The sequence below is a fragment of the Pseudophryne corroboree genome, chromosome 5 (assembly GCF_028390025.1).
Source record: "Pseudophryne corroboree isolate aPseCor3 chromosome 5, aPseCor3.hap2, whole genome shotgun sequence".
Taxonomy (NCBI): Eukaryota; Metazoa; Chordata; class Amphibia; order Anura; family Myobatrachidae; genus Pseudophryne; species Pseudophryne corroboree.
In genome coordinates this window covers 699,267,561-699,411,739 of record NC_086448.1, presented here as the reverse complement: position 1 = coordinate 699,411,739, position 144,179 = coordinate 699,267,561, and positions in this window count along the sequence as shown.

Sequence of the window (144,179 nt, the reverse complement as noted above, 5' to 3'; positions counted from 1 at the left end):
GCGCCACCACAATCATCCAGTGCCTCACCATTCACTGGCCTCACCGCACATCACTGCTGTACACATTGTTAGGGAGTTTCTGATCTCTTGCTTAGAACATGTACTGTGCATTGTGTTAGGAAGTTTCTACTCTCTTGCTCAGAACGTGTACTGTTCACCTTGTTAGGGAGTTTTTGCTCTCTTGATCAGAACATGTGCACCTTGTTAGGGAGTTTCTGCTCACTCACTTAGAACATGTACTGTGTACCTTGTTAGGTAGTTCTGCTCTCTTGCGCAGAATATGTACTTTACATCTTGTTAGGGAGTCTATGCTCTCTTGCTCAGAACATGTACTGTGCACCTTATTAGGGAGTTTCTGCTCTATTGCTAAGAACATGTACTGTGCTCCTTGTTAGGGAGTTTCTGCTCTCCCACTCAGAACATGTACTGTGCACCTTGTTAGGGAGTTTCTGCTCTATTGCTCAGAACATGTTCTGTGCACCTTGTTAGGGAGTTCCTGCTCTCTCACTCAGAACATGTACTGTGCACCTTGTTAGGGAGTTTCTGCTCTATTGCTCAGAACATGTTCTGTGCACCTTGTTAGGGAGTTCCTGCTCTCTCACTCAGAACATGTACTGTGCACCTTGTTAGGGAGTTTCTGCTCTATTGCTCAGAACATGTTCTGTGCACCTTGTTAGGGAGTTCCTGCTCTCTCACTCAGAACATCTACTGTGCACCTTGTTAGGGAGTTTCTGCTCTCTCGCTCAGAACATGTACAACCCCTACTCTACTCACCTATAGGTCCTACCTAAAGATGTTGTCAGGATCAGACATACCACTGTAACATTTTCAGAAGTATTGCCATTACACAGAGGGGGAGACAGAACTCATCGCATTAGGAACTTCAATGTTTGGCTAAGGACATGGTGCAATGAGGAGATATTTGGATTTATAGGCCATAGTCACACCAACTGGCAAGATAGGAGCTTATACAAAAGTGATGGCCTGTACCCATCTTCAAGGGGAACAAGAATACTAACCAAACAGTTTGGATGCGTCATCAAGAACTATTTAAACTAGCAGAGGGGACAGTGATCCAAATAGGAATAAAGCAATCTGCTCCCCCAACTTAGAGGTATTGTTTCTACAGGCAAAGGGAAATAGGAAGCATATCCACAGCAACAGAAGATAATTAAAAACCAAATAAACATAGGCAGAGAGACGAACATAGCTAGGAACAGGAAAAGCACAAAAAAATACCTCTAAAAGCTATTTATTTATTTATTAACAGTTTCTTATATAGCGCAGCAAATTCCATTGCGCTTTATAACTGGACACAAATAGACAAAACCGAGTAGAAACAAACAGTCATAGAGGTAGAAGGGCCCTGCTCGCAAGCTTACAATCTATGGGGAAATAGGCATTGATACATGAGGATAGGTGCTATAGTTGTCCACCAGAATGCAAAGGTTCTTGGTGGTCTGCATGATATCACATCACAGCAGTGATGAACCAGGGTCAGGAAGACGGGAGCGTGAAGAAAGAAAATATGTGGGGGATATGTGTGTACTGTACTGTGGGGATATCATTGGATAGGAAAGCTATGAAGGTAATGTGATCGGTTCTGGAATTTGATAAGCTTGTCTGAATAGGTGAGTTTTCAGGGAACACTTGAAGGTTTGAAGACTAGAGGAGAGTCTTATTGTACATGGTGGGGCATGCCACAGAGTGGGTGCAGCCTGCAGAAAGTCCTGTAATCGTGCATGGGAGCAAGTAATTAGTGTGGATGAGAGACGTAGATCTTGTGAAGAGCGAAGGGGCCGGGTTGGGAAATATTTTGAGATAAGCAAAGAGATGTATGTTGGTGTAGTATGGTTAATAGCCTTGTATGTAAGTAACTATTTTATATTGAATACGGTAGAATACTGGTAGCCAATGGAGGTACTGACAGTGGGTCTGCAGACGATGAACGTCTAGCGAGGAAGATTAGCCTCGCAGCTGCATTCAGAATGGATTGTAATGGTGAGAGTCTCTTCTTAGTAAGACCAGTAAGACGACTATTGCAATTATCAATGTGGGAGATAATGAGAGCATAGATTAGGGTTTTAGCAGTGTCTTGTGTATGGTATGATCGTATTTTGGATATGGATATTAGATGCATGTAACATGATTTTGAGACAGATTGAATGTGGGGAGCAAAGGACAGTTCTGAGTCAAGTATGATACCTAGGCAGCGAGCTTGTGGTATAGGGTTGATTGTAGAGTTCTCAACAGTGATAGAAATATCAGGTTGGTAACTACTATTGGTCGGTGGAAATATAATTAACTCTGTTTTGGAAATATTAAGTTTGAGGTGGCAAGATGACATCCAAGATGAAATGGGAGAGAGGCATTCAGTGACCCGACCCAATACAGATAGAGACAAATCAGGGGAGGATAGGTAGATTTGAGTATCATCTGTGTACAGATGATACTGAAATCCAAAAAAACTGATTAGTTTCCCAAGAGATGAGGTATAGATTGAGAAAAGCAGAGGACCTAAGACCAAGCCTTGTGGTACTTCAACTGAAAGAGGTAGCAAAGAGGAGGTGGATTCAGAGAAACAGACGCTAAAAGAGCGATTAGATAGGTAGGATAGGAACCAAGAGCGGGCCATGTCCTGAAGACCCAGGGACTGCAGTGTTTGTATGAGAAGAGAGTAGTCAACAGTGTCAAAAGCAGCAGAGAGATCAAGAAGAATGAGTAGTGAGTAATGGCCTTTAGACTTCGCAGTGACTAGATCATTCACTACTTTAGTCAGTGCTGTCTCTGTGGAGTGTTGGGAGCGAAAGCCTGATTGATGTGGGTCCAATAAGTTGTATGAGTTAAGAAAGTGTGTGAGGCGAGTGTAGGCAAGTTTCTCAAGTAGCTTGGAGAGACATGGGAGCTGAGAGATGGGGCGGTAGTTTGAGAGAGAGTTATGGTCAGAATTTAGTTTTTTCAGAATGGGAGTACTCACTGCATGCTTGAACAGTGAAGGAAAGATACCAGTAGAGAAAGAGAGATTACAGATGTTAGTTAAGGTTGGGATGAGCACAGGAGACAGCTTTACTTATTTGTGAGGGTATGGGATCAAGAGGAGAGGTACTAGAGTAGCAGGATGAGAAGAGTGTTGATACTTCATCTTCATTAGTGGGATCAAATGAAGAGAAAGTGCCAGAGGGTTCAGGTAAGTATATTACTGGTTGAGGAAGAGCATACCATTTCATCTTGGATCTTGTCAATCTTGTCCTTGAAGTAGGAAGCAAGATCGTGCACCTTGATAGTGGCTGGCGGGCTGGGTGAAGGAGGGTTGAGAAGTGATTTAATTGTATTAAAAAGTCATTTGGGGTTAAAGGCTGGAGCAGAGATGAGAGTTTGGAAATATGTTTTTTTGGCAGTGTCCAGAGCATTACGATAAGAATGGTAGACAGTCTTGTATGTGAGAAAGTCACTTGGAATACGAGATTTACGCCACTGGCGTTCAACTTTACCTGACAGTTTTTGTAGGTGTCTTGTTACTTTAGAGTGCCACGGTTGACATCTAGGTCTACGTGGAGCTATGTGTGCAAATGCTAGTAGCTTAGAAAAAAAATCCCAGAACCAATTGCAATAATGACAAGGGATGATCTAGATATTGTGGCTATTACAGAGTCATGGTGCAATGAAAATGTTGACTGGGATATAGCTATACTGGGATATACCTTATTTAGGAAGAACAGAATGGGATAAATCAGAGGAGGTGTAGCAATGTATGTAAAAAAAGCATAAATACTACCTTAATACATTGTATTGAAGAAAATACTGAGACCCTCTGGGTGACCATTGTCAAAGTCGAAAAATATTGCAGTACACACATCACGTACAAACTACACACAGATGGCCTCCGTGCGTGTACTTGTTCTGCTGTGCGTGCGCATATTCGCAATTTGTGTATGGTCGCTCCCGCGGTCCTGCGCATTAGCGCGTGGTATGAGTATTTACGGTAGAGTTTGTGAACGCATGGAAAAGCTATCAAAACACATTACATATTAAATCCAAATAGTGCACAATGTACACAGTCTCCCTGCACCACACCAGCAAGTTACAACAGTTTAAATGGTATCAGAACAAAGGGATTCACCTTTACAGGATTGGAGGGGACAGAACAAGGTTATAAGGTGGTGTTTGGTATCCAGCGGTAAGGTATTTTAAGGGTAATATTCCGGTGTTGGTTTGCAGAAGATCGCACGTTCCTGCGAATAGTTATGTGCAGGAGCAGAATATAGATATAAACTGTATTTACTGTACATTAGGTATGTGGCGGGAACCCAGAGGAGACCACCCACAAGTGCATCTGGAACAGATATCGCCCACCTATTCAAACCAACCTATGACCTCTCATGTACTGTAAATGACCATCCCTGTGTCCAGTGGACAAAGAGATTACAGTATCCATTGTGTTAAGTTTTGGAAGATTGTATAAAAGGAGCCAGCTGCAGGCCTGGTCACACAAGACTCTAAAGGTTATCTATCTAGATGACCGAGGACCAGACTGGGTAGCACGGCGAAAATCAAACACGTATGTACCATTGACTGTAGCCATTATTCTTTTGTATTGTATTGCTTTGTTATTGTAACCCCCTTTCAGTAATAATATGTTGTGGTGTCGGAACCCGGCATTTTAAATACAATCTGGTGTCGTGTTTTCCTTTCCCTGCTAAGGTTTAAAGTGTATTACTATCGCATGCATAGCTGTTAAGGGTTCACGGTGTATCTTTGGGTGTGTACGCGCTGAGTATACTTTGTACAGCCAGCGCGGCGTTTGTACGCAAAGTACGTACACGGTACGGGGCTCTGTACGCTAATGGTGTAATAAGTACGTAGGTTGAGGATTAAGTATAGCGGCCGCAGCAGCTCCATTAAAAGTGTATGAAATATCTTTTTAAAGTGTTGCTTTTAGTCCTGTATGTAAATCAGCATTTACAATTGGGGGCATCGTCCGATTTCCACATACTCACAGCCTAACAGGTCATAGCAGACTTAATCTATCAGCAAAGGGCGGAAAGAAGGTATCCTTCGTAACCTTTTCTTGGTCGATGGATACACTGAAAACCCTACTTGTGTGCTGATTAGATGGTGTTTGCTCTGTATGGTTTGCAGAGGTGCTGGTAGAACCCGTAAAACACAGGAAAAAGCTATTTAAAAATCTGTAAAAAAAAAATTGGCAAAAAAAAAGCATACACAAAAGACACCCATACTTTGCATACCCTCTCACATTGTTGCCATAAGACTCAGATTGCTAGATTCAGTAAGATCTGTGTGAAACCGGATATATTTGTTGCTTTATAGTTAAAACTAAAATAAAAGTGTTTAAGGAAGTAAAAATAAAGCAGACCATGCAAGTCTGGCCCGGTCGTTAAAGGTTTATACAGAAAGATACTGGATGTTGTGTTAAGTGAGCGATTATAGTGTTATGCACACCAGTGCCAGCAGGAATGTACTGGTGTCTGAACGGAGAGGGATGCAAAAAAAATGAACTCACAGACAGACTGGGGAATATGACATTACATACACAGAAGGTGATAGGGTAACAAAATAAACACAAAGTGAACAGAGAAGCCCAAAGGCTAAGAAACTGGGTGTCTCCCTAGTATTAGGAATGCTCAGATGGAAAGAAGCGAGATGTTGTGATTTAATACGTAGAGAACCCGAAATGCTGTTGCTAAGGGCAACAGCAAAACCCTAAAGGGTTACCAACGGGTGTGGCAGTAAACTCCATGGTCAGAGATGGAATAATAGACACAAGGAGAGTCTCCACAATCCTAGTCTTCACTTGCAGTGCACTGGTTCAGCTTACTGCCACTAAACTGACACCTGAACACCTTGCACAGTGAGAAAGGATTTTGGCAGGCAAGTCTGAGAATACAGCCGCAAACTTGCTAGGTTCACAGAGTAGCAAAAGAATCCCAGCAGGTTAAAACGACTGACTCCAGTCTTACTGCTAGGTCTGGATTGGCAGAGTGTAATACCAAATCCCAAGGCCTATTTGCAGTAAGCAACAAACAAATACAAAGTTTACACAGTACTAGCTAGCTTTCAGGAACTGACTAACCAACAAATATTCAGCAGCATCTGCTTACCCTGAGAAGAGGGTTTATATAGCAGGTGCTGTCCACGCCCCACTCAGACCTCACAGACTGTGAGCACAAAAACCAGCACCGGATCCCCTGCCGTGCACAGAGCCTGTAACCACTGCACAGCAAAAGACCTGAACCGGAGTATCAGCTACGCTCAGGTTACTCCGCTAGCACTTGTCTCCCGGTTGCCATGACGACGTGGCAGCACAGAGCAGGAGACCCTAACAGTACCCCCCCTCTGACGAGGGGTCAAAGAACCCCTACCACCGGGTTTATCGGGGAACTGCGAGAAGAAAGAGCGTAACAGTCTGGGGGCATGAAGATCACAACTGCGCACCCACGACCGCTCCTCCGGGCCATACCCCTTCCAGTGCACCAAAAATTACAGCCGACCCCGAACCATCTTGGAGTCAAGAATCCTTTCAACAACAAACTCCCTCTGGCCACGTATCAGAAGAGGGGAAGGTCTTCCACTGGAAGAAGGATTACTAATCGCCCGTTTTAAAAGGGAACAATGAAATGTTTTATTGATACCCAAAGAACGGGGTAGATCTAACTGAAATGCCACCGGATTGATAACCCTAGTGATCTTATAAGGACCGATGAACCGGGGGCCTAACTTATGAGATGGCTGTCTCAACTTCAAATTCTTGGTAGACAACCAGACGAAGTCTCCTAATTTGAAGCTGCAGGGTCTCTTCCGCTTATCAAAAACCCTTTTGGTCACTAATGACACAGACACAAGGGCTTTCTTCACTTTCCGCCAAATACCTCTAAGGACCGAAACCACAGAGGAACCACCAGGCGTGGAGTCCAGGGGGTCAAAAGAATTGGCCTTAGGATGATGCCCATACACACAAAGGAAGGGAGAGATCCCTGTAGCAGAGTGAGCCGCGTTGTTATAGGCAAACTCCGCCATGGACAGATGAGCAACCCAGTGAGTCTGACACTTGGAGACATAACACCTGAGGAGCTGCTCCAAGGACTGGTTCACCCTTTCAGTCTGCCCATTAGACTGCGGATGGTAGCCTGACGACAAGCTGACAGAAATCTGGAGATCGGAACAAAATGCCCTCCAGAATTTGACCACAAACTGAGATCCGCGGTCAGAGACCACATCAAGTGGCAACCCGTGGAGGCGCACAACATGCAGCATAAATAATTCAGACAGGCGTCTGGCCGATGGCAGCCCAACCAATGGAACGAAGTGCGCCATCTTCGAAAACCTGTCAACGACAACCCAGATGGCTGTCATCCCCATGGATTTGGGCAAGTCCACCACAAAATCCATTGAAATGTGGGTCCATGGCTTAGATGGAATAGAGAGTGGATGTAATGGGCCAACAGGAACCCCTCTAGGAGTCTTATTTTGGGCACAGATGTCACATGCCAGAACCCACTGATCCACATCCCTAGCCACCGAGGGCCACCACACCACCCTAGATAGCAACTCCCGAGTTCTGGCAATACCCGGGTGACCTGCCGACTTCTTGGCATGGAATTCCAGGAACACTCGCTGTCTTAACCTAGGAGGCACAAACAAAAGACCTACCGGAAGGTCTGGAGGAGCCTGCTCCTGTGCTCTAAGGACTAATGACAAGAGGTCCTGGGTAATGCCCACTTTAATACATGATGGGGACACAATGGGCAATGGCTCCTCGGTGGTCTCCTGGATTGGAGCAAAACTCAGCGAGAGCGCATCAGCCTTGATGTTTTTTGACCCAGGGCGATATGTTATCAAAAAATTAAAGCGAGCAAAAAACAAAGCCCATCGTGCCTGCCTGGCATTGAGGCGCTTCGCTGACTCTAAATATGCCAAATTCTTATGGTCGGTGAGAATTGAGACCACAAACTTAGCCCCCTCAAGCCAGTGTCTTCACTCCTCGAGTGCATCCTTAATAGCCAACAATTCCCGGTTACCCACGTCATAATTCATCTCGGCAGGCGAAAATTTACGGGAAAAGTAAGCACAGGGATGAAGGCGAGTATCCGACACCCCCATCTGAGAGAGCACTGCCCCAATACCCATCTCAGAGGCATCCACCTCCACCACAAAAGGACGCTCTGGATCTGGGTGTCGCAGCACCTTGGCCGAGACAAATGCCCTTTTGAGACGGGCAAAAGCCGCTTTGGCCTCACAAGACCACTGAGCAACATCCGCCCCTTTCTTAGTGAGTGCCACCAAGGGCGCCACTTTAGATGAAAATCCAGCGATAAATCGTCTATAAAAATTCGCAAAGCCCAGAAAACGCTGAAGCGCCTTCAAACTAGTGGGCTGCACCCAATCCAGGACTGACTGTACCTTGGAACCCTCCATTTGGAAACCTTCTGGAGAGATAATATATCCTAGAAATGCGATTTGCTGAACTTCAAATTCGCACTTCTCCAGCTTCGCCCCAAGCCGGTGGTCTCTGAGTTTCTGGAGGACTAAGCGTACATGCTTCCGATGTTCCTCCAGGGAATGGGAGAAGATTAGGATGTCATCTAAGTATACAACTAAGAATCTATCCAAATATTCCCTGAGCACATCGTTCATGAAGTCCTGGAAGACTGCCGGGGCATTACAGATCCCAAAAGGCATTACCAAATATTCATAGTGCCCTGAGTGGGTATTAAAGGCAGTCTTCCATTCATCCCCCTCTCTTATTCGGATTAGATTGTACGCACCGCGTAGGTCAATGTTAGAAAAAATGGTGGCCGTACGAAGCTGGTCAAACAAGACCGAAATGAGAGGCAGTGGGTATGAGTTTTTAATCGTGATACGGTTCAATTCCCTGAAGTCGATGCAGGGTCGCAACGAACCGTCCTTTTTACCCACGAAGAAGAACCTCGACCCAACTGGAGACTGTGAAGGTCTGATAAATCCCTTAGCCAAGTTCTCCTGAATGTACTCTGCCATAGCCTGAGTCTCAGGACGTGACAGGGAGTACAACCTGCTCTTGGGAAGCTTAGCATTCGGCAACAAATTAATGGCACAGTCATAGGGGCGATGGGGAGGTAGTACCTCTGCAACTCTTTTGGAGAACACGTCCGCAAAATCTGCATAACATCCTGGCAATCCTGGCAAACTTAGCTGCGAAAGCCTGACTGGAAGGCTCAAGCAACTCCTGAAACAATCAGTACCCCAACTAAGAATCTGCCCAGAGACCCAGTCAAATTGAGGATTGTGGGCCCTTAACCAGGGTAACCCCAACACCAATGGGGCAAAAGTACAGACAGTCACATAAAAGGACAATTTTTCAGAGTGTGTGGCTCCAATAAACAAAGAAATCTGGCTAGTGCAAGAGGTAATTTTACCCTGGGATAATGGTTCCCCGTTTAACCCACAAATCTCAATTTCCGATGCCAAGGGTACTAAGGGAACAGAGTGTTTCAGGGCGAATTGGCGGTCCATAAAAACCCCGTCGGCTCCACTGTCCACAAAGGCCTCAGTCTTGACAGTTTGACCGAGGATCTTCAAGGTCACCGGAATGATAAAAGTCTTCTTGGGAAATTCTGACTTCTGGCCTGACAGGATATTTCCCATCACCCTCAGGCCCTGAAGTTTTCCGGCTTTTCTGGGCATGATACTACCACATGACCTTTATTCCCACAGTACAAACATAACCCCTGCTGTCTCCTCCGCGTCTTCTCACGCGAGGAGAGGCGGGTAGCCCCAATCTGCATAGGCTCCTCGGAAAATTCCTCAGAGTCTGAGGTTCCCTTGGGAAAGAAGGAAACCTCGGTCTCCCTTTCAAGCATGCGCTCTCTCAGCCGTCTATCCACCCGAATGGATAACTGCATGAGCTGATCCAAGCTATCAGGCAAGGGATATTGTACCAGTTGGTCTTTTAACTGGTTAGAAAGACCTCTTCGGTACTGGTGTTTCAGGGCTGGGTCATTCCACTGGGTATCATGGGCCAACCTCCGAAACTCCGTACAATAAACCTCAACTGGCCTTCGCCCTTGCTTAAGGATCGAAATCTGAGCCTCGGCTGAGGCCGTCTTGTCAGGGTCATCATACAACATGCCCAGTGCCGTAAAAAAAGCATCAATGCTTTTAAGCGACGGACAGTCAGGCTGCAACCCATATGCCCAGACCTGTGGGTCTCCTTGTAGCAAGGAAATCACTATGCCCACCCGCTGAATCTCCGACCCAGAAGACTGAGGCCTAAGCTGGAAATATAGCTTGCAGCTCTCCTTGAAACAAAAGAACTGCGAGCGATCTCCAGAAAAACGATCTGGGAGATTTACTTTCGGCTCCTTAACCCCTGAAGGTACTGCTGCTGTGGGAGCTCCGCCAGCGGCCTGCGAGGTGTGCATTTTAATGGACAAATCATTAAATTGTCGAGTCAGGACCTGCACCTGATCGACCACCTGTTGCAAAGTATTTTGAGGGGTATGCTCCATATTCCCACAAAATTTCAACAGGAGTATTGGGCTGCTGAATATGTTATGCACACCAGTGCCAGCAGGAATGTACTGGTGTCTGAACGGAGAGGGATGCAAAACAAATGAACTCACAGACAGACTGGGGAATATGACATTACATACACAGAAGGTGATAGGGTAACAAAATAAACACAAAGTGAACAGAGAAGCCCAAAGGCTAAGAAACTGGGTGTCTCCCTAGTATTAGGAATGCTCAGATGGAAAGAAGCGAGATGTTGTGATTTAATACGTAGAGAACCCGAAATGCTGTTGCTAAGGGCAACAGCAAAACCCTAAAGGGTTACCAACAGGTGTGGCAGTAAACTCCTTGGTCAGAGATGGAATAATAGACACAAGGAGAGTCTCCACAATCCTAGTCTTCACTTGCAGTGCACTGGTTCAGCTTACTGCCACTAAACTGACACCTGAACACCTTGCACAGTGAGAAAGGATTTTGGCAGGCAAGTCTGAGAATACAGCCGCAAACTTGCTAGGTTCACAGAGTAGCAAAAGAACCCCAGCAGGTTAAACGACTGACTCCAGTCTTACTGCTAGGTTTGGATTGGCAGAGTGTAATACCAAATCCCAAGGCCTATTTGCAGTAAGCAACAAACAAATACAAAGTTTACACAGTACTAGCTAGCTTTCAGGAACTGACTAACCAACAAAGATTCAGCAGCATCTGCCTAACCTCAGAAGAGGGTTTATATAGCAGGTGCTGTCCACACCCCACTCTGACCTCACAGACTGTGAGCACAAAAACCAGCACCGGATCCCCTGCCGTGCACAGAGCCTGTAACCACTGCACAGCAAAAGACCCGAGCCGGAGTATCAGCTACGCTCAGGTTACTCCGCTAGCACTTGTCTCCCAGTTGCCATGACGACGTGGCAGCACAGAGCAGGAGACCCTAACATATAGTTAGCATTGCTCACATTTATAGAGACTGTGTGGTTTGTTGAATTGCGGACGTACGGTTTTGTACACGTGTCTCGGACAAAGTACAGGACTGCGCACGCAGCGTAAAAAACACGAACGGTCGCGTGTTTACGCAAATGTAAGAGTGCGGGAGCTAAGTACAAATTACACAATAGTGTCGTTTAGTTAAAAGGTGGGACAGTAGCCATGCTACAATAGCACAAAGCTACCCAGTTTCTAAAGCAGATTAGTATAAAACTTTTGTTTAAACTGTATTGCCTCTGAGGGTAAAGCTGCCAATCTGAACGAGTAAAAATTTTCTGTACAGAAAAAAACAAAGCGTATTTGAGTGAGTGAAAGCGGAGTGAGTGGAGCTGAACCCAGGAACCAAGTGGTCTAAGTGTCTGGAGTGGTAACACTGGGTTAGTAGAGGCCCGGTGGCGTAGGGTTCGCTACCTTGCGTGATCCAAACTAAGTGGTCTGAAGTGGTCTAAGTGATCCCATACAACTAAGTGATCTGGAGTGGTCTAGGCTAAGTGGTCTACAGCAATCGTAGGGCATATAGATAACTAGTATCTATAGGCTGTGCTATTGCATCGCATGTCCGTTTGTTCTGCACAGCACAACGTGATACCATTGTGTCATATGCGCTGTGGAAGAGCATATGCAGACGTGATTGTATAGACAAAGGGGTTTTTCTTTGATAACGTTGGGAAATCTCCCTGGTGGGCTTCACTGGAAAGGGTGAAGGATAGTTATCTAATTTCTCTGTTTTTCACCCTACAAACAATTCCAGTTGAAAGATACCGAAAAGGAATGTTTCGCTGCCTCTCTCAGGAAAATATTCCAACAGAACTTCCACCGAAAGAAATTACGGTGCTGTAAGGTCTGACAGGAGCCCTTAGTTGGGTACATCGCCTTCGCTATCGACAGTGTATGGTAGTACCGGCCAAAGTGGGCGAGAGCGAGTGGAAGGCGCTCGGAGATACTTCCACCGTCTACTTACATTGAGTATTTTGGTGTTTGTGGAAATTTTAAAATTAAAAAGACACACAAATAAGGGGGCGTGGCCTGACTGGAGAGGCAGCTGGATGCAGGAATTCTGGGCTCCTGCTCCTTTATACCACCATAGCGGCTGCCACTGGAGAATATCCCCCCTTGTTGCCCACACTGTCCTCCCGTACCTCCGGGCGCCCTGGTGTTTGATTGCGGAGCCGGGAGACTGTTAACTCGGTCTCTTTGGGTTGCGGCCTGCACCGGGGTCCGGAGCCGCGGACTCAATTTCTGCCTCCTGCCCGCTGGGGAGCTCCGTGGGACATGATCTTACCGGCGCCTCCCGCGATTACCTGGAGCACTTACTTACGCTCCGGAGCCTGTGGAACACCCGCTGGGACCCCTCTGCACCATCGCGAGCGGCCCGTGGAGCGGGAATCGGCACCCGGCGGTTGCAGCCAGGGGGAGACGCGGGACCGCACTTCCGGCGCTGCGCCCGTACGGCTTTGCCTCTGCCTGTCAATCTCCTTCACGTCTCCTCCACGGAGACAGCATCTTCACAGACGCGGCATATCCCCTGTAGCTCTTCCACCTCGATTGCCCTGATTGCTGGGGCTGAGGGGAGAGACGGGGTAGCATAGAGGAGGAAGGGGGACAAGAAAAAGGAAATAAGGGGCATTGTACAGATACAATTAGCACCCTACACAGGATCACCTGCAGTGGCTGTGTAGGTAGACAGATTGACCCTATAATTACACCCTGCTATATAGTCCCTCCTGCTGCAATTGGATTCATTTTGACTTGCTATATACTGGGCTAGGGCAGCCCCACTACCCTTACAATAAATTCTCAGGTACAGTGACTTTGCTCCAGTCCGCTACCACGAAGTGAATTACATCTCCTACCCCCCTCTCCGTCACCCTGTATATGGGAGGTGAATGTGTTCATCTCATTGCTTATTGATTTATCGCCAGTTGGAGTGCCCATGTGGCGATGCTGCCGGTCATGAGTAAACTATAATGTGACTCTTTTTTAATATTATTCTCATACCGGTATATATGTCTTAAACCTATTTTTATTATTAATAAATATTGCATTTATTTACGTTGGCTCTCTTCACATTTATACATACTTTCCTGACATTCAGCGCAGCCGTCTGTTTTTCTCTAACCTTATGTAATGTCTATGCCCCGGCTATTTATGATAAATCATTTTATTTGGAGATAACAAATCTTCTTCGACCTTATTCTCATACCTCTCATTGTTGGAGGTGACATGAATCTGGTGTCCTCTTTGGTTTTGAATAGGAAGGGTACCTCTTCTCAGAGGGCCCGACTTCCCAAGATCAATCTAGATTATGTATCTGAACAACTGGGCCTGGTAGATATATGGCGACTCCATAATCCTGTTGAATTGGACTACACTTATTACTCTACAACTCATAATTCTTTTTCCCGTATTGATTATTTTTTTGTATCCACTGATCTGTCCCCCAGGATCATTGAGGCAGCTATTAATCCCATAAGTATTTCGGATCATGCCCCTATTTCAATTGTATTACGGGTAAATTTACTCTGGGTACTAACTCACACTGGAGATTCCCCACCAAATTGGCGGCCTCTCCAGGCTTTAAATCCATGTTGATAGATTCCTGGGATTCTTATTGTCTTAATAACTCTGGTCATGTGTCTGACCCTGCCTTGTTTTGGCAGACTGCTAAAGCTGTTCTGCGAGAGGACATAATTACATATATGTCTAAATATAGACGGGATCAAGATGCCGCTTACAGGGCGGCTCAATCTACACTCACTTCCTCCTTTCAGTCTCTCAAGACCTCACCTACGTTAGTTAACAAACAGAAGTATAGGGATGTTAAGATTCAATTTGACCACACTCTAACACATATGGATAACAGATTCCTTATCGCGGGTAAATTCAAATTCTTTCAGTATGGGGATAAGCCTAGCCGAATGCTTTCCAACTTACTTAGATCTGATCAGGGTCCCCAACATGTAACAGCTCTGAAAGACTCTACCTCTACTGTACAATCTGATGGGAAAGTGGTGACCGATATTTTCTGCTCCTTTTTTAGCGATCTTTATGCACATAGTGATATTGACCAGAAAAACAAATACTCTTTTTGGGAGAATTTACAATTACCTCAGATATCCTCTGCTCAATCGGATTCCCTTATTGCCCCTGTCACTGTCACTGAAGTTACAGAGGCTATTAAGGCCCTTAAACCTTTGAAAACCCCGGGCCCTGATGGTTTTGATAATGCTGATATTATATTAGACCGCAAAGCTATACCTCTGAATACACTTTTACCGTTGAGCCGCTATGGCCGCTAGACTACGTGCACATGCTACGCACTTTGTACGCTATTTGCGTACAGAGCCCCGCACGTGGTACGTACTTGACGTACACGGGCCACGCTGAGTGTACAGAGAACACACAGCGAGCGCACACACAATTGATAACCTTTAAACCTTGTTAACGGTATAATGTGATGATATGCTTACACTTTAAACCCTTAATAGTAAAGTACTGTAATGATGTTATACCTTTAAACCTTAAGTAGCACCGGCGATACAAAGTACCCCGCAGTGCGTACACCTTAACAATGCTTATACACCTTAAACAGGTTAAACCACTTTAAAGCCCATGCAGGAAAGTGAAAACACAACACTGGTTTGTAGTTGAAACCACAGGGTTCTAAGGCCACCGTGGATTGATTCCAAAAGATAAAAACAATACAATTTATACACTACAGGCTAACAAGTAAATCTAAACAGAATAATGGCTACAGAGAATGTACGTACGTGAGAATATTCGCAAGCGCAACCCGAATCCGGTCCTCCGCTTATCAGGTAGATAGTGTTCAGAGTCTTTGATAGTGACCTGGCCTGCAGCTCACTCTTTATTCAGTAGGTCAAGGCATAATACAATAGACCCTGTGTGCTCTTCTTCCATTGGTTAGGGGGTGGGACATGTCCTGCACCGGGGACCATTGGTTAGTTCAAGAAGTGGGCGATGGCTAGGACTTGTGATGTGGTTTCTGTTGCTTACATCTGAGTTCCCGCCCCATGATCAGTTAAACCCATCACATTAAACATAAATCTGGTATTATTAATATCTTAATGAGGTAAGTTTTAACAATGTTCTTATTCCCACCAGATTAATGTTCACGTGACTCTGAACAGTATGATCCCACACATGATATTACTATCTATTTCAATCTTCAAGATATTCATATATCCACATATTCGTATATATATATATATATATATATATATATATACATACACATATATATATACATACACATATATATATATATATATATATATATACATACACACATACTCCTGCTATTACAATTTGTTAGGAATTATATATTTATTCATTTATATATATATACATTTATAATATATATAAATGAATACCTCTATCTCCATGGATTTTAGACTAGGAATGTTAGTATCCTAAATTCCTATCAGTCTGGTTTTGTTGTGGTTAGCTATTGTTTCTGATCTTCCAAACATACTCGGCTCCTGGGCATTGTTCACCCTTGTTTGTCCCTTACTTTCAGGTGAGACAATGACAACTCAGCACTCATTATTCTGAAGAGAAACCTGGCAATCTTAGTAAACAAAGGTGTATGCCCTCTTCATAGAATCTCAAAGCTTAGTGTAAATAAGGCCATTGTATCTCAGTCTGTGGGAAATTTATGTGTGACTGGGTTCCATTCTCGTTCCCTCCACATTCATACTATATTTTAAATACAATTTATATCTATATTCTACTTCTGCACATAACTATACGCAGGAACAAGCGATCTTTCTCAAACCAACACCAGAATGTTTCCCTTAAAATACCCTACAGCTGGATACCAAACACCACCTTGTAACCTTGTTCTGCCCCCTCCTATCCTGTAAAGGTGAATCCCTTTGTTCTGTTATCATTTTAAACAGCTATTTCTTTCTGATGTGGTGCAGGGGGCTATGTGTACAATGTGCACTATTTGGGTTAAATATGTAATGTTCTAATAACCCTCTACGCGCTCACAAACTCCGCCGTAAATAACCATATCACGCGCATGATCGCCGGAGAGATCCTACGCAAATTGTGGATATGTGCACTCACAGAGGACTGAGTGCACAAGCAGCGGGCATGTGCATGGGGTTAGTACATTAGGCATGTATTACAATATTTTTCGACTTTGACAGTTTGTCTGGGGAATTCTTTAAATTACTCTCCCCTAAAATAGCTGACTCCCTAACCGCCTTCTTTAATTCTATTCTTTCAAATCTTGCTGTCCCACATTACTTTAACTCTGCTCTGATTCGTGTTCTGCCCAAACCTGGTAGGGATCCTCTTCTCCCATCCTCTTACCGCCCTATTTCCTTGCTTAATGTGGACTACAAACTGTTCACCAAACTATTGGCTGATAGGCTGAAATCTATCTTGCCTGAAATAATTCATGAAGATCAAACTGGTTTTATCTCACGTAGGCATTCGGTAACTAATATCCGGAAGGTAACATAGTAACATAGTAACATAGTATCTGAGGTTGAAAAAAGACAATTGTCCATCGAGTTCAACCTATTTGTGGTGTCCTATGCATGATGATTTGACTAAAATTTCTGACTGATGCTGCTGTCAGCCATTGCATTTTATCCCTATTTATAGTAACTATAATGCATGACTATGCACCATACCCCTGGATATCCTTTTCCAATAGGAATTTATCTAACCCATTCTTAAAGGTGTTGACAGATTCCGCCATTACAACTCCCTCGGGCAGGGAATTCCAAACACGTATTGTCCTTACCGTGAAAAAGCCTTTACGCCGTATTGTGCGGAATCTCCTCTCCTCTAACCTGAGCGAGTGTCCACGAGTCCTCTGTGTTGATCTAACCAAAAACAGGTCCCGCGCAAGCTCTGAGTATTGTCCCCTTATATATTTGTAGATGTTGATCATATCCCCTCTTAGTCTCCGCTTTTCCAATGTAAACATGCCTAGTCTTTCAAGCCTTTCCTTGTATTCCATCGTCTCCATGCCCTTAATCAGTTTGGTCGCCCTCCTCTGTACCTTTTCAAGCTCCAGGATATCCTTTTTGTAGTACGGTGCCCAGAACTGTACACAGTATTCAAGGTGTGGCCTCACTAGTGATTTATATAACGGGAGTATAATACTCTTGTCCCTAGCATCAATACCCCGTTTTATGCATGCTAATATCTTATTAGCCTTCTTTGCTGCAGTCCTACTTTGGATACTACTTCTTAGCTTGCTATCTATGAGGACACCTAAGTCCTTTTCCAGTACAGAATCCTCTAATTTTACCCCATTTAGTAGGTAGGTGTAATTTTTGTTCTTGTTACCACAGTGCATTACCTTACACTTGTCTGTGTTGAAGCGCATTCTCCATTTGGCTGCCCATGCTTCTAATTTAACTAAGTCGTTCTGAAGAGACTCGGCATCCTCCTCTGTATTTATAGCCTTACACAATTTGGTATCATCTGCAAAAATTGACACCATGCTCTCTAGACCTTCTGTTAGGTCGTTAATGAAAATATTGAACAATAGCGGTCCTAATACTGAGCCTTGCGGCACACCACTTAGCACTTCAGTCCAAGTTGAAAAAGATCCATTAACCACAACGCGCTGCTTCCTATTATCTAACCAGTTTTTGACCCAAGTGCATATTGTGCTTCCTAGCCCTGATTCTTGTAGCTTGTATATAAGTCTCATGTGTGGTACAGTATCGAACGCTTTGGCAAAGTCTAAAAAGATTACATCCACGTCTTTACCCTGATCTAGGTTTGCGCTTACTGTTTCATAAAAGCCAAGTAAGTTGGTTTGACAGGATCTGTCCTTCATAAACCCATGTTGATTCCTTTTAATGACCTTATTGGTTTCAAGGAACTTCTGAATACTATCTCTTAGAATACCTTCCAATACTTTCCCCACTATAGATGTAAGACTAACTGGTCTATAATTACCTGGTTCAGCTTTACTTCCCTTTTTGAATATAGGCACTACTTCCGCTATACGCCAGTCTTTGGGAACCATACCTGATATAACTGAATCCTCAAAGATCAAAGATAGTGGTTTTGCCAGTTCAGAGCGAAGCTCCATTAGAACCCTTGGATGAATACCATCGGGCCCTGGTGATTTATTAATCTTTAAATGTTTTAATCGGTCACAGACTACTTCCTCGCTTAAATAAGTACCTATCAGTGTGATATTGTCATTATTGAGATTGTGTGTCAGTCCCTGAATTGGGTCCTCTCTAGTGAATACTGTTGAAAAAAACTCATTTAGTGTGTCCGCTATGTCATTATCATTTTTGCTTAAGACTCCCAACTTGTCTTTCAAAGGGCCTATACTCTCCTTTTTTAATCTCTTGCTATTAATGTATTTAAAGAATTTTTTGGGATTCGCTTTGCTTTCCTTTGCTACTAGTTTTTCAGTTTCTACTTTAGCCGCTCTTATTTCCTTTTTGCAATTTTTGTTACATTCCTTATATTGCTGAAATGACTCTGCATCCCCGTCAGATTTGTATTTTTTAAATGCTCGCCTTTTCTTGCCCATAAGTTCCTTAATCTTTTTGTTAAGCCACATCGGTTTATGATTTTTATTCCCTTTTTTGCTACTCATAGGAATATATTTGAGTGTATTTTTAGCTAGCAGGAATTTTAGTACCTCCCATTTCTCCGTAGTATTTTTTCCTAAAAACAAACCTTCCCATTCAATATCCCTGAAAAATACCCTCATCATTTCAAAGTTGGCTTTGCTAAAGTTTAAAGTCCTAGTTGAGCCAGTATAGGGCTGTTTGTAGAAACTGATATTGAATGTGACCATATTGTGGTCGCTGTTTCCTATGGGTTCCCCTACTATAATACCCGATACCAAATCCTGATTGTTTGTTAATACCAGGTCTAAGATTGCATTGTACCTAGTTGGTTCCTCAATTAGTTGGACTAGGTAGTTATCATTTAGTGTGTTTAAAAACATACTGCCCCTAGCAGTATCACATGAATCGTTTTTCCAGTTTATCTCTGGATAGTTAAAATCTCCCATCACTACTATGTCTCCTACTCCTGCTGCTTTTTCAATTTGCTTTAGTAACAATTCATCATCAGATGCGTTGATACCAGGCGGCCTATAGCATACACCCAATACTAACTTTTTTGTTCCTTTTTCCCCGCATGCAATTTCTACCCATAATGTCTCAACAGTGTCTACAGTCCCCTCCTGACGATCTTCCCATATATTAGGTTTTAAAAACGGCTTTACGTACAGACACACCCCTCCACCCTTTTTATTTAGTCTGTCTCTCCTAAACAGTGTATAGCCCTCTAGATTGACTGTCCAATCATGAGATTCATCCCACCAAGTTTCAGTAATGCCTATAATATCATACTGTTTGCTTGCTGCAAGTATTTCTAGTTCACCCTTTTTACCAGTAATGCTTCTAGCGTTTACATACATACAACGAAGATAAGTATTTTCCCTTGCGTTAGGGACATCTTTCACCTTATGTGGCAAGGATGACCTGTAATCGTCATTGGTTAGTGCTTTGGTAAAATCCCTTTTAGTACCCATGTTAGTAACCTTACCGCCTGCTCTTACCCTCCCCCCAACTTCTCCCCCATTTCGTTTACTACTGCCGTCCCCACTATTCTCACTGCATGACCCGTAGTTTCTAGCTAAACCCTCCCCCCAGGCTCCTAGTTTAAAATCTCCTCCAACCTTCTAACCATCCTTCCCCCCAGCACCGCTGCCCCCTCCTCAGTCAGGTGCAATCCGTCACGACAAAAGAGATGGCGCCTGACTGAGAAGTCCGCCCAGTGTTCCAGGAACACAAACCCCTCTTTCCTGCACCAATCCCTAAGCCACACATTTACCTCCCTAATCTCCCTCTGCCTCCCTGGACTAGCGCATGGCACTGGTAATAATTCTGAGAATATTACCTTAGATGTCCTTGCCTTCAGTTTCTTTCCTAAGTCCCTATAGTCTTTCTTAAGGACATCCCACCTTCCGCTAACTTTGTCATTGGTGCCAACGTGCACCAAGACCGCCGGGTCTTTGCCAGCCCCTCCCAACAATCTATCTACCCGGTCCGCGATGTGCCGTACCCGAGCACCCGGGAGACAACAGACTGTACGGCGATCACGGTCCCGGTAGCAGATTGCCCTATCTGCCTTCCTGATGATAGAATCCCCTACCACCACCATTTGACTAGGTACCTCTCTATCTTTTATCCCAACCGCGCCAGAGGGACCGCACCTCTGGATGCTAGAGGGAGCAGTCTCCTCCGGCACCGTCATTTCTTCACTATCATCCTCCGATTCCTCGTCCAATCGGGCAAATTTGTTCGGGTTTGATAGTTCGGAGATGTCGTGCCTCCCCCTCTTTTTCTTCCTTCTAACTGTGACCCAACTGGCTACCTGATCATCATCCTCTTCTACCAGTGACCCCTCCCGCAACTCCTCCACCGTTCTGTCTAAACTACGCTCGAGATTGTGAATCTCCCTCAGTCGCGTAACGGTTTGCTCTAGATCAGTTACCCGGGCTTCCAGGGCAACCGTTCGCACACACCTCGTGCAGATGTATTCACACTGGGCCGGTAGCTCCAGGTGTGCATACATCTTGCACGACATGCACTGAGTGAGGTCCTCAATCACAGCCCCTCCCATATTGTTTGCAAGGTCTAACTCCCTGTTACACTCAAAGAAAAAGCAGCAAAAATAAAAAATAGAAGACAAGCAATATCACTTATACAATAATTAAGCTGGCTTATACTTATCTATCTTTGTGCGGTTCTTGGTCCTTCACTTTTATGCAGCCGTAGTACTCTCTCCTGTGGCACCTATACTCCACTTAGCAGTTGCAGTTGTTCCAGCTCACTGCTCCTCCTTTTCACTCAGCTTCCAGCTCCTGCTAAGGAAAAAAAAAAAAAAAAAAAAGCCCCTCACACCCGCACAATCACAGCCCCTCTGCTACTCCAAGTAAGAGACCCTCTCACTCACTCACAAGGTCAGCCCCTTGCAGCCTCACCAGAAGTTTACTGGCACTGCAAATGTGTGTTCCTGATTGTGTATTATAAAACTCACCTTTTTCTGTATTCTAACTCACCTTTTTACTGTTTCCAACTCTCACTTAGAAATCCCAGCAGCACTTGGAAGAGACCAGCCCCACAGAGCAGGCTCAAAGAGTCTAGTCACTGCTTATATAGGCTCACCCAGCTGCTTCAATCAGCCCCTCCCCCTCCTGATTAGTCCTGATTACTCACACCTGAGTTAACCCCTCTGGCTATCACCTCACACTTTATTTGCTTTTTTTATTTTTTTCCCTCCAAAAGGAAAAAAAAAAAAAAAAAACAACAAAAAAAAACCCAGTACAGATATATTAAAACAAAAAGAAACAGTATAGATACAAACAATCAATCAGAATCAGATTACTTTCTCTCACAAAATTACTATCTTTATATGGATAGACAGAGATTAATAAGAGTTCACCTTTTTACTGTTTCCAACTCTCACTTAGAAATCCCAGCAGCACTTGGAAGAGACCAGCCCCACAGAGCCGATTCTCCAGTCCTTGGGAGGTGTGGGAGCAGGTGATCCCGCCTTCCTCTTATCGCTTCATGCAGAAAAAGCATTTGATTTGGTGATGTGGGATCATCTGTTCGAAACACTCCAACGTTTTGGATTTCCTGAACGATTTGTGGCCATAATACACACTATATATCGTAATGCATCTACTCAAATTTTTACTAATCGATTTCTCTCCTAACCCTTGGGGATTCATAGGGGGACTAGACAGGGTTGCCCTTTGTCCCCACTGCTTTTTGCGGCGGCTCTAGAGCCACTGGCTATAGCACTAAGACAGTTGCCGGCTTTTTCAGGGATTTCAGTGGGAGAAAGGGTAGTTAAGATTGGACTATTTGCAGATGACATGATCTTATTTGTCTCCAATCCCCATACGTCGATTCCGGCTATTTGTGATACTATACACTGTTTTAGCACCTTCGCTGGTTACCGCATAAATGTCCATAAGTCCGAATTACTCCCCCTGACTAATGTTGATGACCCCCTTCTCTATGCTGACTTCTCCTCCCAATTTACACTAACCCCTACCAAATTAAAATACTTAGGTATTTATATTCCTTCGAAACTCTCTCAGTTATATTTATTTAATTACACTCCCATTATTCAAAAAATGAAAACACGTTTAGAAGCTTGGAAGGACCTCAAACTTTCTTTGCTGGGTAGAATTACGGTGATAAAGGTTGTTATCTTCCCCAAACTAGCTTATTTACTTCAAATGCTCCCCGTCACGATTACTAAACAGGACTCTTTACTCTGCTCACAATTATTTTCAAAATTTATTTGGAGGAATGCGAGGCCCCGCATGCCCAGAGCCCGAACTTATGTAAATAAATGAAAGGGAGGCTAGAGTATGCCTAATGTAATGATGTTTGCTAGATCTGCATTATTTAAGTTTGCCTCAGACTGGCTATTACAATCAGGCTTATTTACGAACCTGGAACTGGAAGAGGCCTTCTTCTCCCCTTATTCCCCAGCAGCATTGCTTCACACCCCCCTATCTAAACTTCCTAGGGAATTTAGGACCAATGTTTTATTTTGGGATACCTATAAAGCTTGGATCTCCATCCATAAGATGTTTCACACTGACCCTTTTGAATCACCATATATACCCATGTGGGGCAACCCTCATTTCCCCTCATCTTTAGACAACCAACATTTTTATACATGGAAATGTAAGGGAATTTATACAATCAGGGATGTCTTTGATCCTGGCGGACAGATGCTCTCCTTCACACAACTGCAGGATAAATTTTCTTTGCCCCACTCTGGTTTCTTTATGTATCTTCAAGCCTACCATTATATTAACTCTCTCGCTGATCCCTTAGGTAAGGCAACCTCGGCTCGAGCAGTGTTAGACACCCTCACGTTTTGTAAGTATAATCCATTCAAGATTCATTATCTTTACAATGACCTGATTGAGGTATCAGCCCCCTCTTGGTCCCCTCTCTCTGTCTCGTGGAAGCGAGAACTCCCAGAGGCACCTACAATGGACGAGGTATCTGCGAACACTGACTCAGTATTGAGAGCTCTAAAATCCGCTAAATTGCAAGAAATACATTTACGAATTATGAACAGGATGTATGTATCCCCCTCCCAAAGACAACATTTTCATCCTGGAGAATTGGGAATTTGTCCTAAATGTGGAGTGAGTGGAGCCTCTCTTGCACATAATCTTTGGTTGTGTGGGAAAATCAGACGATTTTGGAATAAGATCCTTCAGTTTGTATCTCGTTTTCTTAAATTCAATCTCCCAAGGGCGGTGGGCCCGCTACTGTTCGCAGATTTCTCGTCCTGGGTGCAGCAATTTGACCTCGCTCCTGTGATACCTTTATTGACCGTAATGTTCACAATAGCGAAGCAGGTGATATTGAGGCATTGGATTTTTAAAACAGCCCCGTCGATCGGAGAATGGGAATCGGCTTTATTAGATGTACTTTTTTGTGAGAGGCGTATGGCTACTTTCCAGATGGAAACTGGGGTGGTACTTTTTCATAAAAATTGGGCCACCTATATAGATGGTTTACCCCTGGATAAACGTAACTGTATCTGGAAGGTTTTTCGGGATACCACGTGGTATGTAGCTAATCGTATAGCTGGAACTATTACCTGACTTTCTTTTAATTTTGGGTGTTCTGTTAGGTCGGTAGACCCTTATTTCTGTATCGATATAATAATTCCTACTACTGTAATCCTTTGCGTCCATCCCAAAACCACAATCTAATCTTTCCTCGGAAGTAGATATTTGATTCCCCCCCCCCCCCCTGGCAATTTATATATACTATTATAGAATGTATCTATTATATCTCTCTACTTTTTCTTCTTTTCTTTCTGTCTCTATTTCTCTCTTGTATCTTATATTTTCTTCTTTACCAGTTGTAATGATTGAATTATATTTTACAATTATTGTTTTCATTGTATGGGGCAGTGATGCACCTGGGTGATTTATGCTCCTTTGTATTGTTAGAGAGTTAGGACCGAGAAGGTCAGAATTGCGGCCGAAAGGGTCAGCAAGGTTTATCATGTGTGAAAAATATGGTTCACACACAGAAGTTTTATGCAATGAATGGGTATGTATGACTGACAAAGATAGGGTACCATTCCCTAAGGTGGGCCGCTTTGAACCGGAGGTATTGCAGAACTTAAGGATAAGGATATGTCTGATAAAATCCAGAAAACAAAGGATTAGACATACAGATTGTTTAAATTTATGGCAGCAAGAGGGGGAGATGCAAAGGGAATTAGCTCGCACAGCAGGTTCCAAACCTAGCGGGAAAACAATGGCGACCGCACCACCACCACCATATATTGTTGGGGAGAAAGTGGCTACAAGCAATGGTGCATTAGTACAGGATAAGAATGTGATTGATAAATGTACTAACGCTAACCCTTGCCAGCTGTATCCCATTTTAAATTTTCCTCAGGATTGTGAGCAGGAAGATGATCCCAGCACGATATCGGCACTCTCTCTAGCAGCCACCATACAAGATACTCAGGCGAGCACGGCCCAACCATCAAGAGTTGTAGCAAGGCCTCCTAGCGGAGGGATAAGTGAGGTTGTGTCCACAGGTAAGTACGGTACCATACGTTATGCAGAAACTATAGCTCCCCACATTATAGAATCAAACCAGAAGGATGTAATTGAATTAAATCCTGTCAGGGTGATTGCAGTCCCCAATGGGAAGACTGACGCTCAGGGAGTAACTCTCATCAGGAACATTGCCATGCATTGTCCCTGGTCCCGAGCAGAGTTAAGGTCAATTATGTCTGAATTTCCCGATCCCAGAAAAGATCTAGTTGAATGCCAGAGATTCATTAAAGTGCTAGGTGACACCCATGAGCCTACAAATAAAGATTGTCGAACAGTGCTACGAGTGTGTTTACCCTCAAATATTGACACCACGAAATTCATAGCAGACAGTAAGTTAGATGAAGGAGTACCTCTCACTGATGAATACAATCAGGAGAACGTAAAGCAAATCAATCTGCAACTAGGAGTGTATTTCCCTACTGTTGTCAAGTGGAATAAAATTTTCTCCATAAGACAAAAGGAAGGTGAAACGGCATCCGAATATTTCCATCGGGCACTGCAGGAAATGTCTAGATACACTGGGATCGAGGACATTAAAGATAATGCACATCACAGGGAGGTAGCTATTACTGTATTAATGGACGGGTTAAAAGAGGCATTAAGAACAAGGGTACAAACATCTCTACCTAACTGGAGAGAAATCTCGGTGGCTGCATTGAGAGAGTCCACTGTCGAGCACGATAGGAACATCAATAAGCACAGGGAGTTACAGGGGGATAAGCTAATGATGGTAAGTATACAGGCTCTTACAGCAAAACCCCATCAGCCGAAAACCCAGACCCCTGCTGTTGGGAAAAGACCTAGAATATGCTACATTTGTAAAAAGGAAGGACATTTTGCCCAGGACCGTAGGAATAAAGGTACACATAATGTATACCGACCTCCTAGACCAGAATACGAACCACACTACAATTCACATCAGGGACCACATAGGAGAAATTACGAGCCACATGCAGGGGAAACAAGGAGGTACCCACCAAGGAGAGAATGGCAGACCTCCGAAAATCCTCAGCTACCCCCCTCACATATTGTAGCTGCCAATGCGCTGCGGGAGGGTCCCAATATACAATAGGGGTTGGGCCACACCTGTAGTCTGTAGCCAGTGAAATTGATTGCTAGACTTGGAAGCGAACCTGAGGTCACGGTTGATGTAGCTGGTGTACCATTACCATTTCTTGTAGATACAGGGGCGGCCAGGTCAGTGTTGAATTCCACATCAGGTATAAAGACCACAGGAAAAATGATTTCGGCAATGGGAGTAACAGGAACGGTGCAACAATACCCTTTGGGTAGACCTGCAGAGATTACGATAGGGCCCTTGCAAACCAAACATTCTTTTCTGTTGGCTGCATCGGCTCCGACTAATCTACTCGGCAGAGACTTATTGTGTTAAATGCAGTGTGTCATATATTGTACTCCTGAGGGTGTCTTCTTGGATATACCTGAGAACCACGCTCAAGAAGTGCAAGATATATTAGACACCCCTCAAAGGCTAATGTCGCATTCTACTGTTATAGACAAGTGTCCATCAAAGGTAGAGGAAATGATCTCACAAATACCGGGTTCCCTTTGGACCAAAGATGGACAAGACACTGGATTGATGGCGAATGTAGCTCCAGTAGTAGTACAAGTAAAAGATGGTAGGATAGCTCCAAAAATCCCTCAGTACCCTCTGAAGCCAGAGGTAGAATTAGGAGTGTACCCCGTCATAGAGCGGCTACTACAGCAGGGCATCCTAGTCAGGACGTCCAGCACCGCCAATAGTCCCATCTTCCCTGTGAAAAAGAGTGGGGGGAGGGGTTACAGGCTAGTGCAGGATCTAAGGGGGATAAACAAGATAGTTGAGAGTCAATTCCCCGTAGTGCCCAATCCAGCTGTCATCCTCATGCAAATTCCCTCTACTGCAAAATTCTTCACTGTCATTGACCTCTGTTCTGCTTTCTTTTCTGTCCCTCTTCACCATTACAGCCAGTACCTTTTTGCTTTTACATACAGGGGAGTACAGTACACCTGGACTCGTCTCCCCCAAGGTTTCATTGACAGCCCAAGTATTTTCTCCCAGGCTTTGCATGACTGTTTACAATCCTTTCAACCTGAGAGTGTATCAGTACTAATACAGTATGTTGATGACTTATTGTTGTGTTCTGACTCACTCGAATCGTCCTTGAAAGACACGAAACAGCTTCTGTTTCATCTTTCCCAAACGGGACATAAGGTTTCAAAGGATAAGTTGCAGTTGTGCTGGACCAGGGTCAAATATTTGGGATATTGCTTGACTCAAGGACTTAGACACCTCACTGCTGATAGAATACAGGCGATTCGCAACATGACTCTGCCACAAATGCAGCAACAGATCCACACTTTCCTTGGAATGTGTGGGTACTGTCGAAACTGGATTCCAGGGTTCTCTATACTGGCTTTACCTTTGAAAGAAATGGTCTCTTCAAACAAACCAGAACGGATCTCGCACACAGATGAGTCCGAACTGGCATTTGAGAGACTCAAACAGTGACTATCACAGGCACCTGCATTAGGTATGCCAGATTATGAGAAGCCCTTTGAATTGTACGGTACAGAAAGTGCGGGATGCATGGCAGGGGTTTTAACTCAGAGACATGGTGATGCCAGCAGACCGGTAGCTTACTACAGTGCACAGTTGGACACTGTAGCGCGGCCTCTCCCCACTTGCTTGCGAAGTGTTGCAGCGATAGCTTTGCTGGTAAGTAAAAGCGAGGACATAGTGTTAGGACATGACCTGACCATTCATACACCTCATGCAGTATCAGCCTTACTAAACTCAGCCCAAATCCTACATGTCTCATCTGCTCAGTTTACAAAGTGGGAATTATCACTGATGGCGCCGGTAAACATCACCATTAAGAGATGCAGCTCACTAAATCCTGCAACTTACTTGCCAAGTGTGCTTGGACAGGCACAAAGGGTGGAGGATAAGAATGTTGGTGAAGGAGGATTTGGTGCAGACACTGATATGCATGATTGTATAATATACCTGAATCAGACTTTCACAGCGAGACCTGACATCAGTGACAACCCACTGGAAGGAGTAGACTTTACCTTCTACACTGATGGTAGTTGCCACAGACAGACAGAATCGGGAGACTTGTGCACTGGATATGCAGTTGCAGATGATGAAGGTATCATAGAAGCTGAACCCCTGGGCCCACCGCACTCAGCACAAGTTGCTGAGTTGGTCGCCCTAACCAGAGCGTGTGAATTGGCCAAGGGTAAGTCAGCTAATATATACACAGATTCTAGGTACGCCTTTGGAGTAGTGCATGATTTTGGGGCCCTATGGCGCCTCAGAAATTTCATGACGGCAGCTGGCACACCTGTAGCACATGCGTCCCACATCAAAAGGCTTTTGACAGCAATACAGGAACCAGACAGAGTGGCTGTTATCAAGTGCAAAGCACACACTTACAACCAAGATCCAATTTCACTTGGTAACAGCCGGGCAGATGAAGCTGCTAAATCAGCAGCAAGCACCCCCATATAAACGAACATCACATCACTGATGACATTTAACACGATCAACACACAACAATTAATCGAAATGCAAAATTTGTGTTCCCTACAGGAAAAGGCAGTCTGGAGGGCAAATGGGTGTGGCCAGGAGTCCTAAGGACTGTGGACAGGTGGACACGGTAAGCCGGTGGCCCCCAGAGCATATCTTCCAAGCCTAGCTGAGGCGGCACATGGTATGACTCATCTGGGCAAAGAGGGTATGTGCAAGTTGATAAGAGCCTACTGGTGTGCGCCAGGATTCTCTTCTCATGCAGGCAAGAGAGCAATGACATGTTTTACTTGCTTGAGGAAGAATATTGGAAAGATAATACCAACAGAGTCATCCCATATCCCTCCTACAGACGGACCTTTTCAGGTAATACAAATCGATTTCATACAGTTACCACCCTGTAGGAATTTGAAATATGTGTTAGTTTGTATTGATGTATTTTCCAACTGGGTAGAAGCGTTCCCTGCTGCCACAAATACTGCTACATTCACTGCAAAGAAAATTGTGCAGGAATTTGTATGTAGATATGGTATCCATAGAATAATTGAAAGTGACAGGGGTACCCATTTTACAGGTGAAGTCTTTCAGGTCATGTGCAAACTGATGGGAATTAGTAGCAAGCTGCATACTCCGTACCATCCACAGGCAAGTGCAAAGGTAGAGAGAGTGAACAGCACTATTAAGAACAAGCTGAGCAAATTAAAGGCTGAAACTGGATTGCTGTGGCCACTAGTGTTGTACAGCATCAGAACCACTCCCAGGTCTCCACTTAACTTGACACCCTTTGAAATTCTTTTTGGTCGACAACCTCATGTAATGATAGACCCCCAAGATGATTTGAAATGTAATAATAAAGTGACTGTAAAATATTTGGTTGGGATGAGCCAGCAGCTGAGAAATCAACAAAGAAATTTAAAGCTGGTGATTCCTGACTTACTGAACAGTAATTGTCATGACATTGAGCCTGGGGATTATGTGATGATTCGAAATTTCTTACTCTCAGGTTGCCTCATAGACAGGTGGGAAGGACCATGCCAAGTCTTGTTAACCAGCACAACAGCATTGAAGGTCGCCGAAAGAGAGACTTGGGTCCACTCATCCCACTGCAAGAAGGTCGCTGACCTGGAGAGAACTCGTGACAAAGAGCAGAGTATAGAGAATCTCGTATCACTGGAGTGTTTGTTCCGGGAAAGTTAAGAGGCAGGGCTGTTGAAGGGCATCTAAGCACAGAGAGCAACAAGATCTAGAACGGTTGTTGCACCATTTTCTTTTTTCACCTCTCCCTGCATTTTCCTTTCTTTTCTCCTTCTTATTTTCCTCCTTTCCCCTAACGAAATGGATCAATTACAAGAGACTGCATTTCAGGTTCTGTTAGTAATTCTGGTTTTGATCAGGACAGTTTGTTTTGGTGAGGGTCCCAGAGAGGTGGAGCAGGGATTTGGAATGGGTTCTGATGGCGAGTATGAATTTGTATGATCTCAGGAGCAGCACATCACTCTAGTAAAGGCTGGCATCAGTAAGCGCTCTGGTAGTCAGGGAGCTCGGAGCCACTGTGAAGGGTTATTGTCTGATGAATATTGTATTTGTAGGAATTGTGAGAGTATAGTAGAGGATGGGTGCATCCAGAGATGTCAGTCCAACCTTAATATCGACATGGACCGCCATCCGTTGAGTGATTACCACTCACTAGTGGGTAAGGTCTTAAACCAGACAGAATGCTGGGTATGCTCACAAGTACCTCAAGGTCAGAGTAAGTCAGGATTAGTACCATACCCTTTTGCAATAGATGAGGTACTCGAATTGCGGGGTGGGAGACCGGTGGACAAGAAATTCAATATCTCTAGGCCCCCTAGTTTGAAGCTCCACCAGTATCATGTAGACAGGTGTTATGCACACCAGTGCCTGCAGGAAAGTACTGGTGTCAGGACTGTTATGCACTCCAGTGCCTGCAGGAATGTACTGGTGTTTAAACTGTTATGCAAAACAAATGGACTTACAGACAGACTGGGGAATATGACATAACGTACACAGAAGGTGATAGGTTAACAAAATACACACAAAGTGAACAGAGAAGCCCAGAGGCTAAGGAACTGGGTATCTCCCTTGTATTAGAACTGCTCAGATGGGAAAAGCAAGATGTTGTGTTTTAATACGTAGAGAACCCGAAATGCTGTTGCTAAGGGCAACAGCAAAACCCTAAAGGGTTACCAACGGGTGTGGCAGTAAACTCCTTGGTCAGAGATGGAATGATAGACACAAGGAGAGTCTCCACAATCCTAATTCTCACTTGCAGTGCACATGTTCAGCTTACTGCCACTAAACTGACCCCTGACACCTAGCACAGTGAGACAGGATTAGACAGGCAAGTCTTAGAATATAGCCGCAAACTTGCTAAGTTCACAGAGTAGTAACAGAACCCCAGCAAGCTAAACGACTGACTCCAGTCTTACTGCTAGGTCTGGATTGGCAGAGTGTAATACCAAATCCCCAGGCCTATTTGCAGTAAGCAACAAACAAATACAAAGCTACACAGTACTGGCTAACTTTCAGAAACTGACTAACCAACAAAGATTCAGCAGCATCTGCTTACCCTGAGAAGAGGCCTTATAAAGCAGGTGCTGTCCACGCCCCACTCAGACCTCACAGACTGTGAGCACAAAAACCAGCACCGGATCCCCTGCCATGCACAGAGCCTATAACCACTGCACAGCAAAAGACCCGAACCGGAGTATCCGCTGCGCTCAGGTCACTCCGCTAGCACTTGTCTCCCGGTTGCCATGACGACGTGGCAGCACAGGGCAGGAGACCCTAACAGTACCCCCCCTCTGACGAGGGGTCAAAGAACCCCTACCACCGGGTTTATCGGGGAACTGCGAGAAGAAAGAGCGTATCAGTCTGGGGGCATGAAGATCACAACTGCGCACCCACGACCGCTCCTCCGGGCCATACCCCTTCCAGTGCACCAAAAATGACAGCCGACCCCGAACCACCTTGGAGTCAAGTATCCTTTCAACAACAAACTCCCTCTGGCCACGTATCAGAAGAGGGGAAGGTCTTCCACTGGAAGAAGGATTACTAATCGCCCGTTTTAAAAGGGAACAATGAAAGGTTTTATTGATACCCAAAGAACGGGGCAGATCTAACTGAAATGCCACCGGATTGATAACCCTGGTGATCTTATAAGGGCCGATGAACCGGGGGCCTAACTTATGAGATGGCTGTCTCAACTTCAAATTCTTGGTAGACAACCAGACGAAGTCTCCTAATTTGAAGCTGCAGGGTCTTTTCCGCTTATCAAAAACCCTTTTGGTCACTAATGACACAGACACAAGGGCTTTCTTCACTTTCCGCCAAATACCTCTAAGGACCGAAACCACAGAGGAACCACCAGGCGTGGAGTCCAAGGGGTCAAAAGAATTGGCCTTAGGATGATGCCCATACACACAAAGGAATGGAGAGATCCCTGTAGCAGAGTGAGCCGCGTTGTTATAGGCAAACTCCGCCATGGACAGATGAGCAACCCAGTCAGTCTGACACTTGGAGACATAACACCTGAGGAACTGCTCCAAGGACTGGTTCACCCTTTCAGTCTGCCCATTAGACTGCGGATGGTAGCCCGACGACAAGCTGACAGAAATCTGGAGATCGGAACAAAATGCCCTCCAGAATTTGGCCACAAACTGGGATCCGCGGTCAGAGACCACATCAAGTGGCAACCCGTGGAGACGCACAACATGCAGCATAAATAATTCAGACAGGCGTCTGGCCGATGGCAGCCCAACCAGTGGAACGAAGTGCGCCATCTTCGAAAACCTGTCAACGACAACCCAGATGGCTGTCATTCCCGAGGATTTGGGCAAGTCCACCACAAAATCCATTGAAATGTGGGTCCATGGCTTAGATGGGATAGAGAGTGGATGTAATGGGCCAACCGGAACCCCTCTAGGAGTCTTATTTCGGGCACAGATGTCACATGCCCGAACCCACTGATCCACATCCTTAGCCACCGAGGGCCACCACACCGCCCTAGATAGCAACTCCCGAGTTCTGGCAATACCCGGGTGACCTGCAGACTTCTTGGCATGGAATTCCAGGAACACTCGCTGTCTTAACCTAGGAGGCACAAACAAAAGACCTACCGGAAGGTCTGGAGGAGCCTGCTCCTGTGCTCTAAGGACTAATGATAAGAGGTCCTGGGTAATGCCCACTTTAATACATGATGGGGAAACAATGGGCAACGGCTCCTCGGTGGTCTCCTGGATTGGAGCAAAACTCCGCGAGAGCGCATCAGCCTTGATGTTTTTTGACCCAGGGCGATATGTTATCAAAAAATTAAAGCGAGCAAAAAACAAAGCCCATCGTGCCTGCCTGGCATTGAGACGCTTCGCTGACTGTAAATATGCCAGATTCTTATGGTCAGTGAGAATTGAGACCACAAACTTAGCCCCCTCAAGCCAGTGTCTCCACTCCTCGAGTGCATCCTTAATAGCCAACAATTCCCGGTTACCCACGTCATAATTCATCTCGGCAGGCGAACATTTATGGGAAAAGTAAGCACAGGGATGAAGGCGATTATCAGACACTCCCATCTGAGAAAGCACTGCCCCAATACCCATCTCAGAGGCATCCACCTCCACCACAAAAGGACGCTCTGGATCTGGGTGTCGCAGCACCTTGGCCGAAACAAATGCCCTTTTGAGACGGGCAAAAGCCGCTTTAGCCTCACAAGACCAGTGAGCAACATCCGCCCCTTTCTTAGTGAGTGCCACCAAGGGCGCCACTATAGACGAAAATCCAGCGATAAATCGTCTATAAAAATTCGCAAAGCCCAGGAAACGCTGAAGCGCCTTCAAACTAGTGCGCTGCACCCAATCCAGGACTGCCTGTACCTTGGAACCCTCCATTTGGAAACCTTCTGGGGAGATAATATATCCTAGAAATGCGATTTGCTGAACTTCAAATTCGCACTTCTCCAGCTTCGCCCCAAGCCGGTGGTCTCTGAGTTTCTGGAGGACTAAGCGTACATGCTTCCGATGTTCCTCCAGGGAATGGGAGAAGATTAGGATGTCATCTAAGTATACAACTAAGAATCTATCCAAATATTCCCTGAGCACATCATTCATGAAATCCTGGAAGACTGCCGGGGCATTACAGAGCCCAAAAGGCATCACCAAATATTCATAATGCCCTGAGTGGGTATTAAAGGCAGTCTTCCATTCATCCCCCTCTCTTATTCGGATTAGATTGTACGCACCGCGTAGGTCAATCTTAGAAAAAATGGTGGCAGTACGAAGCTGGTCAAACAAGACCGAAATGAGAGGCAGTGGGTATGAGTTTTTAATCGTGATACGGTTCAATTCCATGAAGTCGATGCAGGGTCGCAACGAACCATCCTTTTTACCCACGAAGAAGAACCCCGACCCAACTGGAGACTGTGAAGGTCTGATAAATCCCTTAGCCAAGTTCTCCTGAATGTACTCTGCCATAGCCTGAGTCTCAGGACGTGACAGGGAGTACAACCTGCTCTTGGGAAGCTTAGCATTTGGCAACAAATCAATGGCACAGTCATAGGGGCGATGGGGAGGTAGTACCTCTGCAACTTTTTTGGAGAACACGTCCGCAAAATCTGCATAACACCCTGGCAATCCTGGCAAACTTAGCTGCGAGAGCCTGACTGGAAGGCTCAAGCAACTCCTGAAACAATCAGTACCCCAACTAAGAATCTGCCCAGAGACCCAGTCAAATTGAGGATTGTGGGCCCTTAACCAGGGTAACCCCAACACCAATGGGGCAAAAGTACAGACAGTCACATAAAAGGACAATTTTTCAGAGTGTGTGGCTCCAATAAACAAAGAAATCTGGCTAGTGCAAGAGGTAATTTTACCTTGGGATAATGGTTCCCCGTTTAACCCACAAATCTCAATTTCCGATGCCAAGGGTACTAAGGGAACAGAGTGTTTCAGGGCGAATTGGCGGTCCATAAAAACCCCGTTGGCCCCACTGTCCACAAAGGCCTCAGTCTTGACAGTTTGACCGAGGATCTTCAAGGTCACCGGAATGATAAAAGTCTTCTTGGGAAATTCTGACTTCTGGCCTGACAGGATATTTCCCATCACCCTCAGGCCCTGAAGTTTTCCGGCTTTTCTGGGCATGATACTACCACATGACCTTTATTCCCACAGTACAAACACAACCCCTGCTGTCTCCTCCGCGTCTTCTCACGCGAGGAGAGGCGGGTAGCCCCAATCTGCATAGGCTCTTCTGAAAATTCCTCAGAGTCTGAGGTTCCCTTGGGAAGGAAGGAAATCTCAGTCTCCCTTTCAAGCCTACGCTCTCTCAGCCGTCTATCCACCCGGATGGATAACTGCATGAGCTGATCCAAGCTATCAGGCAAGGGATATTGTACCAGTTGGTCCTTTATCTGGTTAGAAAGACCTCTTCGGTACTGGTGTCTCAGGGCTGGGTCATTCCACTGGGTATCATGGGCCAACCTCCGAAACTCCGTACAGTAAACCTCAACTGGCCTTCGCCCTTGCTTAAGGATCGAAATCTGAGCCTCGGCTGAGGCCGTCTTGTCAGGGTCATCATACAACATGCCCAGTGCCGTAAAAAAAGCATCAACACTTTTAAGCGACGGACAGTCAGGCTGCAACCCATATGCCCAGACCTGTGGGTCTCCTTGTAGCAAGGAAATCACTATGCCCACCCGCTGAATCTCCGACCCAGAAGACTGAGGCCTAAGCCGGAAGTATAGCTTGCAGCTCTCCTTGAAACAAAAGAACTGCGAGCGATCTCCAGAAAAACGATCCGGGAGATTTACTTTCGGCTCCTTAACCCCTGCAGGTGCTGCTGCTGCGGGAGCTCCGCCAGCAGCCTGGGAGGTGTGCATTTTAATGGACAAATCATTAAATTGTCGAGTCAGGACCTGCACCTGATCGACCACCTGTTGCAACGTATTTTGAGGGGTATGCTCCATATTCCCACAAAATTTCAACAGGAGTATTAGGCTGCTGAATATGTTATGCACACCAGTGCCTGCAGGAAAGTACTGGTGTCAGGACTGTTATGCACTCCAGTGCCTGCAGGAATGTACTGGTGTTTGAACTGTTATGCAAAACAAATGGACTTACAGACAGACTGGGGAATATGACATAACATACACAGAAGGTGATAGGTTAACAAAATACACACAAAGTGAACAGAGAAGCCCAGAGGCTAAGGAACTGGGTATCTCCCTTGTATTAGAACTGCTCAGATGGGAAAAGCAAGATGTTGTGTTTTAATACGTAGAGAACCCGAAATGCTGTTGCTAAGGGCAACAGCAAAACCCTAAAGGGTTACCAACGGGTGTGGCAGTAAACTCCTTGGTCAGAGATGGAATGATAGACACAAGGAGAGTCTCCACAATCCTAATTCTCACTTGCAGTGCACAGGTTCAGCTTACTGCCACTAAACTGACCCCTGACACCTAGCACAGTGAGACAGGATTAGACAGGCAAGTCTTAGAATACAGCCACAAACTTGCTAAGTTCACAGAGTAGTAACAGAACCCCAGCAAGCTAAACGACTGACTCCAGTCTTACTGCTAGGTCTGGATTGGCAGAGTGTAATACCAAATCCCCAGGCCTATTTGCAGTAAGCAACAAACAAATACAAAGCTACACAGTACTGGCTAACTTTCAGAAACTGACTAACCAACAAAGATTCAGCAGCATCTGCTTACCCTGAGAAGAGGCCTTATAAAGCAGGTGCTGTCCACGCCCCACTCAGACCTCACAGACTGTGAGCACAAAAACCAGCACCGGATCCCCTGCCATGCACAGAGCCTATAACCACTGCACAGCAAAAGACCCGAACCGGAGTATCAGCTGCGCTCAGGTCACTCCGCTAGCACTTGTCTCCCGGTTGCCATGACGACGTGGCAGCACAGGGCAGGAGACCCTAACAACAGGTCCTTATTGTATTTTAATATTTCCAATTACCGAAAACCGGGAAATTGGGAAGTGACGTGGAATAACCAGACAATGACCTTTTCACACAGAGCTGATAGGATACCCAAAGACTCTGAACTTGTACGCCAAATAGCCAACAGTGGGAGGTATTTTCGGTATAGGTATACCCGTGGAAGCAAGACCATGTGGGTTGGAAAAGTGTCGTCAGGGTATTGTCCTCATATCATCCAGCCCGATACTTGTACTGAGCAGATGGGAGAACTAGGGATTGGTTTCTTTACTTGGAAAATTTGTAATATGGTGATGTTATATTTTGTCCCCTATGTTCTCCCAGATGATGCCCATTTCATATGTGGGAGGAAGGCGTACAAGTGGCTTGCCCCGAGCTCAGAGGGATTTTGTTATATTGGGAGAGTACTACCGGACGTCATGACCATAACCCATGATAAAATGAAAGACGTTCACCGCAGTGCTCTGGCTCCTTATACTCATACTCACTATTAACACATCATCAAGAGACACCTCATAGATAGGGCAGAGCACGCAGCCTCTGATTTGATCCACGAATCCACCGGGATTCAGTTCCTTCTCCCATTAGACATCACCCGTACTGCCAGAGGAACTATAAAAGATAGGTACATCCATGCGCTAGCGAACTTGATAGATAGTATCACTGAGATGTATGATGACACCTTCAGGTATACGGGAAGGGAGTTGCAAGCTTACAAGAAGGAACTGATTCAGCACAGAATGGTCTTAATTATGTCACAGCCGTGACAGGTGGGTACTGTGTTACTCTGGCAACTCAATATGGTGTGAAGTGCTGTACGTATATTACAAACAGCACTGATGACCCAACGGAGATCATCGATCAAAAAATGGATGATATCTTGCAGTTGAAGTGGGAGTTCAGTAGGAAGCACAACCTCACCTTAGTGACTGTGAGTAATGAACTGACCGGCTGAGTCTCATGGTGGAACCCACGCAAATGGTTCTCAGGTTTAGGAGAGTGGGCTCAAAATGTCATTATGAGTGTGGGGAAGTTTCTCCTTTTGTATCCTGGAAGTCGTTATAATTATTGGTTCGATATTTAGGTGTGTTCAAATTCTAATGCGGCACAAATTTGATGAGTCTAAGGAGCGAGGGCGCTGTTATAGCAGCAGATTTAATCTACGACCCATCCATAGAGACAGTGTTATGATAAGGATTGCAAATGAATTTCATGGCCTGTTTCTTTCACCCGTTTTTCTTTGTCTCCCCCTCTGCCCAGATACATCCATCCGGAAAAGACGTCAGCCCTACCCAAAATGTTTATGTGAATGTATTTTTATATATGTGTCTTATCTTCATCTCTGCAATCTCCAGCTAATGGCACACATAGTCGACAGGTGATATCCACATAAGAGCTCGGTAGTGTTTGTTGGCACATTTACAGACCCTTAATACGGGATGAGAAGGATTTAATGTATACTTCGCAATACCTCGAAGCTTATGTAGAACATATACGGCACGATGATACGTGTACCTCAGACATGGACTCATACATACATGCTTTTACTATCCCACTAGGTCATACATTTCCCACCTACAACTCTCCCCCGACCACCTAAGCTTCTGTAGATATTGTATAGATATTTTTCTGTTTATTTATTAGGTAGTGGCAGTTATTGGTGACTGCCAAAGGGTGGACTGTCAAAGTAAAAAAATATTGCAGTACACACATCACGTACAAACTACACACAGATGGCCTCCGTGCGTGTACTTGTTCTGCCGTGCGTGCGCATATTCGCAATTTGCGTATGGTTGCTCCCACGGTCCCGCACATTAGTGCATGGTATGAGTATTTACGGTAGTTTGTGAACGCATGGAAAAGCTATCATAACACATTACATATTAATTCCAAATAGTGCACAATGTACACATAGTCTCCCTGCACCACACCTGCAAGTTAAACAGTTTAAATGGTATCAGAACAAAGGGATTCACCTTTACAGGATAGAAGGGGACAGAACAAGGTTATAAGGTGGTGTTTGGTATCCAGCTGTAGGGTATTTTAAGGGTAATATTCCGGTGTTGGTTTGCAGAAGATTGCACGTTCCTACGAATAGTTATGTGCAGGAGCAGAATATAGATATAAACTGTATTTACTGTACATTAGGTATGCAGCGGGAACCCAGAGGAGACCACCCACAAGTGCATCTGGAACAGACATCGCCCACCTATTTAGACCAACCTATGACCTCTCCTGTACTGTAAATGACCATACCTGTGTCCAATGGACAAAGAGATTACAGTATCCATTGTGTTAAGTTTTGGAAGATTGTATAAAAGGAGCCAGCTGCAGGCCTTGTCACACAAGACTCTAAAGGTTATCTATCTAGATGACCGAGGACCAGACTGGGTAGCGCGGCGAAAACCAAACACGTATGTACCATTGACTGTAGCCATTATTCTTTTGTATTGTATTGCTTTGTGATTGTAACCCCCTTTCAGTAATAATATGTTGTGGTGTCGGAACCCGGCATTTTAAATGCAATCTGGTGTCGTGTTTTCCTTTCCCTGCTAAGGTTTAAAGTGTACTACTATCGCATGCATAGCTGTTAAGGGTTCACGGTGTATCTTTGGGTGTGTACGCGCTGAGTGTACTTTGTACAGCCAGCGCAGCGTTTGTACGCAAAGTACGTACACAGTATGGGGCTCTGTATGCTAATGGTGTAATAAGTACGTAGGTTGAGGATTAAGTATAGCGGCCGCAGCGGCTCCATTTAAAGTGTATGAAATGTCTTTTTAAAGTGTTGCTTTTAGTCCTGTATGTAAATCAGCATTTACACCATAGAAACAGGGGAGAAGTCAATTCTTTTTTATTGGAATGATATACAGGCTACCAGTTCAGGAAGAGGAACTCGACAAGAACCTATTGCAGGACATCACTAAAATGCATTAAAAGGAGAAGTAATAATCATGGAGGCTTTAATATTCCTGTTGTTAACTGGGAGGTGTCTGCTGCTAGTTCCACTAGAAGTAGGGACATTTTGAATTCCTTGCAGGAAGCATCCCTCCACCAGTTGGTGAGGGAGCCCACTTGGAAAGACACAATGTTAAGGGCAGTACACACGGGGAGAGATGTGTGCTGAGCAATCTAGCACAGACCACTCAGCACACAGCGGATGAAATGAGCAATGTGCTAGATTGTACCTGCATGCAGGCCAATCTAGCACCGGCGATAGCGACGCACGGGGCCGCACATTGCTATCGCTGTGGGGCACATACACAGAAAGATCCATGCTTAAAATCTAAGCAATCTAGTCAGATTACTTAGATTTTAATCACGGATCTCTCCGTGTGTACCCCCCTTTAGATTTGATAATTACAAATGGAGACAGAATATCGACGTAAAAGTAGGTGAAAACCTGGGATCCAGTGATCATCAAGCAGTATAGTTCAGCATAAAGACAGAGACTAACTCATTCCATACAAAAACAAAGGTGTTAGGTTTTAGGAAGGTTGCTTTTGTAGAGTTGGCGTGTGTAAATGTGTAAGCAATTCTTTGGCAGAGTGGAGGAACTTGGAAGAAATACAGAAGAGGTGGGACACATTAAAAAGTGCAATATTAAAGGCAACAGACCTTTGTATCAAAAGTGTTAGGAAAAACAGAAGGAAAAGGAAGCCAGTGTGGTTTGCGAAAGAAGTAGCAAGTATTGCGAAAGCAAAAAAGATGGCTTTCAGGAAATAATGAAGAGATTTATCTTGTTAGACAGAAAGAGACTAAGAAGGTAATCAGATGTGCAAATGGACAAGATGAGGAGAAAATGGTCCAGTCAGTGGGTAAAGGAGGCAAAACTTTTTTTAGGTATATAAGCGAAAGGAGAAAAACAAAAGGCGGAATAATAAGACTAAAGACAGTGATTGGGAGTCTTTTGAGGGAGACAATGTAATAGCAGATCATCTTAATAATTATTTTTGCTCAGTATTCACTACTGAAAGAGAGGGAAAAGGGCCACAGTTAAGTTGCAGGGATATTCAGGAAAATGAAACTTTTACAGAGGAGAAGGTCCTAACAGAACACTCAAAGCTGAAAGTGAATAAATCAGTGGGGCCAGATGGGATATATCCAAGGAAACTAAAAGAGCTTAAAGGGGTATTGGATGCACCATTAACAATATTATTCAACCAGTCAATAGCTACAGAAGAAATTCCAGAGGACTGGAAAAGGGTTAACGTGGTCCCACTGCACAAAGCAAGGAAGAGGCAAGCAACTACCGACCAGTGAGCCTTACATCAGTAGTAGGCAAATTGATGGAAACACTCTTAAAAGAAAGAGTTGTAGATTATTTCAAATCCAGCAATTTACAGGATCCCAAACAGCATGGATTCACTAGGGGGAGATCATAGCAGACAAACCTTATTGACTTTTTTGATTGTGTGACTATAGTAAAAGATAAAGGTGGGGCCGTAGATATAGCTTATCTAGACTTTAGTAAGGCTTTTGACACTGTCCCATGTGGCAGATTGTTAAATAAACTTGAAAGCTTGGGATTGGATACTAAGATGGTTGAATGGATACGATCTTGGTTGCAGGATATAAAATAGAGAGTTGTAGTAAATGGAGTGCATTCACATGAGGGGAATGTTACTAGTGGAGTACCCCAGGGATCTGTACTTGATCTGTACTTGATGACCACTTCATCAAAGGAAAAGTATGCTTTTTTGCAGATGACACAAAGGTATGCAACAGGGTAGACACACCAGGAGGGGTAAAACAAATGATTGAGGATCTAGGTAGACTAGAGGAATGGTCAAGAGCATGGCAATTACAGTTTAATGCCAAAAAATACAAAATCATGCACTTGGGTCTCAAAAATCAAAAAGCTCAATATAGTATTAAAGTCACTATACTGGAAACTACTTAGGAGGAAAGGGATCTAGGAGTCAATATTTCATGTGGCTTGAAGGCAAGTTAGCACATTGCTAACTTGCCTTCAAGCCACATGAAATATTGACTCCTAGATGAGGAAGGCTAGTCAGATGCTTGGTTGCATAGGGAGAGGAATCAGCAGCAGAATGAAAGAAGTAAAAATGCCACTGTATAGGTCATTGGTAAGGCCTCATCTAGAATACTGTGTTTAATTCTGGAGACCATATAATCAGAAAGATTTTCATACATTAGAAACTGTACAAAGAAGGGCAACTAAAGTGGTGCATGGCCTACATCACAAAACATACCCAAAAAGACAAAAATTATCAATATGTAAAGTTTGGAGCAGAGAAGGGAAAGTGGGGACATGATAGAAACTTTCAAATATATCAAGGGTTTTAACAATGTCCAGGAGGGAAACATTCTTCAAATGGAGAGAAGTATTAAAATAAGAGAAATGCACTAAAACTGGAGGGAGGTAGGTTCAGAGGAAATTTGAGGATAAATTACTTCACAGAAAGAGTAGTGGACAAGTGGAATAGCCACCTATCAGAGATAGTAGAGGCTAAGACAGTAGAGCAATTTAAACATGCATGGGATAGATATAAGGATTTTCTTACAAAGAAATAAGGACATACCATGGAGGTCACACCCCTTACAGCAAGGTCACACCCCTTTTGCAAACATAAGCGGTGCTAAGGAGCTCCCCCGTTCCCCTATTCTGGTGTCCCCACCGTAATTTTTTTCCTGGATCCGCCCCTGACTGCAGGTGCTTTTGTCCTGGGCCTCAACAGACAGAGGGCCTGGGCAGCCTTTGCAGCTGTGTACGAGTGTATATAAATGTCCTCATCATAATGGTCCCCACCATGGAAGAGACAAAACAATCGACAATATGGACTATCAAATTCATGGGAACACAATGAAGCATTACAACATTATTATGTATGCAGAATCACAGCAGAAAAACTACTGTATCACTCTGGGAAACTCCGACCACCCGACAGACACATGCGAGAGGGAGATGGCTGAGGGATGTATGTGTGAGAGGCAGGTGGATGGGGCAGGGCTGGGTTATGTGTGTGAGAGGATGATGTCTGGGGCAGGAGTATATATACATGAGAGGTAGATGGCAGGGGTATAGGTGTGTGAGAGCAAAGTTGCTGGGGCAAGGCAGGGTATATATGTGTGAGAGGGAGGTGACTGGGGTATATGTTTGAGTGGAAGGTGACTGGGGCAGGAGCAAATATGCAGGTAGGTGGCAGGGGTATAGGTGTATTAGAGCAAAGTGGTTGGGGCAAGGAAGGGGATATCTGTGTGAGGGAGAGGTGACTGCAGTAAGGCTGGGGTTTATGTGTGAGAGGGAGGTGACTGGGGCAGGAACATATATGCATGAGAGGAGAGATAGGTGGCTGGGGTATAGGTATGTGAGAGCAAAGTGGCGGGGGCAAGGAAGGGGATATCTGTGTAAGAGGGAGGTGACTGGGGCAGGAACATATATGCATGAGAGGTAGGTGGCTGGGGTATAGGTGTGTGAGCAAAGTGGTTGGGGGAAAGGAAGGGGATATCTCTGTGAGGGGAGGTGACTGGGGTAGAGCTGGGGTTTATGTGTGAGAGGGAAGTGACTGGGGCAGGAACATATATGCATGAGACGTAGATGGCTGGGGTAAAGGTGTGGGAGAGGAAGGTGGCTGGGGCAGGGCTGCTATATATATGTGTGTGTGTGAGTGAAGTGGAGCTGCAGTGAGAGTATTTATGTACAGATGTAGCAGCCGTCATCTAGGCCCGCGATCTGTTTGCTGCGGGGTGTGTGCCTTTATATGTGCACATGTGTATATTCACACCTGTGGCACATAGACTTTCTATGGTGCGATCGTGGGTGTGACTAGTTGCAGCCGAGCACACTGAGGGGTCTATTTACTAAGCCTTGGATGGAGATAAAGTCGGTGGAAATAAGGTACCGGCCAATCGGCTCCTAATTGTCATTTTCCAAACACAGCCTGTGACATGACAGGAGCTGATTGGCTGGTACTTTATCTCTAGCGACTTTATCTCCATCCAAGGCTTAGTAAATAGACCCCTTAGTCTTTGCCGCGATTATGCAATGATGGCAGCTGCTACATCTGTATACTGAAGTGACTGAGGCAGGGTTAGGGTATCATATAATTTATCATAGACTGACATGTTATAATAACATCTACCTCACAGCCCAAAATTTGATAATTTTATTTTTAAAATGGTTTACGATTTACACACCAATTTATGCCCCAACTCTGTTGCAGCTTCACACACAGTACCCACAGTTCCAACCCCCGGTGCTGGTGGTGGTGGTGGGTGGGGAATTTGCTTATTTTGTCAGTCCTAGACACCACAATTTCTGATGGCAGTTCTGATGGTCCCACTGTGCACTACAATACACATGCTTGTCTGCTAGATATGGAAGATGCACCTCCGGTGATCTCGAACACCATTACGTCCCTCCGACGAAGTGACAGATTATTGTATAGCCATATATTCATAATTACCTTCCCAAATCACTATTTTAAATGTAACACTACTGTCTTACCTGAGATAAAACAAATATGACACTTTTTTTTATTGCTACTGTACATCTAAGTGCTATAAAGAACAAGCCAACTATTTATAGAATGATTATATTTTTTTACATTAACCTTTCCTTTTTATTTTGCAAATGTGCAGTGTTTTATATTATTGGCATACAGTAGGGCCTGATTTGTGTTCATAAATAAAGCAAAAAAGCATGCAACTGGGCAAAACCATGCTGAACTGCTGGTGGGGCTGAAGTAACACGTGCATAGAGATTTAGATTTGGGTAGGGTGTGTTCAAGCTGAATTGCAGTATAAAAACAAATTAAGCATTTGTGAGCTACATGCAAAAACAGCCAGTATTTAGCCTGCACAGAAAAAAAAATATAAATGTATTTGATTCCCTTACATGGCAACATTGTTTTTTTCCAGGCACAAAGTTACTTGCTTTTTTTTGCTTTACTTACAAACATGAATCAGGACCTTAGTACATACTTTTATGCCCTATACCTATACGTTCCGATGCCAAACCTGAGTTGATTCTCCATAACACCCATGCTGAAACTAGTGATGAGCGGGTTCGGTTCCTCGGAAACCGAACACCCCCGAACTTCACCCATTTTACACGGGTCCGAGGCATACTCGGATTCTCACGTATGGCTCGGTTAACCCGAGCACGCCCGAACGTCATCATCCCGCTGTCGGATTCTCGCGAGATTCGGATTCTATATAAGCAGCCGCGCGTCGCCGCCATTTTCACTCGTGCATTGGAAATATTAGGGAGAGGACGTGGCTGGCGTCCTCTCCGTTTATTCATTGTTGATGCAAATATTTGTGCTTGCTTATATCTTAATTGTGGGGACTGGGGAGCAGCTGTATTATTAATATAGGAGGAGTACAGTGCAGAGTTTTGCTGATCAGTGACCACCAGTTTTATCCGTTCTCTGCCTGAAAAAAACGCTTCTTATCTGTGCTCAGTGTGCTGCATATATCTGTGCTCACACTGCTTAATTGTGGGGACTGGGGAGCAGCTGTATTATATAGGAGGAGTACAGTGCAGAGTTTTGCTGACAGTGACCACCAGTACGTTGTCTGACTGAAAAACACTCCATATCTGTGCTCAGTGTGCTGCATATATCTGTGCTCACACTGCTTTATTGTGCGGACTGGGGACCACCAGTATAATATTATATAGGAGGAGTACAGTGCAGAGTTTTGCTGACCAGTGACCACCAGTATACGTTAACTAGTCTGCCTGAAAAACACTTCATATTTGTGCTGCATTGTAGTATATAATAGGAGTACAGTGCATAATTTTGCTGACCACCAGTATATAATATATAGGAGTACGGTACAGAAGGCCACTGCTGTACCTACCTCTGTGTCGTCAAGTATACTATCCATCCATACCTGTGGTGCATTTCAGTTTTGCACAGTTTGCTGACCACCAGTATATAATATATAGCATTACGGTACAGTAGGCCACTGCTGTTCCTACCTCTGTGTCGTCAAGTATACTATCCATCCATACCTGTGGTGCATTTCAGTTTTGCACAGTTTGCTGACCACCAGTATATAATATATAGCATTACGGTACAGTAGGCCACTGCTGTACCTACCTCTGTGTCGTCAAGTATACTATCCATCCATACCTGTGGTGCATTTCAGTTGTGCGCAGTATATATAGTAGTAGGCCATTGCTATTGATACTGGCATATAATTCCACACATTAAAAAATGGAGAACAAAAATGTGGAGGTTAAAATAGGGAAAGATCAAGATCCACTTCCACCTCGTGCTGAAGCTGCTGCCACTAGTCATGGCCGAGACGATGAAATGCCATCAACGTCATCTGCCAAGGCCGATGCCCAATGTCATAGTAGAGAGCATGTAAAATCTAAAAAACAAAAGTTCAGTAAAATGACCCAAAAATTAAAATTGAAAGCGTCTGATGAGAAGCGTAAACTTGCCAATATGCCATTTACGACACGGAGTGGCAAGGAACGGCTGAGGCCCTGGCCTATGTTCATGGCTAGTGGTTCAGATTCACAGGAGGATGGAAGCACTCATCCTCTCGCTAGAAAAATGAAAAGACTTAAGATGGCAAAAGCACAGCAAAGAACTGTGCGTTCTTCTAAATCACAAATCCCCAAGGAGAGTCCAATTGTGTCGGTTGCGATGCCTGACCTTCCCAACACTGGACGGGAAGAGCTTGCGCCTTCCACCATTTGCACGCCCCCTGCAAGTGCTGGAAGGAGCACCCGCAGTCCAGTTCCTGATAGTCAAATTGAAGATGTCACTGTTGAAGTACACCAGGATGAGGATATGGGTGTTGCTGGCGCTGGGGAGGAAATTGACAAGGAGGATTCTGATGGTGAGGTGGTTTGTTTAAGTCAGGCACCCGGGGAGACACCTGTTGTCCGTGGGACGAATATGGCCATTGACATGCCTGGTCAAAATACAAAAAAAAATCAGCTCTTCGGTGTGGAATTATTTCAACACAAATGCGGACAACAGGTGTCAAGACATGTGTTGCCTTTGTCAAGCTGTAATAAGTAGGGGTAAGGACGTTAACCACCTCGGAACATCCTCCCTTATACGTCACCTGCAGCGCATTCATCATAAGTCAGTGACAAGTTCAAAAACTTTGGATGACAGCGGAAGCAGTCCCCTGACCACTAAATCCCTTCCTCTTGTTGTAACCAAGCTCCTGCAAACCACACCACCAACTCCCTCAGTGTCAATTTCCACTCTACACAGGAAAGCCAATAGTCCTGCAGGCCATGTCACTGGCAAGTCTGACGAGTCCTCTCCTGCCTGGGATTCCTCCGATGCATCCTTGAGTGTAACGCCTACTGCTGCTGGCGCTGCTGTTGTTGCTGCTGGGAGTCGATGGTCATCCCAGAGGGGAAGTCGGAAGACCACTTGTACTACTTCCAGTAAGCAATTGACTGACCAACAGTCCTTTGCGAGGAAGATGAAATATCACAGCAGTCATCCTGCTGCAAAGCGGATAACTGAGGCCTTGGCAGCCTGGGCGGTGAGAAACGTGGTTCCGGTATCCACCGTTAATTCAGAGGCAACTAGAGACTTGATTGTTCCATTTCTCTAGGCAGGCGATACCGAAAATGTACACAGACCTCAGAAAAAGAGTCACCAGTGTCCTAAAAAATGCAGTTGTACCCAATGTCCACTTAACCACGGACATGTGGACAAGTGGAGCAGGGCAGACTCAGGACTATATGACTGTGACAGCCCGCTGGGTAGATGTATTGCCTCCCGCAGCAAGAACAGCAGTGGCGGCACCAGTAGCAGCATCTCGCAAACGCCAACTCGTTCCTAGGCAGGCTACGCTTTGTATCACCGCTTTCCATAAGAGGCACACAGCTGACAACCTCTTACGGAAACTGAGGAACATCATCGCAGAATGGCTTACCCCAATTGGACTCTCCTGGGGATTTGTGACATCGGACAACGCCACCAATACTGTGCGTGCATTACATCTGGGCAAATTCCAGCACGTCCCATGTTTTGCACATACATTGAATTTGGTGGTGCAGAATTATTTAAAAAACGACAGGGGCGTGCAAGAGATGCTGTCGGTGGCCGAAGAATTGCGGGCCACTTTCGGCATTCAGCCACCGCGTGCCGAAGACTGGAGCACCACCAAACATTCCTGAACCTGCCCTGCCATTATCTGAAGCAAGAGGTGGTAACGAGGTGGAATTCAACCCTCTATATGCTTCAGAGGATGGAGGAGCAGCAAAAGGCCATTCAAGCCTATATATCTGCCCACGATATAGGCAAAGGAGGGGGAATGCACCTTACTTAAGCGCAGTGGAGAATGATTTCAACGTTGTGCAAGGTTCTGCAACCCTTTGAACTTGCCACACGTGAAGTCAGTTCAGACACTGCCAGCCTGAGTCTGGTCATTCCCCTCATCAGGCTTTTGCAGAAGAAGCTGGAGACATTGAAGGAGGAGCTAAAACAGAGCGATTCCGCTAGGCATGTGGGAATTGTGGATGGAGCCCTTAATTCGCTTAACCAGAATTCACGGGTGGTCAATCTGTTGAAATCAGAGCACTACATTTTGGCCACCGTGCTCGATCCTAGATTTAAAACCTACGTTGTATCTCTCTTTCCGGCAGACACAAGTCTGCAGAGGTTCAAAGACCTGCTGGTGAGAAAATTGTCAAGTCAAGCGGAACGTGACCCGTCAAGATCTCCTCCTTCACATTCTCCCGCAACTGGGGGTGCGAGGAAAAGGCTAAGAATTCCGAGCCCACCCGCTGGCGGTGATGCAGGGCAGTCTGGAGTGAGTGCTGACATCTGGTCCGGACTGAAGGACCTGCCAACGATTACTGACATGTCGTCTACTGTCACTGCATATGATTCTCTCACCATTGAAAGAATGGTGGAGGATTATATGAGTGACCGCATCCAAGTAGGCACGTCAGACAGTCCGTACGTATACTGGCAGGAAAAAGAGGCAATTTGGAGTAGAGATGAGCGGGTTCGGTTTCTCTGAATCCGAACCCGCCAGAACTTCATGTTTTTTTTCACGGGTCCGAGCGACTCGGATCTTCCCGCCTTGCTCGGTTAACCCGAGCGCGCCCGAACGTCATCATGACGCTGTCGGATTCTCGCGAGGCTCGGATTCTATCGCGAGACTCGGATTCTATATAAGGAGCCGCGCGTCGCCGCCATTTTCACACGTGCATTGAGATTGATAGGGAGAGGACGTGGCTGGCGTCCTCTCCATTTAGATTATAAGAGACTGAGAGAGATTTACTGGAGCTGACTAGGAGGAGTACTGTTACTGTAGAAGTGTAGAGACTGAGTGGAGAGAGTTTACTAGTGAGGACAGTGCAGTTTACTTTATAATCCGTTCTCTGCCTGAAAAAAGCGATACACAGCACACAGTGACTCAGTCACATACCATATCTGTGTGCACTGCTCAGGCTCAGGCCAGTGTGCTGCATCATCTAATATCTATATATAATATTATATATATCTGTCTGACTGCTCAGCTCACACAGCTTATAATTGTGGGGGAGACTGGGGAGCACTACTGCAGTGCCAGTTATAGGTTATAGCAGGAGCCAGGAGTACATAATATATTAGTGAGTGACCACCAGACACACAGTGCAGTTTATTTAATATATCCGTTCTCTGCCTGAAAAAAGCGATACACACAGTGACTCAGTCAGTCACATACCATATCTGTGTGCACTGCTCAGGCTCAGGCCAGTGTGCTGCATCATCTATTATCTATATATAATATTATATATATCTGTCTGACTGCTCAGCTCACACAGCTTATAATTGTGGGGGAGACTGGGGAGCACTACTGCAGTGCCAGTTATAGGTTATAGCAGGAGCCAGGAGTACATAATATATTATATAGTGAGTGACCACCAGACACACAGTGCAGTTTATTTAATATATCCGTTCTCTGCCTGAAAAAAGCGATACACACAGTGACTCAGTCAGTCACATACCATATCTGTGTGCACTGCTCAGGCTCAGGCCAGTGTGCTGCATCATCTATTATCTATATATAATATTATATATATCTGTCTGACTGCTCAGCTCACACAGCTTATAATTGTGGGGGAGACTGGGGAGCACTACTGCAGTGCCAGTTATAGGTTATAGCAGGAGCCAGGAGTACATAATATATTATATAGTGAGTGACCACCAGACACACAGTGCAGTTTATTTAATATATCCGTTCTCTGCCTGAAAAAAGCGATACACACAGTGACTCAGTCAGTCACATACCATATCTGTGTGCACTGCTCAGGCTCAGGCCAGTGTGCTGCATCATCTATTATCTATATATAATATTATATATATCTGTCTGACTGCTCAGCTCACACAGCTTATAATTGTGGGGGAGACTGGGGAGCACTACTGCAGTGCCAGTTATAGGTTATAGCAGGAGCCAGGAGTACATAATATATTATATAGTGAGTGACCACCAGACACACAGTGCAGTTTATTTAATATATCCGTTCTCTGCCTGAAAAAAGCGATACACACAGTGACTCAGTCAGTCACATACCATATCTGTGTGCACTGCTCAGGCTCAGGCCAGTGTGCTGCATCATCTATATATATTATATATCTGTCTGACTGCTCAGCTCACACAGCTTATAATTGTGGGGGAGACTGGGGAGCACTACTGCAGTGCCAGTTATAGGTTATAGCAGGAGCCAGGAGTACATATTATATTAAAATTAAACAGTGCACACTTTTGCTGCAGGAGTGCCACTGCCAGTGTGACTGACCAGTGACCTGACCACACTGACCACCAGTATAGTTAGTAGTATACATATATTGTGATTGCCTGAAAAAGTTAAACACTCGTCGTGTGACTTCACTTGTGTGTTTTTTTTTTTTTTTATTCTATAAAAATAAAACTCATTCTGCTGACAGACAGTGTCCAGCAGGTCCGTCATTATATAATATATAATATATACCTGTCCGGCTGCAGTAGTGATATATATATATTTTTTATATCATTTATCATCCAGTCGCAGCAGACACAGTACGGTAGTTCACGGCTGTGGCTACCTCTGTGTCTCTGCACTCGGCAGGCAGTCCGTCCATAATTGTAATACCACCTAACCGTGGATTCTTTACATTCTTCTTTATACATACATAGTTACATAGACATCTTCTCTTTATCAACCAGTCTATATTAGCTGCAGACACAGTACAGTACGGTAGTTCATGGCTGTGGCTACCTCTGTGTCTGCAGTCGGCAGGCAGTCCATAATTGTATACTAGTATCCATCTCCATTGTTTACCTGAGGTGCCTTTTAGTTGTGCCTATTAAAATATGGAGAACCAAAATGTTGAGGTTCCAAAATTAGGGAAAGATCAAGATCCACTTCCACCTCGTGCTGAAGCTGCTGCCACTAGTCATGGCCGAGACGATGAAATGCCAGCAACGTCGTCTGCCAAGGCCGATGCCCAATGTCATAGTACAGAGCATGTCAAATCCAAAACACCAAGTATCAGAAAAAAAAGGACTCCAAAACCTAAAATAAAATTGTCGGAGGAGAAGCGTAAACTTGCCAATATGCCATTTACCACACGGAGTGGCAAGGAACGGCTGAGGCCCTGGCCTATGTTCATGGCTAGTGGTTCAGCTTCACATGAGGATGGAAGCACTCAGCCTCTCGCTAGAAAAATGAAAAGACTCAAGCTGGCAAAAGCAGCACAGCAAAGAACTGTGCATTCTTCGAAATCCCAAATCCACAAGGAGAGTCCAATTGTGTCGGTTGCGATGCCTGACCTTCCCAACACTGGACGTGAAGAGCATGCGCCTTCCACCATTTGCACGCCCCCTGCAAGTGCTGGAAGGAGCACCCGCAGTCCAGTTCCTGATAGTCAGATTGAAGATGTCAGTGTTGAAGTACACCAGGATGAGGAGGATATGGGTGTTGCTGGCGCTGGGGAGGAAATTGACCAGGAGGATTCTGATGGTGAGGTGGTTTGTTTAAGTCAGGCACCCGGGGAGACACCTGTTGTCCGTGGGAGGAATATGGCCGTTGACATGCCAGGTGAAAATACCAAAAAAATCAGCTCTTCGGTGTGGAGGTATTTCACCAGAAATGCGGACAACAGGTGTCAAGCCGTGTGTTCCCTTTGTCAAGCTGTAATAAGTAGGGGTAAGGACGTTAACCACCTCGGAACATCCTCCCTTATACGTCACCTGCAGCGCATTCATAATAAGTCAGTGACAAGTTCAAAAACTTTGGGTGACAGCGGAAGCAGTCCACTGACCAGTAAATCCCTTCCTCTTGTAACCAAGCTCACGCAAACCACCCCACCAACTCCCTCAGTGTCAATTTCCTCCTTCCCCAGGAATGCCAATAGTCCTGCAGGCCATGTCACTGGCAATTCTGACGAGTCCTCTCCTGCCTGGGATTCCTCCGATGCATCCTTGCGTGTAACGCCTACTGCTGCTGGCGCTGCTGTTGTTGCCGCTGGGAGTCGATGGTCATCCCAGAGGGGAAGTCGTAAGCCCACTTGTACTACTTCCAGTAAGCAATTGACTGTTCAACAGTCCTTTGCGAGGAAGATGAAATATCACAGCAGTCATCCTACTGCAAAGCGGATAACTGAGGCCTTGACAACTATGTTGGTGTTAGACGTGCGTCCGGTATCCGCCGTTAGTTCACAGGGAACTAGACAATTTATTGAGGCAGTGTGCCCCCGTTACCAAATACCATCTAGGTTCCACTTCTCTAGGCAGGCGATACCGAGAATGTACACGGATGTCAGAAAAAGACTCACCAGTGTCCTAAAAAATGCAGTTGTACCCAATGTCCACTTAACCACGGACATGTGGACAAGTGGAGCAGGGCAGGGTCAGGACTATATGACTGTGACAGCCCACTGGGTAGATGTATGGACTCCCGCCGCAAGAACAGCAGCGGCGGCACCAGTAGCAGCATCTCGCAAACGCCAACTCTTTCCTAGGCAGGCTACGCTTTGTATCACCGCTTTCCAGAATACGCACACAGCTGAAAACCTCTTACGGCAACTGAGGAAGATCATCGCGGAATGGCTTACCCCAATTGAACTCTCCTGTGGATTTGTGGCATCGGACAACGCCAGCAATATTGTGTGTGCATTAAATATGGGCAAATTCCAGCACGTCCCATGTTTTGCACATACCTTGAATTTGGTGGTGCAGAATTTTTTAAAAAACGACAGGGGCGTGCAAGAGATGCTGTCGGTGGCCAGAAAAATTGCGGGACACTTTCGGCGTACAGGCACCACGTACAGAAGACTGGAGCACCACCAAAAACTACTGAACCTGCCCTGCCATCATCTGAAGCAAGAAGTGGTAACGAGGTGGAATTCAACCCTCTATATGCTTCAGAGGTTGGAGGAGCAGCAAAAGGCCATTCAAGCCTATACAATTGAGCACGATATAGGAGGTGGAATGCACCTGTCTCAAGTGCAGTGGAGAATGATTTCAACGTTGTGCAAGGTTCTGATGCCCTTTGAACTTGCCACACGTGAAGTCAGTTCAGACACTGCCAGCCTGAGTCAGGTCATTCCCCTCATCAGGCTTTTGCAGAAGAAGCTGGAGGCATTGAAGAAGGAGCTAAAAGGGAGCGATTCCGCTAGGCATGTGGGACTTGTGGATGCAGCCCTTAATTCGCTTAACAAGGATTCACGGGTGGTCAATCTGTTGAAATCAGAGCACTACATTTTGGCCACCGTGCTCGATCCTAGATTTAAAGCCTACCTTGGATCTCTCTTTCCGGCAGACACAAGTCTGCTGGGGTTGAAAGACCTGCTGGTGACAAAATTGTCAAGTCAAGCGGAACGCGACCTGTCAACATCTCCTCCTTCACATTCTCCCGCAACTGGGGGTGCGAGGAAAAGGCTCAGAATTCCGAGCCCACCCGCTGGCGGTGATGCAGGGCAGTCTGGAGCGACTGCTGATGCTGACATCTGGTCCGGACTGAAGGACCTGACAACGATTACGGACATGTCGTCTACTGTCACTGCATATGATTCTCTCAACATTGATAGAATGGTGGAGGATTATATGAGTGACCGCATCCAAGTAGGCACGTCACACAGTCCGTACTTATACTGGCAGGAAAAAGAGGCAATTTGGAGGCCCTTGCACAAACTGGCTTTATTCTACCTAAGTTGCCCTCCCACAAGTGTGTACTCCGAAAGAGTGTTTAGTGCCGCCGCTCACCTTGTCAGCAATCGGCGTACGAGGTTACATCCAGAAAATGTGGAGAAGATGATGTTCATTAAAATGAATTATAATCAATTCCTCCGCGGAGACATTGACCAGCAGCAATTGCCTCCACAAAGTACACAGGGAGCTGAGATGGTGGATTCCAGTGGGGACGAATTGATAATCTGTGAGGAGGGGGATGTACACGGTGATATATCGGAGGGTGAAGATGAGGTGGACATCTTGCCTCTGTAGAGCCAGTTTGTGCAAGGAGAGATTAATTGCTTCTTTTTTGGGGGGGGTCCAAACCAACCCGTCATATCAGTCACAGTCGTGTGGCAGACCCTGTCACTGAAATGATGGGTTGGTTAAAGTGTGCATGTCCTGTTTTGTTTATACAACATAAGGGTGGGTGGGAGGGCCCAAGGACAATTCCATCTTGCACCTCTTTTTTCTTTTCTTTTTCTTTGCATCATGTGCTGATTGGGGAGGGTTTTTTGGAAGGGACATCCTGCGTGACACTGCAGTGCCACTCCTAGATGGGCCCGGTGTTTGTGTCGGCCACTAGGGTCGCTAATCTTACTCACACAGTCAGCTACCTCATTGCGCCTCTTTTTTTCTTTGCGTCATGTGCTGTTTGGGGAGGGTTTTTTGGAAGGGACATCCTGCGTGACACTGCAGTGCCACTCCTAGATGGGCCCGGTGTTTGTGTCGGCCACTAGGGTCGCTAATCTTACTCACACAGCTACCTCATTGCGCCTCTTTTTTTCTTTGCGTCATGTGCTGTTTGGGGAGGGTTTTTTGGAAGGGACATCCTGCGTGACACTGCAGTGCCACTCCTAGATGGGCCCGGTGTTTGTGTCGGCCACTAGGGTCGCTAATCTTACTCACACAGCTACCTCATTGCGCCTCTTTTTTTCTTTGCGTCATGTGCTGTTTGGGGAGGGTTTTTTGGAAGGGCCATCCTGCGTGACACTGCAGTGCCACTCCTAGATGGGCCCGGTGTTTGTGTCGGCCACTAGGGTCGCTAATCTTACTCACACAGCTACCTCATTGCGCCTCTTTTTTTCTTTGCGTCATGTGCTGTTTGGGGAGGGTTTTTTGGAAGGGACATCCTGCGTGACACTGCAGTGCCACTCCTAGATGGGCCCGGTGTTTGTGTCGGCCACTAGGGTCGCTTATCTTACTCACACAGCGACCTCGGTGCAAATTTTAGGACTAAAAATAATATTGTGAGGTGTGAGGTATTCAGAATAGACTGAAAATGAGTGTAAATTATGGTTTTTGAGGTTAATAATACTTTGGGATCAAAATGACCCCCAAATTCTATGATTTAAGCTGTTTTTTAGTGTTTTTTGAAAAAAACACCCGAATCCAAAACACACCCGAATCCGACAAAAAAAATTCGGTGAGGTTTTGCCAAAACGCGTTCGAACCCAAAACACGGCCGCGGAACCGAACCCAAAACCAAAACACAAAACCCGAAAAATTTCAGGCGCTCATCTCTAATTTGGAGGCCCTTGCACAAACTGGCTTTATTCTACCTAAATTGCCCTCCCTCCAGTGTGTACTCCGAAAGAGTGTTTAGTGCAGCCGCTCACCTTGTCAGCAATCGGCGTACGAGGTTACTTCCAGAAAATGTGGAGAAGATAATGTTCATCAAAATGAATTATAATCAATTCCTCCGTGGAGACATTCACCAGCAGCAATTGCCTCCAGAAAGTACACAGGGATCTGAGATGCTGGATTCCAGTGGGGACGAATTAATAATCTGTGAGGAGGGGGATGTACACAGTGAAAGGGGTGAGGAATCGGAGAATGATGATGAGGTGGACATCTTGCCTCTGTAGAGCCAGTTTGTGCAAGGAGAGATTGATTGCTTCTTTTTTGGTGGGGGCCCAAACCAACCAGTCATTTCAGTCACAGTCGTGTGGCAGACCCTGTCGCTGAAATGATGGGTTCGTTAAAGTGTGCATGTCCTGTTTATACAACATAAGGGTGGGTGGGAGGGCCCAAGGACAATTCCATCTTGCACCTCTTTTTTCTTTCATTTTTCTTTGCATCATGTGCTGTTTGGGGACAATGTTTTTGAAGTGCCATCCTGCCTGACACTGCAGTGCTACTCCTAGATGGGCCAGGTGTTTGTGTCGGCCACTTGTGTCGCTTAGCTTAGTCACACAGCGACCTTGGTGCGCCTCTTTTTTTCTTTGCATCATGTGCTGTTTGGGGACAATTTTTTTGAGGTGCCATCCTGCCTGACACTGCAGTGCCACTCCTAGATGGGCCAGGTGTTTGTGTCGGCCACTTGTGTCGCTTAGCTTAGTCACACAGCGACCTTGGTGCGCCTCTTTTTTTCTTTGCATCATGTGCTGTTTGGGGACTATTTTTTTGAAGTGCCATCCTGCCTGACACTGCAGTGCCACTCCTAGATGGGCCAGGTGTTTGTGTCGGCCACTCTTGTCACTTAGCTTAGTCACACAGCGACCTTGGTGCGCCTCTTTTTTTCTTTGCCTCATGTGCTGTTTGGGGACTATTTTTTTGAAGTGCCCTCCTGCCTGACACTGCAGTGCCACTCCTAGATGGGCCAGGTGTTTGTGTCGGCCACTTGTGTCGCTTAGCTTAGTCACACAGCGACCTTTGTGCGCCTCTTTTTTTCTTTGCATCATGTGCTGTTTGGGGACTATTTTTTTGAAGTGCCATCCTGTCTGACACTGCAGTGCCACTCCTAGATGGGCAAGGTGTTTGTGTCGGCCACTTGGGTCGCTAAGCCATCCAGCGACCTCGGTGCAAATTTTAGGACTAAAAATAATATTGTGAGGTGTGAGGTGTTCAGAATAGACTGAAAATGAGTGTAAATTATGGTTATTGAGGTTAATAATACTATGGGATCAAAATTACCCCCAAATTCTATGATTTAAGCTGTTTTTGAGGGTTTTTTGTAAAAAAAAAACACCCGAATCCAAAACACACCCGAATCCGACAAAAAATTTTCAGGGAGGTTTTGCCAAAACGCGTCCGAATCCAAAACACGGCCGCGGAACCGAATCCAAAACCAAAACACAAAACCCGAAAAATGTCCGGTGCACATCACTAGCTGAAACATTCATATCACATACTGAATAAAGAAAACACAGAAAAACACAATTGAGCCTTAACTGGTTCTCCCACTCTGTCTGCTCTTTCCATTGTACTGTAGTGGGGTTCTGACCTCTCTGTTTTTTCAATGCATTTATTCCTTTATGAACGCCTCCCTTAGATAACCTCTCACCTTCCAGTATACCTCACATCTGCCCACCTTGCCTAAAGCCTGCCCCACTGAAATGTACCAAGTTTCCCACAGGTCCCTTGTAGGATCTCACAGTGGTTGCAATCTGATCTACATAAGACACATTTTAAGACTCAGTTGCTCAATTCAGACCTGATCGCTGCTGTGCATTTTCGCAGAGTGGGCGATCAGGTCATAACTGCGCATGCGTATGCACCACAATGCGAATGCACGTTAGACAACAGCAACGGGCATTGCTGGTCAGTGACAAGATGGTGCGAAAATTTCATTTGCACGGGCATTTGCAAGCTGATTGACAGGAAGAGGCCATTTGTGGGTATTAATTGACCGTTTACTGGGAATGTCCGGAAAAACTCAGGCGTTCCCAAGCGTTTTCAGGGAGGGTGTCTGTCGTCAGCTCCGGCCCGATCAGCCTCTTCTCACTGCACTCGGTGGGCTCTTGACAGCCAGATTGGCGGGAAGTCGCTACCAACCAGCGGTCAGATGGACATAAGTGGTCATTGTGGGGCACCCTCTTTAGAAGGACGGCAGGTGTGTCCTTACCTTGCGGTTGGACATTTAGACGTTCCCCTGCGGGAACCGAACGTTTGCCAGAGAAAAGAGTGGTGAGGCCTGCACAATGCGGGTTATGCAGGGAGGATGCGGGGTTTGGGTACTCCCCTCCTTGGTGGTTGGATTTCATCCAAGGGACTGGAGCTGGTGTCTGGTAGCGACTTGTCCTTTGCCATCCTCCAATATAAAATCAATTCAATTACAATTATAGTTTAAAGAACAGGTCAGCGATCAATAAATATCGTCTGACCTTTAACTACAGCTAACCGTGTCCGTGTCGTTATTTTAGTGTGTCGTTATTTTAGTGATAAGCTAGCTTAAAGAAGTGTTTATGTCAATCGCAATAAAATTATGGGCGCCTTATTGTAAAGCACAACAGAATATGCTGGCACTGTATAAGTAATTGTTAACAGATAACTAAATAGAAAGCAATCACATACTTCAGCCGTACCAAGCACACGCACACGGATGGTAATTGAAAGTCTGTTGACAGAAAAACAAAACTAACAATTACCAGCAAGAAAATATATGAAATGTAAGGACACTAATGTGGGTATTTCTTGTGATTCTAGTATAAAAACAACAGTGGCAGCTGTCTTGGATGTGGACACAGGAGGGTATAGTTCCCTGCATGCAGAGCTAGACTAGTCTCTCACACAAATCCCCTAAAAAAAGTGATATTTGACTTGTGCCCTCCTCCAAATGGAGGGATTATAAAGTGAGAGTAATGAGGCCTGGGTGACCTTCAAGGTTGGGTAGACATAACACTGGAAAGACTTAAGGCTAAGGGTCAATAGGGGGAAATGTATATGTAACCTCAGGGATTTTCAGGAAGGCGACATATGAGTGTGATTTGTGAAGAAACCACTGTGCTATATGTTATTTGACTCTGTGCTGAAAAGATTTTAGAATTAGAAAAATAAACATTATATAAAGACTGAGACAACAAAATATTTCTCTGTTTGCCAATTTCTTATTCAGTCAGTAGGAAACATACTGCAATTACAGTATAATATGATGCTATTTTACTTGTACTAGATTAATAACTTATATCATCATTAATATACTTTTAAGACATCATACTCATGTAAAGTAAATTGGAACTTTTTCAGGGCTTGCAGAACTGTCAATATATGTGAGATGCAACCAACTACACAAAGGTGACATATGTATATAACTGGTTTACAATTCTAAAGGGCCCCATACACTACTGCGACATGTCAGACCCTCATGTCGCAGATGATCACCCTTGAACCGCCCGGCAGCCTCCCGGGCGGCAGGATCACATAAGATACATCGTATGCCATCCTTTTGCATACGATGTATCTTATGCGATCCCAGCCATGCCTGCTCGGTCCGATATATCACGAGTGCAGCACAGTCAATCTAGGGGATCCGATCCGATGCTCACAGGACCGCACATCGGATCGGATATAAAACACATCCAAAATGCCTGATTTAATACGCTATATCGGCCCGAATGGCCGAAATCGGATGAACTTGGCCATTATCGTTCTAGTGTATGGGGCCCTTAAGAGATTTGTCTTCATTGTGGTACTGTAGTAGTACACAATTCCTACAATATAGTATATGACTAGACAGTATTATTAATAACTAATAAATATGCAGTCACTATTGCCAAAGTAAATTAGAACAAGACACCAACACAAAACTATAGTTTTTATTAAGTTCACATCAATACACACATTAGTCGCATTAACCTTTAAAATATCAAATAGAAATATACTTTCTGTGGTGTAATTGCCAGCATCATTGTAACAATGCATATAGTAACATTACTATAGTATTAGTGCTCCGAATAGGTGGTGGGATTGTGGACAGAATGGGAACAAGCCCTTACTTTACTCTGTCACACTTTCATGAATCAAGTCAGCAAGGCCACCATCAGGGGGGACTTCTGGGACTGGCGTCTCCAGGCCTGGACCGGGAGCCTAGTAGGCAGTGGTGTGGATTGTCAGGCACCACAGGAATGGAAGCAGGAAGGATAGCACTAGCGCCACTGCACGGAACCAGGGGCACCACAAATGCTCATTGTGGAGACCCTATGTGTTGTAGGAGATTCTGAACAGGAATGCTATTCGTGGGTGATCCTGAACATGCAGCCGCCCACATGTCCGAGGGGAGTGGTGGGCTGAACTGGGGTCAGGTGGTCATGCTCATTGTCTTTGCTAGGACCATGCTACAGAGACGGGGACCTACCCCTGGAACTGGCTGCAGTTCTGAGCCAATTCTTGCTAGGGGACCACAGTTCCAGGAGAACAGAGGCTAAGTGATAAAGTATTTCCTATTACTGCTGCCTTACTGCCCCTCTTACCATTACTGCTGCTCTCTCAGCCCCCAAACATACCTGGCCCATCACACAGCCATAGGTAATTAATATATATATATATTAGTGATGAGCGGGTTCGGTTTCTCGGAAACCGAACCCCCCCGAACTTCAGCTTATTTTACACGGGTCCGAGCAGGCTCGGATCCTCCCGCCTTGCTCGGTTAACCCGAGCGCGCCCGAACGTCATCATCCCGCTGTCGGATTCTCGCGAGGCTCGGATTCTATCGCGAGACTCGGATTCTATATAAGGAGCCGCGCGTCGCCGCCATTTTCACACGTGCATTGAGATTGATAGGGAGAGGACGTGGCTGGCGTCCTCTCCGTTTAGACTAGAGTAGAGACACTTGATTGTTGATTTACTAATTTTGGGGAGCATATTAGGAGTACTACTTGCTGTTGCTGATAGTGTGACCAGTGACCACCAGTTTAATTAATCCGTTCTCTGCCTGAAAAAAAACGATACACAGTGTGACACAGTCACATACCATATCTGTGCTCAGCCTCAGTGTGCTGCATCATATGTAATACTGTATATCTGACTGTGCTGAGTGCTCACTGCTCACACAGCTTAATTGTGGGGGAGACTGGGGAGCAGTTTTAGCAGGAGTACATATTTTAAGTACAGTGCACACTTTTGCTGCCAGAGTGCCACTGCCAGTGTGACTGACCAGTGACCACTGACCACCAGTATATTGTGATTGTCTGCTGACCACCAGTATATTGTGATTGTCTGCCTGAAAAAGTTAAACACTCGTCGTGTGGTGTTTTTTATTCTATAAACGCATTCTGCTGACAGTGTCCAGCAGGTCCGTCATTATATAATATATACCTGTCCGGCTGCAGTAGTGATATACAGGTTGAGTATCCCTTATCCAAAATGCTTGGGACCAGAGGTATTTTGGATATAGGATTTTTCCGTATTTTGGAATAATTGCATACCATAATGAGATATCATGGTGATGGGACCTAAATCTAAGCACAGAATGCATTTATGTTTCATATACACCTTATACACACAGCCAGAAGATAATTTTAGCCAATATTTTTTATAACTTTGTGCATTAAACAAAGTGTGTCTGCATTCACACAATTCATTTATTTTTCATATACAGCTTATACACACAGCCTGAAGGTCATTTAATACAGTATTTTTAATAACTTTGAGTATTAAACAAAGTTTGTGTACATTGAGCCATCAAAAAACAAAGGTTTCACTATCTCACTCTCACTCAAAAAAGTCCGTATTTTGGAATATTCCGTATTTCGGAATATTTGGATATGGGATACTCAACCTGTATATATTTTTTATATCATTATCATCCAGTCTATATTAGCAGCAGACGCAGTACGGTAGTTCACGGCTGTAGCTACCTCTGTGTCGGCAGTCGCTCGTCCATCCATAATTGTATACCACCTACCCGTGGTGTTTTTTTTTTTTCTATCTTCTTGATACTAGTAGCTTACTTTAGGAGTCTGCAGTGCTGAGCTGACAGTGTCTAGCAGGTCCGTCATTATATAATATATACCTGTCCGGCTGCAGTAGTGATATATATATATTTTTTTTATATCATTATCATCCAGTCTATATTAGCAGCAGACGCAGTACGGTAGTCCACGGCTGTAGCTACCTCTGTGTCGGCAGTCGCTCGTCCATCCATAATTGTATACCACCTACCCGTGGTGTTTTTTTTTTTCTATCTTCTTGATACTAGTAGCTTACTTTAGGAGTCTGCAGTGCTGAGCTGACAGTGTCCAGCAGGTCCGTCATTATATAATATATACCTGTCCGGCTGCAGTAGTGATATATATATATTTTTTATCTCATTATCATCCAGTCTATATTAGCAGCAGACGCAGTACGGTAGTCCACGGCTGTAGCTACCTCTGTGTCGGCAGTCGCTCGTCCATCCATAATTGTATACCACCTACCCGTGGTGTTTTTTTTTTTCTATCTTCTTGATACTAGTAGATTACTTTAGGAGTCTGCAGTGCTGAGCTGACAGTGTCCAGCAGGTCCGTCATTATATAATATATACCTGTCCGGCTGCAGTAGTGATATATATATATTTTTTATATCATTATCATCCAGTCTATATTAGCAGCAGACGCAGTACGGTAGTCCACGGCTGTAGCTACCTCTGTGTCGGCAGTCGCTCGTCATCCATAAGTATACTAGTATCCATCCATCTCCATTGTTTACCTGAGGTGCCTTTTAGTTGTGCCTATTAAAATATGGAGAACAAAAATGTTGAGGTTCCAAAAATAGGGAAAGATCAAGATCGACTTCCACCTCGTGCTGAAGCTGCTGCCACTAGTCATGGCCAAGTCGATGAAATGCCATCAAAGTCGTCTGCCAAGGCCAATGCCCAATGTCATAGTACAGAGCATGTAAAATCCAAAACACCAAATATCAGTAAAAAAAGGACTCAAAAATCTAAAATAAAATTGTCGGAGGAGAAGCGTAAACTTGCCAATATGCCATTTACCACACGGAGTGGCAAGGAACGGCTGAGGCCCTGGCCTATGTTCATGGCTAGTGGTTCAGCTTCACATGAGGATGGAAGCACTCAGCCTCTCGCTAGAAAAATGAAAAGACTCAAGCTGGCAAAAGCACAGCAAAGAACTGTGCGTTCTTCGAAATCACAAATCCACAAGGAGAGTCCAATTGTGTCGGTTGCGATGCCTGACCTTCCCAACACTGGACGTGAAGAGCATGCGCCTTCCACCATTTGCACGCCCCCTGCAAGTGCTGGAAGGAGCACCCGCAGTCCAGTTCCTGATAGTCAGATTGAAGATGTCAGTGTTGAAGTACACCAGGATGAGGAGGATATGGGTGTTGCTGGCGCTGGGGAGGAAATTGACCAGGAGGATTCTGATGGTGAGGTGGTTTGTTTAAGTCAGGCACCCGGGGAGACACCTGTTGTCCGTGGGAGGAATATGGCCATTGACATGCCTGGTGAAAATACCAAAAAAATCACCTCTTCGGTGTGGAAGTATTTCAACAGAAATGCGGACAACATTTGTCAAGCCGTGTGTTGCCTTTGTCAAGCTGTAATAAGTAGGGGTAAGGACGTTAACCACCTCGGAACATCCTCCCTTATACGTCACCTGCAGCGCATTCATCATAAGTCAGTGACAAGTTCAAAAACTTTGGGCGACAGCGGAAGCAGTCCACTGACCAGTAAATCCCTTCCTCTTGTAACCAAGCTCACGCAAACCACCCCACCAACTCCCTCAGTGTCAATTTCCTCCTTCCCCAGGAATGCCAATAGTCCTGCAGGCCATGTCACTGGCAATTCTGACGAGTCCTCTCCTGCCTGGGATTCCTCCGATGCATCCTTGCGTGTAACGCCTACTGCTGCTGGCGCTGCTGTTGTTGCTGCTGGGAGTCGATGGTCATCCCAGAGGGGAAATCGTAAGACCACTTTTACTACTTCCACCAAGCAATTGACTGTCCAACAGTCCTTTGCGAGGAAGATGAAATATCACAGCAGTCATCCTGCTGCAAAGCGGATAACTGAGGCCTTGGCATCCTGGGCGGTGAGAAACGTGGTTCCGGTATCCATCATTACTGCAGAGCCAACTAGAGACTTGTTGGAGGTACTGTGTCCCCGGTACCAAATACCATCTAGGTTCCATTTCTCTAGGCAGGCGATACCGAAAATGTACACAGACCTCAGAAAAAGACTCACCAGTGTCCTAAAAAATGCAGTTGTACCCAGTGTCCACTTAACCACAGACATGTGGACAAGTGGAGCAGGGCAGGCTCAGGACTATATGACTGTGACAGCCCACTGGGTAGATGTATGGACTCCCGCCGCAAGAACAGCAGCGGCGGCACCAGTAGCAGCATCTCGCAAACGCCAACTCTTTCCTAGGCAGGCTACGCTTTGTATCACCGCTTTCCAGAATACGCACACAGCTAAAAACCTCTTACGGCAACTGAGGAAGATCATCGCGGAATGGCTTACCCCAATTGGACTCTCCTGTGGATTTGTGGCATCGGACAACGCCAGCAATATTGTGTGTGCATTAAATCTGGGCAAATTCCAGCATGTCCCATGTTTTGCACATACCTTGAATTTGGTGGTGCAGAATTATTTAAAAAATGACAGGGGCGTGCAAGAGATGCTGTCGGTGGCCAGAAGAATTGCGGGACACATTCGGCGTACAGGCACCACGTACAGAAGACTGGAGCACCACCAAAAACGCCTGAACCTGCCCTGCCATCATCTGAAGCAAGAAGTGGTAACGAGGTGGAATTCAACCCTCTATATGCTTCAGAGGTTGGAGGAGCAGCAAAAGGCCATTCAAGCCTATACAATTGAGCACGATATAGGAGGTGGAATGCACCTGTCTCAAGCGCAGTGGAGAATGATTTCAACGTTGTGCAAGGTTCTGCTGCCCTTTGAACTTGCCACACGTGAAGTCAGTTCAGACACTGCCAGCCTGAGTCAGGTCATTCCCCTCATCAGGCTTTTGCAGAAGAAGCTGGAGACATTGAAGGAGGAGCTAACACAGAGCGATTCCGCTAGGCATGTGGGACTTGTGGATGGAGCCCTTAATTCGCTTAACAAGGATTCACGGGTGGTCAATCTGTTGAAATCAGAGCACTACATTTTGGCCACCGTGCTCGATCCTAGATTTAAAACCTACCTTGGATCTCTCTTTCCGGCAGACACAAGTCTGCTGGGGTTCAAAGAACTGCTGGTGACAAAATTGTCAAGTCAAGCGGAACGCGACCTGTCAACATCTCCTCCTTCACATTCTCCCGCAACTGGGGGTGCGAGGAAAAGGCTCAGAATTCCGAGCCCACCCGCTGGCGGTGATGCAGGGCAGTCTGGAGCGACTGCTGATGCAGGGCAGTCTGGAGCGACTGCTGATGCTGACATCTGGTCCGGACTGAAGGACCTGACAACGATTACGGACATGTCGTCTACTGTCACTGCATATGATTCTCTCCCCATTGAAAGAATGGTGGAGGATTATATGAGTGACCGCATCCAAGTAGGCACGTCAGAAAGTCCGTACTTATACTGGCAGGAAAAAGAGGCAATTTGGAGGCCCTTGCACAAACTGGCTTTATTCTACCTAAGTTGCCCTCCCACAAGTGTGTACTCCGAAAGAGTGTTTAGTGCCGCCGCTCACCTTGTCAGCAATCGGCGTACGAGGTTACATCCAGAAAATGTGGAGAAGATGATGTTCATTAAAATGAATTATAATCAATTCCTCCGTGGAGACATTGACCAGCAGCAATTGCCTCCACAAAGTACACAGGGAGCTGAGATGGTGGATTCCAGTGGGGACGAATTGATAATCTGTGAGGAGGGGGATGTACACGGTGATATATCGGAGGATGATGATGAGGTGGACATCTTGCCTCTGTAGAGCCAGTTTGTGCAAGGAGAGATTAATTGCTTCTTTTTTGGTGGGGGTCCAAACCAACCCGTCATTTCAGTCACAGTCGTGTGGCAGACCCTGTCACTGAAATGATGGGTTGGTTAAAGTGTGCATGTCCTGTTTATACAACATAAGGGTGGGTGGGAGGGCCCAAGGACAATTCCATCTTGCACCTCTTTTTTCTTTAATTTTTCTTTGCATCATGTGCTGTTTGGGGATTAGTTTTTTGAAGGGCCATCCTGCGTGACACTGCAGTGCCACTCCTAGATGGGCCAGGTGTTTGTGTCGGCCACTTTGGTCGCTTATCTTAGTCACAGAGCTACCTCATTGCGCCTCTTTTTTTCTTTGCGTCATGTGCTGTTTGGGGAGTAGTTTTTTGAAGGGCCAGCCTGCGTGACACTGCAGTGCCACTCCTAGATGGGCCAGGTGTTTGTGTCGGCCACTTTGGTCGCTTAGCTTACTCACACAGCTACCTCATTGCGCCTCTTTTTTTCTTTGCGTCATGTGCTGTTTGGGGAGTAGTTTTTTGAAGGGCCAGCCTGCGTGACACTGCAGTGCCACTCCTAGATGGGCCAGGTGTTTGTGTCGGCCACTTGGGTCGCTTAGCTTACTCACACAGCTACCTCATTGCGCCTCTTTTTTTCTTTGCGTCATGTGCTGTTTGGGGAGTAGTTTTTTGAAGGGCCAGCCTGCGTGACACTGCAGTGCCACTCCTAGATGGGCCAGGTGTTTGTGTCGGCCACTTGGGTCGCTTAGCTTACTCACACAGCTACCTCATTGCGCCTCTTTTTTTCTTTGCGTCATGTGCTGTTTGGGGAGTAGTTTTTTGAAGGGCCAGCCTGCGTGACACTGCAGTGCCACTCCTAGATGGGCCAGGTGTTTGTGTCGGCCACTAGGGTCGCTTAGCTTACTCACACAGCTACCTCATTGCGCCTCTTTTTTTCTTTGCGTCATGTGCTGTTTGGGGGGTGTTTTTTGGAAGGGCCATCCTGCGTGACACTGCAGTGCCACTCCTAGATGGGCCAGGTGTTTGTGTCGGCCACTTGGGTCGCTTAGCTTAGCCATCCAGCGACCTCGGTGCAAATTTTAGGACTAAAAATAATATTGTGAGGTGTGAGGTGTCAGAATAGACTGAAAATGAGTGGAAATTATGGTTTTTGAGGTTAATAATACTTTGGGATCAAAATGACCCCCAAATTCTATGATTTAAGCTGTTTTTTAGGGTTTTTTGAAAAAAACACCCGAATCCAAAACACACCCGAATCCGACAAAAAAAATTTGGTGAGGTTTTGCCAAAACGCGTTCGAACCCAAAACACGGCCGCGGAACCGAACCCAAAACCAAAACACAAAACCCGAAAAATTTCCGGCGCTCATCACTAATATATATATATATCCAGCAGTCTTCTGCCACCTGATACTTATTCCAGTGTCATCTGCTGATGTAGCTATGTTAATTACCCTGTACTTGTCCTATATTGTCATCAACTGTAAGTTGCTGTTTTCCTGTTTGATTTCCTGTTTGATTCCTGTTTGAACCCCCCTGAACTTCACAATCCGAGGTGGGAATCGAGTCTGGCTCGGGACTTCCTGCCAGACTCAGATTCCAGAACGAGGCAAGACGTCATCATTCCGCTGTTGAATTCTCACGGATTTTGGATTCCATATAAGGAGCAGCATGTCGCTGCTATTTTCACTCCAGACTTGTCTCTCTGTGGGTGAATGGTGGCGTCGGGTGGGGTCAGTATGTGCTCTTTAGTGGTGCTGTCCTGTGTGCTGTTAGGTGTGCTGTCCTGTGGTGTCCTGTGCTGTTAGGGGTGCTGTAGATGGGTGTTGCTGTCCTGTGCTGTACAGGGGCACTGTCCTGTATGCTGTACAAAATTAAAAAATACAGGGGTGTTGTTAAAATAAAGGTACACTGGCCCTGTCTTGTATGCTGTAAAAATACAGGGGTGCTGGCCCTGTCCTGTAAAAATACAAGAGTGTTGTGAAAATACAGGGATGCTGTGTTGTATGCTGTAAAAATACAGGGGTGTTTTAATACAGGGGTGCTGTGTCCCTGTGTTGTATGCTGTAAAAATACAGGGGTGTTGTTTTAATACAGGGGTGCTGTGTCCCTGTCTTGTATGCTGTAAAAATACAGGGGTGTTGTTAAAATACAGGGGTACTGTGTCCCTGTCTTGTATGCTGTAAAAATACAGGGGTGTTGTTAAAATAAAGGTACACTGGCCCTGTCCTGTATGCTGTAAAAATACAGGGGTGTTGGTGAAATAAAGGTACACTGGCCCTGTCCTGTACGCTGTAAAAATACAGGGGTGTTGCTAAAATACAGGGGTGATGGTCCTGTCCAGTATGCTGTAAAAATACAGGGGTGTTGTTAAAATAAAGGGGTTCTGGCCCTGTCTTGTATGCTGTAAAAATACAGGGGTGTTGTTAAAATAAAGGTACACTGGCCCTGTCCTGTATGCTGTAAAAATACAGGGGTGTTGTTAAAATACAGGGGTGCTGGTCCTTTCCTGTATGCTGTAAAAATACAGGGTTGTTTTTAAAATTCAGGGGTGCTGTGAAAATAAAGGGGCACTGTTCTGTGTGCTGTTGTAATAAACTGATGCTGTCCTGTGAAATGGAGAACAAAAATTTGTATGAAAAAATAGTGAAAGATCAGGAAACACTTCCAGTTCCTAGTACTAGTGCTGAAGCTGTTGCTGCTACCAGTCATGACATTGATGATGCAATTCCATCAACGTCATCTGCTAAGGCCGATGCCCAATGTCATAGAGGGCATGTAAAAATTCAAGAAGCAAAAATTAATAAAAAAATAAGAAATGGTCTGATAAGAAATATAAAATTGCCAATATGCCGTTCACAACACGAAGTGTCAATGAAAGGCTAAGGCCTTGGCCTATGTTTATGACTGGTGGTTCAGCTTCCCATGATGATGGAAGCCCTCCTGTCTCTCGAAAAATAAAAAAATAAACCTTGTTAATGCACAGGAAAAAACAACTGTGCGTTCAGAGAGATCCCAAAGAAGAGTTCAAGTTTGTCCGCGGTTGCGATGTCTAGGCCTGACCTTCCCAAGACTGTATGGGAGGAGGAGTCTCCTACCACCATTTGCACGCCCCCTACAAGTGCTGGGAGGAGCACCGCCAGTCTAGTTGCTGATATTGAGATTGAGGATATCACTGTAAAAGTATACCAGGATGAGGAGGATATTGGTGTAGCTGGTGCTGAGGAGGAAGTTGACGATGAGGATTCTGATGGTGATGTGGTTTGTTTGAATAAGGCACCAATGGAGACCGTTGTTGACCATGGGATGAAAAAGCCCACTGTCATGCCTCGGCAAAATACCAAAAAATCAACCTCTTCGGTGTGGAATTATTTCTCTGTGAGAATGAAGATGAGGATGTAAACACTGAAGGGGGTGAGGAATCGGAGGATGAGGACAACATCTTGCATCTTGCAGACAGACAATGATTTAGTGGGCAACAGGAGAAAAGATGGGCTGTTATGGAACAAGAGGTTGAAAATGATTAGGGGGGAAAGTTCTACCCATGCTAGCAAAGGGCAATGTTAAGGTGTGTACACACGGTGAGATATTGCCTTGTGATTTTGATGATTTTGACTTCCAACATTGGAAATTCATGGAGCAGGACTGGTGTGTTTCTCCCCCACCCCTCCCCCGACTGCGGGACACTGTGGCTGGTGGGCAGGGCAGCAGGACCATACTAGAGAAACGGGACTGTTCTACTGAATGCGGGGCAGTAAGGATGTATGTAGTGATATAAATGGATCCTATTTGATATATATATATATATATATATATCAAATAGGATCCCAGGAGTACTGTAAGTGACGCCCCTGGTTAAGGTACCTAATTCATGTGAAATTTTCATAAATGTTCCTTTATATTTTTGGTCTTAATGCCTCATTCACTCATACATGTACTTTTCCTGTCAATGCCCCACATACACAGTATATGGATGACTCACTATATATATATATATATATATATATATATAGAAACTGATATAAAACCACAGCACTCGCCACCCCAGAAGTGGGGTACATAACTGCACTTATCACTCATATGGTGGGGTGCATGTAGCCCATGACCACATACTTAAAAAAATACAAACAGAAAATTCAGCACTCACCATAGCAAGCTCACTTATTCTCACCACATCAATAAATAAATGATGGGTGTTTAGTTAGTGATTTGGCCAATGCACAGAAGCCTGCAAACCGATCGCCAAGGTACCTCACCTTCTTGCAGGTCCTACACTATCACAGAGTCTTAAAACCTGGCAACTGTTTCACACATAATATAACTGCAAATATGCCTACTTTGTTGAGTGTGCACCTCCCAAATACCTTATGGCTTTTAAAGGTACACTAGTCACCTGACACTGGCTGATAAATTACGAAGGAACAGCTGACACAGGTTAAGGATAATTGAGTCTACATAGGGGTGCATGAAAAAGCTTATGGCCACTGTTAATAAGAGTTAACCAAAGATTAACCCTGCAATATACAAACAGATATAAAACCACAGCACTTGCCATACTTAAATAAATACAAACAGGTTTTAAGACTCTGTGATAGTGTAGGACCTGCAAGAAGATGGGGTACCTTGGCAATCAATTTGCAGGCTTCTGTGCATTGGCCAATTCACTAACTAAACCCCCATCATTTATTTATTGGTTATTTATTGATGTGGTGAGGATAAGTGAGCTTGCTATGGTGAAAGCTGAATTTTCTGTTTGTATTTATTTAGGTATGTGGTCATGGGCTACATGCACCCCACCCTATGAGTGGTAAGTGCAGTCATGTACCCTCCTTCTGGGGTGGCGAGTGCTGTGGTTTTATATCTGTTTGTATATTGCAGGGTTAATCTTTGGTTAACTCTTATTAACTGTGGCCATAAGCTTTTTCATGCACCCCTATGTAGACTCAATTATCCTTAACCTGTGTCAGCTGTTCCTTAGTAATTTATCAGCCAGTGTCAGGTGACTAGTGTACCTTTAAAAGCTATAAGGTATTTGGCAGGTGCACATTAAACCAAGTAGGCATAATTGCAGTTATATTATGTGTGAAACAGTTGCCAGGTTTTAAGACTCTGATAGGACCTGCAAGAAGGCGGGGTACCTTGGCGATCGGTTTGCAGGCTTCTGTGCATTGGTCAGTTCACTAACTAAACCCCCATCATTTATTTATTGATGTGGTGAGGATAAGTGAGCTTGCTATGGTGAGTGCTGAAATTTCTGTTTGTGTGTGTGTGTATAGAGAGAGAGTCATCCATATACTGCCCCCTAGGACTGTGTTGGCTGTACTGCCAGCTTCTACACAGTGACAGGAGCCAAGTGCTGCACTCTAACATTATTTTTTGTCATTTTTGTAGCACAGTTTAGATAATGAAAGCAAATAGCTAAGGGTACCAGTGCCTCATCCTTATGCATCGATGTACATAAATGTAATTTTTCACAGAGGCTGTTAAATGGGTTCATGAAGTACCTACCTGGGGATTTAGTTATAAGAAATAAGTGTTTTCTAGAATGCACGGTTTACATTAATCAGACAGCAATATACAGTATAGAGTATGCTAAATGGGCCCATATTTGCATGATATTTGTGTGTATGGAAAAAATAGCAACTTCATACTTGGCTGCGAAGTGTGTTATAGAGATCTAGATGTGAAATTCTAAAAATAAAGCTTCTGGCCCGTTTCACAGATAAAGACCTGATTGTGAATGTTGTACTATTTTAAAAAGTCACACAGTTGTCAAACCTACTTGACATTTTATCATATTTTTGACAAGTATTCACTTCAGGAGAAGATCTTGTCATTAATACGACTCCAGTTTTTCATGAGTCAAAGCATTATTTCACAAATGTACTTTTGTCTGTGAGGTTAGATTGAATAGAGAATATGTAAAAAAAAAGCACCTCGTCCAGTTGGCAGACAGATATACTGCAATCAAACAGCTACTATATTTGTGTCAATGGTGCAGGTCATTGCAGGGGTCATTTACTTACTGAGAAAATGTGAAGGAACAGAACATATTATTTCTATCAATACAAATATGCAATCAAAGAGGCTGAGACAGAGTTGTGAGTAAAACGAAACACAGGACATGCCATGTAGCGTTGATGGTATCGGGATCCCGGCTTTTGGGATGCCTAACCCTTTCCCTCCCGCAGCAGCCTAAACCTAACCCCCCCCTCCCCTGAAACCTAACCCTATCCCACCCCGGCATACTTACGTTCGGGATGTCGGCAGTCGGGGGCCGGCACTGGCATTGCGATCAATGTGGTGCCTGAACCTAACGCCCTCTTCCCAACAGCGGCATCCCGATGCACAGGATCTCGACACCTACTAGGTAAGTGGTCTAACCCTAACCCCCTAACCGTAGTCCTCTCTCCGCAGCTTAACCTAACCCTTCCTCCCCACAGCCTAACCCCCCCCCCCCCCCGCAGCCTAGTCCTAACCCTCCCCCTGAGCCTATACCTAACCTCCCCCCGCAGCCTAACCCTAATCTGCGCCGGCATACATACGTTCGGGATCCCGGCATCGGTATTCTGAGCAGTGTCAGGATTGCACTAGTATTACATTCAGGATGCTGGCAGTCTGGATTTGGAGAGAGTGGAGAAGTTGCCTAAAGCAACTAATTAGCTTCTGTCATTTATCAAGCACAGTATACGAAATGACAAATCCAATTTGTTGCTTTCAGCAACTTCTTCACTGTATTTCTCTCTACCACTATTTTCAGTCATATTAATGTGCATTTATTCAGGCTACGGAACTGCTAATCACCACAAGTGAAGCTGCCGGACAGAAAAGAATGTAGGCACCTCAGCTGATTGGTAAAACCATACACCATCACCCGTAGCCAGATTAAGAGGTGGAGGGGGGGGGGGGGGGGTGCAGGAGATATGGTACCCCTCATCAAAATTATTTGATGAGGCTTGGGGCCTTTGGTTGGCCTCCCAAAATGCCTCCTCGCCGTTTGGCATGTAAACTACTGAATTAGTTGTGTTTAGGATGTTCCCCCCAACTTTCTCTTCCCTTTTCCCTTGGATCTTCTCTTCTACATTTCTTATCCTTCTTCTCTTTACCTCCTGTCTCTATTATTTCTACTCTCCCCAGTGGTGAATTTCCCATTAGGCACGTGTTACCAGTGCCGTAACTAGGCATTTTAGCGCTGTGTGCAAGAAACGACATTGGCGCCCCCCCCATGCAAGATAGGGGCAGTGCGCGCCATAGGCGTGGCTTCATGGGGAAGGGGCGTGGCCACAAAATAATAGTAATTCATACTACGGTGCACAGTAGTCTCCATTATTCAAATTACGCTGCACAGTAGCGCCACTACACCAGGTAGAGCCCCTTTTACACATTACAGCAGGCAGTCCCCCTTTTTACACATTGCGGCAGCCAGTCCTCCTTTTTACACATTGCGGCAGCCAGTCCCCCTTTTTACACATTGCGGCAGCCAGTCTCCCTTTTTACACATTGCGGCAGCCAGGCCCCCTTTTTACACATTGCGGCAGCCAGGACCCCTTTTTACACATTGCGGCAGCCAGTCCCCCTTTTTACACATTGCAGCAGCCAGTCCCCCTTTTTACACATTGCGGCAGCCAGTCCCCCTTTTTACACATTGCGGCAGCCAGGCCCCCTTTTTACACATTGCAGCAGCCAGGACCCCTTTTTACACATTGCGGCAGCCAGTCCCTCTTTTTACACATTGCGGCAGCCAGTCCCCCTTATTACACATTGCGGCAGCCAGTCCCCCTTTTTACACATTGCGGCAGCCAGTCCCCCTTTTTACACATTGCGGCAGCCAGGACCCCTTTTTACACATTGCGGCAGCCAGTCCCCCTTTTTACACATTGCGGCAGCCAGTCCCCCTTTTTACACATTGCGGAAGCCAGTCCCCCTTTTTACACATTGCGGCAGCCAGTCCCCATTTTTACACTTTGCGCCAGCCAGTCCCCCTTTTTACACATTGCAGCAGCCAGTCCCCCTTTTTACACATTGCAGCAGCCAGACCCCCTTTTTACACATTGCAGCAGCCAGACCCCCTTTTTACACATTGCAGCAGCCAGGACCCCTTTTTACACATTATGGCAGACGGTGTCCCCGAGAGAGAGAGAGAGAGAGATAGGGATATACTTACCTTCTCCCCGCTGACAGGCTCCCCATGCTGGCATCTCCCTCTGTGCAGGCATCGGACAAGGAGGAGGAGGGAGGGGGACTGGAGCCGCAGCAGCGCTATGTCATTGGTAGTAAGCGCCGCTGCAGCATCCCCCTCTCCTTCCGTATAGGCTGCCTGGCGCTGCTGTGGATGCTGGGATGGAGGAACCGCATCCCAGCATCCACAGCAGCGCCGGGCAGCCTATACGGAAGGAGAGGGGGATGCTGCAGCGGCGCTTACTACCAATGAAATACAATAAATTGTGGAAAACTGCTCTAATCAAGCTGGTAACAATCCCCAGGTGCTGCGGGAGTTGGTTACTCTAGACAAGAAATACAAAAGGGATTTTTCCCACGCACTCTGCTGGCTGTTAGTAAGAAGAACTGTATACACTATGTAATAATAGAAAATTTTGAGCTCTTCGTTACATATGTTTTGCAAAAGATATGATAAGCCTCCAGGCCACTTCACGGCTGCTCTATTGCTGGAGGTCCCTAACTAAGCATAAGTCCAGGGCTTGGACCCCACAAAGTTGGCTCAGGCCCGACCACCCTAGGGCAGCACACCATTGAAATACTAAAGTGTTAATATGTGTTAAGAAAGAAGCAGAAGCTATGGGTTAGAAAGTGCAACAAAAATAAGGGTGTTAATAAAATACTCAAAAGAGTAATATTAGTGAAAAAATAGGAGTGTTACATAAGTGCTAAATAAATAATATGGCGTGCTACCCCAAGGTGGCCCAGCCCCACCAGACCTGGGGGGTACCACTCCCCAAACCCATGCACAGCATAATAATAATAATAATAATAACATCCACTATGGGTCATACAATTGCTTAATGTATGGCCCCGCAGCACCTGGGGATTGTTACCAGCTTGATTAGAGCAGTTTTCCACAATTTATTGCAGTTCAGTGAGGCATAGATGGAGCCAGCATTAGGAGGGCATGCTGGGTCCTGTGGTGCCATTTGGAGGATACAGGGGTGCCTCCAGGTAAACTATCTCTCAATCTGGATATGTTTTGTATGTGCCATTATCATGTGGCCATACATTAAGCAATTGTATGACCCATAGTGGATGTTATTATTATTATGCTGTGCATGGGTTTGGGGAGTGGTACCCCCCAGGTCTGGTGGGGCTGGGCCACCTTGGGGTAGCACGCCATATTATTTATTTAGCACTTATGTAACACTCCTATTTTTTCACTAATATTACTCTTTTGAGTATTTTATTAACACCCTTATTTTTGTAGCACTTTCTAACCCATAGCTTCTGCTTCTTTCTTAACACATATTAACACTTTAGTATTTCAATGGTGTGCTGCCCTAGGGTGGTCGGGCCTGAGCCGACTTTGTGGGGTCCAAGCCCTGGACTTATGCTTAGTTAGGGACCTCCAGCAATAGAGCAGCCGTGAAGTGGCCTGGAGGCATATCATATCTTTTGCAAAACATATGTAACGAAGAGCTCTAAATTTTCTATTATTACATAGTGTATACAGTTCTTCTTACTAACAGCCAGCAGAGTGCGTGGGAAAAATCCCTTTTGTATTTCTTACCAATGAAATACCGCTGCTGCGGCTCCAGTCCCCCTCCCTCCTCCTCCTTCTCAGCTGCCTCCGGCGCTTCTCTCTCCTCCAGCCCGGCTGCGGCGCACGGTGCAGACTTCAGAGGCGGCATGTAATGAGTCAATTTGACTCATTACATTCCGCTGGCCGTGCGCCCTCAGGGCAACTGCGCTGTGTGCCAAGCCCACTTGGCACACACGTAGTTACGGCCCTGCGTGTTACCTCCCCCAAATGGTCCCTTTCTGTCAATCACTCTGTGTTAAGAATCAAACTACAAGTAGCATCGTAAAGGTACCTAGGCACGCGTGCAGCACAAGCGATTATCTGTCGGCATTACATACAAACATGAATTAGGCCCTCTGGGGGACATTCCGAGTTGATCGCACTATAGCTATTTTTTGCAGCGCTGCGATCAGATCAAAACTCAGCAAAACTGCACATGCGTATGCACCGCAATGCCTAGGCGCATCGTACGGCTACAAAGAGGATTGGTGCTGGGTGATGGATTTAACTAAGAATCCATTTGCACAGCCGATCGCAAGGTGATTGACAGAAAGAGGACATTCATGGGTGTCAACTGACCATTTTCTGGGAATGTTTGGAAAAATGCAGGCGTGTCCAAGCGTTTGCAGGGCGGGTGTCTGACGTGAATTCTGGGACAAAAAAGACTGAAGTGATCGCAGCGGCTGAGTAAGTCTAGAGCTACTCAGAAACTGCCAAAAACTTTTTTGTATCGTTCGGCTGCAAAAGCGTTCGCACACTTGCTAAGCGAAAATACACTCCCCCATAGGCGGCGACTATCTGATCGCTACGCTGCAAAAAATAGCTAGAGAGAGATCAACTCGAAATGACCCCCTCTGTCCCTAACCAACATCTGTCATGGAACCTCAACCCGCAATAGGTGTCATCTTGACACACCAACTCCGGTGTTATCTGACATGGTGGCAAATGCACATTTTATTTTCAGAAGTTACCCTTAGTGTATCAGTGTGAAGTAAGAATTTTTTTTAATAGATCTAGATAACAGAGGACATGTCAGTAAATGACATCAGCAGATTACATACAGTACTTGAAATGACCATGTTAGCTGAGATTTCTCATTAGTTGTAGTTTAGTGTCACACAGCGGCAATGAATGCCGCATCTTTCCAGCTAGAAAACTGCAGTGTTCATAGGGGGATCCGGTCTGAAGATCGACACTGTCTAGGTCGACAATGTTTAGGTCGACCACTATAGGTCGACAGGGTTGGAATGTCGACAGGGTTTCTAGGTCGACATGTGCTAGGTCAACAGGTCAAAATGTCGACATGAGGTTTTTTTTCTGTTTTTTAACTTTTTCATACTTATCGATCCACGTGGACTACGATTGGAACGGTGCACTAATTGGGGTTCCCGGTCACTCAACGAAGAAAACGACATAAAAAAACTCTCATGTTGACCTTTTGACTTGTCGACCTAGCACATGTCGACCTAGAAACCCCGTCGACCATACAACCCTGTCGACCTAGAAACCCTGTCGACCTAGTGACTGTCGACCTATAGTGGTCGACCTAAACATTGTCGACCTAGACACTGTCGATCTAATGATCCACACCCGTTCATAAGACCCAAATTACTAGTGATATTGGAGTGAAAAGTAAATGGTCTTTCACTGTCATGTATTTAGGCTTTAGCTCTGTAGACATTTTACCTGTCCTCAATGTGTTGCTCAGGGTGCAATGTGTTTCTTGTAAACACTTCACAGTGTAAATTTACTATGTGGCACTTTTCAAACCCACTGTAACTTCTGCGGGTTCAACCACTGCGCTTCGGTGGTTTTGACCACTGCAATTAGAGGGACAATAATATTAAATAAACAAAACCACACCTGGTTTTATATTTATATTTTTGCCTCTTTAATTCCAGTGCCAGAACCGGCGAAGACATGTCTTTGACAAGTGCCACATAGTCATTTTACCCCAATATTTCTTCTCTTATATTTACTTTAAAAAAAAAAAAAGCAAAGGTAATAAAGTGAGCCATGACTTTCTGCGACACTGCTAATCTCTTTGTAAGCGTATTGCTGCCTGTTTATAAGAAGAAAACTCTCCATGGAGTTAGTAGTTCATATAAGATAATGCATTAGTACCAGAATGATAACACTTATCAGTTTTCTACACTGTAACATAATATTCATGTTTCAATGGTACCTTCACATTGCTCCACTTGCCACATCATCATATTGTAGAAGCGGAAATGAAACAAAAGGAGGGGTTGTCACACTCCCAGACATTTAATCCACACTTGTCAGAAACTTCACACTGGTATCTATTACATCCCACTATCCATACAGATAGAGAACTCTTAATGCTGCAGGCTGACGCTTTAGGGTCATTCCTATGAAAGAAGAACTTGTCACTGAAAAAAAAAAGATTTTACCTAAAACTAGAGATAATCTGAAGTGGAACTAAACTTTTTTATACATATATTGTAGTGTAGCAACTCTACTGACCTAGTTTTACTTTAATGCCAGAAGGAATACGGTCATTAGGTCGACAACACTTAGGTCGACGGTCATCCGGTCGACTTGCATTAGGGTAACATGGTCACTAAGTCGACATGTGCTAGCCTAGGTCGACATGGGTTTTCACATTTTTTATTTTTTTAACTTTTTCAGACTTTACGATCCACGTGGACTATGGCCCTCATTCTGACCTGATTGCACGCAGCTACTTTTTGCTGCCCGTGCGATCAGGTAGACGCCACCTATGAGGGAGTGTATTTTTGCATAGCAAGGCTGCGATCGCTTGTGCAGCCCTGCTATGTAAAAAAGTTTTGTGCAGGATAGGAGTAGGGACAGACTTACTTACCTGTTGCGATCACTTCAGCGTGTCAGGTCCTAGAATTGGCGTCAGACTTCCGCCCTCCAAACGCCTCGACATGCCTGCGTTGGATTCGCCACTCCCCGAGAATGGTCAGTTGACACCCAGATCCGGCTTCCTACTGTCAATCTTCTTGCGGTTGCCACTGTGACCACTTTCTTCGTAGGAAGTGTCGCTGGGCAACGACGCACCTACGCATTGCGGCCGCAGCGCATGCACAGTTCTGACCCGATTGCACGGCTCCGAAAAAGTGCAGCGTGCAATCGGGTCAGAATGACCCCCTATGATTGGGAATAGTAACCTGTGCCAAGCACAGCGATAGCGGAATGAGGCACCTTGCCCGAAGCAAGGGGAGGGGACACTGTGCGCTAATTGGGGTTCCCCATCACTTTACAAAGAAAACGACACCAAAAAAAGTAAAAATACTCAAATCGACCTTTTTTCATGTTGACCTAATGACCATATCGAGCTAATGCATGTCGGCCAATAGTGGTCGACTTAATGACTGTCGACCTAAGTGTGGTCGACGTAATGACCCATACCCTGCCAGAATAGCTCTGCTGATTCCAAACATCATTATTTGTTACGCCCAGATGCTGCGGAAGCCTGACAAGAGCAGTCATTTCCATAGCTATTCATTTTCTCTCAGTGGGGCTCATTCTGCATCAGTTGCAAATGTGAATTATCGCGTAGTGAGTGATTATCGGCACACTGCGCATGCGTACACAACCATACACAACTCTGGTTTTCGAGATAGTACCTAGGTACCTGCGAACACAGCAGCGATCGCATGTAGCTACCATAAAAAAGAGTGGTGGAGGCTTGTTAGTGGTATGGGTACGCAATTTCTGTGACGCGGTGCGTGTAGTGGCTGTGTCATGGGTGTAATATGCTAAACATATTGCAGGAATTGCAGACGCATCAACAACACAGGCTGAGTAGTTGGAGAGCTAGGCAGACTGCGGAAGTACTGATCGCAGCAGCAAAAGTTCTGATGGTGATGCAAATAATTGCAAAACCGCAGCCATCTGATGGTGTTCATAGGGGATCCAGTCAGGATCCTGGCTGTTGGGATCCTGGCAGTCAGAATAACACTGGAATCACAACACTATTCGGAATGCCAACAGCCGCACCCCGAATAGGTTCACCATCCTGGCGCTGGAATTCTGACAGCCGGGATGCTGAATGAGAACCCACTGATGCGTTGGTGGGGTGGGAGGTTAAGTATAGGCTGTGGGGGGAGGGTTAGGGTTAGGCTGCACACTGGGGGGGGTTAGGTTTAGGCGTGAGGGGGGTTAAGGTTAGGCACCCCCCTGAGAGGGTTAGGGCAAGGCTGCAGGAGATGGGGGGTTAGGCAGAGCCGTAAGTAGACTTTTTGGTGCCCTGTGCCAGAAAGAGAATTGGCACCCCCCATCCATTTTTCAAATAGGGACATAAGGCGTATACCTCGTGGGGAAGAGGCATTTCAGAATTGACCCCCCAAAAAGCCCATGCTATATGCCCCTTCCCACACACAAACATATGTATATATATATATATAAAATCAAGCAGATCCATGCAGTGTGCAGCCACACATCCAGTCCCTTGCAGCCACACACTACATAGATATGCCCAGTATCTGGTTGATAGATAGACAGTGTCTAGTTAGACAGTCAATAGATAGACACCATATGTTAGACAGATATTAGGTCGACAGGGTCAAAAGGTCAACATGAAAAAAGGTAGACAGAAAAAAGGTCGATAGGGTCAAAAGGTAGACAGAGTCAAAAGTCGACATGAAAATGGTTGACATAAAAAAGGTAGACACAGGTTTTTTTTATTTTACATGTTTTTGGACTATTTCATGCCTTCTCTATCCATGTCGACATAGACTTGGCTATAAACCTTGTGGCGAGCGCAGTGAGCCACGAGCATGAAGCGGGGCGAGCGCATTCCTTTCTACAACTGGGGGTCCCAGATGACAAAACCATCTACACAAACCACAAAAATGTTGTCTACCTTTTTTTTTGTCGACCATTTTTTTGTCGACCTTTCGACCCTGACTACCTTTTCCATGTGCAGAGAGAGTTAGATTTGGGTGGGTTATTTTGTTTCTGTGCAGGGTAAATACTGGCTGCTTTATTTTTACACTGCAATTTAGATTGCAGATTGAACACACCACACCCAAATCTAACTCTCTCTGCACACGTTATATCTGCCTCCCTTGCAGTGCACATTGTTTTGCCCAACTGCTAACAAAGTTCCTGCTGCGATCAACTCAGAATTACCCCCATTCTGCGTGCAGTACATCTGGGCAAATTCCAGTGCATCCCATGTTTTGCATATACAATTAATTTGGTGGTGCAGAATTTTTTGAAAAATGACAGGGGCATGCAGGAGATGCTGTCGGTGGCCTGAAAAATTGCGGGCCACTTTTGACATTCAGCCACTGCGTGCCAAAGACTGGAGCGCCAGCAAACACTCCTGAACCTGCCCTGCCATCACCTGAAGCAAGAGGTGGTAACGAGGTGGAATTCAACACTCTATATGCTTCAGAGGATGGAGGAGCAGCAAACGCCCATTCAAGCCTAACATCCACCTATGATATAGGTAAAGGAGGGGGAATGCACCTGACTCAAGTGCAGTGGAGAATGATTTCCGTGTTGTGCAAGGTTCCCCAACCCTTCGAACTTGCCACACGTGAAGTCAGTTCAGACACTGCCAGCTTGAGTCAGGTCTTTCCCCTCATCAGGCTTTTGCAGAAGAAGCTGGAGAAATTGAAGGAGGAGCTAAGACGGAACGATTCTTCTACATATTTGTGGGACTTGTGGATGGTGTCCTTCATTCGTTTTGCCAGGATTCAAGGGTGGTCAATCTGTTAAAATCAGAGCACTACATTTTGGCCACCGTGCTCGATCCTAGGTTTAAAGCCTACGTTGTATCTCTCTTTCTGGCAGACACAAGTCTGCAAAGGTTCAAAGACCTGCTGGTGAGACAATTGTCGACTCAAGCGGAACGTGACCCATCAACAGCTCCTCCTTCATTTTCTCCCGCAACTGAGGCTACGAAAAAAAGGATAACATTTCCGAGCCCACCTGCTGGCGGTGATGCAGGGCAGTTAGGAGCAAGTGCTGACATCTGGTCCAGACTGAAGGACCTGCCAACCATTACTGACATGTCTACTGTCACTGCATATGATGCTGTCACCATTGAAAGAATGGTGGAGGATTATATGGCTGACAGCATCCAAGTAGGCATGTCAGACAGTCCATATGTACACTGGCAGGAAAAAGAGGCAATCTGGAGGCCCTTGCACAACATGGCTTTATTTTACCTAAGTTGCCTCCCCGTGTATGCTCCGAAAAAGTGTTTAGTGCAGCCGGTAACCTTGTCTGCATTCGGAGTAGGAGGTTACTTCCACAAAATGTGGAGAAGATGATGTTCATCAAAATGAATTATAAATCCACCCAGGAAGACCTTTACCAGCAATTGCCTATAGAAAGTACACAGGGACCTGTGATGGTGGATTCCAGTGGGGACAAATTAACACTATGTGAGGAGGAGGATGTACACACTGACAGGGGTGAGGAATTGGAGGATGAGGATGACATCTTGCCTCTGTAGAGCCAGTTTGAGCAAGGAGAGATGAATTGCTTCTTTTTTTTTGGGGGGGGGGGAGTAATTGCTTCTTTTTTGTGGGGGCCCAAACAAACCAATAATTTCAGCCACAGTTGTGTGGCAGACCCTCTCGCTGAAATGACTGGCTTGTTAAAGTGTGCATGGCCTGTTTATACAACAGAAGGGTGGGTGGGAGGGCCCAAGGACAATTCCATCTTGCACCTTTTTTTTCTTCTTTGCATTATGTGCTGTTTGGGGCTTATTTTTAAAAGAGCCATCCTCTCTGACACTGCAGTGCCACTCCTAGATGGGCCAGGTGTTTGTGCCGCACACTTGTGTCGCTTAGCTTAGTCACCCAGCAACCTCATTGCACCTCTTTTTCTTCTTTGCATTATGTGCTCTTTGGGGCCTAGTTTTTAAAACTGCCATCCTGTCTGACACTGCAGTGCCACTCCTAGATGGGCCAGGTGCTTGTACCGCAGTCATCCAGCTACCTCGGTGCAACCTTTTGGCATAAAAACAATATTGTGAGGTATTCAGGATAGACTGGAAATGAGTGGAAATTAATGGTATTGAGGTTAGTAATACTGTAGGATCAAAATGACCCCCAAATTCTGTGATTTTAGCTGTTTTTTTTTTTTTTTAATCATCCATATCCAAAACCAAAACCCAAAAGGGTGGTTTTGGCAAAACCAATCCAGATTCAAAACATGAGTTAGGATCCAGATCCAAAACCAAAACACAAAACGCTAAGAGTGCCCGCCGCACATCTCTAATGTTAAGCACAGGGCTGTTTCTAGCCAATTTGGCTCCCAGTGCAAGATTTCAAAATGCGCCCCCCCCCCCCACATCATTGACATAAAAAAAAAACGCGCCCCCCCCCCCCCCCCCAATAGATATAAAAAGAAAAAGCATGCGTGTGATGAATGCGCACACGCTCCCGGCAAGGGTGTGTGGCCTCATTAAAATGGGCGTGGTCTCGTTAAAATGGGCGTGGCCTCATCTGATCTCATCATCACGGCCACCACAGGGAAAAAAAAGTCCCCATTTTACACAGTACGGCAGGCAAGAGTCCCCATTTTACACATTACAGCAGGCACGTGTCCCCATTTTACACATTGCGGCAGGAACTTGTCCCCATTTTAAACATTATGGCAGGCAAGAGTCCCCATTTTACACAGTACGGCAGGCAAGAGTCCCCAATTTTACACAGTATGGCAGGCAAGTGTCCCCATTTTATACAGTACGGCAGGCAAGTGTCCCCATTTTACACATTACACAGGCAAGTGCCCCCATTTTACACAGTACGGCAGGCAAGTGTCCACATTTTATACAGTACGGCAGGCAAGAGTCAACATTTTACACAGTACGGCAGGCAAGCGTCCCCATTTTATACAGTACGGCAGGCAAGTGTCCCCATTTTACACATTACGCAGGCAAGAGTCCCCATTGGATTTTACATTTTTTGACTGAAAGGCCTCAAGTAGTTAGGTTAGGAAAATCTGTATCTGGTGAGGTCTGCATAGGCACTGGGGTTCCGCAAGGGTGTGTTTTGAGCCTATTCATTATTTACACATGATTGTTTTTCAGTCTCTGATTCTGTTAAAGTGGTGAAATTTGCAGACGACACAGCTGTTGTCGGTCTGATAAGTGGAAATGATGAGTTATCTTATAGATCCGAAATTTTACGTTTACAGGAATGGAGTAAAGTAAATTGTTTGATTCTAAACACATCCAAAACAAAGGAAATGGTTGTTGATTTCAGACGGGGTAGTAATAGACCATTATTTCCTGTATTTTTGGATGGAAAGCCGATTGAGGAGGTGGCTTCTTTTACATTTTTGAGCATGTACATTTCAAATGATCTAACTTGGTCCTTGAATAGTATTTTTTTGATTAAGAAGGTGCAGCAGCGCCTTTTCTTTTTGAGGAGACTTAGAGCTGTCTGTTCGAGTACGAGTACCTTAGTTAGGTTCTATCGTAGTATTATAGAGAGTGTTTTGACGTACGGAATGATAGTGTGGTTTGGAAATTGCACTGTAGCGGAACGTATTGCTCTTGAACGTGTGGTCAAAACTGCTAGTAGGATCTTTGGGGTGTCCCTGCCATGTATGAAGTTGTATGAAGGATTTTTATACTAAAAGTGTTTTAAGGAAAGCTAATACTCATTGATGAGAGTCATCCAAATTGTTTGATCTTTGAAAGATTGCCATCCTTAAAACGTTCTAGGAGTGTTGGTGCCCATACAAATCGTATGTCAAACAGCTTCTTTCCAACTGCTGTTCTGTTGTTAAACGATCACCAGGTTTTGTGCTAATCTTTTAGAAATGTAGTATAGTTCTACTGTTTATCTTATTGCACTGAATGCTCATATTGTTTTTCATTGACATCTCGTTGCTGTTTTGTTACTAACTAATAAAGTATATTACTATTATTTTACACGGTACGGCAGGCAAGTGTCCCCATTTTACACATTACGGCAGGCAAGTGTCCCCATTTTACACATTATGCAGGCAAGTGTCCCCATTTTACACGGTACGGCAGGCAAGTGTCCCCATTTTACACAGTACGGCAGGCAAGTGTCCCCATTTTACACATTACGGCAGGTAACAGTCCCCATTTTACACAGTACAGCAGGCAAGAGTCCCCATTTTACACAGTATGGCAGGCAAGTGTCCCCATTTTACACATTATGCAGGCAAGTGTCACCATTTTACACAGTACGGCAGGCAAGGGTCCCCATTTTACACAGTAAGGCAGGCAAGAGTCCCCATTTTACACAGTACGGCAGGCAAGTGTCGCCATTTTACACAGTACGGCAGGCAAGAGTCCCCATTTTACACAGTACGGCAGGCAAGTGTCCCCATTTTACACAGTACGGCAGGCAAGAGTACCCATTTTACACAGTACGGCAGGCAAGTGTCCCCATTTTACACAGTATGGCAGGCAAGTATCCCCATTTTACACAGTACGGCAGGCAAGAGTCCCCATTTTACACAGTACGGCAGGCAAGTGTCCCCATTTTACACAGTACGGCAGGCAAGAGTCCCCATTTTACACAGTACGGCAGGCAAGAGTCCCCATTTTATATAGTACGGCAGGCACGTGTCCCCATTTTATACAGTACGGCAGGCAAGAGTCCCCATTTTATACAGGACGGCAGGCAAGAGTCCCCATTTTATATAGTACGGCAGGCAAGTGTCAAGTGGTGGGGAAGGAAGGGAGGGGGAGAGAGAGAGAGACTACTTACATACTGTATGAAGAGGATCTTCCCGTTCTTCGGCCCGCCTCTCCTTCCTCGCGTGGGCCGCCTCCTCCTTCTAGCTTGGCTCCCCCTCCTCCTTGGCTCCCCCTCCTCTTGTTATTGGTACTCCTGCTAGGGGGGCGGAGTTTCGCAGAATGACGCAATTGCGTTGTGATGTCACAACGCAACCGCGTCATTCCGCAAAATTCAGCCCCCCGAGCAGGAGTCCTCATTAAGAGGGAGGAGCGGGAAACAAGGACCCGCAAAGTGCCGTGGCGGGCGCCCTGTGCGGTTGCATGGCTCGCCCGCTGCAAGAAACGGCACTGGTTAAGCAGAAGTTGTTGCATTAAAGATAGAAAGGGTGGGTGCTTATCAATCCAATGCAAAAGGATAGTCTTTCTGGCAGCTGTTATAATAATTATAAGTATCGGCATAATAGAGTTACCATGTGGGCCTAGATTCCAGTTATGGAGATCTAAGCAGAGAAGGGCCAAAGGGTCTGGTTTAAGCTGCAATGAAAAAAGTCTATCAATGTAGGCCACAATTTTATTCTAAAATCGTGCGATCTTATGACTCTCTCAAAAATTATGGTAGAAAGATGCCTTGGGTGATTTGCATTTAGGGCAGTGTCCAGATTCTGCTTCTACCATATGACTCCTCTGATATTGAGAAAAATAGGCCCTGTTTAAACCTCGGATGTGGACCTCCTGCAGCATAGCAGTGCGAAGGTGTCTCATATTAGAGTCAAAGTGTAATAACAACTCGTCAAATTTGGGGAAGTACGGGATATCCTTCGACCAACTGTCGTATGTTGCCCTCCACACAGTAACATGGTTATTAACAGCTAACAAACCAACCAACATTTTAGTATGATAAGAACGGATCTGCAATGAGTTAATAAGTTGTACTAAGGGGTCACTGGCTAGCGTGGAAGAAGAGAAAGAAGGTAGGGACTGTACATAATGGCGTAGTTGTAGTTACATGTAAAAGGACTTATTGGAAATATACTCTTCCCTAAGGGATTGGAAGGATTTAATATCCCCTCCAGGGTCAAACACATTTTTAATGGTCACTGGGGCTAATTCAGACCTGATCGCTGCTGTGCATTTTTGCACAGCGAATGATCAGGTCTGAACTGCGAATACATATGCACTGCAATGCGCAGGCGCAACGGGGAGCACCGGGCAGCGACCGGATGGTGCAGAAACTCCAATCGCATTGGTGATAGCAAGAAGATTGACAGGAAGAGGACGTTTGTGGGTGGCAACTGACCATTTCTAGAGCGTGTCCGGAAAAATGCCGGAGGGACCTGGAGTATTGTGGGCGGATTCGGGACATCAGCTCCGGCCAGTGGCGTAAGTTCGTCCCAGTTGCCCGGAGGCAAGATAAATATTGATGCCCCCCTATTTCCTATATCAAGATAAATATGTGTGTGTGTGTGTGTGTGTGTGTGTGTGTGTGTGTGTGTGTGTGTGTGTGTGTATATACTATATTTATACATTTAATTGTCTTTTATTTTAAATTACACATTTCTTAGCAGTCATACCCAGCATTAGAACCCATGACCTGTTACACTAACAGCAGACACTTTACTGATGGAGTTATTTGCTCCTGTAGAGGAAGCATGAGAATTCTAACTATATGAAGTTATGTGTAATTGTCAGAGAAGTAACTTCATATAGTTAAAATTCTCATATTTCCTATACAGGAGCAAACAGCTTCATCAGTGATGTGTCTGCTTCCAGTGTAATAGGTTGTGGTTTCTAATCAAGGGCGGACTGGAAACAAAAAGCGGCCCTGGAAAAATTTGTACTGGTGGCCCCACATGGGCAGCACCAGAGGTGTAAGGTCTAGCCATGGGCCATGGCAGCAGCACCCTCCCCCCAAGACTTTCCAGAGAGTGGGCTTGTCCAGCATCAAGGGGGAAGTTAAAAAAGAAATACAATTAAATATTATGAGCACATTATATGATACACCTTCAGAATTTAGGAAACTATATAATTCTTTAGAAAGATATATTTTCTTGCTTATTACACCAACTGTATCCCAATCACTATTCACTCAATCTTATATGTCAGCCAAGCAGGCAGTCAGAGCATACACTAGATCATCTGCAATCACAGGCTAAGTGGCAAAGTCATTTTCATATATGCAAATTATTTTGCATCTTATTCATTATGTCTATAAAAAAAGGACCACATGTCCTCAAACAAAACTGGCCCCACGGGTGCGTCGGCCCACCGGGAATCTTCCCTGTAAACACTATGGCCAGTCCGCCTCTGTTTCTAATCCTGGGTGTGACACTTGTAAAATGTGTATAATAAAGAGGGTGTGATTTGTAAGGTGCAGGGACCAGTGAGGAAGTTGGCCCCTGAACAGATAGTGGTTGCTATCAATTAACTTAATTCAATGGTGTCACAGAATAGGAGGTGAGGTGCCCCCCTTCAGAGCAGGAACCCGGCGGCAGATGACTCTGTTGCCTCCCAGAGTTCTGCCTCTGGCTCCGGCCCCGATCATCGCAGCGGCTGAGTAAGTCCTGGGCTGTGCAGAGACTGCACAAACGGCTGTTTGTGCAGCTCTCACGCAAATGCGATCGCACACCTGCACAGCAAATTCCCCCTCCCCCTGTAGGTGGCTACTACCTGATCTCAGGGCTGCAAAAAAAGCACCCTAGTGATCAGGTCTGAATTAGCCCCATTATACCGTGTTGTTTCCAAATTGTAAAAGTCCCATTCTCCAAGGCCGGGATGAACGATGGATTACCACATATAGGCCCTCATTCCGAGTTGTTCGCTCGCTAGCTGCTTTTTAGCAGCATTGCAAACGCTAGGCCGCCACTCTCTGGGAGTGTATCTTAGCTTAGCAGAATAGTAAACGAAAGATTAGCAGCACTGCTACTAAATAATTCCCTGCAGTTTCTGAGTAGCTCCAGACCTACTCCTAGACTGCGTTTACCTCAGTTCCTGGTTTGTCGTCACAAACACGCCCTGCATTCGGCCAGCCACTCCCCCATTTCTCCAGCCACTCCTGCGTTTTTACCTGGCACGCCTGCGTTTGTTAGCACACGCCCTGAAAACGGCCAGTTTCTGCCCAGAAACACCCACTTCCTGTCAATCACACTACGATCACTCGAGCGATGAAAAAACATTGCTCGAACTTGTGTAAATCTACAAAGTTTTTTGTGAAAGTACTTAGCGCATGCGCGCTGCGTACCATGCGCATGCGCAGAATTGCCATTTTTTGACTTGATCGCTGTGCTGCGAAAATCGGCAGCGAACGAACAACTTGGAATGACCACCATAGGAATAAAGGGAGTAAATTTCCAATTACGTTTAATCTGTCGATTAATTGTTCGCCAAGCGGTATAGGTGTCTCTAAACAATGGGTTCAATTGGAAATGCTTAGGAATCATCTTTCGGTCTGCATGTAGTATGGCACTCGGAGAATAAGGCATAAACAGCTCCTTTTCAACAGGTAGAGAGATGTGTAGATAGCTGTGGATATTTTTAATACATATGGAGATGCAATTATATTGTGTTAAAACTCAAAATATGGTAGTTTTCTGACGTTTTAACGCATTTCATGGATTGATACATCACACCTGAGGTAGGTGATTATAGGGTTAATGTACATAAATGGAATTTAATACTGGGGATTTTATAATGTTGGAGGCAAGTAATAATGGGGATTATGTAGGTAAGCATTTTAAGGGGTTAATTAATTACATTGAATGGGGTTGTTACAGAGTTGCTGAAATATTTAATAGTTTTTGAGGAAGGGTTAATTATTGAGGAGGGAATGATATTGTAAGGTGATCAAAAAAAATCTCTGTATTGTACTGTTCTGTATTATATGGTGGTTACTGGTGCTTTGGGACATAGTTGACATTCTGATGGATGGGATGTCGGCGGTCAGAAGACCGGTGCCGGAATCCTGACACCTGTCAGACTGCCAATGCTGGAATCCCGACAGCTTGAATGCAAGTATATGGGGTAGGGCTAGGCTGTGGGGGGAGTGTTAGGGTTTTGCTGTGGGGGGTGGGGTGGGTGGGTTGGGGTTTAGGCTGTAGAATCGGAGGGTTAGGCTGCTGTAGGGGAGTGTTAGGATTAGGCTGTGGGGGGAAGGGATGGGGTTAGGCTGTGAAGAGGAGAGTTATGGTTAGGCTGTGTTGGGGGGAGGGTTAGGCTGTGGGACAGAAGGGTTGGGGGCGGCTCGGCTGTGGGAGAGGAGGGATAGGGTTAGGCTGTGTGTGTGTGGGGGTTTGGCTGTGGGAGGGAAGGGTTAGGGTTAGGATGTGGGAAGGAAGAATTGGGAGTAGGGTTAATTTAGTTGCTTGCACCTGTCTGGATTTTGCCAGTCTGGATGTCAGTGTCTGCATTTTAATCGTTCTCACTGCCGGTATCCCGTACCCAACCCGTTGCTTTATATATTGTATTGGTATTACATGGTGGTCACTGATGCTTCCAGGATAATGTAATAGGGTTTGTGTTGCTGAAGTGCAGGATTTCAGAGGATAATGCACATATTTTTAAAGCAGCAATCATTTACAAGGCAAAACCAACCTGCACCTTCGGCTACTCGGACAATATTACATTTACCCGTCTCTCTTTTTTCCCCCTTGCATTATCCTTGCCACTGGTTTTCCTTGTCCTTTAGCGATGATTACAAGAGTATTGAGAGCTGTTGTGTCCTCCTCTGGGACTAACCACTAACTGCTGACTAGCTACAGCGTGGTGCCCTCCTCTTAAGCCTTTATCCGTCACTCCCTGTCCATGATTTTACTGCAGTGTTACTATTTATGGTTGTAGTAAATGGTACACTGTTGTGCATTGTATGTATGCTGTTTATTTTATGTATCAAATGTTCCCCACTCTTTATAGACCATAAGCTCAGTTTTGAGCAGGCCCTTTACAATGTCTTTCATGCCATATAATTTGTTTACATCATAATCCTCTCAATGTACAGCATAGTTTGCTTACAGTTTTTTCCAGCGCAAAACACTCTACTGTGGTGCTAAGAGAATGGAATGCAGTCACCATGTTGGCAGTAATGATGTTGACATTGTTGAAATGTTGACATGTTCACAATGTTGACATTTGAAATGGCAACACGTGAAATATCGACATTCTGCACAATGGCGGCATTAGGGTTAGGCTGGAGGAGGGGAGTGCTAGGGTCAGGCTGCAGGAGCGAGAGTTAGGGTTAGGCTGGGGGAGGGGAGGGTTATTCTGTGGAAAGAGAGTTAGTATTAGACTGTGGGAGGAAGAGTTAAGGTTAGGCTGTGAGAGGGAGAGTAACTGTTAGGCTAGGGGAGGGGAGGGTTAGGCTGTGGAAGGAGAGTTTGGGTTATGCTGTTGGAGGGAGAGTTAGGGTTAGGCTGTTGAAGTGAAGCGTTAGGGTTAGGCTGTGGGAGGGGTGAGAGTTAGTATTAGACTGTGGGAGGGAGAGTTAGGGTTATATTGTTGGGGGAGGGTTAGGGTTAGGCTGTTGGAGTGGAGGGTTAGGCTGTGGGAGGGGGGAGAGTTAGTATTAGACTGTGGGAGGGAGAGTTAGGGTTATGTTATTGGAGGGAGAGTTAGGGTTAGGCTGTTGGAGTGGAGGGTTAGGGTTAGCCTGTGGGAGGGGGGAGAGTTAGGATAAGGCAGTGGGAGGGAGAGTAGGGTTAAGCTGTTGGAGTGAAGGGTTAGGCTTTGGAAAGAGAGTTTGTATTAGACTGTGGGAGGGAGAGTTAGGATTATACTGTTAGAAGGAGAGTTAGGGTTAGGCTGTTGGAGTGGAGGGTTAGGGTTAGCCTGTGGGAGGAAGGAGAGTTAGGGTTAGGCTGTGGGAGGGAGAGTAGGGTTACGCTGGGGGAGGGGAGGTTTAGGGTTTGGCTGCTGGAGGAGAGTTAGGGTTAGGCTGCAGTAGGGAGAGTTAGGGTTAGGCTGTTGAGAAAAAGATTATGGTTAGAGATATGGGTAGCGTTCTCACTGCCAAAAATGCTTCATGAAATGACTGCTCTGGAACTCTGCAACAATCTGACCACCAGGCCACAAGATACTGCTTGGAGAAGGTAAGGGAAGCTGCACCACCATGACAATTCTAATCATGTCAACATTTCACCGTTGTTGACATGATGAATGTCAACATGGCCAATGTTGACATTATATGCTTGCCGACTTTACGACCAAGTGGATATTTTCATATCAACATTATAAATTTCCACATGATGAATTTTTACAGAACATACCCAACACAAGAGAACATATTTGATCAGGCTTATGTGATGAGAAAAGGCTGTACACCCAGAGAAAAAACAGAAATGGTGAATTCTGCATTTCGCTACTATCTGTTGAGTCAGTCAAGATTAAGTTGGCCAATCCCAGGATCGGGATCATCGGGATCCTGGTATTTAGGCCAGAAATCGGCCGGAATTGGAAACTGTAATCCTGGGGATTGCAGCATCCTCAGGACACTCAACGCTGCCCGGCTCCCTCCTACCGGCTCCCCCTGCGCAGCGTGACGTGAAGTTAGAGGTCACGCTGTGCAGAAAAGCCTCCCCGTCAGCTGCTGCTGAGCCCGAAGGAAGTTTCCATCCCAACCCGCCCCCGCAGTATGGTGAATTATGTGTGTGGTGCGGGAGGGATCGGGCGGACACACGGGAAAAAAGCCAAATCCTGGGAATCCTGGGATTGACCATTTTTCGATCCTGATACCAGGGATTGAAAAAAATGGCCCAGGATTGGCCACCCTAGTCAAGATATGTAATGATGAACAATTTTCCAAGGCACATAAAGCCATTACTGGCAAAGCTTTTTTATTTCAGATATTTGAAAACAATGCTTACTTTTCTCATTAGTGTGATATTGATCATCAGTGATAATCAGTACTGGTTATTTTTACCTGAAGTTCTCATTTACACATTTAATTATTGATTCTTTTCCCCAGATCTAGATTTTATTTCTTTTTTTGCTTCCCATTTTTAGTCATAGCAGAGGTAGATTTAGGGGTAAAGCTGGCCATAGGCAAACCAATATTGCCCCTGCCCCCCTACACAACTGTCCTCACCTTCCATAGTCACGGGCAGTTAAGCATAGCCGCAGAGCCACCAAACAGCAGTGTATAGACTACAGATGTGCGACGGGCACTTTTCATGTTTTGGTTTTGGATCTGGATCCTTGCTCGTGTTTTGGATCTGGATTGGTTTTGCCAAAACCACCCTTTCGGGTTTTGGTTTTGGATCAGGATGATTTTTGACAAAAACAGCTAAAATCACAGAATTTGGGGGTCATTTTGATACTACGGTATTACTAACCTCAATAACATTCATTTCCACTCATTTCTAGTCTATTCTGAACACCTCGCACCTCACAATATTGTTTTTAGGCCAAAAGGTTGCACTGAGGTAGATGGATGGCTTTGCTAAGCGACACAAGTGTGTGGCACAAACACCTGGCCCATCTAGGAGTGGCACTGCAGTATCAGACAGGATGGCACTTTTAAAAACTAGGCCCCAAACAGCTCATCATGCAAAAAAGAAAAAGAGATGCAATGAGGTAGCTGGATGACTTTGCTAAGCGACACAAGTGTGCGGCACAAACACCTGGCCCATCTAGGAGTGGCACAGCAGTGTCAGACAGGATGGCACTTTTAAAAACTAGGCCCCAAAAAGCTCATCATGCAAAGAAGAAAAAGATGTACAATGAGGTAGCTGGATGACTTTGCTAAGCGACACAAGTGTGCGGCACAAACACCTGGCCCATCTAGGAGTGGCACTGCATTGGCAGACAGGATGGCACTTTTAAAAACTAGGCCCCAAACAGCTCATCATGCAAATAAGAAAAAGAGGTACAATGAGGTAGCTGGATGACTAAGCTAAGCGACACAAGTGTGCGGCACAAACACCTGGCCCATCTAGGAGTGGCACGCAGTGGCTGAATGTCGAAAGTGGCCCGCAATTTTTCGGGCCACCGACAGCATCTCCTGTACGCCCCTGTAATTTTTAAAAAAATTCTGCACCACCAAATTACTTGTGTGTGCAAAACATGGGACATGCTGGAATTTGCCCAGATGTAATGCATGCACAATATTGGTGGACTTATACGGCAGTACCACTTTACTTATACGGCAGTACCTCTGGACTTATATGGCAGTACCCCTGGACTTATACGGCAGAACCCCTGGACTTATATGGCAGCACCACTGGACTGGACTTATACGGCAGTACCCAATGACTTATACGGCAGCACCATTGGACTGGACTTATACGACAGTACCTCTGGACTTTTACGGCAGTACCCCATGACTTATACAGCAGTACCACTGGACTTATACAACAGTTCCACTGGACTTATACGGCATGCCACTGGACTTATGCGGCAGTACCACTGGACTGGACTTATACGGCAGTACCCCTGGACCTATACAGCAGTACCCCTGGACTTATATGGCAGTACCACTGGACTTACAGTATATGCCAGTACCACTGGACTTTTACGGCAGTACCACTGGAATTATACAGCAGTACCCCTGGACTTATATGGCAGTACCCCTGGACTTATATGGCCGTACCACTGGACTTATACGGCAGTACCTCTGGACTTATATGGCAGTACCCCTGGACTGGACTTATATGGCAGCACCCCTGGACTTATACAGCAGTACCCCTGAACTTATATGGCTGCACCACTGGACTGGACTTATACAGCAGTACCCCTGGACTTATACGGCAGTACCCCTGGACTTATACGGCAGTACCCCTGAACTTAAATGGCTGCACCACTGGACTGGACTTATACAGCAGTACCCCTGGACTTATACGACAGTACCCCTGGACTTATACGACAGTACCCCTGGACTTATACGGCAGCACCACTGGACTGGACTTATATGGCAGTACCCTGTGACTTATACGGCAGTACCACTGGACTTATATGGCAGTTCCACTGACTTATACGGCAGTACCACTGGACTTATACGGCAGTACCCCTGGACTTATATGATAATACCCCTGGACTTATATGGCAGTACCACTGGACTTTTACAGCAGTACCCCTGGACTTATATGGCAGCACCTCTAGACTGGACTTATACAGCAGTAGCCCTGGACTTAAACAGCAGCACCACTGGACTTATGGCAGCACAGGACACCCCCACTGGATTGATGCGGCACAACACAGCACCACTGGACTGGACTTATACAGCAGCACTGGACTTATGGCAGCACAGGACACCACCATTGGACTTATGGCAGCACAGGACACCACCACTGGACTGATGCAGCACAACACAGCACCACTGCACTGGACTTATACATCAGCATCACTGGACATATGGCAGCACAGGACACCACCACTGGACTTATGGTAGCACAGGACAAAACCACTGGACTGATGCAGCACAACACAGCACCACTGGACTGGACTTGTACAGCAGCACTGTACTTATGGCAGCACAGGACACCACCACTGGACTTATGGCAGCACAGGACACCAGCACTGGACTAATGCAGCACAACACAGCACCACTGGACTGGACTTATACATCAGCACCACTGGACTTATGGCTACACCGGACACCACCACTGGAATTATGGCAGCACAGGACACCACCACTGGACTGATACAACACAGCACCACTGGACTGGACATATACAGCAGCACCACTGTACTTATGACAGCACATGACACCATCACTGGACTTATGGCAGCACAGGACACCACTACTGGACTGATGCAGCACAACACAGCACCACTGCACTGGACTTATGTTTGGGGGGGTTCGGTTCTCAGGTAACTGAACCCGCTCATCCCTAGTATAGACCACATGACAGTTTCATTTCACTGCCTGATCATACCCCATCCCTTCATGACGAGGCAGTGCCGCTTGGTCTTGAAACTAAAGCCTACTGGCGGATAGCAGTCAGTCAGATCTCCACATCTCCTGCATGCAACCCCCCCTTCCCCGCTACATATAAAAGGATCAGCAGCTCTGATGCAAGAGGTAATAGGTAATAGGTTGTGGCACACCTATGCACATGCCAAGAGTGCCTAGTTGGAGTCCTGCCTCATGCCACATGCTCCATGGTCCTAAGCTAAATCATGTTTTTCTGTATTAAATAAATAAATAAATTATTTTAATATTTTTATATATATTTTTTAACTATATTTACTGTGTTTCCATAACCCTAGAACCAGGCTCATGCATATTTACAGATATACACATTTGCATTTAACCTAAACACCTTACTGTGATTTTATATGTTTGTGACTATGTACATTATACAAAATAAAGTTAGATTATACTGTATATATTTTTGTCCAAAGCAAAACTTGAGTGATATTTACACATCCAGTACCTTGTACAGTGAAGGTCAGTAGTCAGTGTGAGGTAGGCTCTGTATCTCCACCACACAGTAGGACAGAAGTCATTTTATTGAAGCCTGCATCTGTCGACCTTTCACAAATTATATGAAGAAAAATGTAATGAGATTTTCAATATAAGCCCGGTAGTCATCACTCACCAGCCCTAGCTTACTTCCAAACAATCCCATTAAACTCGACTTCATTTTAAGGAGAGTAATTAAGATGAAGTTAAGAGAGATGACTTTTCATGGTCCGGTGGTCTTGAATAGTCAGGTACTTATTGAAAACAACTTTACAGCTTGTTCACATAGAAAAAGAGAAATTAATAAGGGTAATTTTTCCCCTGAAGATAACCTTTTTCCATAACTTGTGACATTTTGTTTCTTTAAGGCACAAAAATAACATTTTAATTCACTTCAGAAAAAGATGAAACAAATGCTTTGAAAGAATCATAATGTGTTGCTTTTAATTCTGCAATAAGTGAAATCATTTACAAAGGTTATTTTGACCTAGTTCATCAATAAACAGCTAAATACACTGTATGTATTTTCAACGGAGCAATGCTTAGTAGTGGGAACCCATCTACAACTTGGAGGTATTTCAGAGGTTTCAAAATAGCTATGTGGTTGGCAATGAAGAAAATAAGAGTGACGAATGATGCAAGTAATAAACATTAAAATGCCATCAAGGTAAAAAAGTCATGGCAAAAGTCATATTAGTCTGAGTAGCCCTAGGCATGCGTGATGGATATTTAGGACAGAATTTTAAAGCAAATGTTAATTTATTCTACTGCAACACAATAAAACTAGATATGATTGGTTCAGATATACTTGGTTATGTTCGTATGTCAAAATTACATCTTATCGGCTATTTGGATCTTGTGTTTTGGATAGCCAATAACATAAATCCAAACTTGCTCTAGTTTGGAGTTTGGTGAAAAGAACCGAGTAAATCCAAACCGCTCATCTCTAAATAAAACATGGATAACTACAGTTCATCAGGTTGTAAGGGTCCTGGAATGTGCTAGATATACCTTTTCCATATCACAGGCCCAACTGGAGTCTATATTTATCAAACAGGCATTACACATATTAATTTCTAAACTTGATTCTAGAAAATTATAGACAGAATCTGATTGGTTGTTATGGGCACCACCACTTCTCTGTTTTAGAATCTTTAGTAAATCTACTCCTTCATATTACTTTTAGTCAGAATTGCCTCTATCAATTTCCTTCATATGGATATCTCAGTCCTGCCAGAACCACATCAGAGAAAAGAAGCAATAGGTCCCAGCACTATTTCTGGAATATAAATACTCATAACAACGATGGTGAAAATTACAGATACAGAGCAGAATAGCCATTTGGTGGAATGGTTATATTGCGGTAACTTTACACTTTTGTCAACTGGATGCAGTCAATTTACCGGCTGTCGGGATCCCGGCGTTCAGGTGACTGACACTATCCCGACAGCCGGTGATATACCGACAGCCAGAATCCCGAGCACCGCCGGCTATTCCCACTTGGTTGGTGGCAAGGACCCATCTGTGGTGAGCAAAGAGAGCCACCGGTCTGATGTGTGACGAGTGAAGCAAGCCCACGAGGGGACTTGCTGCCAGGATGACGTTGCCGGTATACTGACAGCCAGCTTCCCATCTACTGGGATATCATATGTATCCTCGCCAACATTTAGATGCAATTTTACTCAACTCCAGGTACCTTCTTTTCAAGTTCCAGTGTTAAATTGTGTAATGATGTACCAACTTTGGTGAAAGGCCCAGAGCAAATGCTCCCTCTTCCCCTTTATTAAAACTGGTCTGCTGGTTGGCCTCAGAGAGTTTACTTTTACTATGTTTGTTAATATAACCAAATACAACTTAATAGATTCCCTGTAAATACTCATCTAGAAGAGACCCATAAATCACCATCATGAGCCAAATGTTATCAATGTGCTGTTCTCAGACTGGCCACACTGTTACCATTACTGAGCATCAACCATTAGTCAGCTGTCATTTCATATCTGCAATAAATCATTACTTAAACAACATGTAGAATATGAGAATGGTAATATTCAAGATAGAACATTAGCATGGAAATCTTTAAATGTAACTATATTTTTTTCATCTACTGTATGTGTGCAGGTTTAAGTAAGAAGGGGAACAGTGCAAGAATCTGAGTGATACTGATAGATTACATGTATAAGTGCCTCCTGCTGGTAGTTAGCATGATAAGTTTTTTGGAAATATATTAAAGGAATTAATAACTATAGGAGAGTGGAAAATAATAATAATAATAATAAAGCACACTTCAACCTGCAGTAAATGTAGCCTTTCCCTACCCACCCCTTCAGTAGTGTCTGATAACATCCTTACCCTCTACAGTAATATGCCTGAAACAGGGAACCAAAAGTCACTTCCAGGCAGCTGTTCTCTCCACTGTCATATAGGCAAGCCTGGGTCATGCAGTAAAATCCACCCAGGGGTCTGTGTCATATGATAGGGCAGACAATTGATGACTCTGCCATCAATGGTTGATTATTTTAAACCATTGGTTAAAAAAATCAATGATTGAGCCATTGATGGTTTAACCTCCCGCATGTGCAGACTGTGGCCAGCCTCAGCCATTTGATCTCTGCCACCAATGGCCTCCTGACGATCATAAAACTAGTTAACCTTGCTATCAGACTATTGATGGTTGCTGATCATTGATGGTAGATGGCAGGATTCAGTATGATTTACCGGTGGACAAGATGCTGGCTGTCAATATCCCGATATCAGCATCCCACCCACCAGAATACTGGCAGCAGGGTGAGTTCAAAGAGTCCCCTTGCAGGCTCGTTGGCTCGCTGTGCTTGCCACAGGATCTATTCCCACTCTATGGGTGTCATGGATGCCCATGAGTGGGAATAGTACTGTTGCACAGGGATTCCGGCTGGCGGCATTGTCGGCTGGCGGGATTCTGTCGTTGGTATCCTGACTGCTGGAATCCCAACAGCTGGCAAATTAAATGTTTGCATTATTCCTCCTGCAGTTCCAGTTTCCTTCAATAGTCTCAAAGCATAGAGGTAGGTTTTTTGGTTGATAATGCAAATGGACCCTGGTGTGTGTGTTAGAGATGTGCACCGGAAATTTTTCGGGTTTTGTGTTTTGGGTTCGAACGCGTTTTGGCAGAACCTCACCGAATTTTTTTTGTCGGATTCGGGTGTGTTTTGGATTCGGGTGTTTTTTTCAAAAAACCCTAAAATACAGCTTAAATCATAGAATTTGGGGGTCATTTTGATCCCAAAGTATTATTAACCTCAATAACCATAATTTCCACTCATTTTCAGTCTATTCTGAACACCTCACACCTCACAATATTATTTTTAGTCCTAAAATTTGCACCGAGGTCGCTGGATGACTAAGCTCAGCGACCCAAGTGGCCGACACAAACACCTGGCCCATCTAGGAGTGGCACTGCAGTGTCAGGCAGGATGGCCCTTCCAAAAAACACTCCCCAAACAGCACATGACGCAAAGAAAAAAAGAGGCGCAATGAGGTAGCTGTGTGAGTAAGCTAAGCGACCCTAGTGGCCGACACAAACACCTGGCCCATCTAGGAGTGGCACTGCAGTGTCACGCAGGATGGCCCTTCCAAAAAACACTCCCCAAACAGCACATGACGCAAAGAAAAAAAGAGGCGCAATGAGGTAGCTGTGTGACTAAGCTCAGCGACCCAAGTGGCCGACACAAACACCTGGCCCATCTAGGAGTGGCACTGCAGTGTCACGCAGGATGGCCCTTCCAAAAAACACTCCCCAAACAGCACATGACGCAAAGAAAAATGAAAGAAAAATGAGGTGCAAGATGGAATTGTCCTTGGGCCCTCCCACCCACCCTTATGTTGTATAAACAGGACATGCACACTTTAACCAACCCATCATTTCAGTGACAGGGTCTGCCACACGACTGTGACTGAAATGACGGGTTGGTTTGGACCCCCACCAAAAAAGAAGCAATTAATCTCTCCTTGCACAAACTGGCTCTACAGAGGCAAGATGTCCACCTCATCATCATCCTCCGATTCATCACCGTGTACATCCCCCTCCTCACAGATTATCAATTCGTCCCCACTGGAATCCACCATCACAGCTCCCTGTGTACTTTGTGGAGGCAATTGCTGCTGGTGAATGTCTCCATGGAGGAATTGATTATAATTCATTTTAATGAACATCATCTTCTCCACATTTTCTGGAAGTAACCTCGTACGCCGATTGCTGACAAGGTGAGCGGCGGCACTAAACACTCTTTCGGAGTACACACTTGTGGGAGGGCAACTTAGGTAGAATAAAGCCAGTTTGTGCAAGGGCCTCCAAATTGCCTCTTTTTCCTGCCAGTATACGTACGGACTGTCTGACGTGCCTACTTGGATGCGGTCACTCATATAATACTCCACCATTCTTTCAATGGGGAGTGAATCATATGCAGTGACAGTAGACAACATGTCCGTAATCATTGGCAGGTCCTTCAGTCCGGACCAGATGTCAGCATCAGCAGTCGCTCCAGACTGCCCTGCATCACCGCCAGCGGGTGGGCTCGGAATTCTGAGCCTTTTCCTCGCACCCCCAGTTGCGGGAGAATGTGAAGGAGGAGATGTTGACAGGTCGCGTTCCGCTTGACTTGACAATTTTCTCACCAGCAGTTCTTTGAACCCCTGCAGAATTGTGTCTGCCGGAAAGAGAGATCCAAGGTAGGTTTTAAATCTAGGATCGAGCACGGTGGCCAAAATGTAGTGCTCTGATTTCAACAGATTGACCACCCGTGAATCCTTGTTAAGCGAATGAAGGGCTCCATCCACAAGTCCCACATGCCTAGCGGAATCGCTCTGTGTTAGCTCCTCCTTCAATGTCTCCAGCTTCTTCTGCAAAAGCCTGATGAGGGGAATGACCTGACTCAGGCTGGCAGTGTCTGAACTGACTTCACGTGTGGCAAGTTCAAAAGGTTGCAGAACCTTGCACAACGTTGAAATCATTCTCCACTGCGCTTGAGACAGGTGCATTCCACCTCCTATATCGTGCTCAGTTGTATAGGCTTGAATGGCCTTTTGCTGCTCCTCCAACCTCTGAAGCATATAGAGGGTTGAATTCCACCTCGTTACCACTTCCTGCTTCAGATGATGGCAGGGCAGGTTCAGGCGTTTTTGGTGTTGCTCCAGTCTTCTGTACGTGGTGCCTGTACGCCGAAAGTGTCCTGCAATTCTTCTGGCCACCGACAGCATCTCTTGCACGCCCCTCTCGTTTTTTAAATAATTCTGCACCACCAAATTCAAGGTATGTGCAAAACATGGGACGTGCTGGAATTTGCCCATATTTAATGCACACACAATATTGCTGGCGTTGTCCGATGCCACAAATCCACAGGAGAGTCCAATTGGGGTAAGCCATTCTGCAATGATCTTCCTCAGTTGCCATAAGAGGTTTTTAGCTGTGTGCGTATTCTGGAAAGCGGTGATACAAAGCGTAGCCTGCCTAGGAAAGAGTTGGCGTTTGCGAGATGCTGCTACTGGTGCCGCCGCTGCTGTTCTTGCGGCGGGAGTCAATACATCTACCCAGTGGGCTGTCACAGTCATATAGTCCTGAGTCTGCCCTGCTCCACTTGTCCACATGTCCGTGGTTAAGTGGACATTGGGTACAACTGCATTTTTTAGGACACTGGTGAGTCTTTTTCTGAGGTCTGTGTACATTTTCGGTATCGCCTGCCTAGAGAAATGGAACCTAGATGGTATTTGGTACCGGGGACACAGTACCTCAATCAAGTCTATAGTTGGCTCTGCAGTAATGATGGATACCGGAACCACGTTTCTCACCGCCCAGGATGCCAAGGCCTCAGTTATCCGCTTTGCAGCAGGATGACTGCTGTGATATTTCATCTTCCTCGCAAAGGACTGTTGGACAGTCAATTGCTTGGTGGAAGTAGTAAAAGTCGTCTTACGACTTCCCCTCTGGGATGACCATCGACTCCCAGCAGCAACAACAGCAGCGCCAGCAGCAGTAGGCGTTACACGCAAGGATGCATCGGAGGAATCCCAGGCAGGAGAGGACTCATCAGAATTGCCAGTGACATGGCCTGCAGGACTATTGGCATTCCTGGGGAAGGAGGAAATTGACACTGAGGGAGTTTGTGGGGTGGTTTGGGAGAGCTTGGTTACAAGAGGAAGGGATTTACTGGTCAGTGGACTGCTTCCGCTGTCGCCCAAAGTTTTTGAACTTGTCACTGACTTATGATGAATGCGCTGCAGGTGACGTATAAGGGAGGATGTTCCGAGGTGGTTAACGTCCTTACCCCTACTTATTACAGCTTGACAAAGGCAACACACGGCTTGACAAATGTTGTCCGCATTTCTGTTGAAATACTTCCACACCGAAGAGCTGATTTTTTTGGTATTTTCACCAGGCATGTCAATGGCCATATTCCTCCCACGGACAACGGGTGTCTCCCCGGGTGCCTGACTTAAACAAACCACCTCACCATCAGAATCCTCCTTGTCAATTTCCTCCCCAGCGCCAGCAACACCCATATTCTCCTCATCCTGGTGTACTTCAACACTGACATCTTCAATCTGACTATCAGGAACTGGACTGCGGGTGCTCCTTCCAGCACTTGCAGGGGGCGTGCAAATGGTGGAAGGCGCATGCTCTTCACGTCCAGTGTTGGGAAGGTCAGGCATCGCAACCGACACAATTGGACTCTCCTTGTGGATTTGTGATTTCGAAGAACGCACAGTTGTTTGCTGTGCTTTTGCCAGCTTAAGTCTTTTCATTTTTCTAGCGAGAGGCTGAGTGCTTCCATCCTCATGTGAAGCTGAACCACTAGCCATGAACATAGGCCAGGGCCTCAGCCGTTCCTTGCCACTCCGTGTGGTAAATGGCATATTGGCAAGTTTACGCTTCTCCTCCGACGATTTGAATTTAGATTTTTGAGTCCTTTTTTTACTGATCTTTTGTGTTTTGGATTTTACATGCTCTGTACTATGACATTGGGCATCGGCCTTGGCAGACGACGTTGATGGAATTTCATCGTCTCGGCCATGACTAGTGGCAGCAGCTTCAGCACGAGGTGGAAGTGGATCTTGATCTTTCCCTATTTTTGGAACCTCAACATTTTTGTTCTCCATATTTTAATAGGCACAACTAAAAGGCACCTCAGGTAAACAATGGAGATGGATGGATACTAGTATACTTATGGATGACGAGTGACTGACGACACAGAGGTAGCTACAGCCGTGGACTACCGTACTGCGTCTGCTAGTATAGAGATGATAATGATATAAAAAATATATATATATCACTACTGCAGGTATATATATAATATAATGACGGACCTGCTGGACACTGTCAGCAGACTCCTAAACTACTAGTATGAAGAAGATAAAAAAAAAAACCCCACCACAGGTAGGTATACAATTATGGACGAGCACTGACGACACAGAGGTAGCTACAGCCGTGGACTACCGTACTGCGTCTGCTAGTATAGAGATGATAATGATATAAAAAATATATATATATCACTACTGCAGGTATATATATAATATAATGACGGACCTGCTGGACACTGTCAGCAGACTCCTAAACTACTAGTATGAAGAAGATAGAAAAAAAAACCCCACCACAGGTAGGTATACAATTATGGACGAGCACTGACGACACAGAGGTAGCTACAGCCGTGGACTACCGTACTGCGTCTGCTAGTATAGAGATGATAATGATATAAAATATATATATATATCACTACTGCAGGTATATATATAATATAATGACGGACCTGCTGGACACTGTCAGCAGACTCCTAAACTACTAGTATGAAGAAGATAGAAAAAAAAACCCCACCACAGGTAGGTATACAATTATGGACGAGCACTGACGACACAGAGGTAGCTACAGCCGTGGACTACCGTACTGCGTCCGTACTGCGTCTGATATATATATAAATATATATATATCACTACTGCAGGTATATATATAATATAATGGCGGACCTGCTGGACACTGTCAGCAGACTCCTAAACTACTAGTATGAAGAAGATAGAAAAAAAAACCCCACCACAGGTAGGTATACAATTATGGACGAGCACTGACGACACAGAGGTAGCTACAGCCGTGGACTACCGTACTGCGTCTGCTAGTATAGAGATGATAATGATATAAAAAATATATATATATCACTACTGCAGGTATATATAATATAATGACGGACCTGCTGGACACTGTCAGCAGACTCCTAAACTACTAGTATGAAGAAGATAGAAAAAAAAACCCCACCACAGGTAGGTATACAATTATGGACGAGCACTGACGACACAGAGGTAGCTACAGCCGTGGACTACCATACTGCGTCTGCTAGTATAGAGATGATAATGATATAAAAAATATATATATATCACTACTGCAGGTATATATATAATATAATGACGGACCTGCTGGACACTGTCAGCAGACTCCTAAACTACTAGTATGAAGAAGATAGAAAAAAAAACCCCACCACAGGTAGGTATACAATTATGGACGAGCACTGACGACACAGAGGTAGCCACAGCCGTGGACTACCGTACTGCGTCTGCTAATATAGAGATGATAAAGATGATAGAGATGAACAAAAAAAATATAACACTACTGCAGGTAAATATTTATATAATATAATGAATGACGGACCTGCTGGACACTGTCAGCAGAATGCGTTTATAGAATTAAAAAAAAAAACACTTACAGGAGTGTTTAACTTTTTCAGGCAGACAATATACTGGTGGTCACTGGTCAGTCACACTGGCAGCAAAAGTGTGCACTGTACTCCTGCTATAACTGCACCCCAGTCTCCCCCACAATTCAGCTGTGTGAGCAGTGAGCACTCAGCACAGTCAGATATACATAGATATATCATGCAGCACACTGAGGCTGAGCATAGATATGGTATGGAGCGTTTTTTTCAGGCAGAGAACGGATAAAAAAAAACTAGCAAAACTCTGCACTGACTGTACTCCTCCTAACAGCTCTCCCCAATCCTCCCCACAATAAGCTAAGCAGCAATCAGATCAACTAACTACTAACAGTAACTATAAACGGAGAGGACGCCAGCCACGTCCTCTCCCTATCAATCTCAATGCACGTGTGAATATGGCGGTGACGCGCGGCTCCTTATATAGAATCCGAGTCTCGCGATAGAATACGAGCCTCGCGAGAATCCGACAGCGGGATGATGACGTTCGGGCGCGCTCGGGTTAGCCGAGCAAGGCGGGAAGATCCGAGTCTGCCTCGGACCCGTGTAAAAAGGCTTAAGTTCGGGGGGGTTCGGATTCCGAGGAACCGAACCCGCTCATCTCTAGTGTGCGTGTGGTAAACTATTTAGGGGTAGCTTAACTTTCGCTTTTAAAAATGAAAAGTGATGGTGTTATCCATAGCACCCAATCAGATTCTGGCATTTCTCTATTGCATCCTAGAAAATGACAAACAGTTTCTGATTGGTTGCTATGGGCAACACCTCCACTTGTTTTAGTGAATCTACTCCTTAGACTATAAGCTCTATTGGGGCACTGACTGCTGTGAATGGTTATCAAAAACTCTAATACAGTACATCAGATGTTTCAGCTCTTTTATTTTGTCTACTTACAGCCCCTTTATGGAAGGGCAGAGCACCACTGGAGGACACAGCAGCACCTTATAGACAGACAGAGCACCCCTAGAGGGCACTGCAGGCACTTTATGGACACATACTGTAGAGCACCCCTGGAGGAAACGGCAGCCCCTTTATGGATGGACAAAGCACCCATGGAGGACACAGCAGACACTTATGGAAGGACAGAGCACCCATGGAGGACACAGTACTGACACAGCACAAGTACATCTTCACTTACACAACTCCACAGCCGGAGTGAAATGCTGTGATCACCAGGGAACCTTTTATAGACTCCAAAACCCACGAGAATTCGACAGTAGGAGGATGACGTTTTGCCTCATTTTGGGATGTGAGTCAGGTGGACTCGGATCCTGTCTCGGATCGCAAAGTTCAGGCAGGTCCAGTTCTTGGAGAACCGGACCCGCACAACCTCTAATTTGCATTAGTACTTTGCATTGCTTTCAAAGATATCTAGGGGAGTTTTAAACCTGCATGAAAAGTTTCACATATTTTGGCCAGGTCTCAGGTGATTTGTCCTTTCCTCTCCTTACATGCCCAGCCTTTGATTTGAGATTTTTTAAATTTCTAAATGCTTTTGTCTCCAACTTAGACTCAGTCCCATGATCTGTAGGTCAATTGTAGACTTCAGAGATTAATAGAAACTTTTAAGTTAAAATACTGTAATTAATGTGGGATGATTAGTTAGGAAGTATATTACCAGTTGGCAGCAGAACTGATATGCCTAGTGTTTAGGGAACTTGGACACCATGGGCCTAATTCAGATCTGATTGCAGCAGCTAATTTGTTAGCTAATGGCCAAACCAGGGCCCTCATTCCGAGTTGTTCGCTCGTTAGTTTTTTTCGCAACGGAGCGATTTGTCGTAAACTACACATGCGCAATATTCGCAGTGCGTCTGCGCCAAGTAAATTTGCTAAAAAGTTTGGTATTTTACTCACGGCTTAACGAAGAAATTTCTTCGTTCTGGTGATCGGAGTGTGATTGACAGGAAGTGGGTGTTTCTGGGCGGAAACTGGCCGTTTTATGGGCGTGTGCGAAAAAACGCTGGCGTTTCTGGGAAAAACGCGGGAGTGTCTGAAGAAACGGGGGAGTGTCTGGGCGAACGCTGGGTGTGTTTGTGATGTCAAACCAGGAACGAAACTGACTGAACTGATCGCACTGGCTGAGTAAGTCTGGAGCTACTCAGAAACTGCTAAGAAATTTCTATTCGCAATTCTGCGAATCTTTCGTTCGCAATTCTGCTAAGCTAAGATACACTCCCAGAGGGCGGCGGCTTAGCGTGTGCAATGCTGCTAAAAGCAGCTAGCGAGCGAACAACTCGGAATGAGGGCCCATGTGCACTGCAGGTGGGGCAGATATAACATGTGCAGAGATAGTTAGATTTGGGTGTGGTATGTTCAAACTGAAATCTAAATTGCAGTGTAAACATAAAGTAGCCAGTATTTACCCTGCACAGAAACAAAATAACCCACCCAAATCTAACTCTCTCTGCAAATGTTATATCTTCCACACCTGCAGTGCGCATGGTTTTGCCCATTAACTAACAAATTTTCTGTTAGGATAAGATCTGAATTAAGCCCCATATGAAGTATGCTTGGATGAAAGCCTGTGAGATGAGCAACCAAATAAGAAGGTAGGGGTGTCTAATATTGGAATTATAGGGCCTAAATAATTAATAATAGTATATTTACATTATCTCTTTGATCACATGACGTATCCATCGGCTGAAGTTGTAGAATCCATAGTGGGTGTCTGGAGCAATTTTTGTTGAAAATGCTATGTTTTTTTTATAACATAAAAATAGGTCAGTTACAAATGCTGTCAGTAAATTCCCATATTTTATGGTTTAGCAGTGAATTGACTTTATAATGTTGTTACTACATTCCCACGAATATTGTTTCACCTAAAAATGTTTTGCCTCTTCTGTGCCTAGGTGACAGGTGTACTGCTTGGTATGGAATCAGACCGGCCATTTAGATTATCTCTCATACTGTGCTTACTTAGCCCACGGACATTGTACCTTTGAGTATCATCATTCTAAATGTTTAGGAAATATTTGTGTCTTTGAATATCTGTTTTCATTTTCTTTTTTAATCGCAAACCCTGTATAAGAAAAAGCAAATCAGTTGTACTGTACAACGATGACTCTACCGTGTGAGTATTTTTCCCAAGCTTCCAATCCCATTATACAGGGTTTTTTTTTTTCTCCTTAGCAGTTATTAGTTCCACCAAATTTATGCCATCTGTCTTCTTGTTTTACTCCAAGCATTACCTTTTATACTACAATGTACAATATTTTTGGCTAAAAATCTCCTGCTCCTTTTCCCAAATAGTCTTGCAATGTGGTTAATAAAACCCCACCTGCATCATATTAGATGTTATATTCTTTTAATGTTATTTCTGTTTTACAGATTTATTTCAAACTTTTTTTAAAAGTTGAAAAACAAATAAAAGTTTATTTAGGAGACACTAGAGGTACTGTCGACACAAATCGTGTTATTTATGGCCACAATGTTCTTTGACAAAAGAGCAAGTTGTGATAGATTGAATTTCATATTCACGGATTTCAACATTTTTAAAAATCTGTTTCATATAGATTTGTATGTGCAACACTGGATTCCCTGCCTAAGTGTTTCTAATCTCACTGCCATTTGAAGCTTTTAGGACATTTTCTGTTTTTTTTTTCCTAATTGAGTAAAATATATAAAAAAGAGCATGTTTAAATTAAAATGTGATATATGTGTGAATAGTGAGCATATTTGGGACAAATGTCAAAAAAATGTTCAATAAATATCTACATAAATAAAAATGAACATTTATGTAGTGACTTGGAAACGTAATACATATTTTGATCTATTTTGTCTGAGGTTCCGAGAGGTGCGAAAATGGGTGCAAAGTAATCATTTACTCTGGGCCTGCCATAAACCAAAGTGAAATCAAACCTCAATACACTCGGAAACACCCACTATTAGTACAAGGGCCTGTAGATCTCCCACTGGTCTTGCTATTTGTTAAGGTTCCATTCTGTAATATCCACAAATATCTTACTTTCTCTGTTTCTAGCCAATGCCACCAAGAGGGGAAGAAGCGGGTACTAATTACCCATGCCCGGCCTTGCTCCGGCATGTGTGTCTCTCCTCTGCTGCTCCATCTTCCCAGTGAATTTTCAGGAAGATGGCACCGTACAGTGCACGCAAAGACTCAGGCACTGTGCCAGAAACTTTGCTCTGTAGTGAACATGTGCCTTCTTCCGGAATATCACTAGGAAGATGCCGCAGCTAAAAAGGAGGGTACCGTTTGCCGGAGCCAAGTTAGTATACTGCTCCCCCACCCAACCCACCCGAATATGTGCTCAGTGCTGAGGGGCAAACAATGTTCCCCCATGCAGTGCAGGGGGAAGAAGACGGACAGGCCACACATAAAATTTTATGTATGATACAGCATATGCTAGATATGTTTTTATTTGTGAGGGGGGATGTGGTTAGCCCCCTATTACATCACGCCCACCCAGCGAACCTTTCTACGGCCCTGTTACCAGCCACTTGATGCTGACAGAAACTATTGTCTGGGCCCTGATTCATTTAAATATAGGAAGCCTGGCACGCATAGGTAAACAATTTTCCTCCAACGATCACAAATTTAAAATATCTTCAAAATATGATACAGGGGTGAATTCAAATAAAAGTGACAGGAGTCTTTACTATCTCCTGCACTTGCACTATATTTCCAGCGATTACTTGGGAAATATGGCACCAGTCAGATAGCTGTATCAACCAAAAAGGGAGATGTGCCCCGGTGATTGCATAAATATGGTTTCATTGTTGGGATATATGTTATCTCTAGCATATATCCCAACATCTCTAACCTAAGCAGAGACTGAGGTTGGCAAATAAAATAAAAACTATACACCAAAATGACCTGACTTAAGTGCAGGGCCCTTACTAATTCCAAAATAATGAATCAAGTATACTTTTAAGCAGGCTTGGACTGGCCCACAGGAGTACAGGGGAAACCACCGGTGGGCCCTACTGCCTGGGCGTCCACCTTTTGCTCTAAGGATCAGGTTCCAGACTGTGCACTTGAATTATACATTATACATATGTTACCTTATACTGTACTATGGTGTATTTTCTACAGTGCAATGCTGCTATTAATCTGTTATTAATCTGGTACATTATCATGCATGCAGCAGCTGAATTTACTGTATATAGTTATGAAGGGGCCCAGACGTTGCACTCTCTAATGGTTAGTCAAACCAATGAGGTAGCAAGCAACCCACCCCCCCACCCCCCCTCTGCACAGTGGCGTAAGTTCATCACAGTTGCACGGAGGCAAGAAAAATATTGGTTCCCCCCTATTTCCTATATTAAGATAAATATATGTGTGTATGTGTGCGTATATATATATATATATATATATATATATATACAGGTTGAGTATCCCTTATCCAAAATTCAAAATCATACATTTTTTGTTCCCCTACTGAGATAATGACACATATATATGCATATTATGTTATATATCTATATAATATATCTATAATATACACATAATGTATAATATATATGTCATTATCTCTGTACGGGACCCAAAAATGTAGGATTTTGAATAAGGGATACTCAACCTGTATATATGTATATATATATATATATATACATACATTTGTGTGTGTGTGTATGTGTGTGTGTGTGTGTGTGTGTGTGTGTGTGTGTGTGTGTGTGTGTGTGTGTGTGTGTGTGTGTGGAGTGTTCTGAAAAAAAAGTATATACTGTATTTATACATTTAATTGTCTTTTATATCACACATTTCTTAGCAGTCATATCCAGGATTAGAACCCATGACCTGTTACACTAACAGCAGACACTTTACTGATGGAGCTATTTGCTCCTGTACAGGAAGCATGAGAATTCTAACTATATGAAGTTACGTGTAATTGTCAGAGAAGTGTCTTCATATAGTTAAAATTCTCATATTTTCTATACAGGAGCAAACAGCGTCATCAGTAAGGTGTCTGCTTCCAGTGTAATAGGTTGTGGTTTCTAATCCTGGTTGTGATACTTGTAAAATGTGTATATTCAGTATAATAAAGAGGGTGTGATTTGTAAGGTGCAGGGACCAGTGAGGAAGTCGGCCACTGAAAGACAGCAACAGCTATCAATTAACTTAATTCACTGGTGTCACAGAATGGGAGGAGAGGTGCCCCCCTTCAGAGCAGGAGCCTGGCGGCAGATGACTCCGTTGCCTCCCAGAGTTCTGCCTCTGCAGACTGGCCACACCCCTAACATGGGCCCCTACCACTGCATTCCCCTGGTGGGCCCTACATGCCCCAGTCCAACACTGCTTTTATGTACAATAATTTATAAAATAAGCAAAGAAAAATGATATAATAATATTAAATCATTTATTATTATTATTATTATTATTATTAATAATAATAATAATAATAATAATAATAATAACAACTAGCTGATGTGCCAGGTTTCAGTCGGGCAAAGGATTGCCGGGCAGAACATTTTACCCCTTTTTACCCCCTTATGAGTCAAATTATGAAAAATCCCTGCTTAGTGGGTGGCAAATAACTGTCACAGTTTCCAGACCACCCAGCAGGTCACATGTTCCAGGTCACCCAGCAGGTGTACAGGGAGAGTTCTCCAACTCACATTTTCCAGAGCACAATGGTGATGCATTGTAAATAGCAAGCAGAAGGTTTGCCACATAACTCTGGAATGAAATACAATTCCAGTATTTTTCTGCAAATATATGGACCGAGACCTTTAATTTGGTATATAATATGCCTTGCTTAGACAACGGGCATTATAGAAATATGTCACTCATAAAAGTTGTCCTTCTGCTATTAATGATGATTGTGAATTTCTAATTATTTTAAATAAACATTTCAATGCCAGCGTTAATATATACTGCGGATGCAAGGCGCATCTTATTACCATACACGATAAAAGTGCGCTGAACATCACAGCACTATGGTGGTCATTCCGAGTTGATCGCAGCCAGCAACTTTTTGCTGCTGCTGCGATCAACCAGTCCACACCTATGGGGGAGTGTATTCTAGCTTTGCAGGGCTGCGATCGCTTGTGCAGCCCTGCTAAGCTAAAAAATTTTCATGCAGAACAAGAGTAGCCCTGGACATACTTACCCTGTGTGACGATCTCAGCGATGCTGGGGCCCGGCTTTGATGTCAGACATCCGCCCTCCGTTCTCCTGGACACACCTGCGTTTTCTTCACCACTCCCCGAAAACGGCAAGCAACGGTCTGGAGATGCCCAGGAATGCCTTCTTTCTGTTAATCTTCTTGCGGTCGCCTCTGCGACTGCTTTCTTCATTGTCCGCAACGTAACCCGGTGACCCCTGTCGCCGGACATCGTCGCACGTGCGCAGTGCGGCCACCGCGCATGCGCATTCCATACCCATTCACACCGCAGTAACAAATGGGTCGGAATGACCCCCTATATCCTTTAAGAGAAAGCAAGCAGTCGCACACATTGTAAACTGAGGTCCAACGCTCAGAGATATATATATATATATATTTGATATTAAAAGGGTATGCATACAAAATAACATATATAAATATGGTTACATAAGGATCAGTTACAGACAATTTACATATGCTTAGTTTCACTGGTCCCAGGCAGCCAGTCATCAGGTAGGAGACTTCTGAAAAGGGTGTGTGTGTGTGAGAGTGAATGTGTGAGTGTGTGTGAGAGTGAAATGAGAATGTATCAGAGCGCTCCCTGCTTCTGGATCCCTATGTTTATACAGTAAAATAATGGGTGTATACAACAGTGGGTTTCATCTTCTTCCATTGGTCCAGAGGCTAGACCTCTCAAGAACTCAACGGCTCATAGGTCAGAGTGAGGGCTTTTGTCCTGTGTTGCTGGCACATGTGTCTGACCCCAGGGCCATGCTGTGGAGTTAGTTTCAAGTCTTCAGGAAGTCTTTTGTTCACTTAGAATGTGATATCATATTTATACATTTGGTCATAACTAATCGTTGCAATGTGCTACAATCTACCCATACATTCTCCTGATCATTTTGACACTAAGCATGATATATTTAACTTGTTCCGTTCCAATAATACATATATATCTGATGTCACACTCTGATCTATAAATACATTATAATGTCTGACGCTTGACATGTTTTGTCTATGTGTAATTTATGTGTTGTATAAAATATGTGTTGAATATATCTTTGTGGCTTGTCTGTGTGAATGCGTATGATACCGTATATCCTGTGCAAGCTGCGTGTATGCACACGAAAAGAGACCTCTCTGTTTTGAGTTTGTATGTTGCCTGTATGTAATATTTTTGACTTCGAAAGTCCACCCTTTGACAGTAGACAATAAATGTCATAACTGTCACACTAAACATAATTATAAAAAAAATATTTCAAACAATAATTGGTGACCTAGACACACGTATGTATTCATTTAGCAAATCAGACGTTGACTATAGTTGGGGAAGACAGGGAGGAGGACGGGACATCCTCCATATGCACTCCACGGTCACGGAGCCACTGGTTAGGTGTGGGATGACAGTCAACCTATAGAGTATGCTTGGACAGTGCTATGGCCCATGATGTCTGATTTGAACGAACGTTGCATACATACATGTACCTACATCTTTGCACACTGATGTTCGGATTCGGTAGAGGTTTTGCTGGGTAGAGGGAGAAAACACAAACAAAACGTGAAAGAGACATAAAAGTTTCAAGGTATATATTAATATCACTCCCTGAACTTGTTTCCATTCCTGGATCGTATGCTAGGTCTGTTTCATCATTGAACAAGGGTTATTATTTCAGGTAGTTTCCACCGGTCCCCCAACCCCCTTCCGTGTCATTCAAATACCTCAGCTAACTCTAATGAATATGGCACTAATCCTGCATTATTTTGTCTTAGAGGTACCTGTGAGCACATCCAACATTCCGTTTGGTTTAAGACCTTACCCACTAGTGAGTTGTAACCACTCAAGAGATGTCTGTCAAATGCTGCCTTATTGCTAGACTGACATCTCTGGATGCACTCATCTTCAATTATAGGGTCACAATAACTACAAAATACAGTATTCCTCAGACAATAGCCTGTCACGTTACCTCCAAACTCTGTAACTACTAGACCTTTGATTTTCTCTGGCTTTAACAAAGTGATCCTGGGATCCCATAAAGACATCACTCCTTTCTCCAGATGCAGTTCCAGTCCCACACTCGACTCCTCATGAAACCTCACAAAAATATAATGTCCTGAAAAAAAAATGTTTGTCAACGGCAAAAAAAAATAGAACAAAACAAATCTTGCCAATAGCAAATCCATTACTACGACTGGTCTTTCTGTAATCCTTTAGCACACTCAGGTAGTGTTCAACAGTGCCGCCTCTCAGTCTTCACGGAACAGACTCTCGGGTGATACTTCTGCGATCTCACTTCCTTTACGAGTTCCTTCCGGACTACCGACTTTCCTGCGATGGGAACCGTGGACCCAAGTCTCTCTCTCGGCTACTTTCACTGAAATCGTCCTGTCAACAAAACTTGGTACGGTCCTTCCCACCTGTCTATTAGGCAACCTGAGCGTAAGAATAATCACACAGTCTCTTGGTTCACAATCAAGACAGTTAGTAGTTGGCATATCAGGAATCAACAGCCTCAAGTTCTTTTGTTAAGTTCTCAAATGCTGGATCATCTCGATAAGGTACTGTACTGTCACCTCATTGGTGTATTTCTGATCACGGTGCGGATTGATCATGACATGAGGTTGTCTTCCAAAAAAAAAAAAAAAAAAATTTCAAAGAGGGTGATTAGTTAAGTGGGGATTTGGGAGTGGTTCCGATGCTACACAACACTAGTGGCAGTGTCTATGACCACAATAGTCCAGTTTCAGCTATCACTTTGCTCCTACTCCTAAGGATACCATATCTACACACAAATTTCTGCACAATTTTCTTTGCGGTAAACACAGCAGTATTTGTGGCGGCAGGAAATGCCTCTATCCGGTTTGAGAAAAAAATCAGTGTACACCAATACATATTTCAAATTCCTACAGGGTGTTAATTGTACGAACTCGATTTGTATTACCTGAAAAGGTCCATCTGCAGGAGGAGTATGGGATGGCTCTGTTGGTGCTACCTTACCAAATGTTCTTCCTCATGCAAGTAAGACAGGTTATTGCTTTCCTGCTTGCCTGAGAAGAGAACCCTGGTACACGCCAGTAAGCTCTTACCAATTTGCACATACCTTCCTTACCCTAGGTGAGTCAGACCATGTGCCGCCTCAGCTAGGCTCGGGAGATACACCCTGGGGGACACTGGCTTACCTTGTCCATCTCTCCAGAGTCCTGAGGACTCCTGACCATACCCCTTCGCCTTCCAGACCTCCTTTTCCTGTAGGGAACACAAATTTGCATCTTAATTTAATTATTGTTGTGTGTTTGCACTGTAGATCCTGTGACATGTTTGTTTGTTTGTCTGTCTGTCTGTGGTAACTACTGTCAGTCTAGGGGGAGAAAAAAAATATATATATCAGGTCTGCGTTCACTAACGGGCTGTCACTTATGTCTGGTCTTGTAGTAAAGGTCTGATTCAGATATTCCACACAATCATGCGCATCAGTGTCCATACAAAATTTTCCTTCGCCAGTATTCTTATCCTCTACTCTTTGTGCATGACAAGGCACATGCAGTAATATACTGGTGCCATCGTGCTTATGAGACATACCATGTTCGGGCAGAATTTTTGAAGGACCGATACGGCATGTGGTGCATGAACTGTCAAACCATGTACCAGTACTACATCCTAGGTATTTGACCCTTGTCCTACACAATTGCAGTTTATCCCTTGAGACTTTGTGTCCTGTCTGGAAGAGACGAAACAGAAACTTTCGTATCTGGCAGCATAGGTGTGCGCAGGGGGGGTGCCTGGTGCGCACAGGCACCCCCTAATGTCTGGCACCCCGATCTCACATGCCTGATGCAGCGATCGCCGAGCAGGCTGATTACTGTCCCCTCTGCGCTGCACCCTGTCAGGACTGCATTACTGACCGGACGCCTGGGTTAATCAAGGGTGCCACTGCCACCGGCTTTCAAACTCCCGGCTCCACCTCCATGTACAAAAACAGCGTGATGTGACGTGATTACATCATGCTGCTCGCACGCCCACCTCTTTCCTTCTATGCTATGCCAACACCAGCCACTGATGAGGAGCAGCATGCAGCCAGCGTTCCTCTTAGAAAGACAAATTCAATACTGGCAGGCGGTCGGCAGCAACATTGACACGTCACTCGTTTTTCCAGCAGAAGCAGTACTAGTCTGCGACTGTCAGTGTCAGTGAGTGACTGACTTGTAAGTAAGCTGCTGCAGCTTGCAGGGGAAAGAGAGGGGCAGCCAGACCAGGCTGAGGAGGAGCAGTATAATTGCAGAGAGTGCCATCAGGGGTGTTTGTTTGGTGCACACCACAACATCTGACAATGTATCTGCTTTATTAGGATTGCTACCGAGGTGGATATTTTATATGCGTTGACTGTCAATTGATGGTGCTAGACACGCCCAAAAGGCAATGCTAGACACACCCCTCCAACGGTGCACCCCCTAATAAAATGTGCTGCGCACGCCAGTGTCTGGCAGGGACGACTCAAATGAATCAGCGCATAACAGCAAGTCATCAACATATTGTATCTGCACCGACCCATTCTCAGGCTGAAAGAACTGTAAACAGTCAGGTAGGGCTTGGGAGAAAATACTCAGGCTTTCACTTGAAACCTTGGGAGAATCGGGTCCATGTATTGTACCCCCTTTGTGAACGCAAAGATGAAGAGGAAACGGTGAAGAAAACAGAATAGAGGTTGGTGACAGTAAAGTTAGTAGAGGTGGAGAGGATTTTATTAAAATGACAACTGGATTGGGCACTATGTGGAATTGATTTTTAAATACTTGGTCTACCCCCCTTAAAGCTTGTGCTTGCTGTGTCACTACTGGGATTACCTCAGCCATCAATCCAGTGTCCTGTCCATCCTAAGTTCATAGGGAACCCGGTATCTGTGAGATAATTTCCTCTACCTGTGATGGACATGAATATAGAACAGTGGAATGTAAAATTAGTCTTTGAGGAGTATCTAACATACCTTGTACTTCCTGAGCGGGAGTACAATATATGTATTTCACATTTCAATTTACACAACAAAATCTCTGTTGATTAAGTTAGTCAGGGGCCACTGCTGCTAGAGGAAAATAAAAAAACGATTTAGCATCATAGAGGCCCAATCGTAACTTCAGCAGGTTTTGTAAAAGGGTAATGTTGCACTTCTCTCATTACTCCCATTTGCCGAATTAGTATTTACCTGTGATCTTTATTTCTATATATGTACTTAAATGGCTCCATACTTACTAGTTCCACTGGTCTCAGCCACTTCAGGCTGCAGGCTATAGCTCCTCTTTTACCGGTTGGATATTACTCCTCTGAGTGCATGAGAAATGGCTGAAACCAGTCGGGTCACCTTCTCCTCCTAAATAAAACTTTGACATTCATTAGTACATATATAGGTTACATTCATAATTTTCATATTTTTATTTTTATTATTTTCTATAGTTTGTATACTGGCTGTAACTGCTTCCACATCGACATATGACGGTGTACTTGCTTTTTTTTTTTACTTACATATTGTTGCTACGAGTTCAAACAGTTATTATGTTTTCGTTCTTGTCTTATATGACTTTGGTTAAACATACTACCTGCAATACTTAGGATCAAAACCACCAATCACTTGAAATGATGCCCTATCATCAACAGTCATCCGTACCCATACATCACAAAAAGCCTCTGTGTATGGACCATATTTCCTACACATTTTATAACCAGCGGACCCTTTCGGCCCTGGTCCTTCAGCCTGAACTCTGGCTGGCGAACGTTTTTCGCTTGTGCATTTGGCCCCCATTGTGGACTTTTTAAACACAAACACCAAATGAACAATGCAAGCAAACGATGAAAGTTCTCAGAGTTCTTTCACCAACTCCTTCTCCGCTGGAAAACACCACGGTCCACTTCTGTAGTGACTGCCGCGTACCCAGTGAGGATCCCTACCAGACCCCTCAGCACTGGAAGTATGACGTATTAACAGGCCTGCTCTTTTTTTTGGTTTCTATCCACTGAAATTTTCTTGGGTGAGAAACAACTTATCGATCACCCTATCCAATAAATGTCCACCTAGGAATATTTCCTGAGAGTCAGCGAAAATTCCTTCTCTATACACAAATCACGTCTGCGTATGCTAACACAGCACGTATGATGACACAATTGCACGAAATGACGCAAATGGTATTACGTTGCGCCACGTATAACATACACACACGTGCGGTCCAATCGCACGGCTTATAGATACTTGTTATCTATACGCCCTACGATCACGGGAGTCGAATTCACAAGCTGCCCTCCACAGACGGAGCATAACATCAAATCACGCTCCGCCGCTCGTTTTGCCTTTAAAAACTCACACACTACGTGCCTCAATACCAATTAATAAGGGAGGTCGCTAACCTCCTCGTCACCAAGCCTCTGCTAACTCAGTGCCTCACTGATGGGATCCCGCTTTTCCTGGGGTTCAGTACACTCACACTTGCTTTTCAACAACCCACACTTTTAGATTTTCTGTACAGAAAAAAAGTAATTTACCAGTGATTGATAACATCCCCTTCAGAGGTATTACAATTTAAACAAAGTATTATAGTAATGTGCTTTAAAATCGGATAGTTACCTGTTAAAATGTGTTTTATCCCACCTTAACATTCAATCTCCTATATATTTGCCCAGATCTGTGACTTTGTGATTCATTTGCTAACGCTGGGCGGAGTCACAATGCTGGGCGGAGTCAAGTCACAGATCTGCCCAAATATATAGGAGAGAATAGGAGTACACACTGGCCAAATATATAGAAGAAAATAGGAGAACATTTAACATTTAACAGTACATGGTACAGATACATAGTGAGCGCAGGAGAGACAGCAGCAGCAGGTTAAAGCTCCGTATAAGCACCACCCCCAGCCGCCAGCTATTGGACACATGGTAAAGCTCCATACAAGCACCGCCCCCAGCCACAAGCTATTGGACACATGGCTGAGGAGTGCGCTGTGATTGGCCGCCAATGCAACTAGCACCTGGGTCCCTGCTCACACGGGGAGATGCTGGCGGACACTACAATGCCAGGCACCGGAAAGTGCAGTAAGATGCCTGTGCGCTCCGTCCCCTGGCAGTGAGCCCCGCTTCGTACCCGCCCTCACCCCGCGTCCCCGCTATATGTAGGGAGTTGGGGATGCTCTGTACCACGGGGGCAGCAGCAGTAGCTACATCCCATCACAGCCACGGGTGGCCAATCACAGCGCACCCTTCAGCATGTGTCCAATGGCTGGCGCCTGGAGGCGGTGCTTGTATGTCGCGTTAACATGCTGCTGCTGCTGCCTTTCCTGCGCTCACTATGTATGTACTGTTATTACAATGTACTGTTATGTGTTCTCCTATATTCTCCTACATATTTGGGCAGTGTGTACTCCTATTCTCTCCTATATATTTGGCCAGTGTGTTCTCCTATTCTCTCCTATATATTTGGCCAGTGTGTTCTCCTATTCTCTCCTATATATTTGGCCAGTGTGTTCTCCTATTTTCTCCTATGCTTCTCCTATATATTTGGCCAGATCTGTAACTTGACTCCGCCTAGCATTGTGACTCCACCCAGCTTTAGAAATGAGTCACAAAGTCACAGATCTGTCCTAATATATAGGAGATACCTACCTCCATCCCACCCACAGCAAACCCACGGCTGCCCCTACACCACCTACGGACCCCCTCGACCATCCACTGCACCCCCTACACCTACACCTCCCCCACTCAATGAAACCCAGCCCCTCACCCGCCACCACAGGACCCCCAACACCACCCGCAAGCACACCTACCCCTTACTAGAGATGAGCGGGTTCGGTTTCTCGGAAACCGAACCCCCCCGAACTTCAGCCTTTTTACACGGGTCCGAGGCAGACTCGGATCTTCCCGCCTTGCTCGGCTAACCCGAGCGCGCCCGAACGTCATCATCCCGCTGTCGGATTCTCGCGAGGCTCGTATTCTATCGCGAGACTCGGATTCTATATAAGGAGCCGCGCGTCGCCGCCATTTTCACACGTGCATTGAGATTGATAGGGAGAGGACGTGGCTGGCGTCCTCTCCGTTTAGAGTAGACTAGAGAGTAGAGAGTAGGGACACTTGATTTACTAATTTTGGGGAGCATATTAGGACGGAGTACTACTTGCTGATAGTGTGACCAGTGACCACCAGTTTAATTAATCCGTTCTCTGCCTGAAAAAAAACGATACACAGTGTGACACAGTCACATACCATATCTGTGCTCAGCCTCAGTGTGCCCTCAGTGTGCTGCATCATCTATGTAATACTGTATATCTGACTGTGCTGAGTGCTCACTGCTCACACAGCTTAATTGTGGGGGAGACTGGGGAGCAGTTATAGCAGGAGTACATATTTTAACAGTGCACACTTTTGCTGCTAGAGTGCCACTGCCAGTGCCAGTGTGACTGACCAGTGACCACTACTACTTGCTGATAGTGTGACCTGTGACCACCAGTTTAATTAATCCATTCTCTGCCTGAAAAAAAAACGATACACAGTGTGACACAGTCACATACCATATCTGTGCTCAGCCTCAGTGTGCCCTCAGTGTGCTGCATCATCTATGTAATACTGTATATCTGACTGTGCTGAGTGCTCACTGCTCACACAGCTTCATTGTGGGGGAGACTGGGGAGCAGTTATAGCAGGAGTACATATTTTAACAGTGCACACTTTTGCTGCCAGAGTGCCACTGCCAGTGCCAGTGTGACTGACCAGTGACCACTGACCACCAGTATATTGTGATTGTCTGCCTGAAAAAGTTAAACACTCGTTGTGTGGTGTTTTTATTCTATAAACGCATTCTGCTGACAGTGTCCAGCAGGTCCGTCATTATATAATATATACCTGTCCGGCTGCAGTAGTGATATATATATATTTTTTATATCATTATCATCCAGTCTATATTAGCAGCAGACGCAGTACGGTAGTCCACGGCTGTAGCTACCTCTGTGTCGGCAGTCGCTCGTCCATCCATAATTGTATACCACCTACCCGTGGTGTTTTTTTTTTCTATCTTCTTGATACTAGTAGCTTACTTTTGGAGTCTGCAGTGCTGAGCTGACAGTGTCCAGCAGGTCCGTCATTATATAATATATACCTGTCCTGCTGCAGTAGTGATATATATATATATTTTTTATATCATTATCATCCAGTCTATATTAGCAGCAGACGCAGTACGGTAGTCCACGGCTGTAGCTACCTCTGTGTCGGCAGTCGCTCGTCCATCCATAATTGTATACCACCTACCTGTGGTGTTTTTTTTTTTCTATCTTCTTGATACTAGTAGCTTACTTTAGGAGTCTGCAGTGCTGAGCTGACAGTGTCCAGCAGGTCCGTCATTATATAATATATACCTGTCCGGCTGCAGTAGTGATATATATATATATTTTTTATATCATTATCATCCAGTCTATATTAGCAGCAGACGCAGTACGGTAGTCCACGGCTGTAGCTACCTCTGTGTCGGCAGTCGCTCGTCCATCCATAATTGTATACCACCTACCCGTGGTGTTTTTTTTTTTTTTTAATCTTCTTGATACTAGTAGCTTACTTTAGGAATCTGCAGTGCTGAGCTGACAGTGTCCAGCAGGTCCGTCATTATATAATATATACCTGTCCGGCTGCAGTAGTGATATATATATATATTTTTTATATCATTATCATCCAGTCTATATTAGCAGCAGACGCAGTACGGTAGTCCACGGCTGTAGCTACCTCTGTGTCGGCAGTCGCTAGTCCATCCATAATTGTATACCACCTACCTGTGGTGTTTTTTTTTTTTCTATCTTCTTGATACTACTAGTAGCTTACTTTAGGAGTCTGCAGTGCTAAGCTGACAGTGTCCAGCAGGTCCGTCATTATATAATATATACCTGTCCGGCTGCAGTAGTGATATATATATATATTTTTTATATCATTATCATCCAGTCTATATTAGCAGCAGACGCAGTACGGTAGTCCACGGCTGTAGCTACCTCTGTGTCGGCAGTCGCTCGTCAATCCATAAGTATACTAGTATCCATCCATCTCCATTGTTTACCTGAGGTGCCTTTTAGTTGTGCCTATTAAAATATGGAGAACAAAAATGTTGAGGTTCCAAAAATAGGGAAAGATCAAGATTGACTTCCACCTCGTGCTGAAGCTGCTGCCACTAGTCATGGCGAGACGATGAAATGCCAGCAACGTCGTCTGCCAAGGCCGATGCCCAATGTCATAGTACAGAGCATGTAAAATCCAAAACACCAAATATCAGTAAAAAAAGGACTCAAAAATCTAAAATAAAATTGTCGGAGGAGAAGCGTAAACTTGCCAATATGCCATTTACCACACGGAGTGGCAAGGAACGGCTGAGGCCCTGGCCTATGTTCATGGCTAGTGGTTCAGCTTCACATGAGGATGGAAGCACTCAGCCTCTCGCTAGAAAAATGAAAAGACTCAAGCTGGCAAAAGCACAGCAAAGAACTGTGCGTTCTTCGAAATCACAAATCCACAAGGAGAGTCCAATTGTGTCGTTTGCGATGCCTGACCTTCCCAACACTGGACGTGAAGAGCATGCGCCTTCCACCATTTGCACGCCCCTTGCAAGTGCTGGAAGGAGCACCCGCAGTCCAGTTCCTGATAGTCAGATTGAAGATGTCAGTGTTGAAGTACACCAGGATGAGGAGGTTATGGGTGTTGCTGGCGCTGGGGAGGAAATTGACCAGGAGGATTCTGATGGTGAGGTGGTTTGTTTAAGTCAGGCACCCGGGGAGACACCTGTTGTCCGTGGGAGGAATAGGGCCATTGACATGCCTGGTGAAAATACCAAAAAAATCAGCTCTTCGGTGTGGAAGTATTTCAACAGAAATGCGGACAACATTTGTCAAGCCGTGTGTTGCCTTTGTCAAGCTGTAGTAAGTAGGGGTAAGGACGTAAACCACCTCGGAACATCCTCCCTTATACGTCACCTGCAGCGCATTCATCATAAGTCAGTGACAAGTTCAAAAACTTTGGGCGACAGCGGAAGCAGTCCACTGACCAGTAAATCCCTTCCTCTTGTAACCAAGCTCACGCAAACCACCCCACCAACTCCCTCAGTGTCAATTTCCTCCTTCCCCAGGAATGCCAATAGTCCTGCAGGCCATGTCACTGGCAATTATGACGAGTCCTCTCCTGCCTGGGATTCCTCCGATGCATCCTTGCGTGTAACGCCTACTGCTGCTGGCGCTGCTGTTGTTGCTGCTGGGAGTCGATGGTCATCCCAGAGGGGAAGTCGTACTCGTAAGACCACTTTTACTACTTCCACCAAGCAATTGACTGTCCAACAGTCCTTTGCGAGGAAGATGAAATATCACAGCAGTCATCCTGCTGCAAAGCGGATAACTGAGGCCTTGGCATCCTGGGCGGTGAGAAACGTGGTTCCGGTATCCATCATTACTGCAGAGGCAACTAGAGACTTGTTGGAGGTACTGTGTCCCCGGTACCAAATACCATCTAGGTTCCATTTCTCTAGGCAGGCGATACCGAAAATGTACACAGACCTCAGAAAAAGACTCACCAGTGTCCTAAAAAATGCAGTTGTACCCAATGTCCACTTAACCACGGACATGTGGACAAGTGGAGCAGGGAAGGCTCAGGACTATATGACTGTGACAGCCCACTGGGTAGATGTATGGACTCCCGCCGCAAGAACAGCAGCGGCGGCACCAGTAGCAGCATCTCGCAAACGCCAACTCTTTCCTAGGCAGGCTACGCTTTGTATCACCGCTTTCCAGAATACGCACACAGCTAAAAACCTCTTACGGCAACTGAGGAACATCATCGCAGAATGGCTTACCCCAATTGGACTCTCCTGTGGATTTGTTGCATCGGACAACGCCAGCAATATTGTGTGTGCATTAAATATGGGCAAATTCCAGCACGTCCCATGTTTTGCACATACCTTGAATTTGGTGGTGCAGAATTATTTAAAAAACGAGAGGGGCGTGCAAGAGATGCTGTCGGTGGCCAGAAGAATTGTGGGACACTTTCGGCGTACAGGCACCACGTACAGAAGACTGGAGCACCACCAAAAACGCCTGAACCTGCCCTGCCATCATCTGAAGCAAGAAGTGGTAACGAGGTGGAATTCAACCCTCTATATGCTTCAGAGGTTGGAGGAGCAGCAAAAGGCCATTCAAGCCTATACAACTGAGCACGATATAGGAGGTGGAATGCACCTGTCTCAAGCGCAGTGGAGAATGATTTCAACGTTGTGCAAGGTTCTGCAACCTTTTGAACTTGCCACACGTGAAGTCAGTTCAGACACTGCCAGCCTGAGTCAGGTCATTCCCTTCATCAGGCTTTTGCAGAAGAAGCTGGAGACATTGAAGGAGGAGCTAACACAGAGCGATTCCGCTAGGCATGTGGGACTTGTGGATGGAGCCCTTCATTCGCTTAACAAGGATTCACGTGTGGTCAATCTGTTGAAATCAGAGCACCACATTTTGGCCACCGTGCTCGATCCTAGATTTAAAACCTACCTTGGATCTCTCTTTCCGGCAGACACAAGTCTGCTGGGGTTCAAAGAACTGCTGGTGATAAAATTGTCAAGTCAAGCGGAACGCGACCTGTCAACATCTCCTCCTTCACATTCTCCCGCAACTGGGGGTGCGAGGAAAAGGCTCAGAATTCCGAGCCCACCCGCTGGCGGTGATGCAGGGCAGTCTGGAGCGACTGCTGATGCTGACATCTGGTCCGGACTGAAGGACCTGCCAACGATTACGGACATGTCGTCTACTGTCACTGCATATGATTCTCTCCCCATTGAAAGAATGGTGGAGGATTATATGAGTGACCGCATCCAAGTAGGCACGTCAGACAGTCCGTACTTATACTGGCAGGAAAAAGAGGCAATTTGGAGGCCCTTGCACAAACTGGCTTTATTCTACCTAAGTTTCCCTCCCACAAGTGTGTACTCTGAAAGAGTGTTTAGTGCCGCCGCTCACCTTGTCAGCAATCGGCGTACGAGGTTACATCTAGAAAATGTGGAGAAGATGATGTTCATTAAAATGAATTATAATCAATTCCTCCGTGGAGACATTGACCAGCAGCAATTGCCTCCACAAAGTACACAGGGAGCTGAGATGGTGGATTCCAGTGGGGATGAATTGATAATCTGTGAGGAGGGGGATGTACACGGTGATATATCGGAGGATGATGATGAGGTGGACATCTTGCCTCTGTAGAGCCAGTTTGTGCAAGGAGAGATTAATTGCTTCTTTTTTGGTGGGGGTCCAAACCAACCCGTCATTTCAGTCACAGTCGTGTGGCAGACCCTGTCACTGAAATGATGGGTTGGTTAAAGTGTGCATGTCCTGTTTATACAACATAAGGGTGGGTGGGAGGGCCCAAGGACAATTCCATCTTGCACCTATTTTTTCTTTCATTTTTCTTTGCGTCATGTGCTGTTTGGGGGGTGTTTTTTGGAAGGGCCATCCTGCGTGACACTGCAGTGCCACTCCTAGATGGGCCAGGTGTTTGTGTCGGCCACTAGGGTCGCTTAGCTTACTCACACAGCTACCTCATTGCGCCTCTTTTTTTCTTTGCGTCATGTGCTGTTTGGGGAGTGTTTTTTGGAAGGGCCATCCTGCGTGACACTGCAGTGCCACTCCTAGATGGGCCAGGTGTTTGTGTCGGCCACTAGGGTCGCTTAGCTTACTCACACAGCTTCCTCATTGCGCCTCTTTTTTTCTTTGCGTCATGTGCTGTTTGGGGAGTGTTTTTTGGAAGGGCCATCCTGCGTGACACTGCAGTGCCACTCCTAGATGGGCCAGGTGTTTGTGTCGGCCACTTGGGTCGCTTAGCTTAGCCATCCAGCGACCTCGGTGCAAATTTTAGGACTAAAAATAATATTGTGAGGTGTGAGGTGTTCAGAATAGACTGAAAATGAGTGGAAATTATGGTTATTGAGGTTAATAATACTTTGGGATCAAAATGACCCCCAAATTCTATGATTTAAGCTGTTTTTTAGGGTTTTTTGAAAAAAACACCCGAATCCAAAACACACCCGAATCCGACAAAAAAAATTTGGTGAGGTTTTGCCAAAACGCGTTCGAACCCAAAACACGGCCGCGGAACCGAACCCAAAACCAAAACACAAAACCCGAAAAATTTCCGGTGCTCATCACTACCCCTTACCCACCAACAACGCTTCCAGATCCCCTCCCACATCCACGAGAGCCTTGCACCGACCCCTCCCCCACCCCCTCTAATGCTACCCCACCCACATCGCATCCAGACCCCATCCACAACCCCCAGTCCCCTGCTCCTCCCCCACCCACACCACCTCCCGCCCCCCTCTCCTATCCGCACACACTCCCGGCATCCGCCCCTCCTCCACCCACAGACACCCTCCCCCATACGCGGTCACCCCTGCACCCGCTACATTCTGTACATCATGCCCTGCAGCCACTGTTCACTCCCACTAAAGGGCCTACGCCCCCTTCACCATCAAACGCACTTTCGTCGTGCACTATTTACCCACTCACACAACTACGTGCAGGGGTTACGGGGGCATAGCCCCTTCCGATGGTGTGAAGAGCGCCCGTAGGGCGCGATGAATCAACTAGTATTTATTATGTGGCTAGCTTCCGCTTGCGTAAATATGCACTCACGTTTCCCGCCATCTGTGTCCACATGTGCACCCATACGTCGCTATATACGCGTCCACGTACTATTGTACTATGACACATGTATACTTGCGTACGCAAATGTGTATCGCTGCGTACCTTTGCTACACTGTCTTACCCAACTCTAGTAATACAATAAAAAAATAAAAAAAACTATTTGTATTGTATTGTAGTAGTTAGATAAATGCTTCCACGTTCCCTTTGAGCACTGGAAGTCCCCTGCAGGAAAGCTTCCGCTACGTGCTACCTAAAATTTTAGGCAGGAACGGAGGTTCACTTATGAAATGCAAATATTTTGCGAATTTTCGTTAAAAATAACACTTTAACAATCAATTTTAAAACACTTCAATATAATATGGCTATTGACTATAATTTAAATGCTATGTTTCAGATTGGATAGCCATCTTGCAGAACATACACTGATATAAATATACATATTTTATATTATATATATATATATATACACACACAAATGTGACCGGCTCTCCAACAGCAAAAAACGAATACCTGGGTGCCCTCCCGTGGCACTACGGAGCCCAGCGGATAGCACAGATTGATGGGCGGCACTCCGAGGATTTGCAAAAGAAGATACACAGCTTAACAAGCTTGTTCTATATATATATATATATATATATATATATATACACATTAATTTATTACACTGTTATGAAAACCCTCACACAGCATATATTTTATACACACATACTGAATGAATGTAGTTTCTACAGAGCCTCTAATTTGCATCTCAGATGTTCACATGCTTGTTGTTCCAGAGTGGTTGAACAGGTTCATTAACATTTCAATTGCCTATCTTGTAGCAAGCAGAGTGTTAACAAATCCTGAAAAAAAACCTTTATCATCTGTGTGTAATTTTTACATCAAGCTAAGTATTTACCTCACTATTACTCTCACTAGATCTAATTGAAACACTATTTATAATTGACTATGGCATGGGTTAGTTAAATTCATTGGTAGCTTTTAAATGGTGATGAATTTGTACATATATTGTTTATATTGTGACAAAGGCTACAGATTGTTTAACAATAGCCTTAAGGAACAGCTGGAGGTCAGCTGTTAGCTAGGTGGATGTAGTGACCTTATGTACCTAAAATGGCCACTGCTCCTCCCCCCTTCCCAAGCCATGTGCTTGGACAAAATGGTGATCACACCATGCGGCCAGAATACAAACTCTATCCTTTGTCACAAATAAATCACAAATTATACAAGCACCGGAAGTTGCCCTAATGGACAATTCCCACTGCATGGTAACAATGCTTCCACATGCTTTTTCAGCGTGAACAAAGCTTTGCTACTTCAGGCCTATGTTAGCAGTATGCGAACAGACCTCAGCATGCTAACACAGCTATATCCATACTATGCTCCAACTTTTAAACGCTCTTTAAATTTACTTAACAGATAAACAATCCAATCTGAATCAAAGACAATATGAATTATTGAACCTCGTTTAGCAACAATAAAAATACGCTGTAGCATTTCTAATATTATGCATTTTTGTCACACTCACGCAACAAAGAAATCTATTGTCCCTTGATTCATATCAGTACCTTACTGATAACGCAAAAAAACCGCATGCGGTTCAACAGCATCTAGATGTGTCCATCCTTAGCTGGCAGACCACAGCGCGTCTGTACAGTGCATTATTAAGTACGTGATATCGCGGATGGAGCTCCCAATTGTGAATTTCTAATTATTTTAAATAAACATTTCAATGCCAGCGTTAATATATATTGCGGACGCAAGGTGCATCTTATTACCATATACGATAAAAGTGCACTGAACGTCACAGCACTATATCCCTTAAAAGAAAGCAAGCAGTCGAACACATTGTAAGCTGAGGTCCAACACTCAGAGATATATATGTATTTGATATTAAAAGGGTATGCATACAAAATAACATATATAAATATGGTTACAGAGTTACAATTACACAAGCAGTTGTCGTTATATAAGGATCAGTTACAGCCAATATAAATACGCTTAGTTTCACTGGTCCCAGGCAGCCATTCATCAGGTAGGACACTTCTGATAAGGTGTGTGTGTGTGTGTGTGTGTGTGTGTGTTTGTGTGTGTGTGTGAGAGTGAAAATGAGAATGTATCAGAGCGCTCACTGCTTCTGGGTCCATATGTTTATACAGTAAAATTATGGGTGTATACAACAGTGGGTTTCATGTTCTTCCATTGGTCCAGAGGCTAGACGCCTCAAGAACGCAACGGCTTATAGGTCAGAGTGAGGGCTTTTGCCCTGTGTTGCTGTCACATGTGTCTGCCCCCAGGGCCATGCTGTGGAGCTAGTTTCAAGTCTTCAGGAAGTCTTTTTTTCACCTAGTATGTGGCTTCATATTCATACATTTGGTCATAACTAATCGTTGCAATGTGCTACAATCTACCCATAGCTATCAACTTAATACACACATTCTCCTGATCATTTTGACACTAAGCATGATATAATTAACTTGTTCCGTTCAAATAATACATATATATCTGATGTTACACTCTAATATATAAATACATTATAATGTCTGGTGCTTGACATGTTTTGTCTATGTGTAATTTATGTGTTGTATGAAGTATGTGTTGAATAAATCTTTGTGGCTTGTCTGTGTGAATGCATATGCTACCATATATCCTGTGCAAGCTGTGTGTATGTGCACGAACATAGACCTCTCTGTTTGGAGTTTGTATGTTGTCTGTATGTAATATTTTTGACTTCGACATGGTGATGATAATAATAATAATAATAATAATAATAATAATACATAATAGTATATTTTTTGACATGTAGTAAACATTTTTATTGTTCTTCAGTGGAAAAAATGTAAGTCCTTGGGTCATGATTCTGTTACAAAGTGACAAACACATTGTGTTGGATATTTAATAATTGGGGGCCAGACAGGCTTTGAAATCTCAATATATATCCTACAAAATAGTCTTTGCTTATTCACTATTACAGTTGATAGACCTTATTAGCCACTCACAGCTGACACTGCTATCATTCTATTTATCTGTTTCTTTAAAGAACTGTAAAACAAAAAGTCATTGAAAACACAAGAGCACACTAATATCAGACTTAGCGATTCCCTCTTACATTATACCTCCTCAGACCTGGTATATTCCTGGTATTTAAATACTGTACATTGGGGGTCATTCCGACTTGTTCGCTAGCTGCTTTCGTTCGCAGCGATTAGGTGAAAAAGTGGCACTTTTGCGCATACGTATGGGGCGCAGTGCGCACGTGCGTCGTACTTTCACAAAAGCCAATGCAGTTTCACACAAGGTCAAGCGACGCTTTTCAGTCGCACTGCTGATCGTTGAGTGATTGACAGGAAGTGGGTGTTTCTGGATGGTAACTGACCGTTTTCGGGGAGTGTGTGTAAAAACGCAGGCGTGCCGGATAAAAATGCAGGAGTGGCTGGGGAAACGTAGGCGTGGCTGGCCGAACGCAGGGCGTGTTTGTGACGTCAAAACAGGAACAAAACAGTCTGAAGTGATCGCAAGGTAGGAGTAGGTCTGCAGCTACTCTGAAACTGCACAATTTTTTTTGTAGCAATGCTGCGAACCTTTCGTTCGCACGTCTCCTAAGCTAAGATACACTCCCAGAGGGCGGCGGCTTAGCATTTGCACTGCTGCTAAAAGCAGCTAGCGAGCGATCAACTCGGAATGAGGGCCATTATACTATTTCCTTTCAAAATGTTTGCATTGGGAACATTTTATTTTACATTGGAGAAGGGGACCTTACAGTAGAGAATAGGACTTTGCATGCTTACCTTCACACTTTCACAATAGCTTATCACTATATTACAATATGTAGTATGTGAAAGCTAATTACTTGTAGAAGAAACGATAAAATTTGCACTAATTATTCAAAGCTTTAGAAATATGTCTTTACATTTCAACCACAAATGGAAAAAAATGACAATACCAGAAAATATTTATAAATTGCAAATATACTGTATAAGTACCTTTTACAACATTAGATGATAAACAATTACAATTAAATTCAGATGTTTAATATCCTAAAACACTTCAAATAAACAATGATTAGGCACATGGTGGCAGTATTGAGTAAAATGCCTCTTGCTTATTGTCCATGCTGATTAACTGTTATTCTAAATGTACCTAACTTGTCCGTAAATCAGACCTTCCAACATGAGAACTTCCACCTGGTGCAAAATACTCTTCTCCCGAACATATCACTTTGCTATTTATGTTACTGTTGCCGCTATCTTGTGTCTATGAATTAATTGATGAGGGAGATGTGTTTTTAAAATTTAAACATCAAATAAATAATGTTTATCTCTTCATGAAAGTTAAAGGATAGCAATAAATTATGAAACTGTAAACTATAATAATACATAACTAATAAGCACACATTGTTCCTTCAGAAGTTATGAGCACATGCTGGGTCATGCTGTATTGTATGCCTCTTTCAGTGGGGCCTGGTTGCACTGTGCGACACATGCTTGATCACCCTGTTTCTAACTAAATAAATCTGCTCTGTTTTTACTGCATATAAGGAAGAAATTGATCCTCTGCTTTCCCTCACCTTAGGGGAGATGTGTCAAGCGTTGGAGAGAGATACATTGAAGAAGTTGCCCAAAGCAACCAAACAGAATCTAGCTGTAATTTATCTTGTCTATTAAATGACACTTAAGGCGGGTACACATTAGGCGATTCGGAATTGCCGGCGATGGACGACTATATCGTTGAATATGTATAGTGCGTACACACTGAACGTTATCGTTCAACGATAACATTCAGTGATGTCACCGTCTGCATTCCCGAACATGCAGCTCAGCCCGACATTGACGGGTTGTGCTGCATGTCAACTTAATACGGTGATCGTTTAACGGCGTGTGGGAGCGCGCATCGTTCATCGGTCACCAACATTACCCTTATACACACTGGACGATTTCAGGCTAAAAATAAACGATAATGACATTTATGTCGTTATCGTTTATTTTGTAGGGTGAAATCGCCTAGTGTGTACCCCCTTTAGAAGCTGTTTGGTTGCTATTGGTAACTTCTCAGCTTTATTTATTTCAAAGGTTTGATACAGCTCTCCCTATAAACTCTCCCTATATGCTAAAGAACTGCAAATTACACAGTAACAATTTTTGTATAATTTACAATTGCAATGTGAGTGCAACTTTCAACATATCCATCAACAAAAACATATAGGGAAAATTCAATTGCCAGTGATTATCTTATCATGCCAAATATGTGTAGAATACTCGTCAGTTAATAGGCTCTCGACAAAAATTAATTCTAGTGTGTAACTGTGTGCGTGTACAGGGGCAGACTAGATGAGCCAAGTGGACATTATCTGCCATCAAATTCTATATTTCTACGTTTAAGGAAGGGTAAGCAGGGAGGACAAGGACTGAACACAGTGGAGAGCAACAACACGGGAGGTGGAAGAGGAGGGAAAGGAAGGTCGGATGGAGCTGGATCTGATACTTTTATGGATGATAGCTCTGAGGTAACCATAAGGTGGGAAAACTAGGTCCAACCTGGGTCACTCAATCTTCTAGCCAGTTCCTAATATCTATATCTGACTAGAAAGTGATATATTCTCCATTTTCATGTACATGTCAAGTCTCTAAAAACAGATATCGAAGAGGGTGTGAGGGGCCTTCCAATAAACTGGGATCACTGTCTTACTAAAGTGCTTAAGCAAAGATTTCTTATACCAGGGAATGGAAAGAGCGTAATGTTTGTATAGACTCAACAAACAAGGAGCGCTTATAAAATAACATATAATGCAATTTATTAAGAATACATATAAAATAGCAATAATTCCTGTATATGAGATTTATTGTCATCATTTACATGTAAAGCACCTATATTTATTGTAATTAATTATTGACTTCTAACATTGAATGGACTCACTTTGTTTTACTCATAGCAATGAATAGATCTAATTAACAATCTCAGGTGTGAATGAACAACACCAGGAGCTGATTGGCCACAACCAGTTTAAATACCATCTCACCTGTTCATTAACCATTAATACCTCCTGAAGAAACTGCCGTTTGCTGTGGCAGAGCAATGTATTGAGGGCTACAGAGTTCGACTGACTGTCGCTTTGTAACAAGCCCCGTCAGCAGACTAGGTATCGTGGATTCACCGTCTCCCCCCTTCTCCGCCCCTGCATACCTACAGAGGGGGAACCGATCAGCTGTCTGGAGCTCACACGTCTGCACTGCCATCGACGGGAAAGTGCGGTCAATACCTGCAGTGGGTAAGAACTAATCTTTGATCAGGGGTGAGCATAACGTCCCCACTCCACTCTATTTACAGCTGTGGACTTCATGCTTTTATGAAAAAATTCTTCCCACTGATTCTGGATTTACCAGTTTTATACCATTAATATATGGACCTGAACTCTGCTAATTTCATTTAAGTTTAATTTTATATTACATCTAAACTGTTATGCTTCATTCACTGCCATCTTAGATTGTTTTTATTGTTTTTTATTTTTGGTTACAAATGTTTATGCAGTAATTATTGCTATTTTATATGTATTCTTAATAAATTGCATTATATGTTATTTTATAAGCGCTCCTTGTTTGTTGAGTCTATACAAACATTACGCTATTTCTATGTTTAGGAATCCAGTTTGCCATATAGGAGCAGCTATAAAATAAAAGAAATTATACAAAGGTGCTTTTTTAATTGCTAAATTATTTTTAAGTGTTTATAGCGCCCAATTCCTCAGTGGAATCTATTTCCCTGTGATGCTATTAAGGAATGGAAAGGTCCACGAGAAAAAACAGGCAGGAACCAGGGTCAGGTGGCGTACCCTCCCAAATATGGCCTGGTGATCTGAATATCCAAATCCTATAACAGACAAATCTTTGGCCAAACCCACCAAATATGATAGGGGTATTCCGATGTCCATCCACATAGCCAGAAGGTATTAGGTGGACGTGAGCGCATCTTACTAAGAACACTAGAGCACCTATGCCATTGTTCAAAAATGTTGAAATGTGTCTCAATTCCTGATAAGGGTCGGGCAGAGACGTGTCAAAAAGATTTGTTCCCATTGTCTGAGATACACCGTACATTTTAAACTAACAATATACAGTATTGTCTCAAATGTGCTATCATTCTTTGACTTCTTGAGAGCGAAAGTTGTCTATACGTCAATGGCCAGACCCATTAATGTTGTTTCAGTATTTTTTAACTCCGTTTTAATTTCTTAATATTTTTTTTTTTAATTCAACAGTTTTTATTAGGTTTTTCATAGAAATACAAAAACAGGGAAGACCTTCATGTTACAAAAATACAAAAGAAACCGGCACAGTTACAATAATCCATCATAAGGTGGGTTCAAGCCACATCAGCGGGGTAACAGATGTATAATAGATAATCGTAGCTTTGAATAAAAGATAAAAAGACGAATAATCCTAACCGATTATGAGGTCTAGGAAATAGTAAGCACAGTGCCGATGTGCGCCTCAGCATAAGAAATCACCATATACCTAAAGTCAAGCGTACAATTCTATCTGAGGGGTCAATGGTCATTGATATACATAAAAGGTCAGTAAAGAAGACAAACAAGAGGGGGGGAAGGGAGGAACAATTGGGAAAAGACAATACAAATATAGTCATATCATGGATGAGTAGCGACTAGAGAAGTCATAGGTAAAATTGTTAAAGAAGTGATCCAGGCATGATTAGCAGTTCTAACAAAAGAGAAGGTTAAGTACTCTTATGGCATCACACTCAGCATACAGCCAGGGGTATTATAGGCAATATGATTGCATTTCTTAAGAAAACAGCAGGAAGTCCTAAAAGGAAAACAATATGTAGGCCTAGGGTCAGAAGCGTATCTAGCACGGGGCGAGCAGGGCACGTGCCCTGGGCGCCGTGGAAGCCCCAACAGAGGGGGCGCAACCGGCACGGCCCGCTCACCCCATGCGACAGGGATTCCGCCGGCGCTACCTGCGGCGCTCTCCCTGTCTCCCCGGCTACTGTGCCTGTCACACTGGACAGGCAGCGGCAGCCAGGAGCCTCCCCTTGTCCCCCCCCCCTCCTCCTCCCTGCACATTGTACAGTGCGCGATCGCGACCTCGGAGCGCGCGTGCGCGGCCTCGGGGAGCGGGCTAAACATGTGAGCGGGCTTTACAGATATTTATAGTTTTTTTCTGTCGGGAGAGGGGAGGGGGGTGCCGGACAGTGTGTGTGTGTTAATTGTGTGTGTGTGTGGGACAGTGTGAGTGTGTGTTAATTGTGTGAGTGTGTTAATTGTGTGTGTGTGTGTGTGGGACAGTGTGAGTGTGTGTTAATTGTGTGAGTGTGTTAATTGTGTGTGTGTGTGTGTGTGTGTGTGTGTGTGTGTGTGTGTGGGACAGTGTGAGTGTGTGTTAATTGTGTGAGTGTGTTAATTGTGTGTGTGTGTGTGTGTGTGTGTGTGTGTGAGACAGTGTGAGTGTGTGTTAATTGTGTGTGTGTGGGACAGTGTGCGTGTGTGTTATTTGTGTGTGTGGGACAGTGTGCGTGTGTGTTATTTGTGTGTGTGTGGGACAGGGTGCGTGTGTGTTAATTGTGTGTGGGACAGTGTGCGTGTGTGTTAATTGTGTGTGTGTGTGTGGGACAGTGTGCATGTGTGTTAATTGTCCCGGCGGTGATTGGCGTCTGCAGTGGGCGCCCCCCCCCCCCATCCTCCTCCGCTGCAGCTGACAGGAGCGGTGTTGTGCGGCTCTCCCCCTCCTCCGTCCTCCCGCTGACAGGAGTGGCGGTGTGCGGTTTTCCCCCTCCTCTGCCGGCTCCATCCTCCCGTCGTGGCCCTGCAGTGTGTGCCGGTCTCCCCAGCAGCAGCAGCAGCAGGTTAGTCTCTCTCTATCCCCCCCCCCCTCTCTCTCTCTCTCTCTCCTCCTGGGGATTGAAGTTTGTAAGTATCATTTCCATTTTTACAGGTGCCCCTATTGGATTCTACTGGACAAGTGGACGTGACCGACGTGAGATGTAGGTAAGTAATTTGTCTCTCATTTTTACAGGTACCCCTATTGGATTCTACTGGACAAGTGGACGTGACCGGCGTGGGATATAGGTAAGTATGTGTGAGTGTGTAAGTGTGTTTTAATAAATTTTTACTGTCACGGTGTGTGAGTTGTGTTTTTATTTGGGTATTTTTTCTGTTGTAGAACTACAGGTACCAGCGGGCCCGTTATTTCCCCGCATGCTGGCACTTGAGGTTCTCCAAGTACCAGCAAGCGGTGGAGGCTTGCTGGGCCTTGTAGTTCCACAACAAAAAACAATATTCTTTTTTTAATTACATGGCTATCAGCCTCCCATCCACCGCCCACGGATTGGGGGGACAGCCTCGGGCTTCACCCCTGGCCCTTGGGTGCCTGGAGGGGGGGTGACCCCTTGATTTAAGGGGACCCACCCCTCCAGGGAACCCCGGCCAGTGGTGACTAGTTGGGGGGCTAATGCCACGGCCGCAGGGACCTACATAAATGTGTCCCCCGGCTTTGGCATTATGTCCCTGGCTAGTGGAGCCCGGTGCTGGTTTTAAAAATACGGGGTACCCCTACATCTTTTGTCCCCCGTATTTTTGGAACCAGGACCGGACTAAGAGCCCGGTGCTGGTTGTCTAAATACGGGGAACCCCTGTCCAATTTTTTCCCAGTGTTTAAACAACCAGGACCGGCTCAAAGAGCCCGAGGCTGGTTATACTCAGGAGGGGGGACCTCACGCATTTTTTTTTGTACATTTTTTAACCCATTCAGACCCTTCTCCATTAAGATAATGGAAGCCCTGGACAACAAAATTGCATTCATGTCCTCCTCCCACTCCCTTCCCAGTCCCAAACACTAATTATTATTTTTTTCTATAAAAATGTACAATATATCACAAGTATGATGAGCAGGCAGGCATCGGGCATTGGCGGCATCGGACTGAGATGCAAATTAGTGGCGGAGGGCTGGGTCAGTTGATGGTGGGCGAGTTTGTAAGCCATTGGTGGTGGCAGCGGGCATCGGCTCAGAGGCAGTGGCGGGCATTGGCTCGGTGGCAGTAGGGGTCATCGGCAGGATTCGGCGGACATTATGGCTGTAGTGCCTCACCAGCCACTAACCTCACCGCACGCCACTGGTGAGTGGGACAGTGTGCGTGTGTGTTAATTGTGTGTGTGTGGGACAGTGTGAGTGTGTGTTAATTGTGTGTGTGTGTGGGACAGTGTGAGTGTGTGTAAATTTTTGCAGTCCAGTGTGTGTGGGGGAGGGGAAAGTATGAGAATGTGTGTGTAGTCTAAGTGGGTGTGTGTGGGGTTTGGGGGTGGCCAGTCTGTGTGTGTGTAGTCTACAGCGTGTGTGTGTGTAAGTAAGTGGGTCGGGCAGTCTGTGTGTGTGGGCGGGATGTACTAATGGCCATTTACCGAAGAGGGATATGTATTAAACCACGGGCACTGAGATGCCCTTCTCACTCACCATCCAGCTGGGTGGGCGAGCCGGGCAGGTGGAAAGTCAGCAGCAGGGGCAGCATGCCGAATATCAGCAGCCGAGGGTGCGGACTGTAAGGCACGTGCGGAGCCCAAAGCCGGAGATCGGAAGCATGTTGACCGGCAACAAGCGGCTTACGCTTCCGTGTTCAACATGCTGTCGATCTCTGGCTTTGGGCTACGCAGGGTTCGGGGGATGGGTGTCCTCTGCCGGTGTACTGCAGCTCCGGGGGTGCGGGCTTCGGAGGCTTTCAGCACTGTTGAATATCCAGCTGCCTCAAGTATGTACAGCCCGCACCCTCGGCTGCTGATATCCGGCATGCTGCTGGCTGTCCCCCCGCCCGGCTCGGCCACACAGCTGTATGGTGAGAAGGGCATCTCAGTTCCCGAGATTTAACACATATGCCTCAGTAAATGGCCTCTGCGGTAAACGATACTAATGCTTACCGTGGCAGTAACAGCGGGGAGGACGGTGCACATCGGGATCCTGCAGCAGGAGAGAAGAACCGGACTCGGACTGCAGCAGACCACACTGAAAAGGGTGCATCCCCGGTGCGGTGCTCTGCATCCCGGGTGGCGCCGAAGATGTGGAGTGTCGGAGGTGGCAGAAGCGCCGCAGCTTGGGGTGAGAAACCGCTGCAGCCCTTCTGCTGCTAAACTCTGCAATTAGTCTATTAAGGGGGTAGGCTCCCCTCACCACAGTGCCCCACAGGATTAGTTAATTAAGGGGGTAGGATCCCCTCACTCTACAATGGGAATTTTGGTTCATACCATGTCCTGTAACGTGAATTTTGGCTCATGCCGTGTGCTATAATGTGAATTACGGCTCATACCGTGTGGGGTAATGTGAATTTCGGCTCATACCATGTGGGGTAATGTGAATTTTCGGCTCATACCATGTGGGGTAATGTGAATTTCGGCTCATACCGTGTGGGGTAATGTGAATTTCGGCTCATACCGTGTGCTGTAATGTGAATTTCGGCTCATAACGTGTGGGATAATATGAATTTCGGCTCATACTGGGTGCTATAATGTGAATTTCGGCTCATACCATGTGGGGTAATGTGAATTTCGGCTCATACTGTGTGCTCTAATGTGAATTTCGGCTCATACCGTGTGGGGTAATGTGAATTTCGGCTCATACCGTGTGCTATAATGTGAAAGGAGCACCAGTACTAGATAGTATAAGGGGTCCTACTACACTGAAGGACACGCCCCTTTTGAGTGACCACGCCCCTTTTCCGGAGCTAATTACTATCTACACTCTTTCATTCAGCCTTCAAGAATTTAACCTCAATCATTGCACCTACATCTATACATACACACCCTGACATCTTTATATACAGTGACACCAGTGGCTGGCGTCTGCACATACTTTCCTTTTGTATTTTTTTGTGTGTGTGTGGGGGAAGGGCGCCATTATTGATCTTGCCCTGGGCTCCAAAAACCCTGGCTACGCCTCTGCCTAGGGTGTTAAGGGGCCCTATCGATTTGTCTGTGTAGATACCACGTTGTGGTCTCAAAAAGCTTATAGATGAATGACTGTACATCAGGGTCTAGGGTATCAATATACCTATCCCACTTCTTGGCAAACTGCCTGACCCCCATTTCAATATCAGGAAGAGTAGCACGCCTCTCAAAATAAAGAATCCGGAGGGTCATGTGTTTTACAGCCATCAAAGAAGGGGTAGACGGTTTAATCCAGTGATTAAGACTTTGTTTCTTGGCAATTGTCAGGATAACCGATAAAACTGGGACAATATCCCTATCTTCAGGCCCAAGAGACCTTTCCCGAAAATAAAGTAGCAGACAAGCCTTTGGGCGTTTAATTAGCTGTAAGTTAAATACTGTGTTGAGATAAGCAATCACCTTGTACCAAAACTTGGATATTTTACGGCAAGACCACATATTGTGGTACAAGGTGGCACTATGCGCAGTACACTTGATGCAACAGCCAGAGTCATCGGGAACCATGTGAGCCCTCTGGTTAGGTGCTATATATGCCCTTTGAAGAGTCTTCAAGTGAACCTCTTGTAAAGAGGCAGAGTATAGGAACCTAAAGGTGGGTAAAATGTTATCTAAGAATTCAGCGCACGATCCCATATTGGGAATATCTCTGGACCGGGGGACAATGCTGAATCCCAGAGCCGGTCTCTATATGAGACCCTAAAGGTGGACCTGAAGTAACTAAGATGGTATGGGCAATCTTTAGTGAGCACCATCAAGGTGCGGAGCGGGTCTGTGGCAGCCTCAGAGATCATTGGGTGGGACTGGGAATGAGCAAAATGTCTAGCCTGCAAGTACATAAAAAATTCCTGGTGGGAAATACCACATTTTAGCTGGATATCAGAGAAAGAAAGCACTGCTTTGCCTCCCGGATCATATGTGTCTCTAATGGCTGCGATCCCCTTTTCCCTCCAACTCAAAAAATGTGTGTTATTCAAGCCAGGGAGGAAACATGGGTTGCCCCAAAACATAGTGTGAAGAGAGATGTCAGGTTTTCTATGGGCCTTAGTGTGAGTGGTTTGCCATGCTTGATACGTATGCCAGAATAAAATATTGTGTTTCATCTCAGATGGGAGTCGGGAATTCAGAGTGTGTAAGAGTGCAGCAGGGGAGAAGGGGTGGAATATGGTGAGTTCAAGTGGCAAGTTTGTAAATACTGATCTGCCCCAAAGCCAGTCTGTAATATACAGATACATCGCTGCTCTACTAAATAGAACAGGGTCGGGATCCCCATACCTCCTTCCTCACGCAGCAACTGCAATCTAGCGTAGGGGACCCTCGGCCGTTTACCCGCCCATAGAAATCTAGTGAAACACTGTTTAAGAAAAAGGACATCTTTCTCAACGAGGGCAATAGGGAGCATAAGAAGAAAATAGGAGATCTTGGGAAAGACAACAGATTTAATGACTTCTGCACGACCCAGAAGGGACAAGGGCAGAGACGCCCAATCTGTAAGCATTTTAGACACCTTAGATAAAATATGACCAAAATTAACCGAATATAACTCTGATAGGGAGGTAGGGATCTGGACCCCTAAATACCGAAGACTATCGTGAACCACAGGAAATCGGGACAGGAACGGGTGTAATGAAAAAAGGGAAGAATCTCCTGAAAGGAGGAGAAGCTCAGATTTGGATATATTAATTTTGTATCCTGCAAAGGAGCCAAATTGTTCAATCAGGGAGACAATCGCAGGGATGGACGTATCAGGATGGGAAATAAATAGAAGCATATCATCAGCATACAGTGATAATTTTACTATGGTGTCCATTATTTTTATGCCTGTAAATCTGGGAGAATTTCTCAGGGAGACAGCAAGAGGTTCTAAAGCTAAGGCAAATAATAAAGGTGACAATGGGCAACCCTGTTGTGTGTCACTCTGGATGAGAAAAGGGGAAGAGAGGATACCATTCCCCAAAACTTGAGTGGATGGAGATTCATATAATCGGGAAATAAGAGAGACAAAGTCCTCAGGTGCACCAAATCGGTGGGGCTTCTCATATAGATGGTCCCAGGTGACCAGGTCAAATGCCTTTTCGGCTTCAAGCGACAATATCACATTAGTGTCAGTGGGATTGGAGAGCTGGAAAGCCTGCATAACAGTCAAGACCTTTCGTATATTGCTTACTGATTGCCTACCCCACACAAATCCGGTCTGGTCCGAATGAACTATATCAGGAACTATAAATTTAAGTCTATTCGAGAGGATTTTAGTGAACAACTTATAATCCGTGTTTAGGAGGGAAATCGGACGATAAGAGCTGGGTGACTTAGGATCCCGGCCAGGCTTCGGGATAACCTTTATGACTGCAGAGTTAAAGTATTGAGGCAAGGGAGCACCCTGCATGAAAGAATTAAATAAAACAGAAAGAGGTTCACATAATCTAGTAGATAGAATTTTATAGTAGTCATTTGCAAAACCGTCCGGGCCTGGAGTCTTCCCAGTCTTAAGTCCAGCTATTGCTGCAGAAACTTCCTCAGTGGTAATAGGTGCAAGAAGAGAGGCACAGTGTGCCTGTGACATTTGGGGCAGATCAGTAGAAGACCAAAAGCCAGACTTGTGAGTCTGATTAATAACTGGGCGTGCATAAAGATTGGTGTAAAAAGACTGTAGCACCTCAGCGATCTCGGCAGAGGTCCGTACCCTGTCCCCACCTGGAGTGAGGAGAGAGTGGATGACCACTTTAGGGTGTCTGCTTTTCAACAAACGGGATAACAGTTTGCCAGACTTATTGCCGTACCTCTAGATGCCACAGTCTCTTGAAAATGAATATTTGGCTTCCATCTGCGAAAGAAGGGTATCAAACAATATTTTTTGTGTAAGATAACATTCCCTAGTAGAAGGGGAGGGGGAGGATTTAAATTCCTGATAAGCATGAGTAAGAGCCGCCTGGTACAGGTAATGCGAATTAAAATCTAAATCCCTTTTTTTACTATAGGACATAATATGTCCCCTGACTACCGATTTTGATGCTTGCCAGAAAAGAGCAGGATCATCGCGCAGGGTCTCTCCATTATGCGTATGGTAATCCAGCCATGCTGCATCTAGTGAGGAGCGAAATTTTAGAGAGCCACTTAAATAAGCGGGGAAGTGCCAGGAACGAAAAGGGTTTTTTTTTCAGAGAGAAGCATCAGTTTCATCCAGCATAAACTTTCGAGAAAAAAGAGTCTGTCAACAGCAGATAATCAATCCTCGAAAACGTGTGGTGCGCAGCCGAGAGGCATGTAAATTCTCTTTCTAATGGATAACATGCGCGCCACACATCCACTAAGGACAGCTGCGAGCAGATATAGGGGATACCAATATGTGGTAACGAGGGGGGAGTGCATGGGGGGGGGGGGATTTATCCAAGGCCGGGGAAGAATATAAATTAAAATTCCCACCCAGGATTATAGGAATTTCAGAGTATTTTAGTAGTTTTGTGACAATGTGCGTATAAAATTGCTTAGAGTAATGATTGGGAGCATAAATATTACATAGTAGGAACCGGGATGCATACAGTGTGACATCTGCCAGTATATAACGGCCCTGAGCGTCATCTAAAATTGCATGGACAGAGATAGAGTTAGAATGTAAGCTCTCACGAGCAGGGCCCTCTTCCCTCATGTGCTTATCCTTTCTTACTTTAATAATCTTCAACTGCACCACATCCAGCGGTCTTCTGCCACCTGATACTTATTCCAGTGTCATCTGCTGATGTAACTATGTTTATTTACCCTGTACTTGTCCTATACTGTCATCAACTGTAAGTTGCTGTTTTCCTGTTTGATTATTTGTTTATGTATTCTGTAATTGGGCGCTGCGGAACCCTTGTGGCGCCATATAAATAAAGGATAATAATAATAATAATAATAATAATAATAATAATAATAATAATAATAGGGACAGTGTGCGTAGCCAAAATAATCACCCAATAGCCTTAGAAGAGAAGAAGGAAGAGGCCACCACAGACCAGCCCATAGTGTTCAGTTTTACCACCTCATTTGGCATAAGGTGAGACTCCTGAACAAAGACAACATCCACCCCCACCTTTCGAAGATAGAGCAAAATCTTTTTGCGTTTGGCGGGAGAGTTAATCCCTCCCACATTCCACGTACCGATGCTCAGACTAGCCATGCATCAAATGAACTGGGAAAACCTGAAAACCTGCGCAGTAACCATAATATCTACAGCCACCAATAAATTAAATATAAAATATACAAGGGCAGACACAAGAGGAAAAGAAGGGGAAGGAGAGAAAAGAAGGGGGAAAAGAGGGACAGAAACATATAAAACACATAAGATATAACTTCAACATTGAAAAAGAAAGTCCTGCTAAGGACTATCATAACTTCAGAAAAACGAGAGCAACCGGTTCAAGCAGACATAGAGGCCGTCACAGACCGCCAATGAGCCAGCCAGAATTATGAGAACCTGAGGAAAAAATTAGGGAGGGGCTGCGCCCCACCCACCCTCGGCAACATAATAAAAGGATATACATATGAAAAGAAAAATAACAAGAAAATATCAGAGCACACAGAGCATGTTACAGATAAACAAAAAACGCAGCTAGAGAAATTAATAGAAGCGCTCATGAGATCCAAACACCATAATTTCACAGGTTCTATAACAACCAAAGAGTCAAATGAATTTGTACAAAGTATATATATTTAATATTCGCAATGATCTAATAAAAATACCATTTAATAAAGACAATTCATAGGTAATATTAATCGTAGCTTTCTGATTTGCCACATGCATAAATTTAAAAACACATGAATTATCTAAGCTATTGCAATTGTTGTTTGTGACGATAAAACTTCACTGAACTGGCTGATTGAAAGTTCAAATGTAACAATATGTTACAATCCTTGGGAAACACTGTTGCCACAGCTGCTGAATGTGATTCCTGAGTAAGACACAGTTACTGCACGCTTGAAAAGTGCAACTTCAATGCAGATGATCGGCATAGGTAGGTTGTGTATGAAAGAAATTACCTCTCCATGTGGGCTGGTGGACCCGAGCGTCCCCGGGTGAGTCCAGAACTTGCCCAGTAAAGTGTGGAGCTGGAGGGTACGTGGCGTGTCTGGATGTATAAACCACCGCTGAGTTGAGCTCGATTAACCTGCAGATATTCCCCCAATGAATGCCGTGTAGACAGGTGCGGAAGGCAGGCGTGAGGCTGCTGGACAAGACACCGCCACAGAGAACCTGCTGCACTGGAGAACCTCCTCCCAGACTACCTGGACGTACACCGTCCGCCGGTGGTCAGCGGGAAGGAGGATGCTGAGGCCGGTCGCAACTGCCGCACAGAGCCCACGGCTCGATACCGTGCCAGATGATAGCCGCCCGTCTCTGCCGCTGGTAAATTACATGTGGAGTAGCTGTGTCCTGGAAGATGCAGGTGTTCAGTGAGAGAAAAGGGGAGGAGTCCTGATGCGTTTCGTCAAAGATGACTCCTGTTTCCAAGGTGTGTGTTATTTAAAGGGCTCCCAATTGAGCCTACACATATGTAATTAATCAATTTGATGATGCACCGATAATTGCACAAACACTTATACGTAGCATCTTTGGTTGTTTGAATAGTGATTATGTCTGAAAACATAATGAGAACATTTATAATATAGAAGGTGGAATTATCTTTCCACACATACATACTTCAGAAATCCTTAAATAAAATAAAATAAAATATACTAAAGGGCAATGGCGGATCTAACAAATAAATAGATAAATAAACTATCATAAACAGAAAGGATGGGAATGATATAGTGTATTGCAATACCTATCCCAACTTTAATTGTCAATGCACGATGTAAATACTGAAAACGTTTATATATATTGAAGATGTTGGAGACTTTTGTAAAAACTGGAGACTTTTGTATATAATGGAGAATCTGAAATGATGAAATATATGTATATATAGGAGACAACTTATCAGGAATATATCAATAGCAATTGTTTGCGGGTTACATATCATGAAAAAAATAAAAAAAATAAAAAATATAAAAATATATATATAATAATATTAATAATATGTCTAAAACATATAAATATATATATATATATATATATATATATATATATAAAACAAACCATTGTTGGTTTGTAACTGGTGAAATAATGTTATAGAATACAGTTCAATGATAATAATAAAGTAAATATATAAAAACATATTAATAATAATAATAATAATAATAATAATAATAACATTCCTCCTAAATCTAATGCTACTATAAAGGGCCCAAAATGGGACTCTGAAAAAAATCGCTGAAAACCCTGGAAACAAATGCACATATCAAGAATGTGGCCACTAAAAAACAATGATGATGGGGTTAAAAACCCTTTCTATCATTTTGTTTACATGACAACAAATAAATTATTAACATAAATTCAAAGGAGAAGGAAGAAAAAAGTGATGTTCATAAGATCACATCACCGGTCAATCTCGATACACTCGTTGAGGCCACCAGGAATGAGTGTCCTCAATCTGTGTATCCAGAAATTCTCCCTGCGGCAAAGCCTATCAAATCTGTCTCCACCTCTACGA